The 107,620-nt window shown below is 40.4% G+C and overlaps 6 protein-coding genes and 1 long non-coding RNA gene across 14 annotated transcripts; 4 read left to right on the plus strand and 3 right to left on the minus strand.

Moving 5' to 3' along the window:
• The first annotated feature begins 278 nt into the window (after positions 1-278).
• Positions 279-64,092, plus strand: LOC6496604 (broad-complex core protein isoforms 1/2/3/4/5). Of its 4 annotated transcripts, none has more exons than XM_044715605.1 (11): positions 279-1,163; positions 3,903-4,207; positions 4,275-4,439; positions 49,935-50,006; positions 56,728-57,723; positions 57,920-58,058; positions 58,704-59,240; positions 59,311-59,952; positions 60,923-61,025; positions 61,099-61,282; positions 61,433-64,092. In XM_044715605.1, the coding sequence occupies exons 2-11, from the start codon at positions 4,058-4,060 to the stop codon at positions 61,730-61,732; spliced, it is 3,288 nt and encodes a 1,095-aa protein (XP_044571540.1). In that variant the 5' UTR covers positions 279-1,163; positions 3,903-4,057; the 3' UTR covers positions 61,733-64,092. The 4 variants fall into 4 exon arrangements, with proteins under 4 accessions (XP_044571540.1, XP_044571541.1, XP_044571542.1 ...); XM_044715606.1 differs by having other exon boundaries at positions 61,448-64,092; XM_044715607.1 differs by lacking the exon at positions 49,935-50,006 and having other exon boundaries at positions 59,311-59,508; positions 59,563-59,952.
• Positions 13,514-14,562, minus strand: LOC116656218. Its single transcript, XR_004311216.2, has 2 exons — positions 13,953-14,562; positions 13,514-13,687 (listed from the first exon to the last, which is right to left on the minus strand). It is a non-coding gene; the product is annotated as an uncharacterized LOC116656218 (long non-coding RNA).
• Positions 64,093-70,117: 6,025 nt separating the features above from the next.
• Positions 70,118-80,406, plus strand: LOC6496605 (trifunctional nucleotide phosphoesterase protein YfkN). Of its 4 annotated transcripts, XM_014908401.3 has the most exons (11): positions 70,118-70,363; positions 72,135-72,283; positions 76,196-76,388; positions 76,619-77,222; positions 77,283-77,369; positions 77,431-77,994; positions 78,055-78,569; positions 78,625-78,864; positions 78,923-79,018; positions 79,083-79,153; positions 79,238-80,406. In XM_014908401.3, exons 3-11 carry the CDS (start codon positions 76,206-76,208, stop codon positions 79,299-79,301), a joined length of 2,424 nt encoding a protein of 807 aa, XP_014763887.1. In that variant the 5' UTR covers positions 70,118-70,363; positions 72,135-72,283; positions 76,196-76,205; the 3' UTR covers positions 79,302-80,406. The 4 variants fall into 4 exon arrangements, 3 of the variants coding, with proteins under 3 accessions (XP_014763887.1, XP_014763890.1, XP_014763891.1); XM_014908404.3 differs by lacking the exon at positions 76,196-76,388 and having other exon boundaries at positions 70,119-70,363; XM_014908405.3 differs by lacking the exons at positions 70,118-70,363; positions 72,135-72,283 and adding an exon at positions 74,838-75,690.
• Positions 80,344-83,860, minus strand: LOC6493960 (ARF GTPase-activating protein Git). Of its 2 annotated transcripts, XM_001961209.3 has the most exons (8): positions 83,762-83,860; positions 82,703-83,603; positions 82,422-82,578; positions 82,280-82,365; positions 81,937-82,218; positions 81,421-81,611; positions 80,959-81,355; positions 80,344-80,736 (listed from the first exon to the last, which is right to left on the minus strand). In XM_001961209.3, exons 2-8 carry the CDS (start codon positions 83,579-83,581, stop codon positions 80,533-80,535), a joined length of 2,196 nt encoding a protein of 731 aa, XP_001961245.2. In that variant the 5' UTR covers positions 83,582-83,603; positions 83,762-83,860; the 3' UTR covers positions 80,344-80,532. The 2 variants fall into 2 exon arrangements, with proteins under 2 accessions (XP_001961245.2, XP_032311601.1); XM_032455710.1 differs by having other exon boundaries at positions 82,703-83,837.
• Positions 83,861-84,021: 161 nt separating this feature from the next.
• Positions 84,022-86,869, plus strand: LOC6496606 (probable elongator complex protein 2). The gene is made up of 6 exons (XM_001961210.4): positions 84,022-84,284; positions 84,337-85,120; positions 85,172-85,732; positions 85,791-86,094; positions 86,154-86,654; positions 86,710-86,869. Exons 1-6 carry the CDS (start codon positions 84,162-84,164, stop codon positions 86,825-86,827), a joined length of 2,391 nt encoding a protein of 796 aa, XP_001961246.1. The 5' UTR covers positions 84,022-84,161; the 3' UTR covers positions 86,828-86,869.
• A 246-nt stretch (positions 86,870-87,115) lies between these two features.
• LOC6496607 (RNA polymerase II degradation factor 1) lies at positions 87,116-87,914 on the plus strand. The gene has a single exon (XM_001961211.4). The coding sequence runs from the start codon at positions 87,153-87,155 to the stop codon at positions 87,741-87,743; it is 591 nt and encodes a 196-aa protein (XP_001961247.1). The 5' UTR covers positions 87,116-87,152; the 3' UTR covers positions 87,744-87,914.
• A 5,755-nt stretch (positions 87,915-93,669) lies between these two features.
• Positions 93,670-95,702, minus strand: LOC6493959 (sentrin-specific protease 1). Its single transcript, XM_001961212.4, has 3 exons — positions 94,922-95,702; positions 94,408-94,864; positions 93,670-94,346 (listed from the first exon to the last, which is right to left on the minus strand). Exons 1-3 carry the CDS (start codon positions 95,434-95,436, stop codon positions 93,729-93,731), a joined length of 1,590 nt encoding a protein of 529 aa, XP_001961248.1. The 5' UTR covers positions 95,437-95,702; the 3' UTR covers positions 93,670-93,728.
• Between the last annotated feature and the right edge of the window lie 11,918 nt (positions 95,703-107,620).

Here is a 107,620-nt window from a genome sequence, read left to right on the forward strand (position 1 = left end):
GAAAAAATATTTGTTTAAACAGTTAAAGCATAATAAAAAAATATATTCATTTAATTTATTTATAGTCATTTGGGTAATTAGTGTCTTATTACATATAATATACTTATAATAATGTGTATAAAATAAATAAATATATTTTATAATTAAAAACAACTTTTTAAAACATCGCCTTGATTTAAAAGTGTAAATACTTTTCAAAATCTAAAGAAATAATATATTTAAATATAAAATGGCAGCGCCTGAAATTTTCCAAGCATGGGGCAACTCCAGCACTAAAAATCGATCTGGCAGCACCGGGCACAAAATGGCGAAATGGAATGATGGAAGTGAAGAGTGGAACGACGAGAATGTGGAACGAAGAGCTGAAAAAATAATTATTATTTTAAATTCCGTTTTGCCAGCGAAATTCCTCTCGCCTCTGCGTCCGTGTGCGGTGCGTGAAAAAGTGTGAAATAGCGTGGCGAATACCCTGCCAACAATCGCCGAATGTGACAATGGAGCGGGCAAAGTGCAACGGAGGCAATATTGCAGATGCAAAGAGCATGGCATGTCGTCAAATAGAATAAATTAAGTTTTTTGCGAATTATGAAAAACCAATCGCTGTACTCTGGGGTGCGCGCGTATGCGTGTGTGTGTGTGTGCGCCCGTGCGCGTGTATTGGAGCGAGCGTAAACGAGCAGAGCGGAGATAGAAAAACGGAGAAAAGCAAAAAAGCAAAAGCAGAACGAGGCGCAAGCAAAGAATCTGTCAAAATACAAAATAAGAATTTGCATTCAAATTAATTAACCAAAATATAGCCCACAAACCGTAAAATCTGGCGGCAAATACGCATGTTTTCGCATTCTCTGTGTGTGTGTGGGGGCCAGGCCAGTGTGTATAAGTGCAGTGTGAGTGCAGTGCGAAGCCAACAACAACAACAAAAACAAAAACAACAAAACTAGAAAAACAACAACGCAACGTAATACGTAAGGCGGCAAAAGTCTCTTTACTTTATTTCTTGAATTTTATTTTTTTTTTTTTGTTGTATCTGCTGCTGTTGACGTATTTGAGATATATAAGTTGCGTGAGCTCTTTCGGATCGGCTGGGAATTATGCAAAAGAGCAACAAATCGAAGGCGGGCGGCAAACTGCAGCAGCACCATACAAATATAAATAGCGGAAAGGTAAAAAAAAAAACAAAAGCAACAACTATAGGAGGGGGAGGAATTTTGTTTTAAAGGTTTAAAGGGGTCTAGGGGGGATATCTACAAATAAAAAATAAGGCAAAAAAAAATACTGCTGAAAAACCTTTCAATTGGTTTCAATTGGCAAATGCAATTGTTCAGCATTACATTTGCATTACATTGCCCGCGTGGGAGGGGGGGACAGAATAAGGGGGACTGCAGCGCACCCCACTTGCACTTTTGCTGCCCTCTCTTAAGCTCCCTCTCTGCTCTCGCTGCCTCTCCTCGCCCATTCCGCTTTACAAACTTTTGCGACGAACAAGAACAATAATAATCAAAACAAAAATGTTTAAAATCCATTTTCTTTCGCTTCTCCTTCACCCACCACTCATTTCGCACTCAGCGCGCTGTCATTTGTCTTGCGCCTCCTCCTCTTCTTCGTACTCGGCCCCCCGCCTCCTCCTCCTCCTTCCTCCACCAGCCCAACCGCCCACAGCAACGTGAGCCAAACAGCTGTCTCGCTTCCTCGTGCACACAGGCCAGAAGCCAGCCAAGAAGAGACGCAACGGAAACGAAGTTGCCTGGAACGCAACAGTGGGACGAAAACACTCCACCATGGGCATAAAAGCGCTTCCAACTGTTGCTCGAAATAATTGTCATTTCAATGAAAATTATCAAAATATGGCCTAAATTAATGGCTTTTAATTTTAATAATATGCTAATTTGTGGCTTAGCTTTGAATTAAACACTTAATTTATTTAATCTTTGGGTTTAATTCAAGGCATTTGTCATAGAAACCATTGCTGATTAGTGACACAGAGAGCATGGTGATAACCTGTTGAATCATTTTTGTTTTTAAAGCCAGCATAATATCAGAAAAGATTGCTTTGTACTTATCCTGACTAAAAAAATATTAATAATTATAATTATAAATATTTTTTTTAAATGCAAATTAAGTTTCGTTTTATTTCTAGAGCTTCAAAGATCAAGTAGTTTGTTTTAACTTCGTAAATATTTCAAATGTGTGTCTAATTTGTAATTAAACTTAAAGTTTAGAAGCTTTTTAAAAATAAAAACAAAAAACTGTAAAAAAAAACTCCAATTGGAAGTTGCGTATGCGAACATGTGAGCGAAAGGGAAAGCACTGTGGGCCTAAAAAAAGAAACAACAAATAAGCCGCTTAAAGTGCGATTGATGATAAGCTCTTTGGGAGAGAACCGCTTTGGAGAGTGAGAGAGAGCGTGCGAGAGAGAGCCTCATTTTTGAGTGGGCGGCCGACCTTTGCCAATTTCTTTTCATTCCTTTTTCTTGACGCCGTTTTGTTTTGATTTCGAATTTCTTATGCGGCCGCCTAAAATCCAAGACATTCCTGCATGAACTTTTATTTTTATTTTTATTTTATTTTTTTTTATTAAAAATGGTCTAAAAAAGTTATAATTTAATTCAACTCACTAAAGTACCTCAGAAGTGCCACTTTCTCATGCCTGTGGTTGCATTTTGAAGCCAACTCTGGAAGTTGCAAGACCACCGAGTCTTCTTCCAACTTGCCTCATCAAGCCTCCCAGGATCCTTCCAGCATTCCTCTGTTTGTTTTTGTTGTTTTTTTTTGACAATACTTGGCAAAAACTTGCAAAAAAACAACAACAACTCGCAGGCACTAAAGGCTTCAAGCTCCAATACGTGCCATTGAAAAAAAAGACGTTTCCCTGGAACTGGTTTGGATTTCGCTTTTCGGTTTGGTTTGCTTTTCTTCCTTCGGGACGGAGGCGGTCTTTACGAGAAAATGCCAACAAAACTAAACCCATTCGGTATTCCCGGGTTTTGCCAATAAAATTTATAAAAAAAGGCACCACTCAAGGTTAAACACTAATTTTAGGGATGATTTTTGAGTTTTGAATTTAATTAATTCCTTGCAAGGTATTTATTAAATGAAAAATATTTGGGCTAATACAAAATTAATGCAATTATTTAAAAGGTTTATGTTTAAAAATATATTTATGCTAAGAACCTTATGCTAAGAACTATGCCTTCTATAGAACTAGTTTAAAAAAAGCTTTAAAAAATAATAATATTTTAAAATTTATTGGCCACTAGGTTTTCAAAAACTCTTTATTTTCAAATAGCTAATACCCAATAAGCTAATAAAATATAATAATCCAAAATAGTAATAATAAATAAATTAATAAATGGATAATAAAATCAAATCAAATAAAAAATCAAATAAAATGACAAGAATATTAACTGCAAATATAAATAAACTTGAATAAAATCGAGAAAAATGTTAAAATATTAAATATTAAAAAGGTCCAGGCATCAGGCATGATAGATGTACCTGCAGGCTATTGGTCATTCGACCAAGGAGCACCTCCTCACTCCCCTACCTATCAGCGGCATAGTTTCCCCCTTACTGGCCCCACTTCTGCCGTCCTATGCCTCCCATTCTCGGCACACAATGGATCGACTGGCTGGGACTCCTTTTTATTGCATCTTCAACATGTGGTTGGTGGTTAGTTGGTGGCTAGGTGGGTTGGTGGTGTTTTGAGGCAACAATCCCAGCTCAGTTGCATTGGGAACGGCAGTTGGCCAAGACCTGGAGCGAAGGAGCCTGGAAAAGGGGGGACCTAGGGACCTGGGGGACCTCGCCGAATGCAGCGGCATTACTTTTCTGTATTGATTGGCTCTCTGGTGGACCCAACCTGTCCGCAATCGACTAACGATTTTCACGCTTTTTTCTTCCAGCAGGACACGCAACGCGGCTCAAAGCCTCAACAACAACAACAACAACAACAGTAACAGTAACAACAAGGAAAACCTCACACACACACTCACACACCACCAAGGTGTAGAACAAAAAAAAAAGAAACTCCAAGTGAATAAAAAATAGAATTAAAAAAATGGCTGCCGTGCGAGGACATCAGTACTTCAGCCTGCGCTGGAACAACTACCAGAACACAATGACTTCGGTGTTCCAGCAACTGCGCGAGGATCTCTCCTTCGTGGACGTCACTTTGTCCTGCGAGCACGGCTCCCTCAAGGCCCACAAGGTAAGTGAATGGAATCCCTCAGATAGTTCTTCTTCTAAACTACTCCTATTTGGTTCTTCTTCCCAAGGTCGTCCTCTCCGCCTGCTCGACGTATTTCCAGAAGCTCCTGCTGGAGAATCCCTGCAAACACCCCACCATCATCCTGCCCGCCGACATCATCTTCACCGACCTCAAGACCATCATCGACTTTGTCTACCGCGGCGAGATCGATGTCACCGAATCGGAACTACAGGTGAGTCGGTGCCGAAAGGTGTTAATGCGGGACAAGCCGGTCTAGGAGACGGTTCTGTAAACAAGGAATATAGGTTATTGTACGATCTATTATTTGCAAGAATTTGCATAAGAAATATTGATGCATCTGTGGCTAGGAGATGTATTTTATTGATGTATCTAATCTGATATGTCTAATATATCTATAAATATTGGCATTTGAAGATATCTCCAGGGCTATGCTTAGGGACATTCTTAAGGAATAGGTTGAAATAATTGAATAAATACTGAAGCCACGCTGTTATAACTCTCAAATATATGTAGAATCTATGAATGATATCAAAAAGGGCAACTATTCACTTTCCTGTTCACAGGACACTATAGGAAGAGGGCTCACTCAGGAACCTAGGAACTATGAATCTGTAGGCAGAGATATCGGATCGCCTAGACCCATCAAGGCTCGAACTTATTGTAATTGGAAAGCTGAAGAGTCAACGTGTCCAGAATACTTTGTGGTTTCAATTAGAAACACTGGATTTGTAAAGAATCTTCAAGCATTGTTAGAGTTACTAGGGGTCTGATAGGTCGCGGCTTAAAAATGGCTGTTGGTCAAAATGCTAATTAATATTAATATTATTATTATGAAAGATAGAAAAGTTTACAAAACTAGACTAACTTAATGATAAAGCGCTGGCTACGGTGGCCTTCGGAAATTTAATATAAATATAATCTATCGAAGATAATGGAACTAAGTAATGGATATAATTTTTTAGAATACATCAATTTTCTCCACGCTCTGTTTATATCTATTCTTACAAGGTTTTATTGTATAAACTATATAAACTTTATATTAGAATATTCTATTCTATAAAAAATATAATACCAAAACATGAATGAACCTTAAAGAGTCAAGGATTTAATATCCTACAAAGGTTAATTATGACTTTTATAAATTTTATAAAGGAAGGAGATTATATATATTCTTTAATCCTAGGCCCTAGAAATCAGGTATCAGGAAAAGGAAAAGGGCCTTCAAGGCTTTACTTTGTAGGGATATAGGGCTTGGTAGAAATTAGAAATTTGAATCTCTTTGAAAAAAAGAATTTAAATTGGTTCCATAATTAAATAAAGAATAATTTTATAACGTATTTCAAGATTTTCCAAAATTGCCAGACTTAATTTTGAGTGCAATGATACAAAAATTCATCAAAACGAAAAAGAATCTAAATGTTAGATTTGATATACAGGGTTTTAAATGTTTTATTAATTGTGTTTTAATTAAAAAGCACTGTAATTTAATTAAATAGCGAAACTACAAAAGAAAACAAGCATTCCTCGCATTACTATTTCTTGTAGTACTGATTCAAATAAATCTGAATAATTAAACTTCACTCAAAAAAAATATATCTATTAGTTTACTTATCCAAGGCAAATTAGAATCTATTTTTTATGGCCTGGGGGAGTAAACAATTTTAAACTGAAGGAGCTACCAGATGGGCAGGTTCTGCTTTCTTCGATAAGATAACTCCAAGTAGAGACTATTTTTAGAATTTTTTTATTTCCAATTTATTGGAAAATCTGTGACTGATAAAGGATCTATAACACTAATGGATATTAACTTTTTGATTTTTGTACCTTCATAGGAAGAGAAATATAGCTTAGTTAAGAAAAATATCAAAAAACCAATAGTTTCTCTCCAAAAGTCAATAAACTAGTTGTTGTTATTTATTTTTCTTTGCAATCAGGCCTTTTATTGGCGTATCTAGTATCTAGTATCATTAGATTCGTTATCATTCATTCGCAACTGGTTGCTGGCAAGTGCCTTCCAATTATGAAACAGACTGTAGCCGCATTTACCACCTCCTAATCGGTGTGTCAACAAACAAAACATCCAGCCAGCCAGCCAGACCACGAATATTGTACTTTTTTAAACCGAACCCACAGATACAGAGGCGTGTGTGTGGAATCCACTCTGTAGATACACAAATAGAGATTGGTTCGGACACAATTACTGTCAGGGTCGTCGGTTTATCTGGGCGCAGTCCGCCCCTCCGCCTCCGCCCTGCCTCCCATATCTATTCGAATTCCACCCACTATAAAACCCGTCAGATACACGCCGAGAACTTTGGACATTTTTTGTCATTTGGGGATAGTAGTTTTTATCTTTTGGTACCTTTCAACCTTTTTATCTTTTTTTTATTAATTCTATTACTTTAAATTATCTAATAATGTCATATACTATCAACCTTAAATGTGAAATAACATATTTTTAAATCTGGGGATTATAAAACTGAATTAAAATCATATTCGAGTTTATATTACAAGTTCTGTTAAAAGTTGGCAAGTTTTAAAAATTATGTTTATATTGATATTTTTATGTATTTTAAGAGATTTTATATTGGAAAATGCTTATATTTTCCTTTATTCCTATAGTTTTAAATCTTAAATTTAAGATTGAAGTATCTAAGTGAAAAATATTTTTGAATTTCCCCCGAAAATGCTGAAAAGCAACATCTATGATGTAGTAATTTTATACTTTTCGAAAAATTTCTACAAATTAAGAATTAAGGAATTCGAAGTGAAACCCATTTTATATACTCTTAGAAATCGTATTTTAATAAACCCTATAATGGTATCCTTTTACACTTTACTATACTAAATAGTATAAAGTTTATTGCTCCCTGAGCTATTGCGTGATTCGAGCCGTACGATATGCGGCAGCGATTCGATAGGATCAATTGGAGTGGGCTTTACTTTAAGTGTGCGGCCAGAGCCATTCCAAATATTGTTCAAAAACAATTTAATGGACTCTACTTAGTCCATACCTTAGTCCATATTTATGAAACCCGGTCGTTGTGACCACTCCTTAAAACTAGAAATCATCAATCCAGGATATATCCTATAGCTACCATATAAATAAGCAATACAATCGCCATAACTTTTTGGCATTTTTTGTTTAAGATGTAATTCTCCTAACTAAAGCATTTTTAAATGGGTTAAATAAACAATTCTGAAATATTTAATTACCGAAGAAAAGTATTTTTAACCTTTTTTTTTCTCCCAACGAGAACTTCTATATTTTTCTTTAAAACATATTTCTTCCGATTTTTTAAGTTTATTGGCAAATAATACCTTCTGAAAGAACATATTGACATCCTAATAGTTGATTATTTTAAAAAAGTCTTTAATTTCTGTCGGTGCATCAACGTGCCCCTCGGCTTGTTGCCGCTGTGTTGCATTTGATGACAACGCCCCATTGTAATTGTCATTTGTGTGCTTCATTAACTCTTGTTGTCGACGATTGCTCCGGGGCATTGGGCATTGGGGATTGGAATACCTCCAATAAGTACATACACCTCCATATACTATACTTATCGGGTAAAAGTAGTGACTCGCCAAGCTATTGATACGGAATTCCTTCCACAAATGCCATGGTTGTTGGTAATTATTATTGATTTCTCTGCTCGGCACTCGGGCTTTTGCAAATATATCGATTCAGTTCAATAATTAGCTTAAGATTTAATCTAAAAAGGTAGAAAATGGGTTATTTTTAGAGGGGAATAGGGTGTATTTTAGAAATTATGGGTTTATTTTTAAAGAAATTAAATTATTTTAATCATTTATTATGTAATTTAAAACTTGGAATTAAACCCATTTGTATCCCATATCCCTGGTTTGAAATAATTTGGTTCTTAACTTTTCAAAAACTGTTTTTTGAAAAGCGGTTTTTGATTCTTTTTCAAGATTCAAGTAGAAAAAAATCCTAAATAAACAAACATATTAAAAATTGAATAAAAAATTAATTCTTCCTTAATCACTTATTTTTATAATTTTAATTGAATATTCAACTTTTTTGCCGAATAACAGTAAACAGCATAAATCAGCAACACTGTTAACCGTTAACATTAACATATTTAAGCAGCAACCTTTCTTTAGCCGAGACAGCCACCACATTACAGCCGCGTCCGCGATTAACAGTGGTGGTCGTCGGCAATGTCGACCGCTTGAGTCGCTTTCCCTTTCCTCCCATTTGCTGAGCTCCCTTCTTGGCACCAACGAGCAAATAAATGCTCAACTTGCCTCGCGCTCAAGTCGCTGCTGCTTCTCCTCAGCGTATGAGGGAAAAAAAATGGCTCAAGCTGACGCAACGCTCAAACGGCGGTCCAGGTCCCACACCCCCAAGCCCCCCAACCTCTCTCTTCCGGTGGCACACACACACACGCGTACCTCTCTTTCCGCTTCTTCTTCTTCTTGCGGCGACTGGCAGACGACGACTTCCCATTCATGCTGCCGCACTCCCCACCACCCCCACGCCCCATTCCCCACCCGTCGCTCTTTCTCTTTCATTGCGCTTGTTGTTTTTGTCACAGACGTGCGCTCCATTTTTATATTTTCGCTGCAAAAGTTTTGCCGGCCATCTGTGATGCCCAGCCAGCCCAGTCATCCCTCCCCCTCTTCAGTTTCCACAAGTTGCCGATTTTTTTTCCGCTCCTATTTGGCGACTATGTTTGTGGGTGTTTGCTGGTGTGTGTGTGTGCGTTGGTTTGCGGTGGGGTGGAGGGCCAGCTTACAACTACAACGGTACGTGTTTGTTGTATCTCTTTCGTTGTCGCCGTTGTTTCTGCACATGTTCTTGGAGTTTCCTCCTTCTCCTTCTCAGTCTCCACCTTTGCCGCCCCCATCGCTACCCCACCTCTACTTTATGTATTAAAACTTTTTTTCGCCCATTTTTATTTTGTGCTTCGCAGCCGCCGTTCTTCTTGTTCTTGTTCTTGCTTTTGTTGTATTTGCCCTTGTACTTTTGTATGTTTTTGCGTCGTCGTCGTCGTCGCCGTCGACCGCAACTTCTCTGTCACGGCGCTAGTGTGTGCGTGCGTGTGTGAGTTGGAGCTTTGACGTTGACGTCGTCTTTGGCTTGGTGCGTATTTTGGCTTTACTTTTATTCGCGCGATTGTATGTGTGAATGGGGATATTTTTTTTTGGTTTTTTTCTGCCAGTGTGGTGGCCCCCTTTTTTTTTGGCGCGTCCGAGTCGCCTTGAAAAATTTGTATGGCTGCGACGGCGAGTGGACTTCAGATTGGCAATGCTAGTGGAGACGGGATTTGGGAATGGAAGTTTCCGAACTGGCCATGTGCAGTGAAGTGTTCCCCCCCGAAAAACAAAAAAAATTTGTTTTCAAAAAGTTACTCTTTGTCAGTTGGTGATGGGGGAGGGGGGCAGGGGGGTTAGCTGTCCAAGAAAATGAGTTCTTATTGAAACTTTTTAAAAACTATGTACATAAATAAATTACAAAGTCAGCTTAATTAGTGGAATTAAAGCCGGACAAAGGCCGGTCGGTCGGTCGTTCTTTAAGTTTAATTTTCAAGTCGAAAAACTTTTGTGACGAAAGCACTTTGTTGTTCTTGTTAAACAAATAAAATGTAATTGAATTAGTAATTGTTTATTTTGTAGTTTTAGACTTTAATTTAAATTCCACAAATCATTAAAAAACAATTTGGATGGCATTCTGAGCGGGTTGGGTCCACCCCAAAAAAGAGCCACACTAAGAAAGCATATCTTGCACTTGTATGCAGGTCTCCAACGGTATGTTGTCCCTTTCGCTCATATGCCCGCTGACCCCAGCGTTGCCACTCTTCCTTCTTTATGCTCTCTCTCTGCTTCGTTTTTTGGGGTTAAGCTCAGATTCGATTTTCGCTAAGCGTTAATTAATGCTGGCGCTGCTTTAATGCTTTTAGCAAACGTGGTCAGCTCACACGCACACCCGTGTGTGTGTGTACAGGCACAGATGATTTAGTGTTGAGGCAGCCCCCCCTCACCCCCTTTTGAATGCATGTGTCTGCCACGCCATGTGCTTTGGTTATATGTATTTATTGCTATGTATTTTTTTCCTCTTCCTTTTTATTTTTATTTTTTTTTTTGCTGCAGGCCAACACTTGAGGGTCTTCCCAATGCGTTGTGCCCCCAGTCCCCAGTCCCACCCCCGCGTTGGCCTCATTGCATGTGTTACACCTCGCTCCCCCCCGCCGATTCCTCTTCACCTTTATCTTTGGCCAACTATGTGAGCAGCTGAAACTGACACAAACACAAGTACAAACACAAGACAGAGACAGAGACGGAGGCGGAGAAGGAGACGGAGACAGCGAGAGGAGGCAAGGTGGACATCAGTTAATGGGGTGGCCCACCCCGCCCGGACTCTCATTCTCCCACTCACTCCCACTCCCGCTGCCTCCCCCGTTGGTTCGGTGTATGTCTGTGTGTGTGTCGTTGCCTCTCTGTCTGAACCACTTGGCTTGCATTTTTTCCGATTTTTTCTTTCGTTCTTTCTTGCAAACAATTTTTATTTTTCTGTGCAGAATTACTTTTTTCTTTTCTCCGCCGCCGCTCTCTGAGCATTTTTTTGCGCCCCACGGCACGTCGCCAATGTGTCTCAGTATGGGTGAACGGGGAGTATGTGTGTGAGTGAGAGAGCTCGCTGGGCTTTGGGCTTGCAACTTTGAACTTTTCGAAGGAAACGGACCAACGGGTGATGTCGAAGGGGAGGCGGCGAAGAAATAAAAGAAAAAATCGAAATTGAGTGAAGCGCAAAGAAAAAATTTTTTTGCTCGCCCTTGTCTATGTGTGTGTGTGTGTGTGAGTACCCCCCAACAATGGCCGCTACTCACACAGCCACACTGAGGTATCCCCATACACTTTCGTTCTCAGTCCAAGTCGTAGCCTGGCCACCTCTCCGCCCCCTCCTCCCTTGAACCATTTCGTGGGGACGACGCTGCGTCTGTCCAGTTCCATCACGATTTTTTTCCTGTTCAACTTTTCGTCCTGCTTCTTGTCTTCGGATTCGCCTGCTAGGTGGAGCTCCTCTGGTTTCCTTCTCCTCCTCCACCTCCTTCTCAACGTGCTTGCTTCATTGTTGTTGTTGCTGCTGTTTTGGCCAGAGAGCACAATTTTTTTCTGCGGCCTCACGAAACGTGCATTGTTTTTTCTGCACAGTGGGATGAAAAGGGTTTTTTTTAGTTTTACATGGAAGATGATACTTACATATATAATTAATTTTTCAATTGTAAATTTTTGTTTTAGAATATAAAATAAATAAATTTAAATAAGTTTTTATATAATAATAGACTTATATAATTATTTTTTCAGGTGTTAATTTTTGTTTTAGAATATAAAATAAATAAATTTAAAGAAGTTTTAATATAATATTAGATTAAGTTGCAATTGAAAATAATTTGTTCCTCAAATATAGTGATTTTCTGGAACTCTAGATCCAAACCACATTAGTCTTTGGAACAAAAGACATTTTTGATTGCTTTGATTTTTTCCGGAAATTATAAAGTCAACGGAAACTTCGAAATAAAAACAATTTCCCAGCTTTAGTTGGCTTAGAATGTTAACCCTGGTCCTGGTCGAGGAACTGTTTCCAATTAGAAGGACCTCGCCAGATTCCGGCTACCACCAGTTCGAGCTGACCAGTTCGAATTTCCAATTCATTCGCGAAATGTCCACACCCATTTTTACATCCATGTTGCTTGTTCTCGCTTATGGCCATCCTCATCTAACAGAAGCAACAACAAACCTGAATCCTGCATCCTGGACACTGGACCGTTCATCAATTGCTGCACTATTTTTTTATTTTTTGTATTCGGTGCTCATCTGTTTCATTGTTTTTGCCACTACTGACTGGCAGGAGTCGCCTCCGCTGCCTGGTTCTTGGGGCAGTCTACGCGACAACCAAACACAAATCATGGCCAAGAGAATGGGAATTCATCTCCAGTTAATGGGCGTCGCGAGTCGGAAGTCTGAGTTTGAGTTTGAGCCGGTTTCTAGTATGGAATTGGGTGTTGGCGCCCAGGGTGTGGGAATTCTGTAGAATCGGTGTGTTGGTCAGTTTGCTGGTCATTTTCTAAGGGTGCTATGTACTGCGGCCGTTCGTTCCTATGTATTTTACTCGCTCTTTCTTTGTCCCGCTTTTGAGGTTTTGCGCCCTCCTCTTCTTTCGCACACAAGTTTGTTAAGAAATGTGCTCTCATCAATAATGCAAATTGTTTTCGAGCGCTTTTTTTCCAGCTGCACCCCACTGTGCGCGTGCTGAGCCGCAATTTTTTTTCCACCGCTTTCTTGCCCCCTAGTTGTTGTTGTTGTTGTTGTCAGTTGGCGCTCAGGCTCAAAGTTTCTTCTCATTTTTTTTTCAGCCTCGCCTGCTGCTTGAGCACTTTTCTGAGCCTGTGTATGTGTGTGTGAGTTGCGGCTTGTGCTTATGTTTTTTTTTTTTTTTCGCCTTCTTTTTACTTTTTTTATTTTTATGTGCAGAGAGCGTCGCTGCTCAGCCGCTCTGCCGGCTGCCTCTGCTCTGCATTTTTTTCCGATGGCGACCGATTTTTTCGCCACCGCTGTACGCTACGCTGCTGGCTTGTGTGTGTAGGTGAGTGTGTGTGAGTGCTTTTGCTCCTTGCTTTTGCTAATCGCTAGCGTTGTCGTCTTTTGGCATCATTCTTTTTATTTGTAATTCGGTTCATCATCATCGTTCATCGTTCTGTCGCATGTATGTAACTGTCTCCTCGCTAGCTCTCTCTCTTTCTGCGGGTGTATGACTGTGTGTGTTGGTTGGTGTGTGTGTGTGTGTGTGTGTGTGTGTGATGTGGCGTCGCTGCTGCTGGCTTTCTTGTGTTGTTGTTGCTGTTGCTTTATATTTTTTTTTTTGCCCGCCTCCTCCACCCATCTTCTTCCTTTGCCTTCTTGCTGTTTCTTCTTCTTCTTCGTGCTCTGCAGCGGCAGTGGCGGCGGCGGCGGCGGCAGCAGCGGCTACGGTCAATGCTGCCTGCGCTGCCTCGCCAGCCATCAGACAACATTTGTATTTGTGCTCGGTGGGTCTCGCGCTTTCGATCTCCCGGACACCACGGACTCGGACTCGGACTCGGACACTCGACCGCCGCCGTAATTATTCCGCTAGCCATTCGCCGCGCAATCATCGAAAAACGCTGGCTGGCTGGCCTGGCCCTGCTTGCTTGCCACTTGGTGTGGCCTCCTTTAATTACCTAAGCAACGCAGAAGGCAACATCATACGATAAACGGAAAATAGTGATTTCGCCAAAAACTCACATGTGCTTAAAATAAAACTCGCCGTGTCAGTAGTCTCCTTTCCACCTGATCCCGTTATTTGTGTGCTTCCGCTCCCGCTCTCGCGCTCTCTCTCCTCCGCGCCCTCTCTCCTGTTGGCGCCTTGTTCGAAAATCAGAGTCAGACAGCCGGCTGCAGACGCATAAAAAATTCAAGCTGGCAAAAAGAAGAACACAAAAAAAATACAAATAAAAACGAAAAGAAAAGCTTTACGTTTTGCATTACGTAGTAAAAGGCATTCCCTCGCACACACACACACACACGCACACACATCCAAATACCAAACAGGCGTCAAACACATGTCGCTGTGCTCTTGAGTGCCGGAAGAAAGTATGCGTTTGTGTGTGTGTGTTGTGGGAGAGGGGGGACGGGCGATTCCCATTTATGATTATTTTTTATACAATATTTCGCGTTTATTTACTTTATGTGCATTCGCCTTTGGTCGCGCTATTCGCGTGTTTCGCTTCTCTCTTCCCCTCCAAATTCTTCGGTTTATTGAACTAGCCAGATTAATGTCGCGTTCTATTTGTTTACGCTTCTCTCTCATTCACTCTCTTTGCCTGCTTATTCCATTGATATCAGTTTCCTTTTTAGCGATTTCCAAACACTGGAATTGTGACGACTAATTAACAAAGTCACGTGTTGACAAACGACATTCAAAGACAACAAACAAACAAACCTACTCGAGAGTAGGAGACAGAAAGCGACCTTCTCTGTCTCACAACGATTGCGTCCTATTCAAAAAAAAAAAAAAAAATAATAATAATAATAATACAAATAATTCATTTTGCGTGCTCTACTTAGCCACTCATTATTGTTTGTGCTTCACACTCATCACACACACACACCGACACCTTCACACACACACACGACAAAAATATCTATAATTTTCTCTAATTTTGGGTAAAAAAAAAAAAAAGAAAAAAAAAACAGTTTTTTGTATGAAATTGATTCCGTCACGTCGTCTACTACAATTTGTCTCCAAACAACTGGAAAATCCTAACGGCACTCTTCCCGCAAGGAATAACATCCGAAACTCTCCAATCACAAAAGGTATGGAAAATCCAAATATTGTTGCCTAGCCATAGGCGCAGTTTAGTGCGTGTTTTTTTTTTTTTCTTTTTGTTTTAGGGCTAGGTCACATAAAATAATACCATTAATTAGATATACCACCTAACCCTCGAGAACACACCCTCGCACGCACACACACACACACACACACACTGCCACACTGCCTCGCAATTAGAGGCCATCAGAATAACGGCAAAACTAACGGAGACATAACGGAACGCCAGCAAAAATCTACAAAAGCCCACAAAGTTGTTGTAGAAATTTTGCGGGATTCTTTTCGCATTTGGGGCGCACCCAAAAGTGGTTTTGTCTTTTGCGTAGCTGCGTTTTCGAAGGATATTGAAGGATATTGTATCGATAAGGTGTAGGGACTCGAAGAAGACATGGAATTATACAGAAATTTCTAAGGTTTTTTTAGAGAAAGAAAGATAAAATGTTCAAATTTGCTTCAAATTTATGGCAGAACTCGGAAAACTCTACTCGCAATAGCAGTTTTTTCATCTTAATTCAATTAATTTCGCTTTGCTTCGTTATCCTCATGATTTGTAAGGATTTTAAGACAATTAGACATGACCATTAGACCTAAATTCTTACAAAAATTAAAAGTTAATTTTTCATATAAATTCTTAAAGATAGTAAAATACTAGTAGTATTTAGTCTGGAAAAGTGGGAAAAACGTTGTATTTATGTTTAAAAGTGGGGAAAATGGAATAAAAACTGAACTTTGAATCTTTTTTAAATCTTAAAGATGGTTAAAAAAAAGTGGTGGTTTTATTTTTGGTAATTTTTAATTAAAATAATGTCTATTTAAACTAATATATAAAGTTTATATGAATTTGGCATTTTACGTGACATTTTTAAAAAGAATATTGCAGTATATGAGAGTTGGTCGCATTATTTAACTTAATTCTGAACACATTTTTTGGTTTAGGAAAATGTTTAGGTAACTTCATAGAATTGACAATATTTTGCACGGAATATTTGAATATAATTTCATTATAGTCCTGAAAAACTCTAAAATATTGTAGGAAAATAGTAAAAAAAACGAATAGCTAAAAACTAAACTAAAATATTGTTTATTCAATATAAAGTTTTTCAACTTTTCAACTTTTCATAGAATTGCATTTATTTTTTATGGGATTATTTGAGTATAAAACCATTATGGTCTTGAAAAACTAGGAAATATTGTTTAAAAAATGATATTGAAGCTAAATTTTGAACCTTTTTTAAAGATTGGTTCTTATTTTTGTAATTATTTAATTAAAATATTGTTCAACAATTATTTAAAGTTTATATGATATTTTGAATAAATTTTAGATAACTTTTTATGGAATTAAAAATATTTAGATGAATACATATTTGAATTTGTTTTTAGGAAAAATGGTATAAAAACTAATATATAAAAACTGAACTAAAATATTGTTTATTTAAACAATATTTACAGTTTTTATGATATTTTGAACAAGTGTTTAACTTCTTATAGAATTGCAAGTATTTTTTACGGAATATTTGAATATATTTCATTAAAGTTCTAAAACACTAAGAACTAGTGTAGGAAAAAGGGTAAAAAACACTAAACTTTGTACATTTTTAAAAGGAAAAATGGTTTAATTAAGAGTTGGTCACACTATTTTAATTAAAAGAAGGAAGAAATGAAAGTAAAATATTGAAAAGTGACATTCTTTTTGGTCATTATTATTGATTTTGAAATTGGAAGCCTATTAAAGTGCATTCGTCACTGAAATATTACCTCGCAAGGTGATTTTGTGTTTGATCCTTTGAAAGTCCTTGGCAGGTCCACTAAAAGCCTGCCCTGAAGAACGGCCAGCTTTGATGTTGTTTGCCGGGCTTGAAGTGCATAGTTGCACTCGAAGCAGCTAACGGCCAGCTCCAGGAGCCTTCATAAAAGTTTCCTCCTCCCAGAAACCAATCAATACCTCATACCTCAACCCGTAGTGGCCAAGTGCAATCCGGCAAAAAGTTCACACATCAAGCAGCAGCCCAAAGTTCGTCAAGTGGCTAAAATGGAATGAAGCTGCTGCTGCTGCGAAGCCAAGGGCACCTCGTATCGGTGGAAGAACCCAGCGATCGCGGAGTAGAAGTCTGATATTTAAGAACAAAGGGCCTTCAAATGATAAGGTCCGAGAGCTGGTGGCATTGGCCATTCTGGGGTTCAGTCCTTGTGGCAGTCGCAGATGTGCACTCACCAACAGAACTGGCAGGACAGGGCCGGGCTGGCAGGACCTGCTATGACCCAAAGCCCTCCTCCAGGCTCATCTCCCCTCATCCCTACTGTCTCCTGTCTCGGTGGAGAGGCGACGATTATGCGCCGGCTTGGCCTCACTTGTGTACAATGGCGGGTTATCAAGTCCAACCAGCGGGCCGGGCCCCGACCCTCGACTGCTCGGCTAGGCCCTTCTGGAGGCTCCACTTCCATTTCCATTTGACCTCCCCGTTCTCCCTATTCGGCACTGCAAAAAATAGTCAAAGGACTTTAAATTAAAGAAGAGCTGGGAGAGAAAGTGGTATTTTTTCAAGAAACTAAAGTCAGAAAGACATTGTTTCAGAATATTTTGATTTTTTTCAGAATGGATTTTCTTTAGGATTTTAATCTTTAATTAAAAATTAGATTTAAACAATATTTTTTTTAAATTTTATAAAAAAAAAATGCTGGCAGGGAGAAAAAAAGTTAGAAATTTGACAAAAAATAGAAAAAATTATTACTTCAGAATGGATTTTCTATATTAAGAATCATAAATTATAAATGAGCATTAAAAGATTATTAAATCACAATTTAACAAAAAAATATATAAAAATAATGAGAACAGGTGCTAAGAGGTGCTAATCATGAAAATAAGATTTATCGAAAAGGTGGCCTCTTAGACCTAATAGCTCCTAGCTCAAGCCCTTTTTTAATTGAAGTTTAAATATTTTTGCATTGGACTTTAAATTGAAGTATTGTCGTTTTCTTTACAAAAGTTATGATGTCAAAGATGGACCTCAGTCAGGCTATAAAATATCACAAACAATCGGGTAAATCGAAAATCGGGTATCAAGTAATCGAAATTAACGAATATGATTGATATCTAGGCACTCTAAGGATCCTTAGGATTTTTTAAGGATTCCTAGGTAGGAGAAAAATCAGTTTTGAAAAACTAAGGCTTAAATGAATTTATTTTTTCGTTTAACTTGACTTTTTTTTAGAAACCCGAATGATATAACTTACTTGTCTTGAACTCTTACTTGAAAAACCTTCTTCGAAAGAGAATTGAATTAAAAAAGTTATTCGAAAGGGATTACTAAAGATTTGTAGTTATTTTTTTATATTTTTATTATAATTTTTATTCATTATTATATTTTATATTTGAAATTCTGATTTCCAGGATCCAAGGCTAGGATTGGAAAATAAAAACTGATTAGAAAACCTAAGCCTGAATTGCATTTCATTTCTGTTTCACTTAACTTTTTGTCAATACCATAGAGATTTTAGTTCAAAACCCCACAATTGGAAAAACTTATTTTTTTTAAGAATAGAAATATAGAATATAGAAAGTATAGAAATAAAAATATCTAAAGTTTAGTTCAGATTTGAATATAGTTTTTCTTAAGTAATTTTGTTGGTTATTAATTGTTTAATTTATAATTGAAATTCCATACACTTTCTTATCGACAAAATAGAAAAATAATTCAGACTTAAATTCTATAAAATTTCCCCAAAATTTCTCTAGAATTTCCCTAGAACTTCCCTAGAATTCCCCCTCCAAATAGATGAACTTCCAGTCTGAAGCAGAAATCGCATCTGTAGGAGACCTTTGTGGGATTTTTGCAGTGTGGGTCGGGTCCGAGAGTGTAGCCAAGTGTGGTGCGGCTGTGGCGGTGGCTGCTGCTGTGAGTTGTGTGTGGAGCGGAGAAGTGGCAAGTTGGGTGTAAGTGTGGGTGCATTGTGGATGGGAGGATGGTAGGATGATAGGATGGTAGAATGGGAGGGAGGCAGGGGCAGAGGCTGAGCTCGCTCAAGCATTTCTTGCTTATCACAAGCCTATTGAGCGAGCGGCTCTTCCTCTTACTGTTGCTGTTGTTGTTGTAGTTGTCATGGTGGCAGGGGCAACCCCACTCCATGCCCCTCCCCCTGCCCCTCCACAGCACAGTCACAGATAGCAGCACTGTAATCAGGGTATTTCCGTGCTGTGATTTTTATATTTTTCAATTTGTTTCCTTTTTTTTTTTTTTTTTTTTCTGGCCCATGCTCTGTCCCACTCGCTCACATTTTTTCTTGCATTCATTTGCCACTTTTTTAATTTCTTTTTAGTGCTCAAATGAGTCGCCAGGGTGGGTGGTTGGGTGGTAAAAAAAAATAAAGAGTGGTATGGAGTGGGAGGGGCGGGGAACCACCCCCAAGAAAAAGGCGAAAATTTACTGAAGAAAATCACAAGAAAATGTAAAACAACTGGACAAGCATTTTCATTTCATTGCTGCTCTCCTTTATTTGTCCTGGCCAGGCCCTGGACGGGGCTTTTTTAAGGGTGCCACGTCTCTGTCTCCCTCTGTCTCTCCCTCTCCCTCTGTCTCTGTCTCTCTCTGACTCTGATTTTTTTTTTTTCTTAATCGATCGATTGCGACTCTCTGCCAGAGTCGAGGCACATCAATCACAGTCAGCGGCAGGTCAGCGAAAAAGTATCTGAAAGATACTTCCTCCCCTCCCGCCCAGCGGCAGCAGTCGCGCAGTCCTCCGCACAAATCAGATAATAGAAATAAATAAACTTCTAAGCCGAAATGATGGTCGCAAATGCCTTCTGAGTAGCTTAAAGTTCGCCTCTGGCAGGTCAGGTGTGCCTCGCGCTTTTTTCACCTTTTTTTTTGGGCGAATTTGAACAATAAATGGTGGAAAAAAATGCAAATTCTTGATTTCAAAAGTGCTGAGTAAAGGATGTATTTTTAGAGAGGGGAGTGTGTCTGGTATTTGAGAGTTTAATTATCTCTTGGTCTTATCTTAATTAGTCTATACCTTAAATTATTTCCTTAAAGACTAGAAGTTCTAAGTATGAAAATTTCTATCTTTTATTATATCATTTATAAAAAGACTAAAGAATATCTAAAATTACTGAATGGAAAGTGAATGTTTTTATCCTTCCGGGGGGTTTCTTTTTTAAAAGTATTTTAAAATGGAGTATTTTAAGGGTTTACTTCCTGTGAAAATCTACATATTTGTTATGTTTTTTGTGCAATTTCATGTTGAAGTAAAGGGATTAAGGAATATTTTGTAAAGTTTTTACAAAAAATATAAATAATTATCGAATTATTCTTTGCTACAAGTATCTGTGATATCCTGAAATATCTTATTAACTAAATATAATATTAGTTTGATACATTTTTATTTAAAATTCAAAAATTTGTATCTATTTTTATATTAGCTAATCTATTTACCCAGATATACTTCCCAGACTACTAATAGGAATATTTGTTTAAAATAAATATGTATCTTGGGAACAGTTTCAAGTAGAAAAAAGGAATGAAAAAGGGTGTATTTCCTATTTTATAAAAAAGGAAACCTATAACCCATTTTCAAAACAAACTTCGAAGCTTTAACTGGTAAATTATATTCAAAAGTGTGTTTAAATTTGTTTAAATTAAAACAATATAGTAGAGAAATTAGTAGAGACAATATTTATTATGAGTTTTATTTTAAAAATCACAACATAATCATTATTTCATTAAGCTAAAAAATAAAAATACATACATAAATCATAAATACATACAAAAATACATAAATCAATACATAATCATTATTTTGTGGGTTTTAAAATACAATTAATAATAACAATATTTATTATTTATGGTCTCTGGAAATTAGTTTTGAAGCTACGATGGAAACTTTGGAACTTCAACTACAAATCTTACTGAAAAAACCCTATCAAAAAGGTCATAAAATAGTCAGAACGGCTTTAATTATCTTATTAGGCATTTATTTATTTATCATTAAAAATTAAAAAATAATTAAAAAATTATGTAGAAACTGTAATTAAAGACCCACTAAGCATGTATCTATTTTAAAATCGCATATAACCCAAAGTGGAAGAGACTCTTTTGCCAATCGGATATTGGAATAACTTTATCCGATTGTTCTCTCATGGGGGAGGGGGGTGGAGTCTTACTTTGTACATATCTCCGGGAAACAGCAGTAGTGGTCGTCCCCCATCCCCCATCCCCCTCCCATGCATTACACAATTCCCACTTGGAATTCAAATTTCAAACGATTGCATTTATTTTTTCTCCATCCAGAGAGGCAGGATGGATGGGCGGGTGGACTGTGAGAGGAGGAAGTATGGAACCACCACCCACCCAATCACTCCCCTTCCCACCACCTCCCCGCACCCCCTTCTCTCCTAAAAAACCTTCACCTACACCATTCATTGAACAATGCTATATAATTACATAAAAGTCAGCAGCTTGCTTGGTAGAAGCTAAAAAAAAAACGAAAAAAAAAACAGAAATGGAAGGAAACAGAAGAACTCTCATCCTCCTTTTTCCGCAACTCCGCCACCACCCCGCCCCTCCCCTTCATCAGGCACTAGTGCCAAATGGAAAAAATGGAAAAATCCCTTGTTTTAATTTCTCTTTTTCCTTTCGTTTATTTTTTGTTTTTTTTTTTTTTTCAAAGCACACCCAAAAAACAAAAACGAAACGAAAAAAAAAGTAAAATCCGCAAGGAGAAAAATATTCGCCCAGTACCGCCCCGCCTCGCCCACGCCCACACAACTACTAAATAACCGATTTTTTTTTTCGGAACGTTTCCAACTCATCAGCAGTTTTTTTTTTGTCGATTTCAGTTGTAGTTGTTGTTGTTGTTGTTGCCTTTTTGGGTTGGCTTCGGGTTTTTATTTCTCAACTAATCCCACACCTCTCCGGACCACGGGGCACACCCAGTGATTTCGTGATGCCATTCCCATTCCTCCATTCCCTCCTTTTCCACTCTCCAAAAGTATCCCCTTTCTCCCACTTTTTTGTTTTTTTTTTTGACCGAACCTCTTCGTCTTCGTCCTTTCCTCGATAGAAGTTTTTGCTTTTTTTTCTTTGTTGTTGCTTTTGCCACGTTTAAAGTCTAGCGTTGTTGTTGCAAAAAGATATAGATTACAATTGGTGTTGTTGTTGTTGCTTTTGTTGTTGTTGTTGGCGCAGGACTACTGCCCAAAATGGTATATAGTTGTAGTTGTGTGTGTGTGTTTGTCAAGCTAACGGCATATTATATAAAGGAAAGGTTTAAGTTTTGTTGTTTTTATTTTCTTTTTTTTTTATATATGTATATATATTTTTTTTTTTTTTTTTTTGGGACCGTCCCATTTTCGCCGCGCTTCATTGGACCTGAAATGCTTCGCCCACAATCGCTGTGAAACCCAACCAGGCCAGGCCTCCCCCCCGCAAAAAAGTCTATCCCTTTATTGAGCCGAGTCCTTGAATCGAACTAAATAAAGTGAAATACAATGACTGGTGTAGCTAGAGAGGGTTATTATAAGGATATCTTCCTAAAAAGTAGTTTTAAGTTCCGTTATCAACAAATAACAGAACAATTAAGACTGCCTAAGACTAAGAGTCCCTAAGACTGCAACATGTTCGATCTTGTTCGTTTGCCCCGAGAGGGATATTATAGGGATATTTCCCCTAAAAGTAGTCTATTAACTATTAAGTTCCGTTATAAACATATAACAGAATAACTTCCTCTAAGAGTGAATCGAAAAACTCTCCAAATACCATTTCTAGAGTGTGTCTAGAGCAGTGGTGGGCAAAACGCACACATTTATAACATTTGATTGTGTGCGTAAGCAGCGAAAAACAAAGAGAGCAACCCATTCACTGAGCGAAAAACTTTGTGTACTAATTCGTTCATCGGTAATTTTGTAAATATTGCACAAAATAAGGTACTTTTTGTATTTTTCAGACTTGTATAATGAATTTACACAATTATAATAATAAAATATGAAAATATAATACAAAAATAAAAGAAAAAATACGAACTATAATAAAATTAATAAAGATAATAAAAAAAAATAATAATAGGAATATAAAAGCTTTCCTAGATAATATTCTTAAACAAATTAAGCATTGCGCTTCCCCATCCATATTTTCTATAAAGAAAAATTTTTCTTCCCAAATTTCAAGAAACATTTTTCTCAGTGATTTTTTTGTCGCAATGGTCGTGCTCCAGTGAGGTCCGATCATCGAATAAATTCATTTTCATTGGTAGAACAGAATATTTTTGGCGCTCAAATGAAATGAAATGAGAGAAAAATGCCAACTTTGGCCCTCTCACGAAAGCTAATGAGAGTGCTTCGGAGAGGAGCGAGCTCGCTCATACTGTGCGTGTGCCGGCAGCGCTGCAGCAGAATTTTTGGCCCTATGCTCGCGAGTTATGGGAAATGAGAGTTTGCCCACCACTGGTCTAGAGAGAGATATTATAGGGCTAACTCTCTAAGTTCAAAGTTCCGTTATAAACAAATAACAGAACATCTTCTAAGACTGCAACATGTTTGAGCTTGTTCGTTTGCCTCGAGAGGGATATTATTGGGATATTTCCCTTAAGGGGGCAGGATGGTTTGAGACTTCAAAAAAATTTTTTTTTCAGAAATTTTTTATATAATAGAACATTATCTTAGGAATATCCTGTGAAAGTTCGTCGATGTCGATCGGACTAAAACTTGCTGAGATACCGATTTTCTAGTTTCTTTCTCTCCATATACTTTCCATTGCTTTTAAAACTTTAGACGCGTTTTTCTCAAAACAACTTTTTCAAGTCGGTGCGTAACGTAACTCAAAAAGTAATGCTCGGATCTAAATAAAATTTTGCACACATCTTTAATACAATAAATACTTGCGGATGAACGAATGCTTTTTTTTTTTAAATTTTATTTCACCATTTTTACGGGTAATAATGGGCGGATTTTTATGTAAAAATGGTTCCTCCGACTTTACATCCGCGCCAAAAATTCAAAATCGCATATTTTTCAAAATGGTTTCGTTCATCCGCACAAGAAACTGATATTTTAAGTAAATCAATTCAATTTACATATGTATGTATTTCCGATAACACTGTAAGGCCCCAGACTTTACGCACCGCAAGAGACCAATTTTTGGAAGCGACTCCGGCCGACTGCCCGTTACGGGATAAATTATAATTATTTCTTAAAAATAAAAATTCCTAGATACTCTCCAAATATAGCCATTAATTGTGTAAAAAAATTGAATTGATATATTTACTCAGACAACAAAAAAAAATCGCAAAAAACTGCTATTTTTCAGCCTCTGAAACCATCCTGCCCCCTTAAAAGTAGTTTATGAAGTTCCAAGTTCCGTTATCAGCAAATAACAGAACAACTTCTAAAACTAAAACATGTTCAATCTTGTTTGTCATTTAATCGGAAAAACTCTCCAAATACCGTTTCTGGGTGGAGTTGGAGTTTATTTGCCGACCATTTTAGTTCATCAATCTGTCCATTTTTTTAGTCCTTGTGGGTGTGGCTTGGTGCTTCATTTGCATTCCGAACACGCCCTGTCCTTGTTGGCTGTGGGAGGAATTGGTCAAAGGATTCGCTTTGAAAAGTGGCCGAAAAGTAGGCAATGAAAACCATGAGCTGAAAAATTATGAAAAACGAAAGCAAGCAGCAACGGACGGTGGGCGGAGGGCGGAGGGACCACCGACCTGCCGCAAATGTTTGAAGTTGTTGAATCAAAATAAAAGCCACGAAAAAAGCGAAAATCAAAGAATCAAAACACACATTCACGGCCGCCAGATGGGAAAGCAGCACAGCATAAGGGGGAAAAAAGAAGAAAAGAAGAAGGAAAAGTAGAAGACAAAGTCAGATGCCGGCAGCGGAGAAAACTCCTCATGTGACCGAGCGACCGAGTAATAAAATGCGATGCCGTAGCATCTCTGCCAGCTTCAGCGTCGACGTCGACGTCAACATTGCGCACAATGTAAATAAAAGTAAAGCGTGAAAGGCAAAAAGCTGCGAAAAAAGTAAAAGAGCCAAGAACCAAGGCCACATAACATAACATAAAATAATAATAAAAATGCCGGCCGCTTCAAGCGGCTGATTTCTGTTTCTTTCTATCCCCATCCGTATCCGTATCCCCATCTCCATCTCCATCTGCCTCCCCCCTTCTGCTTACACACTCTCTCACACACACACGCGCGAAAATTCGACTCTTTGCTTTGCTTTCTATCGCCGCCGCCGTGTACTATTTTCGTCAGTCAGCTGAGCTGCTACTTCTTCTACTTTTTCTTCTGCTTCTACTTCTGGTCTGAGCACCTCGTGCTCGCTGTTCTCATATGTTTTCCCCCCGTTGTCTGCTTCTCGCTCTCTCCCCCTTTTTATTATGTATTTTGATAATGCCCCACCCCCCTCCAAACAGCTCAACCAACTCCTTGAAAAGCCGGTAGACGGCGACTGGCGACAGCTGGCGCTTTTATTTTTTGTACTTTTCTGTCCTGTCCGTCGTCTTCTTGCTTTTCACCTATGCCAATTTTTTTCGCACATCTTTCACTGCAGGTTTAAGAAGAGGAAAGAGAGAGGATGTTCTTAAAGCTGAAAGTATTTTGTATAAAGACCGACATGTCCTATATGTTGAGGTGTTAGTAAGTGCATATATGCATTCTATTAAGGATTATGATTTATAGAATATAAGAGCTAGCTTAGTTAAGAACTTGAAATTTCTAAATTCAAATCATGTTCAATCATGTACTTTTGGTTCTAATAAACTTTTTAGAAATGAGTCCCGTTAGTATTTTGACAAATCATGTCTAATCATGTCCATTTGTGTCACAAAATTATGAAACAAATCATGTCTAATCATGTCGATTTAAAAAATTTAAAACTGTAAAAAGTTCTAATAAAAGTCATGATTAATCATGTAGATTTAAGTTTAAAAAGTATTTTTTATATCTCATTTGACTTATTAGACTGATTTTTTATTTTGAAAAAACCTGTTCAATTATATCGCTTTAATTTTAAAATGTTCTAATACAAATCGTGTTCAATAATGTAGTTTTAAGTCTGAAAAGTTTATTAGATTTCATTTCACTTATTTCAATGTTTCATATTTTGAGAAATAATGTTCACTCATGTTCATGTTCTAAAATGTTTTGATACAAATTCTGTTCAATCTTGTCTAAGAAGTCTAAAAAGTTAAAGCCTACAAATTTTGAAAAATTCAATTACCTCGCAAATCCCTGCAAAGAATATCAAAGGAATATAATTAAATTAAACTCGTTTAGGAAAAGAATGTAAAATAATTACGGAAAAAGGAAAAGAAACCTTATTATGACAAACTTTCCATTTTTTTGTTGTTTCCAAAGCGTTTTTGATATGCACAGGTAGAGGTATTTTTTTTTTGCCAGGTCCACCGCAACATTTCCTCATTTATCCTTGCTCTGCAGTCAAATTAAAAATATGTGGTCTACTTTTGGGTGGCATGCAGCTGAAGCAGCAAAATGGCAAACAACAAGAGTATTATTATTGGTTGGTTGGCAGAAGCAGTAGCAGTAACTGCGGCCAAAAAAAAAAATACAGACAGATCCAAAAACGAAATGAAGCAGCAGAAGAGGAATGAGAGAAAGAGAGGAGAGACTGGAGGAAATTCACGAAGCAAGCACAAAGCGAATTTTGAAGAATTTTTAATTAAAATGCAAGGCAGCTCGGGCATCAAGCTTTCTTTCCCTGTGTTTTTTGCTGTTGTAGTTTTGTAAACTAAACTAACGGAATAAAGTGGAGAGCGGGGAGAGGGGAGGGGGCCAACTCTGCGGTTTTGGCCAAGAGAGCTGAGCGCGTAAAAGTAGTTAGTAAATTGCAAAAAATAGAGGTGAAAAAGAAAAGAGGAAAGAAAGATGCACATATGGACACCTGCAAAATACAGATGTAATGTGTGTGTGTGTGTGTGTGTGGAAAGCCCAAGCACGTAGCCGGAAGTTCACGCAGCCAAAAGTCCACCACGGAAACGGACCACCCCCCCACACCATAGAGAGCAAAGAAAGAAAGAGGGAGAGGAAAGATGCCTATGCTGGTCCCTGGTCTATGGACCCTGGACTCTGGCATTTAAGCTAACATCATTCACAAACATCGGATCCTAGTCCCATAAGGGACACAATTCTCCAGGCTTCATTTCTTTTTTCCCTCCATGTTCATTCTTCTTCTCTGTCTGCTCCTGCTCCTCATCCTGCTCCTCCTCTTGACATTTCATTTCCGTAACTCAAATGCTGCCTGCCTCCCCACATCGCCTCCATGTGCCCCTCTGGATGTGGAGACAGTTTATAACCCAAGCGAATCTTCATTTACTTCCGCGCCGCAGCCTTCTCCGGCTGCTCCTTCGGCGCTTTTTTTTGTTAGCCGTTCCAACCAGCAGATACTACTCGTTGGGAAACATTGGGAAGCAACATGCAAAGTGCAATTTTCCCGCTCTGGACCTTGGCTGGGGAATGCCATCAGCATCATCAGCACACGAGGCAGCTGGGCCACTTTCAATTCCACGTCCTTAGTACACAGCGACACTTTTGGAGGATAATTCTTGGGGTTACTTGTTATTCATTCTTATTAGTGAAGTTGGTTAAATTATATGTTATTTTGAGGTGGAATTTTTGGCGACCGTGACTCTAGGATTTGTCTACAGGGTCAGATACTATTTATTCAATCAATAGTTTATTGTATCTGCTTTTTTTAACCATATCCTTAAGCATAAGATCGTTTATACTTACGTTTAACTCTTCTTCAGCTTTAATTTATAGATTAAGTGAAATTTGTGGCGACCGTGACACGCGACTTCATCTATAGGGTTAAGTACTATTTAATCAATAAATTATGGGTCTTAAGTGCTTCGTTTTAACAAATTTTTAAGCACAAGAGCATTTATTCATAAGTTTTTTATCCTTTTTATCCGTAAATTTATGAAGTAAGTGTACAATATGGCGACCGTGACACGATACTTGATCTATAGGGACGTAGTACTTGATATTCAATCAATATTTGGTGTTACATGCTCTATTTAAATGACTCCTTAAGCACAAAATCATAATTGATTTATACATAAATTCTCTTTTTTAAGCGGTTTATGGTTTTTGTGGCTTAAGCGAAAATTATGGCGACCGTGACACAAACCACCCATCTTTTGAATACATTAATTATTCAATTACTTACATTACCATACATTTATTTCTCTCTTATCTAATGAATTCTTAAGCTAGCACTCTTTTCTACAAAAGGTTTTGCCTTCTTAACCGTGGATCTATGACATAAGCCAAGTTTGTGGCGACCGTGACTCGAAGTGTCCACTTTATAGAGTGAAAGACCAATTATTCAATTACTTCCATTACCAAACAAGCTTTATTTCAAAGAGTCCTTAATCTCATAATATATTCTACAAAATGTGTACCCTTTTTACCGTGAATTAATGAAGTAAGCTAAGTTTATGGCGACCGTGACAAGACGTGCCTTCTAGAGAGTCCAATACCATTTTGTCGCCTAATCTACTATGTTATATCCTTTATTTGAACAAGTCCCTAACCTGTTTCTCACTTTCAAAGAAATTTCCATTTCTTACAGTGCACTTCTTGTACACTCTTACAAACACACGCACACACCAACTGACAATCAATGTTTGGTTTAGCAGAAATTTTTCCTTTGCAATTTTTGTTGCACCAAACTTGAGGGTAAAACAAAACATTGCCAAAGCAACAAAGACAAAAAAAAGGGAAAAGAAAAAGCAATGGAAATGGGAAGAATAAAGGAAAGGCAAAATAGAGCGGGCGAAAAAAAAATGAAATTAATTTCTTTTGTGCTCTCAGCTCCGACGTCGTAGTCAGTCCTGTCGTCCCATAGAAACCGCCCAGGATTCCCAGCAGCTCCCAGTAGTTGGACTAGCTCTTGGATACCAGATCCTGGTCTGAAACTGAAACACAAAACAGAAATAGAAACAGAAACAGAACCATAACCCAACTGCAATGTTCATTTCCGGCAGTCAAACTGCTCGTCCTGCCTGAACTCCCAAACCAATCCTCCGTCCGGGTCCTTCAGAGCTTCTGTCCTGGTCCTCCCAGAACTCCACTCCTCTTTCTTCTGGTCGGTGGTGTGTGCTTTGTACTTCCATCCAACCACACTTGTCATTTAAAGTGCAAAGGAAAGAGGTCCATTTTGGTTATAAATCTGATTATAACTATCTCGATAATCATGAAATAATTATCGATAAATATCGAAAATTACATAGTTCTCTTTTAAATTAAGAATCTTGGTCCTTAAAGGTGCCACATTAGAACAACTAAAAAGATAAGAGTTCAAAGGACCTGCTTCAAGAAATCAATATAATTTTAATAAAAATATTTAAGAAATTGAGTAACTTTTCTCTCAGTGCCTCTGCAAGTTGTTGCAGGTTGCTCAGGTGGCTTTTTCTGCCGTTTTTGGTGCCTGAAGTTGCGAGTTTGAGTTAGTGGCATCTTGCCTCCCCCAGAGGATACTCTGTGCCGGCTCCCTGACTGACTCCCTCCTGCCTCTTTCTCCGTTTCCTGGCGCTTCCTCCCCTATTTTTTTCTCTATCCGCAATATCCTTTCTTTTTTTTGTATTTCTGTATGCGCCAGCATCAGGACTAGAAGGCAACAGGAGCGTGAGGTGCATTCTTCTTGGCGTTTGTTCATTTGCCGCAACTGTAGCGAGGTGGTGGCTGTTGGGAAGGGGGGATATGAAGGTGAAGAGGGTGGTGGTGCTGGTGGGTTGTAGGGGGTGTAGTGTACGGGGTACATAAGCCGCACATGCCACGTCGCTCTACTTCGACTTGGCTTTGTTTTTTTCAACTATCTCCCATACCCTGTCAATATTTTAAAGCCACAGATTAGGGTATAACCAGTACTTTAAAGGAGTGGTTAGTGAGAGGGTTTAGCGGTAAACTAAGCGATATATTATCGATATTAAATGACTATCGATATCCGATATTGAATTGGACAATTTTTTACCAAAGATATCTCATCTATAGGGGCATTTAAAGCATATTCCTTTAACTTTTAACATAAATAATGGCTTTTCATTGGAAAGTGTAAGAATTTATCGATAAATTAATCATTATTTTATAGATATTCATCGATTAGGGATTCTGACTGGAGATTCTGGATATTTTTAGTCAAAGATGTCTATCTATAAGGGCTTTAAAGTTCCTTAAAGTTCCTGTTTCCATTTTAACATAAATATTGACTTATAAGTGGGAAGTGTGGGGAACTATCGGTAAATTAATCGATATTAATCGATCGATTCTGTATTACAAATGGAGATTTTTTTAGCCTAAGATTAAAGTATATTCCAATAATTTATAATGTATAATAATAATTTGCTATAATTCCTATAATTTTCCTATAATTTTATGCCTTTTGAGTGGGAACTGTGAGAACATATCGATATTTTATCAATATTTGTTGGCTAAGGGTTCTGGCTTATAAATGAAGAATTGAAAGCCAAAGAAGGCAATCTAATTGAAGTTTTAAAGTCTATTTCCATACCTTTTAACATATATAAAGGCTTGTTATTCACTTTTAAGAGGGAAGTCTTTTAAATATAGACCTAACAGGTTGGATGAAAGGCTTAACTTCTAGATCTATTTACCAAACTTTTCACACCATTATCTTTACTTTAAGATCTCCAATACTGCCATTTTTATGCCACAGATTAAAGGGTATCTCTCAGTCGTGTATCCTGGAACTGCCGCATTTCCGCCGCTTTTTTTCGCTTTCCCAGTTCTTTTCTCGCCCGGGCGGGGCTGTCCCCCCTATCTTCTATGCTAATGAAGCCTCTTCTTTGCCCTGTGGGTGTGTGTGTTTGCACAGATGTGTGCCTGTGTGTGGCTGGCTGGCAGTGCCATCATCATGGTTTCAATGGCTGTCCGAGAGCCTAAGCTCATGCCATTTGGCTCCGCTGTTAATCCCTGCCACTAAAGACCACTACCCCGGACTCAGACGTGGACCTGGACCTAGACGCGGACCCGGACCCGGAGCCAAACCCAATCCAAAGTCGTAGTCCAAGCACCAGACACTGTATCCTGCGCAGGCCCAGCTGGGCGGAGGCCCCTCCTGGAATTCCTTCTTGTTCTTCCAGTGCAATCTGCACGCCTTGTTGCGGTATTAGTTTGCTTTACGTGATTTCGTTGCATTTTTTTACTGCCAGTGCCAGGAGGTGGCAGCCCCGCCTTAGTCCTTTTGCTCCTTTGCTCCTCCTCCTCCTCCTCCTGGCAGCATTCTCACATTTTCTTTGGCGTCCTGTGTGGAAAACCCCATAGATTTAATTACAGTTTTCCTCTCGCAGATAATCGAATTTTTTTCTGACTCTGCTTGCTTTCTACGCAACATCCCCCTCACTCGTCCTGCCACCTCCTTGTTATCCTTGCAACGCCCTTTTTGGCCTGTCCATTTGGTTTGTGCAACTTCCTTTTAATCTGCATGTCGATTTCCTTTGCCGAGATTCTTTTTTTTCATCTCACCAGGGATGTAGAGTCCTGGCTTGGTATGGCATTCCGTTTCCTTGGGTTTTCCACTTTTCTTTCACAGTTTCCACATAAATTTCAGCTCTCTTCTGTAATTAAAAATTGCTTTTCAGGCTTTTGAGATGAGATTCTTACTCAAAATTAGTTTCTCTGAAGTTTCATTTTGTTGTTTATTATTTGCGAAAGAAAGAAAAGAGACCGACCTTTAGGCTAAACTTGTGTTGTGACTTGGAAGGTTTATCCTTTTTCTGCAATCTTGTGAGCTATCTCAGAGCCAGGGACCAGTATCTCAGTCCCCAGGCCACGTAAACCCATTCAAGACCTATAAACGTTTGCACTAATTAGCCATAAGCATTTCGTAAGCCCCAGAGGAGAGACTTGGAAAAAAACAAAACAAAAACCTTTTACTAATGACCCCAATTCTATCTTTCTCTTTGCAGGTAAGCACCTCACCAGTCGTGACAATGTAAAGTGCCCAGCGAATTATTCCAAAAAAAAAAAAAAAACAAAAAGTAAAAACTGTAAGTTTCACTCATCGATGGCCAAAAACTGAATCCAATATGAGGTGGCTGGGGCTGCTGAGCCAGAGCAAATATTTTCGATAAATGCGCAAAAATGCTTTGCTAAAAAAAATATATATGTTTTTGATCGAAAGTGAGGAGATCGAATAAGGGATACTCTTCTAAAGGGAAATAAAGAGAAGAACTTCTCAAGACATAGTCTTCAAAAAAGAGCTACAGATACAGAAGATTCTAGTCTTCAAATCTGGACACAAAATCTTCTATATTATTAGTTAATCTTTTTTTAAAAAAAAGTGTATAACTATTACCCCCCAAAAACATTATTGATGAAACTCCAATTCCGTGTCAAAAATAAAAATAGCAGACCTTCCAAAAAAAAAAAATATAAAAATAAAAACGAAAGCAACTGGACAGCCATACACTCCCAAAAAAAAAACACAAACTGATATACAAACTTATCTCGCAAATGTATATACAATATATAGGTGTATCTGAGAGTTACCTGTTGAACGGAGTGGACTGTGGACTACTTCCAAAGGCATTCACTTGGCCTGCTCGGCTCTGTGCTCTGTGCTCCATGGGCGTGTCATCTCGAATCGCCCAAAAAAAAAAAACCAAACCCTTGCTTCCAAAGTCGCCTTTGTATTTGTTGTTTGCATGATCAGTTTGGCGTTTTCCAGGAACCTACCACCGATTGCATTTGGCTCCCGAACATGTGTACTTGTGTGTTCTGTTTTTGTGGTGCCACAACTAAACTGTGGCAAGGTCCCAGAAGGCAGTGACAGGGGGCAGTGGGCAGGGGGCAGGCGCCGCTCGCTGTTCCCACATCACGTTTACACGATGTGCTAATTGAGTTAGTGTGCATGATGCCAAACAGTCAGTCAGTCAGTCGAATGGACAGTCTCTGAGTCAGATACAGATACAGATACAGATACAGATACAGAACTCATGCCTACTTGTTGCAGGTTTCGAAACAACGATCCACACAGCAGGTTAAAATTTGTGTCTCGTTAGCAACATTCGGTGGAATATAACACCATTTAACAAAATGCAAAAAAAAACTAAAATCCAAAAAAGGGCTAGTACATACGGTACGATATTTCAGGGTTACCAAATGCCATTTTTATGCAAAAATTCGGTTTAAAATTTCTTCTTCTGACCGGCATATGGCATCGAAAACCGATAATTACCAGCCATTGTATCTGTATCTGAGCCAGTGTGTGTGAGTGTGCGTGTGTGTGAGTGCCTACCTGCAGCAGAAGCCTCTCAAGAGACAGTCCCTCCACTCCACTACACTTTGCAACACAACACTCGCCACTCAATATCCAATAGTCAACAAATTACTCACGCGCAAAAATCGCCATTTGTTATCATTTTTATTTTTTTTATTTGTTTGTTTGTTGTTGTCGCCTTGTACTTTTCCACATACAATTTCGCTGTATGACGTATGCTTTCTTGCTATGCTAGTATTAGTATGTGTGTGTGTGTATCTGTGTCTCTCCGTTCCATATGCATAAGCGGCCGCTGTTGTTGTTCCCTTAGGCTTCTCTGCCTTATGCGGGCAGCGGCCATTAGGGTTACCCTATTCAGGCGGTATGAATAGGGTTCTGTTCTTCAAGTAGGTGCTATAAGTAGGTGATAGAACCCAAACAATCTTTTAAAGTCTAAACGATTCTAGTGCATATAGGGATTTAAAATCTTATTCGAAACTCAGAATCGTATTCAAAATCTTTAAAACCAACTTTGTTTTATCTTTAGTATATTATTTTATATAGAAATAAGCACAATTTAATGCATTTAGTATATTTTACTTTATGCTTTTAAAAACTATTGACAACATCGATCATTTTTTCAAATTTTGTGAAACTTTGAACCAATACTTATTTTAGACTAATATATTTTTGAAAATCTGAACAATCTCTATTTTTTTGAGTCTAAAGAGTATAATAATATACTTTCTTTGGCTATTTACACATTTAAATTTATTGAAAACATCGATAATTTCGATTGTTTGATATTTAATATTGACAGTTCATTATTTCTTCAAGATTAAAGTTGATTGCAAAAGTAAAAATGTTAATCAAAAATGTATCTTCTTCTTTATTAATTACTATTTATTTATTTATTAATTACTATTAATTTTTATTATTAAAATCAAAAGCTAATAATATTTCCAATATATTATTTCGATATACAGTGGGTCGCAGGTTATTTCGATCAGCCCCTTGAAAAAAAATTGAATCAGTATATCTGGTAAACTATACATAAGAGGTATTAAGATTTAATTTTTAAGTTTTTTTTTACATTTGTTAATAATATTTAAAGAAAAATACCGCTGAAAATACCGCCGCAGCTTATTTCAACGTCAATTTTCATCACTGCCATAATCCGTTATTTTCCAAAAAACTTTTTTTTTTGTTACATCGGCTTACATTTGTTTTTTTCACTAACTAATTGTGTTGGATTTGATCAACTTTGTGCCTTTTTTCGAAATATATCATTTAAATCAAAATGGGACCCCGAACCTCTTTAGAGAAGAGAGAAGATGTGCTCCGTCGCTTCAAAAACGGACTTTCTCGCCGGAAAATATTCCGATGTATCGTATATATTCCGATAGTAAAAATTAAAACCCAATAGGTATTAGTAATGAATATTATATAACACTCTATTTTTCTTTGAGTGTTAATACCCACTTGATTTTAACTCTCGTGGTCCTTGTTCTCCTTTTTCCCCATGTGCCCTGTGTTATCCTATTAACAAGGATTGAAAAATCCACACTTCCATTGTCTGGTAATCGCAGTATTATCCAGAAGTCAATTTATTTGCAATAAGGTTTTTGAGGAGGAGAGTCACCCTAATGGCCTGACTTTTCGCTCGCTTGAGTGTCTGTCTGTGTGTGTCTATGTGTGTGTGTGAGTATATCACTGTGTGCGCATTTAAGCCGCAAAAACGAAGTCGACGCCGCCGCTGAGTCGCTTCTGCCGGCGGTAAGCAGCAACCGGCATGTGAGCGGCGACGACGGCGGCGGTCTACCTGTTCGCCGAAGTTGGACACATTTTCTTTTCTTACCTAAGGGACACACACACACACACTCTCACACACTTGCAGATTGAAGAGAAGAGGATCGAGGTGATGGCGCGCTCTCTCACTCGCACCTGTATCTCAAGCCAAGCTGAACGGACCACGCTAAGCTGAGCTAAAAGAGCACTGTAAAAAAATGGGGGAGGTTACTTTTTAGATTTTAAAATTGGGTTTTAAATTTGTTAATAAATAGTTTTTATAAAGATAGAAAATAAATTTAATTTTTTTTTTATTTTAAAATTATTAACATATAACAAATGATTTATTTTTTGTGTGATTTGTTGTTGTTGCTTTTGTTACCGCTTCGCCGGCGGCGTTAACCATATAACGACGACGCCGGCGTCGACTTCTACGCTGGCTTCGGCGTCGTCGTCGGCAGCAGAAAAGAAACCAAGCCAAACCAAGCCGAGCGCCGTTGAAAGTCTTCGGTCTTCAGAGCGGCGGTCTACAGGTAACAAAAAAAAAACAACAACAACAAGAGCAAGAGCAAGAGCGGGGAGCACCGACGACGGCAGCAGCAGAAGCAGCAGCGGCGGCGGCGCGACAGCAGCAGCAGCGTCAAAACTTGGGTTTTGGAATTTTTTTCTTGCTCTTCTTTGGTTTCAGTTCAGTTCGATTTTTATGCACAGTCGCAACGTGTGTACCTCACCTGTGTGTTACCTGTGCGCTTCGTTTTGCTGCTTCTCTTCGCCTCCGTTTTCGTTTTCGTCCGTCTCCTTCTACGGTCTTCGCAGCCTGACACATGTGGGTTCCGTTTTCCGATTTTTCGTCATCCAAAAAATAATACAAAAAAATAAACGAAAAAAAAACCCTAATTTTCGAAACGTCGCGAAAAAGCAAGTAAAAAGTGCAGAAAAAGCGGAAGAATTGCGGAAGAATTAAGAAAAAAGTAGGAAAAGAAGAAGAAGAATTATACTAACATATGACGAAATAATGCAAATTTATTTTGGATAAAAAAAAAACAAATCTTGAGTGCCGAAGGAGAAGAGAAAAGCCAAAAAAGAAAAGCAAAAGTTCCCGCAAAGAAAAGAAACGAAAAGAGAGCGAAGAAAGTAAGTTGATCGATTGGTTTCTTTTTTGAATCGAAACTTATTGAAAGGATTGGATCGGAGAAGAGATTCTTCTGGGTCTGTGTCTGGATCTGGGTCTGGATTGTATTAGCCCAGTAAGTAGCCTAGGGGTTAAGAGGCCATTCTTCCCCTGTTCCCCCCTCTTGTGGCCCTCCCTTGTGGCGACCACTGGTCACCGGATGTCTGTTTGTTCGGACTTAATGGGCTTATGTGTCGGCCATTTTGTATGCCCTGTCATTAGTTGAACGTTTCTCTCACTCGCCGTCTGGATTTGTCTTTCTGTCAGTGTATGGGTACTATATAGTATACATATATACCCACATATATATGTTTTCTTTAGTGGTGTGAGTGCCTGGGCTGCCTCAATTATTGATTGATTAATTATTGCTGACGCGTATGCGACTTCGCCGCGACGACGACCACGACCACGACGGCGACGACGACGACGACCCTTTGCAAACCGGTTCGTTGACGCCTCTGTTTTTGTGACTGCGTGTGGCACTCTCTCTTTTTTGTTGCCCCCTACCCCTCCTACCATCCTACCATCCCACCGCCCCTGGGGGCACCTCTCCGGTCATCATCCGCCATAATCCAATTGCCGATCATCGATTTATGGCCGGAGACCCGGCTCAAAGTTCACCATGGCCACTAGAAGCCTCAACTGGCGGGTGTGCCGGACATTCCAAAACATATAGAAGTGTTCTTAGACCGAGATATGGGGTTTATTTCGTTGCTCCCTCTCTCGAGCGGACAGGACTTACGATCATGCATCTGTGGCAAGGAGATGAGGCTCAAAGTTCATCATCTTTGGCACTGAAAACTGAAATCCTCATCTGGGTTGGTCATTTCAAATGATGTAGAAATGTTCTTGAGCCCAGATTTGAGGTTTATTTCGTCACTCCCTCTCCTTAGCGGACAGGACTTACGATCATCATACGGAGAACACTCTCAAAATTCATCATTATTGGCACTAAGGTCATAAGTTGGTGATTTCAAATGATCTTAATACCAGATATGACTTTTAATTGTCACTCCCTCTCTTGAGCGGGCTGAAAACCTCAAATGTGCCATGAGTTATTAAAATCCTCCAAATATCGAGCAAAAAAGTCAATTTAGTTACTCCCTCTCTTAAGCGGACATGACTTTGGCTTAAAGTTCATCTCCTTTGGCACTAAAAACGTCAAAGGGGTCATGCTTTGGAAATTCTTAATGGTCTATAATTGTTTTCAGATCCAGATATGAGCTTTATTTTGTAACTCCCTCTCTTGAGCGGACAAGAACTTCGATTTAATGACGGAAATAGGGATTACTAATCATCTTTGGCGGACAAGATTGAGAAATCCTCATAATTCAATTCCAATTTGAAGCTGGACGATCGTTTAGCGGTAGTGTAGCATGCCCCACACGTATCTTTGCAACACCATAGAGACCCCTAGCAGCCCCCTGGTAGCCCCCTTGCCAGACCCCGCCACTGGCTTCTTGGTACACTTGCAATTAACACTTTTGTGTACGTGCTTGGCTTGATTTCGGTTTCGCTTTGCTGCCACTGCCACTGATGCCTAATCAGCATCCGACAGATAGCCTAGCCAGTTGTGATGAGATACAGATACAGCATCCATCCGACTAAGTCCATGACTAAAAACTACAAAACTCCTTAAGCTGTAAGAGCCTCTCCCGTTCGGCGGCAGCCACAAAGCTAATCAGCGTGCAACGACTTTCTCGTTATTTCCCCATCTCTCGGTCTCGGTCTCAGTCTCAGTTTGGTTTGTAATTATTATTTTATAATAAACTTATTAGCGCAGCAGTAGCAGTGGCAGTAGCAGCTACCCCTCGTTCGTGCCTCGGTTAAAATTCAATTAAGAAATCGAGTGCAGATGTGTCCGTGCCACAGTTGCACGGCAATATGGTGGTATGTTTGTGCCCCGCACGCACTTCACATTCTATTTCTCATCGGGGTCTGTGCGAGCAACTGCAGATTGCAATTTATATTGTATCTCGAAAAGCTAATAACAAAGATGCTCTTTTGGCTTATGGATTAGGAGAGTATCTATATAGATTTCTATCTCAATATTTGAAATATTTCTGGCCAAGAACCATATAACCATTAAGCAATTCAGTTCAAAGAACTTGGCAAACCGAGAAAACTTAATGATGACACCCCGAACGGCCACCGGGCTGGCCTGGTCCCTATATTATATTTCAATATTTCGTATTATTTTCGTTTCGTGAGCTCATCTCGCCGCAGTCTCCCCGAATTTCATTCATATTTAAAGGCTTATGTAATCGGTTTACAATTTGCGATTTTCGTTGAATAAGGCGATTGTGTAAGCCGGGAGATTGTGAAACGCTCGCCTGGACGACATTGTAATTAACACTAATTAATCACAAATCGCAGAAAGCTGGCCAAAAACACAGCCAAAAACTTGCCAAATACTAGAGAGAGCCAAGTTATCAAAGGCCTTGAACTCCAAGTTGAACCGGATGGGCTGCCTTCCAGGTGTAGGCCTAACCTCAACAATTATAATAATTATCTTCGCTATAAGTCTGAGAAATAGAAATAAAAATAATATTTTATATTAGATTTGAAAGTAATAGAATTCTGTAGTAACTGGCACTAAATCTAATTTGTGGAAATTATGTTATTAAAAAATTAGTTGTGTCATAATCATTAGGGTTCTTGAATCAAAGATCTGTTTATGAAACGCACTGTTTGGACGGCAATTTAATCATTTATTTCAATGATGATTATAATTTTTCTTTTGGCCAGGCTTTTGGCCAGCCATTATAGCCAAGCCAAGTCGAGCCGAGCTCTGGTGGCAACAAACTCATTAGACCTTGAAAAGTCGGTGCGTGGATTCGGCTGGAAATTATGGCCATTGCGACATTGTTGGGCAAGTGCGTAGAATTAATTACCAAAAAGAAAAAATACAACAGAATTTTTGGAATATATCCGACCGGGAAGTGACTCCCCGACTTTGCAAGAGAATGTGTGTTTTTTTGAGCTACGCTCCCATGACAATTAAGAATTAAGAATGTTGTGGTTTCTCGGAGAGGCTCTACAAAAATATTTTTCTTTTTTTTTTTTTTAATAAAATGAGTCCTATTTTGATGTAGACCCCCCCTGGGGATTACATCACTTTAGAGGGGTGACTCGAGATTTTTCCAGCTCATTGACTCTACAATCTTCTTAGGGGCAGGTGGAAGAGAGGTGACTTGCAACAGGTAGCCGGCAGGTAGAAGACAATCCATTAGAACCTGTTTTGCGAGAGAGAGGCTCGGGTCCTAGAAGTTTCAAAATTTGTATCTGAAAGATAAAGGATAGTACGCTTTAAGTTAAAAGAGACAGCAATAGAGACAACCTTGACCTTGTCTGTTCGGTGGCTCCTTTTTCTTCTCCTCGCCAGCAGTGCTTCTTCTCGGTGTCCTCCTTTGCCAGCGATTCGCGCTGTCTGCTCCATTTCTTGCATAATTTATGTCCGTAAATCTAGGCTAGACAATATGCACACACATACACATAGAGAGTCACACTTAACGGCACACGTGCACACTAGAGAAAGAGAGAGATGGGCTGCAGACATAAGGAGAAGGAGGAGAAAAGATAGCCATGGCCCGTTATCAAACTGGCTTTACTTTACTCCACATTACGCGCACGTCCACGTCCTCTCCTCCTTTCTACTCCTTCTTTGGCACATTTTCAAACGTTTGCCTTTTGATTAAATTTTATGTTGTCTCCTCCCTTGCTCCCACTCTCCTGAGTGAGTGAGAAGCAGGCGAAGAAGAAGCAGGCAAGGAATAAAACTTACCTACATTTTGTTACTCGAGTTTATTCCTGATTGCTGCTCCCCCACCCCCTCCTTAACATTACCCTGTTTTGAAACGAGTTTTTCCTACACTTGCTTTTCACATCTCCTTTTCTGCTCTTATGTGTGTGTGTGTGTGGTAGTGCTGCCATCAAACAGGTCGCGTTTTCTTTTGCCGTCTTTGCCTTCTTCTACTTTTACTTATTTTTTGTGCTTCTTCTGCTCTCCCCCGACTCCATCTTTGGCGGCATATGTGTGTCTGTTTACCTTGGCATACGTCCTTGAAGATTTGTCTTATATTTTGTTGTTGCTGCTGCTGGTGCTGTCTTTTGTTGTTGTTTTTGTTGTTTGTTGCAGCAGCTCGCCGTCTTGGCTTTTATAGGTTTTTGTGCCTGCCCCACTCTGTGTCGTCACTTTCTTATTGCCATTTGCGCTTTTCATCTCGTTTTTGACATTTCCTAGCTGGATTTCCCTTCTTCTTCTGTTGCTTCTCTTTTGGCAAGTCCTTCTGGCCGCCTGTCTTGGCCGCTTTCTTGGCTTTCCTTCTTCTTCTTCTTGTGTGTTCATTCACTCCGACTTTACGCTTGATTACTCAATTGTGGCTCATAGAATTAAACAACAAATACTGTTGTGGCTATAAATAGCCACTTTCGGGGGGAGCAGGGGAGTTGCTTCCGACCAAGAATGTTAAATTCTTAACACTTGAAGAGTAGGGAGAGGGAGGGAGAGAGATGCTTTTGGGGGAATCTATCTTGGCCATAAGAGCTCAAAAATCATTCTTAAAAAAAAATTAAAATTAAGTATAATAATAATAATAATAAAATAATAATCACAAAATAATAATAATAGAAAAAGTTTAAATATAAGAGTTTTAAATAAAATAAATAAAATCTTTTCTAGTCCCTCATTAAAGTCTTTTGAATTCTTCTACATCTTGTACTCCTTATAATTCTAATAAAAAACTGTCTTTATATTATGTATTTAAATATTTTTCTTAAATATTAAAAAAAAAAAAACACTAAATTAAACTAAAAACTAAACATATACATAACTAGCAAAAAGTGTTCCTTTAACTTTAATAATTAAGACCAAAGAACACCTCGTGTAAGCTTCACTTGCCTCTAATGTAGAGGCCCTTTCTTTCGTGCGAGTGATAGCCGTCTCTCTCGCGTTGCCCCTTTTGGAAGAACTGGAAGAATTCTAGGCAGAAGATTAGATGTTTTGTTATGGTTTATAGATAATAGTTCTCCCTATTCTAACTAACAGATAATATATAAAATTAATTTTTTGTTTATAAAATCTCTTAAAAAACTAAGACTAAAACTGAAAACTAAATAAATAACTATCAAAAAGTTAACTTTAGTAGACTTAAATCATTAAGAACAGAGAACACCTCGTGTGGCCCCTAAGCCACCACTATTAGAGGCAGGCCCTCTCTTTCATGTGAGTGACAGCCGTCTCTTTCGCTTCTTCGCCCCTTTGGAAGAACCAGTATCGTTCTGGTTATTTTGCTGCCGGGGGCCGCCGGCATCTGATTCCGACTCCCCGATTCTGGCCTGGCCTGGCCTGGTCGCTTGGCTTGGCTTCAGTTGAGTTGCTTGTCTATTATTAACTTGGCTACCCGGCTACCCGGCTACCCGGCTTGCTGGCCCTGCTCTGCTCTGCTGTGCTCCTCTTTTATGGCCACATAACCATGACTTGGCCCGTCTTCTCGCTTTGGCTTTAACTTTGGCTTTGACTCTGAGGCTTTGAGGTCAACAAACAGCTGGGAAAACGGCGCGCCGAAGTGTCTTTTTTTTTTTTTTTTTTGTGGTTCGCTGCTGAAGTCATGCGTGCTGGCCCCTGGTCCCTCTCCCCCTTCACCTCTCCCAGGTGTTTCTTTTTTTATATCATTTTTTTCAGATTTTTTTTAGTTTTTTTTACCGGCAATTGGAAACCAGTTTCTTGTCTCACCAACTTGGTCGTCAGTCAGCCAAAAATTAAGTTTCTCAGCTCATGTCCGACCTGAGCCGGCATTTTCTGGCTGTTGTTGTTGTTGTTTTTGTTTGTTTGTAACTCTGGTTCGCACGTTTTTTTTATTTTTACTTTTTTTCCTGATTTTTTTTAGCCTTTTGTTTCTCACACAAAATGCTTCCGCTCAGCTTGTTAGAAAAGAGGTTTATTGAAAAAATCTTCCAGAAGTGAGATTTTATTTTCATTATTTTCTGATTAGAAAACTAGACAGAAAAGAATAGTATTTTTTCGAAAACGGATGTTCGCATATTTAGGTGGCGTTGGGTGTGCGTTTTTTGATCTTTTTTTAAATACGTCTCTTGGGCACCGAAACTGAATCGGTTTGCCAAGTGGCCCGCCCCGCCCTGCCCTACCCCGGTCCTCTCTCCTTTTTTTTTGTCGCACACGAAATGAATTTCAATTTGTTTCATTTCGATTCGCATACATCTTCAGGATTGTCTGTACATGTGTGTGCATGACTATACATGTAGTAGGGTTGTGTGTATGTGTTTTCAGTGTACATAGTCCCCCCCAAAAACATACAATTGTTAACCCTCTACTGCATGAGCAAAATTGTAAAAAAACAAAAAAAAAAAATTATTTTCATTCATATATTGTATGCATAAAAGACATTTAAAAAATATTTTTTAAATTTATTCAAAATTATATTTCAACCTAAAATTACTTAAACATAATAACTGATTTAAATCTGATTTTAAAATGTATCTTTTTATCACAAAAAGTTATCAAATGTACATCATAATAATTATTGAAAGTAAGAAGCCATATATGGCCTTGTTTGAGATGGAGGGTTAAGAACTTGTGGAGCAAAAAAAGTGTTTGGAAAATTGGAAAAAATGGAAAATTGGATAAAGAGTTTTTATTAATCCGAAATTTTAATACAATTTTTGTATAAATTAAACTTCTAAATACATATGTATTTAGAAGATAGTAGATAGATTGGCTTAATTGTTAGAAAATGTATGAGAAAAATATGTATTTATACATGATTATATATGTTTCTTTAATGATTAAGTTTGAATCTGTTTAATTATTAATTTTATTAATTTTACTTCAAACTTAAACTGTTTAGTTAGAGTGAAGAGTTTGTTTTCTTAGATATTTTATTTTATTATTTTTTATATATATATATATATTATATATATTTTAGTTGTTTTAAATATCATAAAAGAGTATAGAACCCTTAAAGAGTATAAAAATTTCGGTTTTCCCGAAATTTCCATCTCCCTTACTTTTATTTGCAAATTTGTCTGGAAACTGAAGTGTTTTTTTTTTTGGGACTGATACGGTGACAGTCGAAGAATACAATTAACATAATTTACTTACAAAGACATGCAAAAACACCCCGCCACACCACAGAACACCACACACACACACACAACACACACTCTGTTGCTCAGACACTGAAATTTCAACAGAAAATACCCATCACGACATGGCCGGGCCATCAGTTTGTAAGTTTTTAGCAAATTTGGCAAATCGTCTTTGTTGGCAGGCAGGCAGGGTGGCGGGGGACTGTTGGGGGGTGTAGGTGTCGCTTCTACACACACACACACATACAAACATAACAACACATAATGTATCTTATTGTTGTTGCTGTGGGATTGCGAAATCGATTTCGATTATAGGGTTCGCCACTTTAGATACTTTTTTTTGTTGTTGTTTTTTTTTTTTTAGTTTGGTTGGCTGGCTCTGGTTCTCATGCCGGCTACAAAGTTTTTCGCTTTTTTTTTCAATTTTATTTTTATTTTTTTTTTGTTAGTTATTTCTGGGATCTCGGATTGCAGCTGCCCCCGAGAAAGAAACTCTCTACAAACGATAAGAATATAAGTCAAGTTGGCAACAAAAGTTATCGGCACTGGCCCTCATACATTGTATATCTCTCTTGCTTCCCATATTGATGGATATTTTCTAGTAGTATTAACTTTATGCATAAATATTCCATTGGCTTGGGCTGTTATCGCTCGCAAATCGGAGGGAAAAAGTTCCAATCACTTTTATTTTTTATTCACTTTCAAAAACCCCCCGAAAGAAAGAAAGTTTCACGAAACAGAAGAGCTTTAAATTTGTATATATGTATGTGTGTTTGTATCTTTATGTGTTTTATTCATGCTTTTGGGTCTGGGTCCTAAAAAAAAATAAAAAAAAAAAAATAAATAAAAAATAAAATCAAACAAATTTGCATTGCAAAAAGGCTGGCAAAGGGCGTAGGGGAAGCGGGAGAGGGGCTGGAGTGGGGGCGGTGGCGGGGCTTGGCCCTGATACCGTCCAGTTATTTATATTTTATTCTTACATTTTTTTTGCATATCTAAGTCTGAATGGGTACACTGCGTTTCATGGCTGTAAGGCTAAGGGAATTTGAAAAAGAATTTGGAAATTTAAACTTTAAGAGAAAAAGATAAGCTGACTTGCAGGATTCTAAGGCGCATCTAAGGCGCTTCTAGGGAGCTTCTAACCCGCTCCTAAGGCGCTTCTAAGGCACTTTTAAGGTGCTCTTAAGGAGATTCTAAGGATCTTCTAAGGCGCTTCTAGGGAGCTTCTAAGGCGCGTCTAAGGCGCTTCTAAGACACGTTTAAGGTGCTCTTAAGGAGCTCCTAAGGATCTACTAAGGCGCTTCTAGGGAGCTTCTAAGGCGCATCTAAGGCGCTTCTTGGAAGCTTCTAAGGCGCTTCTTAGGTGCTCTTAAGGCGCTAGACATGAGTTCGATACCCAGTATCAACCAATATAATAGAAAAAGTAATTTTTTTTACTAATAAATTTTTTTTTTTAAAGTTTTTAAGCTTATTCCTTCCAATATAAAATATAATAAGCTCTAGTAGTTACTATGGCATTTCTTATTTGTTACACTTAGTTTTTAAATTAAGGCTACCATCTAAATTAAATAAATAAATATTAAAAACTAAAGGTATAATAAACGTTAAATTTTTTAAACGATTAATTTTTAGTTCTTTGATATAACTATTATTAATTGAATTTAAAAAACGCTGACCATTTGAAACCCTATGACACAAACTGTATAAACTGTATGGCCTGATCTGGGTTCCCTGTTCCCTGTTGGCTTCCCAGATACGAGTAGAAGACAAATCACATACAGTCCCCCCGAAAAGAAAAAAACTGTCGCTATCAGTGCCTTGAAATCTGCATAAATGATGATGATTTTTGTGTGTGGAGCTGCGGGTGCGGATGCCTCTCCTCTTGGCTTTCGTCATCCGTCCCAAGTGGCTTTTTTTTTTGTTCCTCCAACTTTTGCATATCGAGGAGAGGATGAGGAGGAGGAGGAGGAGGAGGAGTCGAGTCATCCGCAGAGCCATCTGCCCAACTGCCCAAGGGAGAGCGCCTCTGCCTTTGGATTTTGAAATTGAAATTTGGTAATTTTTTTTCCCTCGGATTCTGGCGAGTTCAAGTTTTTTTTTTTTGATTTGTACATAAAAAGCAAAACGCGTCTGGATGAGCATATAAATGTGGTATGTGCGGGTTGGCTGGCCATAATCTGTATTAAGTTCTGTTTCTGTTTCGGTTTAGACTGTCCAGGCCAGGCCAAAAGGCATGAAACCATAAAAATGCCAAATTAACCGTGTATTCTCACTGCCAGAGTGTGTGTGTGTGTTTGTTGTGTCTGTAAGGGCTGGCGAAACCTTTGCCCGAGAGAAGCCACAAACAAAGCACTGGGCTGCAGAAAGCATACATTCATACGAAAGTATATAAGCATTCTTTTTAGCAAAAGGGTGGACCTTAATATTTAAAAATATTACACAATATTATATTACAGAAGTGTGCTTGGGACAATTTATGACATTTTTAATATGATTTGTAGCACATTCTAACAATAATAATCAAGTTTTAAGGGTTTACAGCCCACCTCCCGTCCAACCGAACGAGAGACGCTGCCGCATATCGTACGGATAGGTCTGAGATAGTTTAAGAGAAGAGTAGGAGTAAGATATCACGAGGAACAGATCGGGCGTTTAGTATAAAGGAATTTAAGATTGTTAGTGGAGAAGTTCTGAGCTATTATTCTCAACTATAACCTTTCAGATCCTTAAAAATTCTATCAAAAGTTCTTTTTTTTTCGATACTTCAGGCTTAAATGTCGTAAAAGTCAATTAAAAGTCAAATCTTCCCTATAGCTCTTCCCTTTACAGTCGAATCTTAACTCTAGTTAGCTCTTTTAGGACTTCCCACGACCTATTAAGGGCCACCCTAATGTGCACATATCCAAGCTGGGAATCGGCACGTTTCGAGGTCCGTCCGAGTCCAATCAAGCAGACTCTGCTCGCTGCTGAGTGACTGACTGCCAGAGTCGTCTGAGCCCGAGACTGAGACTGAAACTGAAACTGAGTCTGAGTCTGAAGCCGCCCCATGTCATGTTGTTCCATAACGGACAGCAGGGCTCAGCCCCTACGCCAGCCAGGCAACCAACTAACCAAGCAACCCCCCTTTTTCGCCGCCCCATGTCGAGCTGACGACGACGACGACGACGACTGCCTTCAATCAGCAATGTTGGCGACGACTCCGGGCCCAGGCAGCCAGCAATTTATCCAGCCATGCATATTAAGCCTCACGATTTGTATTTGTATTTTGGGTACACTTCAGAGTGCCCCAGAGTGTGTGTGTGTGTGTGTGAGTCAGAAGGTGGAACCTATCTGCTGCCATCCATCGCCATCGCAATCGCAATCCCAAATCCGAAATCCATACCCCCATCCTCACAGGCCAGAGATGCCCCTGCTTATTGCCCTCTGTTCCGAGTGCCGGGGAATACGAGTTCAATTTCGTTTTAGGTTCAGTTTGATTCGATTTTATAAGTTTTCAATTTCAGCTGCAAGCTCTGGTGTCCCCCACCTGCCTGCCACTGCCGCATATCCAATAAATATGCCGGCTTTCCGTTTCTGTTTCTGTCTCTGACCAAATGACCGACACTTCCTGTTCTGTCCGACTGTCCACTGTCCGCTGTCCGCCAGTCTGTCCGTGCTCCCCTCATTATGCTCTGCCTATTGTTTGCCGCTCTTTGTATCTGCCGATTTGTATCTGGATAATTCTACACTTTGCTAGGCCGTTTGCAGGTAATTTGCAGGAGGAGTGCTTCAAAGGCGGAGTGCCAAGGCGTAATAGAAAATAGAAGTGGAATCATTTAGCGGAAAAGTTTCTGGTGTCTGGACACAGATATTAGTTCTTCCGATTTGTTATTTTGTCTTTAATAAGACTATAAGACTCTGTATACAATAAAATAGGCTAGGATCTCTTTTAGTCGAGTGTTTTTAGAATTCTTGCCTAAATTACATATATCTTCAATAAAAATCTAACAAGTCTAAAAATGTTGGTTAAAGTCAAGGTTCTTGAGATCTGATCCCTGGTATCTTTAAACTAGATTAGAAAAAATTGAAGACAAAAAATAAATTAGTTCTGAAAGCAAAACATTCGCCAATAATGGTAAAATTATATCTCAATTTAATGCTCGAGAAAACAAAGTTATTAAAAAAAGGAGAGAAATATTAGTAGAAACTCAAGAAACCCACGAATTAATTATTTAGAAACATTTGCGTTAGGATCATTCGTCACTATAGTTTTTAGTAATTAAATAATGCAATTAAAATATACATTTTGTTAACCATATGACCAAATAACCAAAATTATGACAAAACAATCATAATTACTTCATATGTGACTTATTCTAAGAATTATAACAGATTTCTAAGCAGTTTTATAATTCTACAATTCTTATGTTTAAATACACAAACTTGACCCTTTGACCTGACACATTGTAATAGTAATTGTAAAAGATTTCGTAATAGTTTTATCATATTTTTGCCGCTATTTACATATAAATATAAAATATACATCAGCCGCTTTAAAAATATAATACATATAAATAAATATTATTATATTTTATTAAAATGACTCAATTAATATATTTTATGTATCTTTCTCAACTAAATTTCTGTCAGTGCTTTGTGGTACTTAAGCTCTTTCTGATTACTTATCGCCGCAGTTCATTGCCAGCAGCTGTATCTGCTGCTGCATTTGGCCTCGATTCTTCGGTATCTCACTTCCTGTCCTGTTCCTGTCGAGTGAGTCTTCCAGAAGAAAGTGCATTCCCCGAAAACCCGCAAAACATTTATCCCATAAGTTTGCCGTTACTTCACCTGGTTTCAGGACCTCTCCCACGCCTCTCCCAAGCAGATGCCGGCAGATGGCGTCCGAGAACAGCTGCTTAGCATTTCTTTATTTTCTACTTGTAATAAGCTCCAGCCCCACTCTAGGCTGCTCCAGTGGGGCATGTGGTAAGTAAGCCGGCACTTGTGCAACTTCTTGGCTCACATGGAGAGTGGGGTGGAGGGAGGGAGGGAGGGGGCAGGACTCCCCCCTTTTTTCATGGCTTTTGACTGAAAGTCGCTTCCTTTTTCTTTCGCTTTTTTTCCCCCGTCTGAGACGTTTTCTATACTTCTTGTGCCGGTTTGTTGGTTTGTTGCCTTTCTTCTTCCCTTTCTGGTCGTCGCGTAGACAGGGCCATAAAATTTCTGCTGCTGCTGCGCTGCTTCTGCTGCGTCTGTTTGTCTGACGCGTACTTGCGTCACACCTTCCTTCCCGCTCTGTCCTGTTTTGGCCCCCCCTTTTTCTTGTCATATATTTTTCACCGACTCTACTTACTCTCCCACACGTTATTTGTTTTGTGTCTGCCCTCCGCCTTCCCCCAATTCTCCTTCGCCCTCCTTCGTCGTGCCTTGGTATTTTTATTATTATTATTTTTCGCGCAATTCTCTGTTTTGCTCTGCAGTTTCTTTGGAAAAATTCAACTTTTACTTTTTTGTTGTTTTCATTGTCGTTTTCTTTTATTTGGCCTCCCTCCCTCCTTCTATGTGTGTGTGTGTTAAGTATTTTTATGATTATTTTTTGTTACTTTGTGTTTCTGTTTTGCTCACGGAATTTAGCATTTACTTTGCTTTGCTCTGGCTCTTTACGTTCTGGGTCTATCAATTTATGTTTTTTTTTTTGTTTTTGTTATTTTTGTGTGTTTTCTTGCTTTTCCTTTGCACTCCTGTCCCCTCCTTCCCCACTCACTCACTCACTCACTCATTCATTCATTCGGTCTATTTCAATATCAAAAGTCGCGCCCTAAGCACACATTGAGAGCGAGTGGGATGGCCAGAGTGAGTGCGGTTACCGTTCATTCATACATTTTCCCGTTATGACTTTGATGATGTGTGCCTGGGTGGGGGCGGGGGGTGGTCGTGTGTGAGGTCATATTTAAAATTGCAAGTTCTCTCCTTACTCTTTTACCGTTTAGTGAGTGCTTTGGATTATCTGCCGTTATTGCTGAGCTTTGAGCTTCTCTTTCCACCTCATTTCCAATAGGTTTTTGGTATTTTTTGCTGCCTCCGTTAATTGGCTATGAACATACCTTCCACACGCGCACACACACTGCTGCGGGAAAAAGTCGCCTCGCATGCAAAGCTCATTAATATGCGTTAGTACAGTGTTGTTGTTGTTGTTTTTGGTGTTTGCCGATTTTATAACTTTGGCGCACACCTTACCCAACCAAAAACAACACAATACAATAACGACAATAACAACATCTCTATAATGGAGCCATAATAAGAGCCAACGAAACGTCGAAAAAAGTTCAATAAACCTTTGTAGCTAGCGAATATTTGATTTTCTTTCTCTTTTGTGAGTTTTTTTTTTTATTTGTTTTGCTGGTCACTCACTCCCTTGGTGCTGCTGTCTCATTTTAACACCTTTGTGTTTCTAGTGTATTCCAATCAGCAATTTCGTAATTTACTTGCTCACCAATTTTCTTTTATTTCCACTCATCCATCCCCCCCTTCTGTTTTTGTTTTTGTTGGCATGAGAGTTTCTGTGAATGGAAGTTGCTCTTTAAAATCGCAAATCTCAGCGAAATTCTAGTTGAAAATTCACATTGATTTCTCAGCAAACATTTTCCCGTAATTATTGGCAATTTGTTTGCTTTGTTGCAAGTATCTTTCGGATCTATCGCTGGCCGCTGGTCGCGGAGGCAATTAGTCAAAGTTGTTAACTCTTTTGCTTGTGGCTGGAACTCCATTTTGTTTCCATATTGATGATCAGGCAGCAACTCAACCATCAGCTGAAGCGGCGGCCCCAACTGGTTTGGTTTCGCTTTCGAAAAGTTTCCCCTTCCTAGTCTTCTTCATCGATTTCCCCTTCTCCACGTCAACTCCGGGGGCATGGGCATCCGTGTGGCATTTCGTATTCTTTAAATATTATTACCGTCTTCATCTGCCGTCTCTAAGCTTTATAAATATTTTATAATTTTTACGAACCTAATTATACATTTTACTAATTTGCAAATTTTCTCTTTTTTTTTCGTTGCAGGTAAATATCGAACGATTCGAAACGAAAACTACCGTCCAGGTCCAAGACGTGGCTTTTGAAACACAATTTCTTGTTAGTGAGTGGTGGTGACTTAGGGTGTTAAGGGGGCAGGATGGTTTCAGGGGCTGAAAAAAAGCACATTTTTGCGATTTTTTTTCTCATTTCTGAGTGAACGAAATGATCCAATTTTTTTACACGATAAATGGCTATATTTGTAGAGTATTTAAGAATATTTTTTATTAAGAAATAATTATTATTTATTCCGTGACGGCAGTCGGCCGGAGTCGTTTCAAAAAATTGGTCTCTTGCGGTGCGTAAAGTCTGGCCTTACAGTGTTATCTAAAATCAAAAAATTGAATTGATTTACTTAAAATATTTGTTTTTTGTGCGGATGAACGAAACCATTTTGAAAAATATGCAATTTTGGATTTTTGGCGCGGTTTCAAAGTCAAAAGTGCCATTTTTACATAAAAATCCGCCCATTTTTGCCCCTAAAAAAAGTAAAAAAAATTAAAAAAAAAAAAAAAAGCGTTCGTTCATCCGCAAGTATTTATTGTATTAAAGATGTGTACAAAATTTTATTAAGATCCGAGCATTACTTTTTGAGTTACGTTACGCACCGACTTGAAAAAGTTGTTTTGAGAAAAACGCGTCTAAAGTTTTAAAAGCAATGGAAAGTATATGGAGAGAAAAAAACTAGAAAATCGGTATCTCAGCAAGTTTTAGTCCGATCGACATGAAACTTTCACAGGATATTCCTAAGATAATGTTCTATTATATAAAAAATTTCTGAAAAAAAAATTTTTTTGAAGTCTCAAACCATCCTGCCCCCTTAAGGGTTTGAGATTATGATTATGATGCATTATTATTAAAAATTAGGGGGGGAACAGTTTTCATCAATTTTTTATATCAATTGCGGATACTTTCTATAATCTTTTCCGCACAAAGGACCCCAAAATACATCTATCTACTCAGAGAGTTTCAAGAAGCCTCGCCGTGGAGGCTTTTCGAAGGCTTATGATTATTAAATTTGTATTTTAGTTGTAATACTCCCTCCAAATTTTATTTTTTTTTGTAGGTGAACTAACGTATATATTTCATAATTCTTAATTATTATTAGGATTTACTTCTCAATGGTTTTTAACACAATTTCTTTATCTTCGTAAGAATTTTACTCTCAAATTTGTCAATAAAAATCATATAATTTCCCCTTCGGATCTTGAACTGTATAATATTGGTTCCGGTCGTACGTTATGCAGCAGCGTCCCTTGGTTCAAAACTGGTACTGTGCTAGGATGCAAATTTAGTTATAGTTTGGTGTAATTTGGATGTAAATTGGATAAGGAAACAGCTTATCTCAGGTTCTTAAAGAAATTATAGAATTATCAAAATTGTAGAACGACTTTTCTCTTAGAGAACTTCTAAGTTTTGGTCTAAAGAAAAACAATTTTTTAGAATAACTTCTAGGAAATATTGAATATTTATATGTTGATTAACTGCAATAAATTAATCAATGACATTGAATTTTTATATTTTTAGAAGGTAGTGCTTGAGATGGTATCTAAGCAAATACAGAATTTTATGTGAAATTGTTATGATTCTTCCTCAATTCTTTTTTCTATGATAGTTATATATTCCTTTACTATATCTTGGAATAAAAAAAAACTCTTGAATATTAACTTCCAAATAATGGAAACTAATTTAAGAGTAAAACTGCCTATTAATCGCCTAAGAAGGGCAAACTTTTCAGCCCTTATTGACTCATCGGTGTGGACTGAAATCCTACTTTGTAGCAGGAAACGTGTCAAAATGCAAATCCATGCAAGATTTCCCTATATATCCCGGGATGCTTCCCAGATACCACCACCTCTGCCGGATCGGCATTGGTCGGATTATGTAGATTTCCGTGCGGCACGTCAGTGGCTCATTTGCATGCAATTATTTTGCTTCTCGACGTCGACGCTTCAAAATCAAAAAAAAAAAAAAAAAGAAACTTCAACCCTTGGGCGTGGGCGAATCTGTAGCTCCCTTCGATATAGACAAATTGTGACATGTACTTCAGATTCAGTTACAATCCAGCTGCGATGCCTCCTTCGCCTTGTAATCTGCCTCTTGCCAGATCCAAAATATCAAAAAAAAAAAAAAGGAAAGTCGTTCATCTTCAATGGGCATTTAATCAAGCTGCGATTCGACTCCCAAAAAATTATACTTCACTTCAGTGACAAATGCAACCAAAAAAAAAAAAAAAAAAACCAAAAAACTGGAAAGGGAAGAAATAATAAGGACCCAGATAAGGATAGAAATAAAAAATGGTAAATGAAATGAAATTACTGGGCATGGGTTTCTACAGGATTCGAGGCAAAAAAAAAAAAATTTTCAAAAAAATGCAAATGGTGAAATTTTAAACCCTTGAATGGACCGCCCGCCATTGTCTTTGATAGCAGGACCCATCCAGGGGCATGGGATTGGGTAGCATCCTGGGTTGCCCATTTGCCAACTGGGCTGTAAGTAAGCGCATTTTTTTCCCGATTTTTCCCTTGTATTTTTCACTTCCATCCTCACCCATCCTCCCATCCTCGTTGTTGTTCTTCCTTCCGCTCATTTGTCTCTGTATGAGGCAGCCGCGATTTTCCCTTTTGTGTGCCATTTTTTCCCTCTTTTTTTTTTTTTTTTGGTTGTGCTTTTAATTGTATTTAGTTACATTAGTAATTATCGATTTTCCTCTTGGCTTTTTTTTTTGTATTTTGCTGTTGTTCCGCCAGGACATGCCCATGTTTGGCTAGGATCTCTTACTGAGACTGTACCTGAGACGCTGAAGACGCCATCGGAAGTAAGGGCTTAAGTGTCCTCCCATCGAGATTGTTTGATGCCGGAATTCGGGGATGCATAATAGAAAGGCGTTATTCCGAGAAAAAGTGTTTTCTTCAAAGAAAAAACTGGAAAAAAGCCTATTACGGGGGGTAACTAGTTAAAGGACATTCAAAATGGCTCAGACTGGTGGCTGGAAGGTGGTGTGGGAAGAAGTGCTTTCAGGGGTTTTTAATCCCTATTTTGTGATTAGATATTATTCTAACATTAGTCAAAAATCAAAGAGATTTTTTCGTTTTATAATTTGGTAATGATAGATTTTGTGGAGGAGGGATACTGAAGAGTACCGGGTATGGTATTGTATATTAATTTAAAGGAAATGTATCGAAACTCTTAAAATATTTAAAGATAAAGAGATAATCCTATAACTCAAGGCTAAAAAATGGAGGAGTTTAACAGAGATTTACCGGGTATTTTAAATATTCAATATAAAATAATTTTTATTTTGAGATATATATTGCAACTCTCTAAATTCTTAAAAAGAAGGGAGATAATAGTGGAGTTCATGCTTTAAATAATTGTTAAGGGGAAAACATCAGTACCGGGTATTGCACAGTCAATATAAAAGGCATTCTTTGAAGGAAATATTGCAACTCTTTGAAATAAGAGAGATAATTCTATAATTCTAGGCGAAAAAAATGTTAAAGGTTAACAGAGGAGTACCAGGTATTGTATATTGAAATTAAAAGAGTTTTAACTTTTAATGTAACTCTTTTAATTCTTAAAGAGAAGAGAGAAATTACTTTATTAAATGGCTAAAAAATATGCTTAAGAAGAGTATGAGGTATAGTAGTCAAGATTAAAAGGTGTAAATTATAAGTATATATTGGAAAAAAAAGCAATTAGTGTAGAGTTCTAGGCCAACAAAATGGTAAAGGGAAACGGAAGAGTACCGGGAGAGTATTATAAAAGAATAAAATATTAAGGTGTTCTATGAAATTGAACTAAATTGAAAACTATGAGTTGTATACTATGATATTGTAACTATGAGTTAGTAAAATATCTTTAATATTTTAGGCCCTAAATGTGTTCTTCAGGAAGTCAACTACACCCTATCCCTAATCATAATAAGCGTAGTACACCCTTTAATATTCAAGACCCTTAAAAAGGTGTAAAATCATAGAATCTATCATGAAATTTTGTGTGAACTACAGAGCGTAATGCCATTGATGGCAAGCTTTAATTGATTCTTAGACAACGTCTTTTGTGCATTCATGGTCGCATTGATGCCTATCGGAGCCTGTTCGTTTATGGTTAAGACGGATTTTGCCTCTTTGATCAACGTGGCTTGTGCCTTTTTGCATTTCGCCTCCTGTCTCTGCCCCTGTCGCTACCCCCTTGTGCTATTTTTCTTTACCAACCATTTGATAGCTCATTTTTTTTAGCTTTTCATCTGGTTTTTTGTTGTCCTGTTGCTACTGTTGTTGTCAGCTGAGAGAGCAGCTTTTCAATTATGCCCAACTGGCCCGACGACAAGAGACTGGACCAGAGTCCTGGACCTGGACCTGTGCCGCTTAAGCTATATATCACTCATACGCAGCATTGGCGCTTTATTTTCATGCACTAATTGCGTTAGAATTTCAATAGGAATGGGAATTGGCTGGAGAAGAAGCTTCTCCAGTCTTTCTCCTCTCTCTCTCTTTGGTTTCTCTTTGATTTGACTTTAGCACATGAAGAGTTTTTAATTGGAATCTGCAGTGGGAGATTATCAAAACCAGTTCACAAGGGGGTGGGTGGCACTGATTTTTCTTCTGCCGTTTCCTTGGATTCTTTTTTCCCAGCTCTTTTTTCGGCTTCCATACATAGACCTGGCTAGTGTGTGTGTGTAGGTGTGTAGGTGTGTGTGTGCAAAGCCCAATGCCAATTTTTTCTTCAACTTCCTGGCTGGACTTGGCCACGCAGCCTTTTTTCCGCCGTCCTCCTATATCCTATATGTATTGTTTTACATAAGACCCCGGACAGTCCGGAGCAGTCCTGAGACCAGAGTCCGAACTCCGGGTGAGACCCTCACGGCCATTAGAGCGTCCTGTGTTCTCTCTCTCGTTGTCGTAATTAAAAACAAGGAAAAATTCTGCACCGAACAAGATGAGAAAAAAAAAGCAGAGGCGGTGGCAGTGGCAGGAGCAGGAGCAGAGCCTTGGAAAAAAAATGTGCCAAGAAGGATTGGGTTCGGGATCGGGTCGCCTTGGGTTCGTGCCCCAGCCCTCTGTCCCTGCCCCTGTCCCTGCTCCGCCCACTTGTGCCCACAATTTATTTAAATTTCTGAGCCGAACTCTTTGGCGCTGCTTCTTAATTTCTTGGCCCTTTTTTTTATTTTCTTCTTGTTGGTTTTAATAAAGTGTGCGGCGGCAAGGGCCAAGAAACGCTGCAAAAAAGTTGCGTAAATTTGTTATGTACTTTTTCCTTCTTTTGAACTTAAATAAATAAATAGGAGGAGGAGCAGAGGAGGAGGGTAGAGGGGGGAAAAAGGACGAAGGCGGGGTGGAAAGAAAGTCTTGGCGGCGTTGATGAGCAGAGCAGAGTGGCGGCAGCGACCACAGTCCATGGTCCGAAATCCTCCCACACCCACACCCACACACATACATAGCTCAAGCAATCATGCATCCTTTCTTGACACACCCCCCCACCAGCCCCTCATCTCCTGCCCCTTTGCAGTTCCGTTTCCGGCGCCTGCCATTTGCATCTACAGGAGGAAAAAAATTTTTCTTTCATTTATTCGAAGGATTCTTCATCTGCTGGACCCCTCCTCCTGTCGAAGAAGAAAAGATTTTTTTTTAAAACACACAACTGGACGAAGACCCAAGGGGGTGTGGCTGGGAATCAAGGGGGGGAGGGGGGGTGACATTTCTTTGCGGCTTGAACGAACCGAAGGAACGGGTACACAAATTTCAACCTACTCAATTTTTGCCTTAATTTCTTTTCTGTTTCGCCAGGAGACCCGGGGCTCAGGCCAACCACCCAACCACCCAACCGTCCACCACCCACCCATCCCATCCCCTCTCCAAACCAATCCCCTTTCCATTTGCCAGCCAGGCGGTAATAAGAATTTTTTCTTCAGCATCTCCTCCTTCTCCTCCGGACACAGCGTCCACCGGAGTGTGCGTGAGCCGTAGTATTTTTTTCCGTATTTTTAATTTAAAATGCGAAGCATGGAAAAAAATATATGTATATGTATAGCAGAGGACGGTGGAGGGCTGGGAGGGAGCGAGGGCTGGCACTGCGCACTGCTTAAAAGAAAGAAGAACTTCTGAAGTAAATATTTGTCTGTCCAATTGCTGCGGCGACTGCCAACTGCAGCGGGGAGGGCCTTCAAGAGGGGGCTATGGGCTGGGGGCTACGAGAAGGTGCACGGCAAAAAAATGTCAACCAAAAAGTGGTTAAAAAATAGTCTTTTTCTTTTTAAGAATAACTATAAAGACCATCTTTAGTAGGGAGTTCTAAAATAAAAACTATTTTAAAGTTCTAAGAGCCTAAGACCTTTTTCCACCGTGTACCAGTGGGCGTAGTCGCTGCTGCTGATGGCGAAAGTGTTGCTGGCCGGGAAGGGTTGGGCCTCGGCCCTTTGGTGGTCACTGGTCACTGGTGGCCCTGCCAAGACAAGCGACGCCGTAATGACTGTCACAGAACAGCTTCAGAATAGGACGACAAACAGTCGCCCCGAAAAAAACACACACACAAAGGCATAATACGAAAGTGTCCATCACCTAAGCTCTGCTTTGTATTCTCCTGGGTGTCTGTGTCCTGGGCGTGGTCCTTGGAACTCTTTCATCTCCAACAAATAGGCAATTTTTCAATCAAAATGGACAATTCTATATTGAAAACGTGTGAACTGTCAGGGGAAGTGCTTAGGGGAGAATCAGGACATCTTGTATGAAAAAATGAATAAATTTGACTAATTCCCGACCTTTTCCTTGACTCCTTGCAGGGCCTCTTGCGCACCGCCGAGCAGCTGAAAATCAAAGGACTCTGCGAGACAGCCGAGAACGCCGATGACCTGAACGACGCGGCCACAGCGACGATAACTCTGTCGGAGAACATCCAGCAGGCGGTTGTGGGCAACATAGTGAATGCCACCATTGTTCCCGGGGCACCCTCGCCATCCCTCGAACAGCAGCAGCAGCAACAGCAACAGCAGCAGCAGGCTCAGCTCCAGGAGCAGCATCAGCAGCAGCAACAGCAGCAGGTGCATGCCCAGCAGCAGCAACAACAGCAACTGAGTGGCGGCCTGTTGACGCAACACGGAGTGAGTAGCGGTGGTGCCGTCCCCCTAGCCGGACAACTCCTAAGCTCCACGGCCAGCAGTGGCAGCTCTGCCGGCGGACAGTCAGCATCGGGCCTGCAGCCCACGCCCCGCAAGTCGCGGCTAAAGCGTTCCAAGTCACCCGACTTGCAGCTGCCACCCGGCGGAAGCAGTTCCGGAGCGGGATCGAGTGGCTCGTCGCAACAGCAACCACAGCCGGCACACCACCACTCGCAAACGATTCTCATTCAGGGCCAGAACCAGGCCTCCATTGTCAGTCTACAGCAGACGTCCGACGGCAACTACATACCAGTGGGAGCAGCCGGGAACGGTGACGAATCGGACACCGAGAACGATCACGATCACGGACACCAGCAGCACGGCGGACATCCGCACGGACACGACCACGAACACTCCCACGCCCACGCCCACTCCCACTCGCATTCGCATCCACACTCGCACGACCACGACAACGACCACGAGCACGAGAACAAGCCGAACAAGATCTGTAAGACGGAACAGTCGGTGGCCTCGCCGGCATCGAATTCATCCGGCGGCGCCTCGAACAATGCTGCGGGCGTGAGCGGCGTCACATCCTCCGGCCAAGCCATCGTCACACAAATTGTAGTAGCGCGCGACGGAAAAGATACAAAAAATATGACTAGTTTAGGCATGGGCATGGTAAGTTGACTTCGTTAGTTGGATACGAAAAAAATTTCAATCGAGAGGGGTTGGCATCCATACCTAGTACTCTCTCAGTTAGTTAGTCTTCAGACTAGTCTATACCTAATCCCCGTTTATCGGGGATCACTAATCACTTGCTAACCAAACATTCCGCTTCTCTCTCCCCTCGAAATGCATTTCTATCCGGCTGCAGAACGGCGGCCTGTTGGGCGTGTCCATGGGATTCCTGGACTTCACACCCGAGCCACCAGCACCATCCGCCACCCCAGTCACCGTCACGGAACATGTCGATCTGTCCTGCAATCCCAGTACGGACACACGCGATCTATCAAGTGAGTAATTGGTAGTGTAGCTACCAATTGGGATTTAATTTTTGGGGGTTTCTGAGAGGTTTAAATAAAAGGTTATAGGGTAGGGATAAGGGAAGGAACTCGTAAGATATACTCATTTTGGAATCTATAGACTTTTTTTAAGAAAATACTACTTAAAACATAAATAATAGACTCAATATGTCTTGCAGATCCTAAAAGAAATATATTTTCTAAGTTTTGGATGAAATATAATCATAGTTTAGGAAGCTTTAGCTTGAGATATGATATTATTAGATATAAATATATAAGACTAAAGCAACCTGTTATAGAATAATAGAAGATAAAGAACAAAGCTTATTTTTTAGTATTTTTTTAGTATTAAAGAAGAAAGTGTGGCCATAGTTGAGTTTTTTCACAATAAGATACCCGATACTCCTGCAGGAATACGAGTACAGGGTATGAATAAAATCAGTTTAAAAAATAAAAATAAAATAAAAAGAGGATTATTTATTATGATTTACATAATTAAAAACATTTTATTAAAAAAGAAAGGTTTGGAAGAACAACATATTCTTCTTAATAACTATCTTTTATACATTATCTTATATACACTTTAAATTAAACTTTAAACCCTCAACTTATGAATTTTATTTCTTACTCATTTAGACCCCACCGAACCGCTCGATATAGACAATCACCTGGCCCAGCAGATCCACCGGCTCGATCAGTCCCCCATGCACTCCATCTCGCACCACCACGGCGACGAAAGCAACTCCAACCTGGTGCACATCAAGAGCGAGGTGATCGAGGCCAAGCACCTGGCCGCTGCCCAGCAGCATGCCCTCAACCAGGCCCAGCAGCAACACGCCCATCACCAGGCCCAGCAGCAGCAGCAACAGCAGCAGCAGCAACAACAGCAACAGCAGCAGCAGCACCTCCATGCCCAGCAGCTGCTGGCCCAGAGCCAGGCCCAGTTGCAGCAGCAACAGCAGCAGCACCACCAGCAACAGCAACAGGCAGCAGCGGCGGCCGCAGCGGCAGCAGCAGCAGCGGCCGGAGTGCACGGCCAGCATGGGGGACATGTGTCGCACGGCGATATCGGTGGCGCCACCGTCATGGAGATCGACCCGAGCCAGATAAAGCACGAGCCGGGCATGATCATAACGCCAGAGATTGTCAACATGATGTCCACGGGGCACATGGGTGAGTCTTTGACATCCAATTCGATTTGAACTATATTCTAACCATAATCCTTTCCGATTCTGATCCGCAGACATGTACAACTCGGACACGAGCGAGGACTCAATGATGATCGCCAACGGCTCGCCGCACGATCAAAAGGAGCCGCACTACACGAACTTGGATCAGCAGCACGGTGGTCTGGGGGGCAGCGTGTGCGGGCCGGGGCCCGGCGGTGCTGGTGGCGGTGGGGGCATGGGTGGTGGTGCTGGCTCTGGCTCTGGCGAGAAAGGTCAGTTTAATGGTCCCAAAGCTTGGACACAAGATGATATGAATTCAGCTTTAGATGCATTAAAGAACCAAAACATGAGCCTGACGAAAGCGTCCGCCATTTATGGCATCCCATCGACCACATTGTGGCAACGTGCTCATCGGCTGGGCATCGAAACGCCCAAGAAGGAGGGCGGCACCAAGTCCTGGAACGAGGATGCACTGCAGAATGCATTGGAGGCGCTGCGTTCGGGTCAGATATCCGCGAACAAAGCGTCCAAGGCGTTCGGCATCCCATCCTCGACGCTCTACAAGATCGCCCGGCGGGAGGGCATCCGCCTGGCGGCTCCCTTCAATGCCGCCCCAACCACGTGGACGCCCGATGATCTGGAGCGCGCCTTGGAGGCGATACGGGCGGGAAATACATCGGTCCAGAAAGCCAGTGCTGAGTTTGGCATACCCACAGGTGAGTCGCCCGGGAATCCAATCGGTAGTGGTCTGAAAATACCATACCTTTCCGTAATTCTCCCAGCCATTCTTCATCGTTGCAATGTTCTTGACGAGTTGTTGGTTTCATTCACTTTTTCCAGATGTTTAGAATTTTAGAAGGGAACTTGTATTCAAAGTCATTTGTCATGATTTTCCTTTTAAAACTCACCAAATAGTGATTATTTAATAATTTTTATTTTTTCTCTCAGAAAATAATCATTATTCTTTGAGAAAAAAAAAATCAAACAATCATTTTTTTTCGCTCAGAAATATCACTAAATACAAGAATGCGGTCTATTTATTGAATATTTTAGATATTTAATTACATATCTCCTTAGACCAAGTACAGATACAAATTGACTTCATGATTTTTTCGTTCCGGTACCACTAAAAGTTAGATAAAACTGAATAAAAATCAGAAACTTTACTGAGAAAATAATGATTATTTTGGGATTTTTAAAATCAAACTCAAGAATTAGTATTTGGGTTAACCTGGTCAGCTCTAGAAATCTTCATTTTCCATAGTTCTTCACAATTTTTTAAAGTTTTTGGTCAAACTTGCCTGTATCTTGTAGCCCACCAATTACATATAAAATATGTATAGTATTTAAAAACTTTAAAAAATAAATATGAAAGCGAGAAGCATGAGCTTGGCTTCTGAAAACTAATAACTTTATAAATAAAGTAACCAGGTTCTTTGTAAACCTATGGAATGAAGTAAAGAAACTTATCCTTAAAGCTAAAATCCATAATTCTTAAAATGTAATTGTTCTATAATTTCTAAAAAAACAGAACTATTTTTCAAATAGAATGTAAACTAATTTAATGATGCGGCCTTCCTATGCCAAGGTTCTCAAGGATTCTTTGGCATTTATAGAGAGCCATTTATCTAAACTTAAATGGACATAACACTAATACCTTGTTCTCACTCCCATCCCCAACAAAAGGAACACTTTACGGACGCTGCAAGCGGGAGGGCATCGAGCTGTCGCGCTCGAACCCCACACCCTGGTCCGAGGATGCCATGAACGAGGCCCTGAACTCAGTGCGGTGAGTGTTTGTTTGAACTTGCCTCTTTTTGTGTGGGTAGAGTCTTTAACCGAAATGTATCAATCCCCCGCAGCGTTGGCCAAATGTCCATCAACCAGGCGGCCATTCACTACAACCTGCCCTACAGCTCGCTCTATGGACGCTTCAAGCGCGGCAAGTACGACGTGGTGGCCAACACGAGTGGCGTGGCGCTGCTCAACACCTCGGGCAACACCACCGGCAGCATTGAGATTATCGAGCACAGCCAGGAGAATTCGGTACGTATTATAGGCCAGGGCTAGAGGCCCAGCCGGAGAGCTAGAAGCACAAAAACAAGCACAGACACACACACTTCCAGCTTAAACACACAAGAACACACACAAATGCCAGCTTTGACTAACCTAGATAATCAATTTATTTATGCAAAGTTGCATATGTTGCAGCAACAGTTCCCGTACAGTCCGTCGCCGCATCCGCCAACGCCGCAGCATCACAGCACGCCGCAGCACCACAGCACTCCCCAAGGACCACCGACGCCGCAGCACATGCAGCAGCAGCACGTGGTCCACATGCAACAGCAGCAGCAGCAGCAGTCGCCCCACCCGGGACACCATCCGCAGCACATGCAACAGGATGTGGTGACATCGAGCAGCCAGGTGGTGCACAGCCAGCAGCAGCAGCAGCTCCAGCAGATCTATCAGCACCACGGAACGCCGGAGCGTAGTTGAGAATCACTGCATGCTGCAGCACTAATGGGCAGCACTGCAGGTGGTGGGGGATCTGGCGGAGCAGGGGGAGGAGGTGGACCTAGTACTAGTGGCGTCAGCAGCACGCCCTTTGCCAGCATCTCGGCGCTGGTGAGCGCAGGTCCATCCAGTAACGTTGCCCCACCACCGGCGGTGTCTGCCCCGACGGCGGCCACCGGCACCAGCAAGCGCAAGAAAGCCGGCAAGCAGAAGCGTTGAGAGCGGGTCCACCAAGAGGAGGAAGAGGAGCAGGAGGAGGAGGATCTGGAAGCGATCGCCGGTGTGGCCAGGCCCAAGGACATCAAGTTTAGATTTAATTGCAAGCATTGGAAGCGCCAGCTGCGCCGATTTCATTTGCTGTTGTCCAAGCAGGAGTAGTCAGTCAGTTAGAGAGTAGAGAGTCAGTTGTTGACAAAAAAGAGGAAATCATTGCGTTAAAAAACGTAAAAAAACCGAAGCAACCACAAAGGTTACACTAGAGAAAAAAGGACATTAATTACACAGTCGAGATGTGTATAAAATGTAAATATTTAAACCGAGAGAAATATGCTTTATCTACATTATACGAAACTTAGATATATTAGGTATAGGTTTTCAAAGTCCTTTGTTTTTAGCCACGTAAGCGAAAAGAACAGTAAATAGGAGAGAAGGATACACAACCACACACACCCACACACACTCACACACATACACATACCTTAGACCTGTAGGAGAAAAAATGAATTTTTGCTTTGCCTAGGCTCGAAAGTTTTTGAATTAAGTTTTGGGCTCGCAGTTTTAAGCAGCACTTTGTTATCGATGGACATACATATATAATTTATAAATATATATATATATATATTTAAATAGTTGTAATCCCTTGACTTGCGATCCTTCGCCGAACATTGAATTCTAGTTTTCCTTCGCCTCTTCTAAACTAAATTTTTAGTGTCGTTTAGTGTGAGACTGAAAGTGCGCCTAAAACTGTAAAAAGCCCAAAATTGTAACACGTACGAACATTTAAGAAGGAAGCAACCAACCCATACATGAATCAAATGCTTTATAATCTTTATAACATACTGTTTGAACATAGAGGAGGAGATAGGAGGAACGGGAGAATACCTTAAAAGTAGAATTAAACCAAATTATCAAGGTCCTAGCTATTAAAATCATTAGAAATTAGACATAACCAGAGATACAAGAGTTATTTGAATTTAACTGAAAGCGCCCTGAAGCAACTAACTATCGTTTGATTTGATTTTTCAACTGAATTAAGGAGTAATTGTAGCCAATGCATAAGTGTAGATTTGATGGAAAGGAAACACATGGAATAAAATGTATTTTTGATAAAACCAGAGAGACAACCCGGAACAGAAGCAGCCCAAGTTGGCAAAAGGCACCGCAAACGTTGTTAATGTTAAGCACTAAAATATTGTCCTTCCGAAATCGCATTCAAAACAAAGATTTAGAACATATGTAAGAAAAGCAAAACCCAATAAATACACACACGTATATAGATGGATACATAAAAACCTGTACAATTTTCTTAAATATTAGTAAATTACAAACAAAAAAGAAATGGGGAAAATCAAATTTAAGTAATTACAATATTTGCAAAATACTTTGAAACAGTTCTAGATTCCCAAAAAAAAAAAAAACAAACAAAAAAAATTATCAAAAAATTGTATCTATGTCGGAGAAAGAAATTAAATATTTTGAATTTGGAAATGGATTATGGAAAGAAAAACGAAATTTAAATACAAATGTATAATAGCTTCCACTAGCGTAGCGAATCTATATAATTAGGATCCGGCCATCGGATCAAGTGTAAACACCCATCTGAAGTAACTTCAACTATTTTTTGGTTTCATCTCAACTACACGTGTCCGAGGAAATAATATTAAATTTGTTGTAAATACATTTGAATATAGCTTCTCTTTTTAATTGTTAGCCGAGGTAGCAGGGGACGGAAAGTATCTGAAGAAATTTACAAAAATCAAATGTTTCAAATTAATTTATTTTAGCGTTATAGACCCGTAGAACTGAATGCAATATGCTTACCTTAAACTCAACATAATTTAATTCTATTCCTATTATTTTTAGTTGGATTCATTATGTTTTATAGCGAAACTGTATATCATTGTAAATTAATTAAAACCTACGAATTAGCATCTACAAGAGTTAAATCAACAATAAAACGAAAATATCATAATAACTTTGTTAAAATTGTCGCCAGAGCAATTAAAAAATGAACCCAACCAGCTTAGAGTGGAAAATATGATAAAAAAAAAAAAACAAATCGGTGGAAATAACGAAGGCGATTTCACAGAAGCGTAAAAATAATATTACATATACAATTTTAAGCTAAACTAAATGTGTAAGAGTAACCTTTAACCACACAATATTATAGCACATTTTGGATTATCAAATATGCGTATACAGCAAAAAATATCTATTATAAACCGTATATGTAAAACCCGAGACGATGAATTACCCCATACACACAGAGAAACAATCTATGTAACATCCGGAAAATAGCGAAAACCCATGTAATAAACAAACATTAAATGTAATATTGGTATAACGTAATTTTTAAAGTGAGGTACTATAAATAAAAATTATTAAATAATATAAAGCCATCGATATTTGTTTTTATAGATCTATTTTAGGGGGACAAGGTCTATTTATAACTTTGCTATGGATATTATATCTTTGGTCAAAACTGTGCAACTCAGTGTCTATAAAGTCTATATATTTTCTTCGTCATGATCACCTCCTGAGTTGTTATGTAAGTCAATATCGCCGTCTTAAAGTTTTAAAGCTATCGTCTTTAAACTTTTCACTCAGTATATAAGTCAGAATGACCAAAATTGGTCGACTATATCCCATAGTTGTATCTAACTGATTGATCGGAATTTGTGTATTTTAAGATGAAAAGTTTGGACTCTATGTAGATTTTTTAGAATGAAATAAAGAATATATATTCTTGATCAGAATCATCTCTTGAGTTAAGCAGGAGTATGTCCGCCTGTCTTTTTCTACGACTGATAAATAGAGGGTTTGAGATAGAGGGCGAGCGGCAAGCAGTTCTTATAAGTATGCTACGATGTCTGTGTATCCGATATCTGCCAGAATATCTTCAAATGTGCTCTTCCACAACGTGTATATCTCTGAGTTGCTATAACTCCTCCGAATAACTCCTTTCAGTTCAATTGTTTAAAAAAAATATTTAACGAAGAAAGTGGGTCTCTAAAATTTAGACTCTAAAAATAATACCTGGACCTTGCGGGAATGGTAAAGTTTTGAATCAAAAGGAATTTAAGTATTTATTTAGTTTTAATGTTATTAATAAAAAGTAACACATTGACGAATAACTTAAATGTAATAGAAGAAATTGTGTAATATTTTTGTTGTCATAAGACATCACCCCTTTAGTCAATATAAAAAACCAATAGCTTGCTTCTGTATTTTTTAGTGATGAGGTAAGGACTTTAGACCTATTAGGTTTGGACTATAGAATCCATTTTGCCCAACAGTCGACTATATCCTATAGTTGCCATATAACTGAAAGATCGAAAATGACACTCTTTGGTGCTCTTGAAGCGATCGATCGTTGCGATTCAATCTATATTAATTCATATTTTTGGAATATAAATATGCTGCACGAAATAAGCTGCGGCCTTGAAAATGACTGTTAATTTGCTTTTTGGTATGCAATTTTTATATTTACAAAGTTATTTTTTAGTTATTAAATTTGGTAATATCCCAAATGAAAATATTGCGTTTAAATTTCTGAAATATCTCTATTAGTTTTGTGGCAATAACATATTTTATTCACCTGCACAAAATAAGCTGCGACCCACTGTGTATCCTATAACTGCCCCACTTAGGTTTATCTTTGAGCCAAATAAGAAATTGAAAATAGAAAAAAGGAAAAGTCGCCCGATGAGCACTCGATTCATTACATGCCAAGCTAAAATTAATGTGGTCATGGTAATAAGATTTTGTTATTTTAGAATTGGGAAAATGCAGCCAAACTTTTTTTTCCACACTATAAAAAGGCCTCAATCTTAACTTTTTTTTACTTTTCACTGAGCTTCGGCAGTGACCAGTCATTCTTTTCTAATTTATGTGATTTAATTTTTATTATTTTTTTAATAATGGACTATTATTAATAAATAGTTATTATTATTTTATTTTATTTAAATATTTGAGAAAACAAATATATTTGGACATATTGTGGCACGTTGAACAGGTCCAGCAGAAAATGGTTAATACTTATTTAAATCTTTATTTCTCATTGAACTTTGACAAAGAGCAGTCATAATTTGTTCAACTTATTTTCTGATATATTTTCATGTTAACATTTTTATTTTGGTTCCTGATTTTTCATTTTTACATAACATTTTTTAATTATTAAACAGTCGCTATAGCAGGTTCTCTTGCAGCTTCTAAAGCACTGACTTGGGCTCTCCTTCTCTTATATTTCCAGCTTCTCTGAGTCCTGCTATTTTTTTTTTTTTGTGGGTTCTATTTTATTTTCTATTTTATTCAGGTATAAATATATGTTTATTTCATTTTATATTCATATTCCTCTTATTTAACTATCATCATACAAAAATTATGTTATAAAAAAAACTATACTTCACATATTTTACAAATTACATCCTTTCCAATAATTTCGAGACACTTCTCTTGGAAAGTGTTAAACCATTTTCCCATTAAATTTCTTTGGTGAATATTTATTTTTGGCATGGCTCTTATTTTTTTAAATAAATTAACAAATAAACAATTACGTTACGTTACTTAAATATGTTACTTCAGCTTGGACTCGTTTTTATTTTAAACCACAAATCAACACGTCGTAAATCACTATGACTACTAAGATTAAAATTTTTTATATATTTACGTTACGTTACCCATATTTACATTTAATATGTATTTAAAATTCTAATATTTGAAAAATCTAATGACTAAATACAAAATTTGGCATGAAATGGATAAAAAATCAGAAAACCTCCAAATTCTGATGTTTAATAACGGTTTTGGGGCTATCGAGTTGAAACTTTGCACACACCCTTCTTTCCTTTAAAGGTAGTATATAAGTCGGAACGGCCGGGATCGGTCGACTATATCCTATAGCTGCCATATAACTGATTGATCGGAAATGCCATAACTTTGGTGTTTTTTAAGTTAAAGGGTTGGGATTTTCCACACATGTTATATTTGACCAAAATATGTACAAAATATCATAAGGATCGACCGACTATATCCTATAGCTGTCATAAAACGATTGAAATTGGCATAACTTTGGGTTTTTTTAAGTTAGAAAGATAGGACTTGGTACAGATTCTATTTTGGACCAAATAATCTGATTTGCCAAATTTCATAAGGATCGGCCGACTATATACGATCCGCTATATATTTAATAATATAAGGTGTGTGGCGCCACCTAGCGGACTGTGAATGAACTGAAAGGGTATATCAACTTCGGCTCCGCCCGAAGTTAGCTTTCATTTCTTGTTTAATTTTAGTTGGTACACATACATTTGAAAAATGATATGTACTAGAAACAATGATGGTCATCGCCATTAAACAGCCAACATAATTCAATTTATGGTAAAATTTGATAAATTTTTTCTCTTAGGTGTACCGCGGAAACTGTGGGTGGTAGAACCTATGTTTGTTCTGGACTTTGGTTCAGGGGAGCCTAAAGATTATGGAGCAGGTAAAATATGCGTGGAGGGAAACAAAGTTGGAAATTGTCGGCCTGTAGTTTGCGTAGAAACCGACAGACAGACAGACGGACATGCTCATATCAACTCAGGAGGCGATCCTGATCAAGAATATATATACTTTATAGGGTCGGAGTTGTCTCCTTCACTGCGATGCACACTTTTGACCAAAATTATAATACCCTCTGCAAGGGTATAAAAATGGTATCTAACAATTACCTTATTCTTGGAATTCTATCCAAAGTTGAAATAGGTCTTCTATGATTTTTCCCCAAACATTTTCCTATGGAAGATTTTTATTTTCTTATTGAAATCAGTAAATCATAATATGTTTTAATTTTGGATTTAAAGGAAAACTCGAAATAATTTTATTGAATTTATTATAGGCAATTTTATTGTTTAATTTTAGTGTTTGAGTTATAAAACACATAAAACTAATAATTGGACCTCGGAATTTGCAGGTTTTCTTATTTTTTATCCATTTGATGCCAAATTTTGTATTTATGCAATATATTTTTCAAATGTTAGAATTTCAAATACATATTAAAAGTATATATGGGTAACGTAACGTAAATATATAAAATTTTCAATCTTAGTGGTCTAAGTGATTTACGTGTTCATTTGTGGTTTAAAAAAAAACAAACGAGTTCAAGCTGAAGTAACATATTTAAGTAACATAACGTAATTGATTATTTGTTAATTTATTTAAAAAAAAAAGCCATGCCTTAAATAAATATTCTCCAAAGAAATTTAATGGGAAAATGGTTCTACAGCCTTCCCGAGAAGTGTTTCGAAATAATTGGAAATGATGTAATTTGTAAAATATGTGAAGTATAGTTTTTTTATAACATAATAGTCGTAAGATGATAGTTAAATAACGGGAATATAAATATAAATTTAAAAAAAAATATATTCACTCAGGTATAAAATAGAACCGACAAAAAAAATAGCAGGACTCAGAGAAGCAGGATATAGAAGAGAAGCAGAGCCCAAGTCACTGCTTTAGAAGCTGCAAGAGAACCTGCTATAGCGACTGCTTAATAATTAAAAAATTTTATGTAAAAATGAAAAATCAGGAACCAAAATAAAAATGATAATATGAAAATATATCAGAAAATAGGTTGAACAAATTATGACTGCTCATTGTCAAAGTTCAATGAGAAATAAAGATTTAAATAAGTATTAACCATTTTCTGCTGGACCTGTTCAACGTGCCACAATATGTCCAATTATATTTGTTTTCACAAATATTTTAATAAAACGAAATGATGAAAACTATTTAATAATAATAGTTTAAATATTAGAAAAATAATAAAAATTAAATCTAATAAATTAGAAAAAAATGACTGGTCACTGCCGAAGCTCAGTGAGAAGTAAAAAAGAGTTAAGATTGAGGCCTTTTTATACAGCTCCTGGAAAAAAAGTTTGGCTGCATTTAACTAAATCTAATATACCAAAATTTATGGCCACATTAATTTTATGTTGGCATTATAAAATTCATTACATTACTTCTATTTGCTACACCCATTTTTAGGACTTCTTGTAACAGTAAGGGCATCAGAAGAATTTTGTGGCCCACTTTCTGGCGCTTTGATAGAGTTAAAAAGGAAATTTCATTGAAATGAATGGAATCATTGGTGAATTACATAAATTAAAAAATGAATAAGATTTTTAATTTGTTGGAAATTTTGGAAAGTTTCAAAACTTTGTTTTGAAAGTAGCAGAACCATTTTTCCTTGGGGGTAATGAGTTCTACATGAAAAAAGTTGACGTAGTCCATTCGTTGACCAAAATTCTCAAACAGATTTGTACACTTGAAAAATTTTTCCATTGAGGCATTCAATTAAATAGCAATTTTCAAGTTGTCATTTTTCGAGCTTTATGTACAATATAAACTGGATATTATGTATTAGATATAATGCAATTTTTTTAAATGACTATGGGTATTGCAATTATAGGACCTGCTACTAAAAAGGTGTCCAAACTCGAATCACTTTAAAAGAGTTGGCGCAATACTGAAAAGTGGCAAACCCATGCAGGACCTCATAATTCTAGAGAATTCATGGAAAAATTGGTCATTAATGGCCATAATTGGCCATACACAAAATCCACAGGGGTTCCAATATCTAATATTTAAAATTATAATTATTAATAAACATATGAATCAAATAAAAAAAAACCTCTTGAATTTAAAAAACCTCTCTCATAAAAAAAATATATACAAAGTTACACATTTTAAATATTCTCAGAATATTCTGAATTACAGGAATTAATTACATATCTGAAAATTTTAATTCAATATAAAGCTCGAATGTGACATTCCAACTGGAGGAGAACATACAAATGAAGATCGTCCACACAAATATTTCATAGGGTTGATAGGGATGATTTCTCGGAGACCTTACTAGTACTCGGGAATAATAAGATAAATGATTTGAAATGAAAGCTCCTTACAAGCTTCAAAGCTTTCCTAATTTTACATGTTTTGGTTGATCTTGGCTCAAAGGGGTTTGTTTTGGCCGACAGCTCTGTTAGGGGAGCTTTTCTGTTATAAGGTAGCCCGTTTTCTCACGGCTAGCGGCTCTCAGCTCTCAGCTGGCGCATGCTCTCCCACATGTTGGATTTATTTGGCTCCCCTAGAAGCGGAAGATGATGCCAGTGCCACTGCCAGCCCCATTCAAAGTTCTGCTCCCCGTTCAAGCGGTGCTGTTTGGCATTTTCCGCGTTCCGTCACTCTGCACTGCTGCTTTGTTTCGCTACGCAGAAGATTTTTTATACCAACATACCACAAAAAAGGAGTAGCAGGCGAAGCGTCTTTTTCCAGAAAACTGAGCGTGGAAATTGCTTAATTCACGAAAACAAGGAACAATCAGAGAAGGAGTGCTGACCAAGCAAGTTTGTAAGTGTAGCAAGTAAACAAGGGGCGAGAAAGTGATGGGGATGCCTTCGTTATCAGTATAATTGATTAATCAGCCCTGTTCAGTCCACATTATCGGTTCAAGTGAAAGTGATTCAGGCCGAGCGAATAATGTGCAAAATTACTTTCACCCCTCGCAGGAAAAAATTCAATTATTGTTGTGTACTCATTCTATTGGTTAGGCGGATGTGGCAATTGAAAAATTTATTAGGATTTGCAAAAATGAAATTTACCGTTTGAATTATTAATTCGCAACCCCTAGGAATACACATACATACGAGACTGGGGGCCAGATCGAAATCGGGACTCCGGGCCCGAAAGCACGGCCCAGAGTTAACTGCATAAACAGTTTATTTTTATATGGCAGAGGACAGCTGCAAGTTCAAGTGTACAAAACTCGTAACCCTCGAGAAATTACATTACGCATGATACACACACACATACGCAACAAACACATACACTCACGTGAACATAGCACAGACGTGGTGTGCAAAAGCCCCAGCTAACGCTCGTCGCTCAACACGTTTTAAAATATTAACTTAAAAGATAACAACAAAAGTAGCAAAAACACAGCCAGGAGAAGCAAACAACAAAAAATACGCAACAATAATGACAGCGCCATCAAACAACGTGCTTATTAAAAGAGTAACAGTGGGAGAGAGAGCAAACTAGAGGAGAGCCTAGAAACTGAGCAGCCCATTTCCGTGAGAGAAAGCTTTCTAGCTCTTCCGCTCTCTGGCACAGCTGATTGCCAGAATTTGTGTTGTGTGTTGGTATTTCTGCATTCACACACACACACCCACCCACCCACACACCTTCAAACATTTTACAACAAGTGCGAAAAATGTTTGCTGGTGTTTGGTCCGTTTTGCGCCATTTGAACTTGTCTTTGGATAAGTAGGTCTAGGGTACTGAGTGTGACCGAATTTCGGTTTTCTTTTCTTAGTTTGACCTTGAGAGTTTTCGAATTTATTTCAATTTGTGTTTGAAACTTAAAAATAGACATGCGAAATGACGCATTTTGATGGGCCTTGTTAGCATAAAAACTTGAAACGGCAATTGTAAAGTTAGTTACCTTGAGAAACTACTATTATTACTTCCTCTTCTGAGTCGTTTTGGGGAGAAGATCTCTCAAAAATAGTTTATTAATTCGAAATACACAGATACATCCATCTTAAGGTCATGTTTTCATTAAAACAATAATGCCTGTCAAAAAAAACAGGAAAAAAAAAATTCGAATAACGACCTTAACACGAATAAAAACAGAGACAGCCACCCACAACAAGTGGGATCGAATCTTTGACTTTGAAATTTCAGTCACGGCGGAGAAGTGGAAACCTCAGCAGCTGGTTTATTGCCTCTAACTAATAATATAAAAGCCAGTCGAGTGAAGGTGCGTGTATGGATGCCATCTCGTGTGGCAGTGTGCGTGTAAAGTTGATACGAACTTTGTTTCCACGAAGGAAGCTTGAAGGGTGGTGCTGTTCTGTGCCCCATAAAAATAGACTATCAATGGTGTTTTTGGCATAGCATTCGAGCCAAACGAAGGATTGTGAAAACCTTTTAGCAGTAATCTACTAAATACAGTGGAATTTTCAACTTTTAAAAGTTTAAAAGTTCTATTAAAAATGTAATGGTTTAAAAGAAGAAAATATTTCAACTTTTGGCTTACAGAAACTTAAAAGTTTGAGTTTCCAAAGTTTTCTTCCAGTGCAACAATGTATTATTTAGTGTTTTTGTTTTCTTTTTGCAGTGCACTTGCAGCTCCCGAAACGCAGTTACTGTTGCTAACGGTAACGGCTCTCCACTCAAGGCAAAAAAAAGACAGAAGAGGGAGTGTAAAAGGAGAGGCGGCGAGGCGAAGTAACAGCGACGGGGAGTGTGGGCGAACCTTACACGCAAGTGAGTAAATAACGGTAACTAACAGCCATTTGGGCGGCATTATCAATTATGCAATTAAAAGCTGGGGGGGTGGTAGCTGTCCAAACCAAGTCGAGAGCAGTGAAAAGTTTCGCCTTCGGCCGAGCTAAATGCCAAGGCTGAAGCCCGATGGCTTTAAATAGTTTACAAACTGCGGCTAGAAAGTTAATTTCTGTGTGGGGAGCTTTATTCTTAACCTTTCTCTCTTTAAGCGAGAGTGTGGTGGGGTCCTTAATAATTTATTCCTGATTTACTGTGTTTGTGTTTCCGTTTTTCTCATTACACTTTTCATTTCCGTTCTGGCCGAAACGAGCATGTTCGACGTATACGTAATATGCCAAAGGACTTTGCCGCAAATCCCGCCAACTGTTGCAAAAGTTCCTTCCCCACCCATGTGTGTGTTTTGTGTACAGAAGTACTCTATATACTGTGTGTATGGAAATTTGTGGGCCTGGGCCCCCTTACGTTGTCGGGTCGTCCTTAGGTTGTCGAAAAGCGAGTCAGGCATGAGGTTGCTCACTTCACAGTGGCAGGCCCTGGGCGACTTGACCCCCAGCCCCGCCCCAGATTGTCTCTCAGGTGGCCGAGGCGGCAGCCCTTGCCTTGTCGGCGAGTCAAGGACACCCAGCCCCTGCAAATGGAAATGGAAAATGGCATGCCTGATTTCACCAATTGATTGCATGCAATTGTTTCCCTCCCGGCCGCCTGCGAGTGGGTCGGGCCTGGAAATGCCTTAAAATTATTCAACAGCACACTGCCAGGATTGTTGGTTTGGATCTATCACTCGCATTTAGCTCCTGACAACTCCCGGACCTGGAGCCACTCCAGCTGTTGCACGAACCTACGCCCCATCCATATTTCATGCCACTCATGCCCAATATTTATACGCTTACCGTGCCGTTTAAGTACTAGGTCGAATAAGCTCATTGACGCCACAAGTGACGAGCCACTAATTAAAAAATGTTCCCAGAAACTGCCACTGCTCGGCGGAAGAGTAAACAGTTCGCCGAAAGGATAAAAGCAGCTCCGTCCTCTGCAGTTGGCATAAATGTTTATGGCCGAAATGAGTATTTGCGGTTGCCACTTTGTATTCCGAATGCCTCTGGTTTAATTCTGCGGCGTGTGCCACTGAAATGCAATTCCATGGAACTGATCACTTGGCTGAAATATGAAATTAATTAAGTTCCCGTAAACAAATGGAAATAAAGTGCAATATTTGCATGAGGATATTAGCCCCGCTGACATTGAGATTATTGGAGGCGTGCCGTCACGCAGAGTGTGATGATAAAATGTGGCTTCTTTAACTCAATTACTCTCCAATTAAGCCAATAATTAATTTGATAGATTCATGATTGGCTCCAATTGTTGGCCAACCAACTGGGTCCTGTTCAGGCCGGGACTGGTCACGTCCCAACAAATTGGGGCCATCGCAAATGGAAGTCATCTCTCAGGTCCTTCCGCCTCCTGTGCATTTCCTGCACAAATGCAGCTCATTTCCTGTGTGTCCTGTCACAATCCGCAGCTTAACTTTTCATGTCCTCCAGCTGACACAGCTGAAGCGTGCCACTTGAAAAGGCTTAAAGCCACTGGCAGAAAACGATTCCCATTTATTGTTGATTTTGCAAGGACATATATTAGCTTGTCCAAAGAATAAGATACATTTGTCGTTTAAGGGGTTACAGTTAGGAAAAAGGGTTTTTTCCAAAAATTCGTTCTGAGCACACTATTTATTTTATTAATTCCAAACTTAGCATGTATATTAAGTCAACCATAATCTATTTTTTCATATTTTTATTGGAAAATATTATTAACGGGAATGAGGCTACATAACGGGAAAAAGGACTCTTTTTTTAAATTCTAACTGTATCTAACCCCTTAAATGTCTTTTAAAGATTTTCCCCGTTATTAAAGATTATAAACATTATACTCTTGGGTTTGTCAAATATACTGTTCCTATACCAGTAGTCCTTATTGGGAAATAATTAAGGAATATTGGGGAATAATATTATAAAGGAGCACGTTTTATTGGCTACTATCGGCTGACAAGAATACAAAGCTTAATAATCTTTTTTAAGACCCAAACTTTTAAAGTTTATCTTGGAAAATATGCCAGGTTCGTCGCTAAAATAGTAGCAAGATCTATTTGGATGGTACAGAACTACTAATGTCATTAAAAAAAACATTTTAATTTTGGTTGTTTTTCTTTTTTGCTGCCACTCTGTCAGTGAGTTTTGGTTCTCGTTATTCCAGATTAACAAGATGCCCCGGATTTTAGAAATATTATTTATTCCCTCGTTGCTTATTTACAAAAAAAATTTAATTCAAAAATTTAACCATTTTCTCCAAAATTAGTCACAAATTCTTAAGAATTATTTGGGAAGAGAAGAGAAGAGAATCTGGTTCTTAATAATAGTCATGTATATCAACTGTAAAGAGACCACTCCCTGATTTAGAAAATTTATTAAAATGAATCATTAAATGATTTAAAAAACAAACAGTCTTATCGGGTTCAATTTAATTCCAGTGAGTCTATTTTGTTTTTGCTTACTCGTGATTAAGTATGATTTGGAAATTATTGGCTAAAAAATCACCTGAGGCACGTTCTTCGCCGTTCTAGAAACCAATAATTATAAAGAACATTTTCGCAGTGAAAATATTAGTCAGTAAATCGTAGCCACCAAACAGAACACTTTGGTTTTCGCCTAGTGTAGTCACTATAGTGACCAGCCTCAAACAAATCTGACCTTGCTCTTCTCGGCCAACGCTGCGTATGAGTGCTTTGTAGCGCTTGCTTGTTGCTTTCATTATCAATGTCAATATGCCCGAACCGGGGACGCTCTCAGAACCCCATCACAGTCTATCTGAGAGATACTTTAGAGCACTACGAGTGTAGTGGCTGCGCTCCCAATCGGACTTTATCTGCGATTGTGTTCTAGTCTAGCGTTCACCCTGAGACAGGTTAATGGGGCATAGCCGAAGAAATGAGAAATCGCACCGAATGGGTGGGAAGGAATGGAGGTCTACTTTGTTGCCATATTGCGATGAGCCAATAATACAAAATTGATTTCCTTCGGGCTTTGTTAACTTTGTTGTTTGTCCACCGCTCCCGTTCCCGCTTCCGCTCCCGACCACTTTCACGCTCTCAGCCTTATCATTGTTTGTATATTTTTATATATTTTGCATCGCAGATGAAAATGTTTTCATTTCACTTAAGCAATTATTTGCATTCGCATTCGTTATTTGCAGTTCGAGCTGAGCGCGCGCCTTGTGTTTTTCTGTTATTTTTAGCGCCAAATTGCGAGAAATTTTCTCACCTTTTTTATTTGGTTATTAGTTGATTGAAAATTGAAAATGCGTCTAAGTCGGGTTCGCAGTTTCCCAGGCATTTTGTAAGTCTCCCGAAAGCAAACATTTCACGATCTGATTTCTATAGGCCCTAGAGACTAAGGGTTCTTCAATCCTTAGTTTGTTTATTTTTTTCAGTATTTATTCATGTGACTTGTGGAAGTTTCTGAATCTTAAAAGCAAAAGTATCTAAGATCTTATCAAATCATTTTTGTTTACTGAAAAGCATTTGATTCTTCTGATGGTTGAAAGTGCAGTTGTGTAATTGATTTGTTGGCATATTATTTATACTTATTTTTAAAAACATATATAGAGGCATTTAAAACTGATTTTTATCAAAGGCCTACTTTGTTTATTTTCTGTAATTTATGAGCAAATACTTTATTAGTAATTGCATTATATAGTAGGCGCATTTTCAATTAAAAATCACATAATCGGATCGTGAAAACTGTGCTCACTTCCATATCTCAAGTGGTATACCATACGTCTATCATAAATATCTTGTGTGCCATTTCCATTTCGATTTCTTGTCCATTACCAACCAAGCAGCGTCTGTAGGATGAGCAATGCAGGAATCGACGGGGGAGGAGGAGGCGGCGGAGGAGGAACAGGAGCCGGAGTACCGCCCACAACGCCACCGCCCACTGGTCATGGATCCACTCGCCGACTGAGCCACCTGTCCGGCAGCACTCGATCGGGAGGAGCCGCCGCCATGGGCAACGTGGTGGGCTGGCTGAAGCAGGTTCTGTCCAAAACCAGTATTGATGTCAATTATCCACCCAGCACAAAAACCAAAGTGTATTAAAACGAACCCTAGAAACACCTGCACCCCCACCTTCTATATGTATTTGTGATTTTTTATGTTGCATCCTGCCCGCCTGAATCTTCAGTTGCCCCTGGTTGTCCCCTGGATGTGGTTGTCCCGGAAATTGAAAGCGACTCTTATTGGGCGTCTTGTGTGTCTACTTGCAGGCTTCCATCGAAGTGCGTGACGCAGGCACCAGGACTCTGTCGATGCTGCAGAGCAGCAACCCGAACTTCCGGTCTCTGGACTTGTCCCTGGGCACGCCCACTTCCCTAACACCCACCTCGACCGACGCTCCCGTGACTACGGCTAGTGCCACCGCTTCCCTAAGCGGATCCACGCTGCAATTCGGTCCGGACGAAGTCGAGGACTCCAAGGGCAGTCAGTCTCTGACCCCACTGGACGCCCGTGAACTCCTGACCCGGCCAACGCGAGCATACGCCTCCGTGAGCCAGCCACAGAGTCCGCGGCATCGCGGTTCCGGTTCTGGTTCCCTCTCCGGTATCGGTTTGCGAGGCGCCACACACGGCCTGACCGGACGCTCCACATCGATATCCTCGCAGCTGGAGAAGACCAAGAAGCTGCTGAAAATGACCGAGGGCGAGGACAAGCCGCTGACCATTCTGCACTATAACGATGTCTACAACATTGAGTCCATGGCGGAGACGGAGCCCGTGGGCGGAGCGGCAAGGTTCGCCACCGCCATCAAGAGCTACGCCCACCTGAATCCCCTGGTGCTCTTCAGCGGGGACGCCTTCTCGCCCAGCATGTGTGAGTATCCAAGGAAGGTATATGATAGATTCGGCCTACTTATCCTTCTATAATTTGCAGTGAGCACCTTCACCCAAGGCGAACAGATGATCCCAGTCCTTAACTCGGTGGGCACACACTGCGCCGTCTTTGGTAACCACGACTTTGGTAAGTTAAAGATTAGTCTTTAATCTTTAATCTGGACCTGACATTGTCTTCCTAATTCCAGATCATGGCCTGGATGTTCTCGTTAAACTCATCAAACAGACAGAGTTCCCCTGGCTCATGTCCAACGTGGTGGACAACGAAACTGGCCGTCCTCTCGGTGGCGGCAAAATCTCCCACTTCATTCTCCACAACCAGATCTCCATCGGCCTGATCGGACTGGTGGAGCGGGAGTGGCTGGAAACTTTGCCCACCATCGACCCCAACGAGGTGACCTACATCGACTACGTGGAAGCGGGCAATCGGCTGGCCCGAGAGCTAAGGAACGAGGGCTGCGACCTGATCATAGCCCTGACCCACATGCGCACTCCCAACGACATAAATCTGGCCAAGAAGTGCATCGGCATCGACATCATCCTTGGAGGGCACGACCATGTCCGGGAGGTTACCGAGATCAATGGTAAGATGATCGTTAAGTCGGGCACGGACTTCCAACAGTTCTCTGTGATCACCATGGAAAGGGACCCCGCCAACCGGGAGAAGTTCACCACGGATGTCAAGTGCGTGGATGTGACGGCCAAAATCCCCGAAGATCCGGAGCTCAAACAGGAGCTATCCAAATATGCCAGTGAGTACTGTGAGATACGATGCTATCAGCACTTGTCTATCCTTCACTCCTCAATTGCAGAGTTCATCGAAAGTAAGCTGTCGGACGTGATGGGGGTCTTCAGCGTGGAGCTGGACGGACGCTTCTCGCGGGTTCGCACCCAGGAAACGAATCTGGGCAACTGGGTGTGCGACGTGGTGCTGGCTGCTGTTGGCGCCGATGTGGTCATCCTGAATGGCGGTACCTTCCGATCGGATCGCGTTCATCCAGTGGGCGCTTTCACCATGGGCGATCTGGTCAATGTTATTCCCATGCGGGATCCGTTGATCCTGCTTGAGGTGAGCGGCCGAGTCCTGTGGCAGGCGCTGGAGAATGGCGTCTCGGCATATCCCAAACTGGAGGGCCGCTTCCCCCAGGTGGCTGGCATCAGCTTCGCATTCAATCCGCAGGCGGAGCCCGGAAAGCGCATAGATCCGCAGCTGATCCAGGTGGGCGACGAGTACCTCAACCTGGACCAGACCTACAAGTTGTGCGTGAAGAGCTACATCTTCATGGGCTGCGATGGCTACACCATGTTCAAGGATGCCACAGTGCTGGTGAGACCTTCTTTTCCCTTAAAATGCTATAGAAATAAAAAGTATTCCTTTCCAGATGGATGACGATGCCTGTCCTGAACTGGGCATCACCCTGCAGAACCACTTCAAGGCCATTAACTCCCGGAAGTGCGGCCAGAACACCAAGCATCGTCAGTCCTTGGTGACCCTGTCCAGGAGGCACAGTCTGGTGCAGTGCCTGGACAGTATGGACCTGGATGGACCGTCGCCCATACGCAAGCTGTCGGTGGGTCATCACAACAAGTCCATGGATCTGACGCATGGCAACTCCCAGAAGGTGAGTTCTTTTTATAGGATTACTTTGGGAAACTGGGCCTTACTGAACTAATCTACAGATGCTTCGTCGAGCCTCCCTGGACGACCTGGAGCAGTCCACCTGCGAGTTGGCGCCCCAACTGGAGCACCGCATCATAATGATCCAAAACGAAGAGGTAGGTGGGCTACATTTTTGGATTAAAACTTGGACTGACCCTCCATTATCTGTCCTCCCTGCAGCATCATCGCCAGTTGCTGTTCAAGAAGGAGACGCACATCATGAACTCCACGATCACCGAGGCGGAGGACGAGTAAAGACCTTATTGAAGACATTCGAGTCACGATTTGCATTTAATTTCCGTATTTTTCGTTTGTTTACTCCTTTTCGTTTCTAGTTACAAGAAAGTAGGACAACTTGATTGTAGGGCGGCAGGGTCCGATGTGGAGAGGAAGATCTGATCGGGTCCTGAGCGGAGGGAAGATATAGCAGTTAGATAGTTAGGTAGTTGCTCTATTTATTTGTTGTTAGCCGTTGTTGTTAGCCAAGCCCACTTTTGTTCTGTTTGGCCGCAAGTTTTGAACTCGCTATTCGGATATTGTAAGTACGTGTACCTAAGCCTACCACTAGTTTAGTTTACTTTTAGTTAGATAAATGATTTAAAAGCCAACTGATTACTGTAATTACTGAAGCGCCCATATGTTTTGTGATCTAGATAACCGAGTTTGAGCCGAGCTTTGAGATTTCTTAGACACTTCGATCGAATACGAATAGTTGATTTTAATCACCCCAGAGCATCCAGAGTCAACCTGAGATCGCAGTCCAGCACTAGAGGTTGTACGGACAGGGACGGAACTAGGCGCCACTCAGCAAATGTAAAGTCAATGTAAAGCAATATTTTAGAGAATGCACCTGCAAAAGTTAAATCCCTAAACGGGAGAATATGTATATTTTTATGGACACTTTTGGAGCGCTTGAACCGCAGCAGAGCAGACATTATTTTTAGAGAACGCGACCAGGCGTGAAGACACACTCATGGATATAATGGCTTTAATTCTTAGAGTTCCTCGAACTTGACCACACCCAGTACAGCCACAACCGCGAGTCGGAGTGTCCAGTGAAGCAATCTGATTGATGACTGGAGGCGGAAGCCACGCAGAAGCTACCCATCTCAATTAAACAAAAGTTAAACAATAAGTAGAGGAAGCCTACATATGTGTACTCCATGCTTAGACCGATTGTCCATGCTTAGAACGTATAGTTAACTAATGTGAACAATATACAGGCTCAACTTGCACCTGATTATTAACAGAAGACACTAAAATTATAGAGGACACATGCATATGAATATACAGATATAAATATAAAAACAAATATATATATAGATATCGTACATCTTTTCAAATTTACTTTCACGAAAACGCTTGCCAACTACTGAGAAAAGATCTTCTTAACTTTCGTCTTTCAAGCTATTTTGCAATGGAAAAACGCATTTTGTGTATATTGAACGAAGTACATTGTTTTATGTAAACATTTATTAAAATACATAAACTATATGTAACGGGATATTTTCGATTACTTTCTTTCGGCGGAAGCACTTTGTTAGTCAGGCGGGGGCACTAAGTCGGTTGGTTAATACTTTAATCGGGGAGTCAAGAGTTTAGCTTCTAGATTGTTCGTATTCTGTTCTCTTCAGTAGAACTGCAACACCAAGGTCTTTATGGCACTGGCAATGTGGAAGGCGCAGTCGCGCACCTCCAGGGTGTTGTTCTGGATGGCCTGCTTGTCGTCCGCCTCGATGGCCTTCTGCAAACTCTCGCACTCGTGCTGGATCATTATGTTCTGTCGGGTGAGCTGCTTCAGGGTTTCTCGGGTGGTCTCGCTAGCATTGGGGGGCTACAAATATTTTAAATAATTAGTTATTTTAAGTTATTATAATTAGTTGGTTTAAGAATCATCTTTAAACCATCTTTTTCTCATCATCAGCCTTTGCTGATAACTAAAAGATTAAATTTCAAACCTCTAAAAGATTGAATTCTTTTTTTAAAGATATAAAGTATGTGCTCTCTATTATATACAAGACCCTTAAAAATCGTGTATAAACTCCATTATTCTTACCAAATTAGCATAGAGAGCAATTAAGTCAGTAACGGCACTGCGTATAAGTTCGCCATGTGGAGCAATGGATTGCTTCTGGTCCTCTGGCACAGGCTGCATGGCCCTTATGAGTTCCTTCAGACAGCGAGTGACCAAGTCGGAGCGCACCTTCACCTCCTCCCCGAAGGGCTTTCCATCCCCTGCCATTTGGTACATGCTCGTGGTGTTCCGCACATCAGTCTGGCCCTTGGCCACTGTTGGGGCCAGCCTGCGTTCGTACATGCTGGCTGGCCGTTTGATGGTCGACTGGTTGGATGAGCCATTGGATGAGCCGCTCTCCATGTTGGTAGTGCCACCTTCGGGTAGCGAGAGGGGCTCGTGCTCAGTTTCCGGACTGCTCAAGCTCAGATCAATGCGACTAAATAACCAAAATAATAAAACAAATGAAAACAAAAGAAACTAAAGGGTAAAAGGAAGTCTCACAGTGGCTCGTCGTAGACGCTGTTGTTGGAGGCGCTGGAGAACTTAGACTTGAGCTGGGAGTTCTCGCTGGACAGCTTCTGGACCACGTTCTTCAGTTGATTAATCTCGGACTGAGCTGAGCTGAGTTGCTTGCGCAGTGTTTCCATTTCGTTCTGCGAGTTGGCACTGCGAGGTGGTGTGTGAACAATAGCCTATTTAAATAACATAAAAAATAAGTAATAAAATAAACTAAAATTAAATTAAATAAATGAACTAAGTTAACATGTATAAGAATCGGAACAAAAGGGGACTCAACTACATATAGTTAAACTACAGTTTGACAGATTACGGCTAACTTTATTTTAGCTTAAGCTCTACATTCGGATCTCTACCGTTCGAGGGTACATTGACTAAAAACAGGGAGCTATAGTGCCCTGGGCTAGGGATGAACACAACGGGTAACTCATTCAGTCTTCGCTTACGCTGCTAGCCAAAGCTATTGTTCAGCTTGAGTATCTTTTGGCGCATAAGGTTTACCTGCTGGGCCATTGGCGGCACCGGGGCATAGTCGTCGTCGCTGGCCACCGGATCGTAGATGGGTTCATCGTCCGACAGATTCGGATCGTGGCCCCCCTGCTCGAACAGCGAATTGTTTGCGTACGGGAGCGATTGAAGAGAAGGCAATTGATTGCCGCCAGCCAGAGGGGCGTCCAGTGGGCGCAGGTTGGCCATGTTCTGGCGCCGCATGGCATCCACAAGCACGTCGGTCAGCAGACCGGCGAACTCGGCGCGATTGAAGCGTGCCAGTTTCTGGCGGCCCTGCAAAACGAAACGATGTCAATAAATGAAGGTTTGGCGCAGAAATTGTCACAATGCCAACCTGATTGCGCGTAGCGCTTAAAAAGGGGTTAGCCGGAAGAAACGGCACAGTTGCATGATCAGCATTCAAGGTGCTGGTGGACCAGACTGCAAAGAATTAACATATAGCTTATGTTGAATAATAATAGAGGTAGAGTACTCACTGGCTTCGCACTCTCGTCGATCCACTTCGTCGTACAGATCCATGACCAGCTCCTCGAACATCTTGTTTGGAACAAGTTGCAGCTTTCCTCGAGCTATTTTCAGCTGTTCACTGATGTCGGCTCCACTGGCATCTGGTATGGTCAAGTGGCGGCCACTCTAAAATAAAATGAAGAAATTATTGAAAAATCATGAAAACAAATCAGGGCAAGAAGCTGCATCTTATAGATACATAAATGCTTCCCACTCCATGGGGAGCTTTCGATTTAAATTTAGAACTCACTGCATGGTCTGGCTTCTTGCCGCCCAAGAACATGATGATTCTGTCCGTGACATCAAACATGGCATCCAGCAGCCGCTCCGCTATGGTGTTGTGATTGTTGGCCCTGGCCAGCTCCAAGGGAGTCATGCCATTGCCATCCAAGGCGTTCACATCGGCGCCATAGATCAGCAGCATCTCGATCTGCGAGGCCTGGCCAAACTTGGCGGCCATGTGCAGTGGCGTCGACAGCTTGTCCTCATGGTAGTAGTTGGGATCGGCGCCCTGCACCACGAGGCGCAACGATGTCTCCAGATTGCTGGTACGCACACTGGCATGGAGCTGCCTGCTCAGTTCCTGCTCCAGATTGCCAGTAATGGTGGCATCGTCGTCGTCCTGAAGACTGGGTTTCAAGACGAACGATAGGTTGACGTGCTTGGCCTTGATGAAGTCCGACTTGGTTGGGTGCAGTGCATCCTTAGGCGAGGGCTTGCGCCAGCGGGGCAGGTGCTTGCCTCCAGACGAGTTGGAGCTGCCGTCCAGAAGATGGTGTTCCCACACACTATTCGCGCCGTGGGCGTTCAGCGAGTTCACGAAATTCAACACCGACGGCTCCCAGTTACCCTGGCGCAGGGACTTCACTATGGAGATGTGCCGTCCCAGGCTGCGGTGAACGGAGCAGCAGTCGGCGCAGAGTAGGATGCCTCGGTTGATGCTGGCCCAAGAGGGATCACTGGCCCCGCAATCCCCGCACACCTCCGTCTGGAGTCGCGACTTGCCCCTCGACATCTTGCTCCCGCGAGTCGATTGCGTGGGCAGGGTCGTCGCGTTCTGGTTTGAATGCTCCGGCGGCGCTATAAATAACTTCTTATGCGCTTCGATTATGCTGCTGGCGAAACACATTCAGCATTCCCGTCTGTGGTACCTGGGCGATAAAAAAAAATAGAGTAATTGAACGGGAGGTCGAAGCTAAATCCGTGTGACTCAGTCGCGCAATCAGTTGCTACTGATTGGGAATAGACATATCGCAGGGTGGGGTATTTCACGACCTGTTCCACCCTTGCAATCAATTATGGGAATTACTTTTAATTAAACGCTGCTGACTGCACTGCTAAACATTTTTTCTTTCGCTTTGTTTACTAGGTGTGACCAGACGACTTAAAGTTAGTAGCTAATTGGTCATACTAAGGGGGTACTAATATTATAAAAATGTAAATCATTTTACAATATTTTCAATATTCTAAATTCAATAAGCTAAATGAGCACAGTTTTTAAGAGGATTCTGAAAATATTTGAAAAGCTATTTCTTCCAGCGAGTGCTGCCAGATTTCTTACTCCTCTTTTCAACACAGTGGCAACTCTGGCAATCATATGTTTATCAACAGAGAGCCACCGCTGCAAGCACACGTGCAAAACAATAACAAACTGCCGACTCCAATTGGCTTTTTCTGTTTTTAACAAATTAAAATAGCTATCAAATAGCATGAAAGTTGAGAATCTTTACACGTCGGTGGCCTGCAACCGCTGCATGGAATGTGCGGACTGGGGCCCAAGCGGCTTAATTGCCTACGGAGCCTGCAATGCTGTCGCCGTAATGAATCCAAAGGTAAGAATCTTGTTTCTTAAGACATAATCTAATTAATTTGTTTTCCCAACAGTACAAGGGAAATTCGGCCAAGATTATATACACCCTGGTGGAGCACACAAAGCGAGTGAACACTGTCAAGTGGCTGGACACAAAGAAAATCCTTTCGGGGGCCGATGATTCGAATGCCATTTTATGGGAACTGGATGAAACTGGCGCCACCAAGCAGATCGTTTTAAAGGGACACAAAAGTGGAGTGAATGCAGTGGATGGTGTGCTAAAGAAGAATGGCTCCTGGCTACTGGCCACCGCTGCTGCCGATAACACCGTCAAGTTGTGGAACTACCAGGACGACACTGTCACCTGTTTCCAGACCATAGAACTTGCAGGAGGATTTTGCTTTTCCCTGCGACTCACACATCTGCCAACCAGCGAAAATGTCTTGCTGGCCTTCAGTGGTGATGATGAGACCATCTCCTTGTGGGCGGAACAGACGCAATCTCTGGGAGGCGGAGATTCCCTAGGCCGGCCATTCCAGCGGGTACACAAACTTTCCGGCCACGAAGACTGGGTGCGGGGCCTGGACTTTGTCAGGGATGGCGAGGATCTTCTTCTGGCCAGTGGGTCGCAGGACAATTTCATACGCCTTTGGAGGATTGCGCCTCGCAGCGAAGACCAAATGAAAGAGAATCGCGTCGATCTGCTTCAGATAAGCGAGAACGACGATGAGATCAAAGTGGAGGAGAAGATCCTACAGCTGGGCGAGCAGGCTTGGTTTGCAGTGAGTTTGGAATCGGTTCTATACGGCCATGAAGGTTGGGTTTATGGCGTACATTGGCATAAAAGCAAAGAGCAGGGTAAGTGACTCGGATTACTTTTAAAACTTCTCAACATTATCATTTTTTTAGAACTTCGCCTGCTTTCTGCCTCTATTGACAAGACCCTGGTGGTGTGGGCGCAAACCGCCCAAGGAGTTTGGATGGAGAACGTGCGTGTCGGGGAGGTGGGCGGCAACTCCATGGGCTTCTTTGGCGGCAAGTTCTCCTCCGATGGACATTCCATTATGGCGCATAGCTACCAGGGCGGCTTTCACATTTGGAATCAAGACCCCGAACGCCCACAGCTCTGGACCTCCAATGTAATAGTTGGCGGCCACTACGGCGAAGCTAGAGATCTGGCCTGGGAGCACGATGGTGCCTATCTCATGACCGTTTCGGCGGATCAGACCACTCGTTTGCATGCTCCGTGGCTTCAAGATGCTGTTCCGGATGCTACATGGCACGAACTGGCGCGTCCGCAAGTCCATGGCTACGATATGCAGGCCTTGGCTCTGCTTTCTCGCTATAAATTCGCCAGCGGAGCCGAGGAAAAGATTGTACGAACCTTCCAGGCCACAGCGAATTTCATAGAGAACTTCCGTCATATTAGCAAGGTTGAGAACGATGTGGCGGGTGATGCCCTATTGGAGTGTAAGATGTCTTCTTTTAAAAGGATGTTCCTTTTTATATAAAATTTGTCTTGTTTTAGCTCTTCCGAAAGGCGCTTCTGTGCCTTCCCTCGGACTGTCGAACAAAGCCGTTTACAAAGAGGAATCACGCAGTGAGGAGTCTGGAAAGGCAAAAGACGATTACCCGGAAAATTACTTTGTTCCTATTACACTGGAAACACCGCCGCAAGAGGAGACCTTGATGCAGAACACTTTGTGGCCCGAGTTGCAAAAGCTCTACGGTCATGGCTATGAGATCTTTGCTTTGGCAGCTACGAGAGATGGTTCCGTATTGGCCTCCTCCTGCAAGGCCACCAACGCTGAGCATGCCCAAATAATACTTTGGTGAGGATAAAGAATACTTTTGAAAACCAAAATGCTGACAAATGTTTCTGCCCCTTCAGGAATCCCGCCAATTGGAAGCAATTGCAAAAGCTGAGTGGCCACCAGTTGACTGTAACCCAGATGAGTTTCTCGCCAGACGCGCGTTTCTTGCTCTCTGTGTCCAGAGATCGGCGTTGGTGCCTGTACGAGAAGCAGGACGCAGCTCTTGGCTACCAACTGGTGGCCAGCACGGACAAGACAAATGGAGTGCACACCCGCATCATTTGGTCCTGCGATTGGTCGCACGATGGCAAGCACTTTGTGACCAGTTCGCGGGATGGCAAGGTAGTGGTTTGGGAAAAAAGCGAGCCAGCGAAGGATACATCGACACTGAACGGCTGGCAATCGGCGGGAGTTTTGGAGCTAAAGAATGAGTCAATCACAGCGGTGGCTTTTGCCAGAGATTACTTGAATGGTACGGATGACACATACGTTCTCGCTCTGGGCACGGAAAGTGGGCTCATCAAACTATATCAGTTAGCGAGAGGAACATGGCAGTTGCTCAGCGAATTGAACAAGAGGTGGGTTTTTTGTTTGTTTTGAAAGTTCCCTGACTGAGATTCCTCTCTTCCACAGCCAAGCCCATCACCTTACGGTCCGTAGGCTACAGTTTCGGCCTGGGCAGCCCCACCTTCAGCTGGCAAGCTGTGGGGAGGATCACTTTGTGCGCATCTACGACATTAAGCAGACATGATTGTGACCACAATCCGAATAAAAGTAGCCTTATTAGCATCAATCGGCGTTTAATTATAAATCTGTAATATCGGCAGACAGCTTGTGAAGGGGATGGGTCCCGTCTCGACTGTTCTATCTGTAATGTTGCTATCTAATCTGGGGCAATTACCCGTGTTCTGGGTTTCCCGCGCCTCAAGTCTGCTTCTGTTTCACGTTCTCCGATAACAAGTTATTGGCTCCTAATTAGGTGCCAGAATAATTCCCCGCGAAGGAAACTTTGATGCCGGGTATTTAAGTCGGATCTCTCGGGTTGTTGGCATTCAGTATTCCGTAAGCGATTCGAGATGAAGGCAGCTATTGTTTTGGCACTGATTGGCTCGGTCTTGGCCGCTCCGCCGGTCCGAGTGCAGCCCAGGCCAGGGTACGCAGGAAATTTTGACCAGTACGCTCACATTTATGCCCAAGTGCGTCCTTCCGCGAACCACAAGGTGGAAGTGGAAGTGCAACCTGTGGAGTACCAGCCTCAAGCTAACTCTGGCAGCCATCTGGTGGAGTTGGAAGTTAGGCCTGTGGAACAGAAGCCCCCTCAGCTGCTGGAGATTGAGATAAAACAGGAACACCAGTCGCAGCACCAGAATCCCGCCCAAGGACATTTTGTGGAACTGGAAATCCAACAGCAGCCCCAGCATCAGGAGGTGAAGTCTCCCAACCACTTGGTTGAGCTGGAAATCAAGCCTGTGGAGCCGAAGCCCACCCACTTGGAGATCGAGATTAAGCAGCAGCCGCAGCCAGAGAGGGAGCACCACCACCAGGATCAAAACCCTGCCCAAGGGCACCTGGTGCCACTGAAATCGCTCGCCCAGAAGGTGGAATTCGAGGCGGCCCACGATATGAGGCCCATGTCCCAGCACTACAACCTGAACTTGGGCCAATAGAAGTGGCAAGCCGAAACATGTAATACAAAAGTGCATTAAATATGTATAATTACAAAGAGAGCTTTTCACTGGCGAGTCCTCCCAAGGTGCTTGTAAAATGCGAAATAAATAAAAACTGCGGGCTTTGGAGGGGCTAGCCGCGGGAGAGCCGCAGTTTGCAATTTCCGTTTAGCTGCATAGTTACTGTTTTTTTGGAGGGGGCCACGTGACCAGGAGTCTGGGGCCAAGCACCAAGGCGGTGCGGAAGAAGGAGCGGGAGCAAGGAGCTGAATTATGGCCAGAGCGTGCCACCTTTCCAACCGCAACTTGCAATTTCCGTGCGCCAACTGACTTTATGATTGCCATTGGCTTCTGGCTGCACAGCTTTTAGCTTCCAGCTTCAGTTTCAGCTCCAACGCCATTGTTGTCCAAAATTATAAGAGGGCCAGGAGGAGTAGCGCAGGAACAGGAGCGGGAGCGGGAGCTGGAGCACGGTGGGGAGTGAATCTAGCAATGCGGTTAATTGGCTGGCGGCCATCTTTCTCTGGCACTTTAATTATGTTTTCGTGCTGTCCACAACTGCACTTCTAGGGCTTCTATCTCGACATCTATATCTATATCCTCGGAGTCCTGCTGTGTCGTTGAACCAAGGATACTCCCCGGATAGATAAGCGCATAAATCTGCATTGTTCCGAGTGCCACAATGGGGCAGAAAGTTAACTATTGAATTGCATTTAGGCCACGTCGGAGGTCGATTGTTCTCGCAAATATTCAGAGACATCCAATATCCCGAAGGGAATCGTCAGGGGGGCCGTTCACCAGCCCGAGTCCACCCTGTACTGAGCTGATGGCAAAAGCGAGTTAAAAATTCGCGATTCATGGTGTTTTCATTCTTGAGATTACACTCGAAAAAGTGTATCGTCATGGGAGTTTGATGGACTTATTGATGTCATAGAAGCAATTGTTATTATTTTAATTTATTTGATGTTCTACTTTGGGTTCTACTTCTAAAAATCAACAATTTCTTTAAAAATTATAACTATAAAAATATTTTATTGGCTTTAATAATTTAATTTATTTTTTAAAACATTTTTTCTTTAGAGATGGTTCCTCGGAAAGCGTTTTATTTTTAAGAGAAATATTGGCAAACAAAGCGGCCATTGCAATGGCGCTACATGCGTTTCCGCTTCCGCCCAAAAGTTTCACAAAAATCCATATATTCATGCATTTGTGCCGAAACTTTTGTTCAACTTGCATTGTGTTGTGGCACGATTCCGCGCGCACTCTTTATTTATTTTCTTAGTGCCCCAGCCATTTGTTATTGTTGCAACAATTTTGCATTTTGCGGAAAAAGTTTAAGTTTCAATTGCAGCGAACGTGCCCAAGAGTTGCTGACAGCCACTGCTCTGTTCCAACTGAAACTGAAGCCATTCTAGCCATAACATGTGTAAACATATTCAGACCCTCACTCCCTTTCCTCTCCTCCTGCCCAGCCCTGTGCAGGATCCGGCAGGCAACGTCCCAGCATCCGGCATCTCCCCGGAGGATCCCGGCATTCCCGTGCATTTCCATATGTGTGTCAGTAGTGGATTTCGCTTTGGTTGCGCTTTCTGTTTTCCTTTCATGGCTTTTTTGCCTTTTGTCTGACTTGGCGGTTGGCGGCCAATCATTCCTAAACTGGCAAAAAACTGCCATCATATTTTCAGTATTTCTTGGCTTATTTTTTAACTCTATTTTCTTTAAGTAGTTTATCCATTTCCACTATAAGACTTTCTTTATTTTCTTTAAGATCATAAATGGTTTAAACTCTCATTTATTTCAGATGATTATTTTAAATATTTTTGGAACTTTTTTATCTTGAATGGAAGCTGTCGGCTAATACGAAATGTTGTATTTAATTTTTATTTCAGAAGAACTATTAAACTCTATATAATTCCTTAAAGTGAAAATTTTCAGAAATAAATTTCACAATATTTTCGCATTTCATTTGTTATTATTTGCCATGATGAATATTTTTTTTTCAAACAGAACATGAAGGTTATTCCGTGTTTTTAAAAATTAAAAAAATAAGTGACACATGGTATTGTTTTGTATTTTTAATAAAATACTCCCATAACGTTGAGGTAGAGCATTGATTCAATATTTTTATGGTCAAGACTGGTCGTAACCTTATTTTAACCAGTCATTAATTAAACTTTCTGGAGAAAGGATTAAAATATTTCAGGAACTAACTCATAAACACCATGGAAATTTACAGTGTCCTGTCTCCCGGGAGTCGCCTTTGAACCAAAGTCTTCATAGAAATCTGCGAATGGCTTGATGGGATCGCACCCCCATACCACCCCCTTACCATGTTGGCCATCTTGCCACAAAGTCCTTTGGAAATTAATTATTCCAGTGCTGGTGGGAGTGTGCCACGCCACGACCGACCCTACTTTTGCCCTGCTTTTCGCTGTCATAACTCTGCCCCCGGTTGCATGCAATATCATAAAGTAACACACATATTTGTGTGTGTATTGAAACGCACACACAAACACCCGCTCGTGCACACAGCTCATCCATGCATATGTTTCCCTCGCATTTCCGTTTTCTCTGGCAGACTGTGGCAACAACAATAGCCACAGCAGCAGCAGCAACAAAGGCGTTCATGATTTGTGCATTTCCGTTTTTTGGCAGCACGCACACGCGGCGTATGAGCAATATGCGGGTGGGCGACCGAACCGGATACTTGGCCGAGAGCTGCCAAAGCCGGAGCTGAAGTTGACCATCGCAACAACGCCAATTGATGCACATTGAACAGCTGGCCTAGTTCGGCCATGTTGCTACTATTTTAAATCGTCAATTGATTCGCAGTGGCCCTCGCACTGGTTTTTGGCGCATTTGCCCTAACAAGCAAAAGTTCGGATCGAAAACTTTCGGTTTGCGCCGGCTAAGCCCAAAAGCTGAAGAGTTCAAAGTTTTTCAATTACCTGACCATGGCCGGTTTAGCTCCACCAGTTCCGCTCGATTGCTTCTACTCGTGTCTCGTGTCTCCTGTCTCGGGTTTCCCATTTCTCCTTCCCAGGATCCCTGAGTCCAGCTCCAGCAACAAATTTCATGTTCCCATAGTTATGTTTGTATTTTTGCACACCAAGAAATTTTATATACAGTTTTATAAATTAAAGATAATTTTTGTTAAGAATTTTTTAAATGCTAAGTATTTCAAGTTTTTATAATTCACGCTAGATGTGGTTCTATTTGAAATCGATATGAATTGTGGTGATGGTTGAGTTATGTCTCAAGTTGCAAATATTTTTGTAGGTCTTCCTTTAAAAAAACAAAAAAAAATGTTTTATTAAGTAAAATATACTTGATCAAGTAAAATATGTATTTTTTTTTAACATTAAAGATTTTAAAAATTAGAATTGATTAAGCTTTGGAATAAGTTTCGTAGGCCTTTTTTTCCTGTTTGCAGAAAATAATCGCGTATGTTTATTCAAGAACCTTTTGTAAAAGTAAAAAATATATTACATTAATTAATTTTATTTAAATTAAAATCAGCATTTTATTTTAAGCATTTACATTCGGGCTAACAGTACCGAAACTCAATGGTTACCAAAATAAATTTAATGGTAACTAAATATATGGTAACATTTTGTAAAAGATAACTTACATAGGGGTAAAGATCTAAATTATTTTCTTAAAAAAATTAAAATTTAACAAAGTTTTTATATATAGGACAATGCTTTCTTTTGCTAAAATGTTTAAAAGCCAATATTTTATTTATTTTAAAATGTATATATAATTAAATAAAATCCTATTAATAAATTATTGATTGACAAATATTCTTCAAGTCATTACTTAGTTTCATAACTACAACTTAAATTAGTTTTGAGAAGAGTTCCCCGAGGATAAGATATTTTCCCGAGTGCTGGAAAATAGTCGAGAAAGGGCAAGAAAATTATAAAGACGACTCGGAGGAGAGCGCTCCAACTTTAACAAGACAACGGGAAAAACTGGGGAAAAGTAGCACAAGTTGGAAGTTCTTGCGAAAAAATGGAGGGGTGGGAGTGTGCATTTTGATTATAAATATTGTAATATAAACTTGGGGCCCAGGCTCCGGGGCGGGGGCTGGTGCTGCTGCGACTCAATTCAGTGGGCCGGACTGACCCGGCGCTTGATTCCGTTATCATTTGTCTAGCACGCCTTTGAAAGTTGGTAAACCTTAATTGTTTTCCAATTAGTTTTGCAGCAAAAAGTTTGAAGTTCATTTAGCCTCCGAGTGAGCGATGTTTTTGCCTTATACCCGCTTTATCTTCCTTCCCTGGCTCTATTTTGTGTTTTATGTTGGTGGCAGTCAACGTGGCGTATGATGAATTTTTAATTACGTGTGCTGCAAGCAAACCAGACAGCGCAAAAAACGAGCTCGCCGAAAAAACATTGGTAACAACTGTTTGCCACTTGCAAATTGCAGCTACTCCAAAAAAGTAATAAAACAAAAAAAACGAATGAAAAAAACGTTGCAAAGCCAAACGAATCGCTTTTCTGGACTTTTTTTTGGGGGGAGGTGGAGGTGCAACAAGGACCATCTCTCCGGTGCGGCACTCGAGAGGCGTTGCATGTCCATAAACGCCGCTTGGCCAAATGCCAAACGGCCAAGATAATTACACAGGCCGAGATCAGATGGGCGTGGCCGGGGGCTTTGTTTAGCGTCCTGGTCTTGACAATGAAACTGGCAGGCCATGAATTTGAATTTTCAGTGCGGATTAAAGGGTTTAACTTTCACACGATTTATGACACATAGAGTCACATAGAGCACGGTGTTCAGTGTGATGTTTCAGCCGCAGCTTTAAGCCCTCAAATGCGGCCATTATCTGGCTAGGTTGTTGTTTGCCGACTGGCTTTGTCCTGCGGCAGCCGAAAACAATTTGATGGCTTTAAGGGCGAAACACTGTCGGCCATTTTCGACACTTGGCCATTCTTATTATTGCATCTACGCCTCTGATTGCAGTTGTAAATTTACAAAAAATGAAAAATCAAGCCATTTGTGTACTGTCAACAGAGCACCAGTCCCATCATCACCTCTGGTTTCCCCCCCCCCAACCACAGCCATCTCTGCCCCTGTCCCTGGTGTGCAATTGGAATTGTTGCAAGTGGAATTCCACCGAGCATTTTTGCAACATTTACGATTTCCCTTATTGCTTGCGCTTTCATTTTGGTTTCAGACACTTTTCCCATCAGTTGACAATTTTATTTAAACATACACACATACATATATATCTTTATTTATACACTTTTTCCCTTTTTTATATCAATATGGCTGGTTTCGAGGGCCATTCGGCTGGACATCTGTAATGCATTGCTGCCATAACTTTCGTTTTGTTTTGCCACCACACTATTTGCCTGCCGTGGTGATCCGGCCAGAGCCGTGCATTTTAATGGCTTCAGAAGGATCCATTTAATATTTAACAATTTAATAATCCTTGCGGCTTGAAATATAATTTAACAATCAAATAAATCGAGGATGGAAAATAACTAAACAATATTCAAGTTATATTAAAAATTAATTTATTACAAATATTTAATGACATAAATATTGTACTACACAAGACATATAGTATATAGTATCGTACAATATTTATATGATGAAATGTTACAACATATTCAAAACAATTAGGTTTACCTGAATACATTATAACCCAGCTAATTAACACTTAAATTATATTTAAAATATTTTATTAGGTTGTTATTTTATTAATTTTTAAATTGCTTGAATAAATGAATAAATATTATTTAAGTCTTTTGATCGCCAATATTTTTTTATGCACAATCTTATTGTTAATTTAATACATTTTATGTAATCTTAAATTTGAATTTAAAATAAAATTATCAAATTTTTAATAATTTATGTTTGGCATTTCGTATATTCTCTTAAATATATATAAACTCAACAACAAAAATTTATTGTAAATTAAATTCTAAATACAAATTTAAGATTTGTTTTTAAGGAAAGGAGAAATTGGGCTCCTAGTTCAGCTCCCCGCTACAGATGTCAAGGACCATCTTTTTGCGAAAAAAGCTCATTTGTGCTTGAGAAAAGGAGATCTCCTCATCTCGACTTATGTACTCCGCAAACATGCAACAAAAGACGCCGCAATCGCTGCAGTTTTTCTGCTGGGGCAGTTTATCCGCTGGAATGCTGTCAATCAGGAAGCCAGCGGTGTCGAAGGGTTGCTGGCGCTTATCCAGGGACTCGCTTTTCAGGTACTTCTCCAGCGTATCCAGGACGTTTTGATTCGACTTGCCCAAGGAGTCGTAATAGAGAATCTTAAAGTACCTCAAATCTATAACGGCTAGGCACCAATGGACGTTTTCACTGTGAACCGGCACTAGAACGATGTCGTTGCTGAAAAGGTCCACTTTACGGGTCCAGCGCCGCACGGCTTTGTAGCCTTCCTGCTGCAAGCGTTGTAGGAAAAATGTATTCATGGCATATACTCTAGGCATTTGGCCCGCTCGCCGCTTTGAGCGATCCATCAGCAGATTCATGTAGAAGTTGATGATCTCGTCATTAACCCAGGAAGTGCCCACCAGAGTTAAGATGTCGTAGCGATGGATTCGCATGGAAAACTTCTCAACAAGAACCTTAGAAAGGGACAACAACAATACAACCGGTACGTAAAATATAGACAAACATGTAATGCACCTTATCCCCTGGTCCGTTTATTAGTTCCTTATATCTTTCCAACTCATTTTTCATCAGACTGAGAATGCCTGGCCTTGTCCTTCTGAATTTCCTGGCGACAGGATTGCCGGCCGAGCGACCTGTAATGATAACAGACGGCTCTATGTCCTTCTCTATGGCCACTCGTTTCTCATGCGACTTCGCAAGTTCCTGGAAGGCCAGTTTCCGACGGCGACTGATGTTCTCCCTAGAACGAGCTATTTTGTCTTTGAATTCAGCGACGATATCGTTTCTGTAAAAAGGAGAGTCGATCAACTTTTTCTCAAGTGCATTTTTGAGGGCTTTTGGGCCATTGAGTGAATTCTCCCCATTTTCCTTGATCCTTTCCGACGGCTCTGGAGAGCTGAAAATGGCTGCACTCGAGGGCTCTGGAGACCTGGTAATCTCTACAACAGAGTCGGTGGTTGCTTGGGTTTGACTATGGGATAGACAGGATTATTGTATGTAACTTCAATTTATGACGTTTAATAATAACCTTTGTTGTTGGGATCTTAACCTCTTGGCCAGTATTTCCAGCAGCTTGGCATACGAGGTCACTTTGGGAGTAGCCGGAGTAGTGGTAGTACTATGTGGCGCCTCTCGCGATGGCTTGGGTGTTCGAGGAGAACTTACATCGGTGATATTTTGTTTCTTTGCCGGACAAGCCAGTTTCTCTATACGCACTGGCTCAGAAGTCGAGGGAACACCTGAAACCTTTTGGCATGCATCCTGAACCAGCTTCACATAATCATCATGCTGCGATCTCTGCTCCTCGTACTGCAGAAGGGACATTTGCGCGCCATCCTTGACCTGGGTCTTCCGGCTCGGACGCAGGGAGCATGGACTAGGGCTCACTGGAGACGCTGGTGAGACTTCCGAGTTTTGCGGCAGATGCCCAGAGGTTCCAAAACCCCGACGACCACGGACGCTAAAAGAACGTTGCGAACTCGACGGGCTTGATCCGCCCTGACTTGGCTGGGTGTTTCCATCACTTAACTTGATTCGCTTCATGGTTTCATGTACAATTTCCGATGATCTTAATTTATACAATTCCTGAGAAACGTGCTCGATGCTGGCTGACAATCAACTGAGCATTTTTTTGTAGCAAGTTCGACAATTCCACAAAATGGTTGATCAAAGTCTACTTTGTTCCCCATTGTTACAAAAACCAAAAAAATAATACTTTTTATAGGTATTGCTTATAAATGCAAGACTAAAACCAAAATTATTTGCTTAAAGCTCCATTTTTGAATTTTAGGTTAATATTCTACAAAAAACAGCACTGGAGTTTGTCAACACTATTCCCTGTTTCCGAAGCTTGGCAACCCTACAAAGTTATTGCGTCAAAAGTAAATAAAGAGTTGGAATAAACTGGCATTGAGAGAATTTCTACGAAATACTTTTTGCGTTGACTTCATTTTCTGCTGTCAGATTTTTAACGGATTTTTCGCATTTTTTTGTGGCAGGTGGAGTTGTTGCCACTGCAGGGCGTTTAAGTTAATTTGTTTGCGTTGATGTGTCAATACGAAACCCTGTTTTTTGCGGCATCATCAAAAACTGCAAATAGATTTGTCGAAATAAAACAAATTTTCGGCATTTCACGAGGGCTTATAAATTCAATATGCGTTAAGCCAGGCCCAGGAAAAGCTGTTCCCGTCCATTGATGTGGTCATGCCGACTCGGTTAAGGGAGCTGGGCTGGGACAAAAGCCAAATCGGTTTAAGCCAAGAAAATCAACTTTGACTTAACAACATTAACAGCGCAGTGCTTTAAGGGACTTTAAGTTAATTTTGAGAGCTCCTGCCTGCCCCTGCCAATGGCTGAGAAGATGATAAATTTTTATGCCGAAGAACTCTGAAGGCAAGTTTATAAGCGAGCTTGGGAGGTGTGTGCTTGAAGCCCGAGGATAGGAAACTTTGAGGCAACACAGCCGCAACTTTAGCGGCGACATTTCCTCCGGGCATTGCCGCAAATTATGCGGTCGGGGATGTCTTGCCACCAAAAGGAGCTGTCTCCAGGCACTCGAAGAAAATGAACGGAGGACCTAAATACGCTACAAGAACATAATTTTAAAAGGGACTTTTAAGATAAATAATTGCCTTAAGTGTAGTAATGGTGTAATTATATAGATTTATTGCTAAAATATTAATTTTTGTATTATAATTATTTCTAGTCAAATAATGATAAAGGAAAAATAGATTCTAAATCAATAATATGAATATTAATTATGTTTTTTATAAAAGTCCTATCTCTGAAGGCCCTGAAAAGTAGGCAATGAAAATTAAATATGTGAAAATAATCATAAAATAAAATAAAAATCTAAATACAAATAACACATAGTTGAACCCCTTTAAGAGTAGTGCTATAAAAATAATTGAAATATTATTTTTCCGAGTGAAGATGTCTTGAAGGAGAAATATCTGTAGACAGCAAGTGGCAACTGGCAGCACCTGCTGCTGTCAGATCGAATGGGATGCCTCAGCACTCATCCCGCGGCCATACCCATCGCCCGTTGATCCCCCCGGGAGTCCCTAACATCCCCCTGAAACCACTCCCACGGAGCCCTGCAGCCCCGCAACTCCACATCCTACAAAAGCCAAGAGTGAGCGATGGCTCTTTGAACAGTGTCGGCTGTCATATTACACGCTGAGCGTAATTTGTACAGAGCAGTAGCAGGAACAGGAGCAGGAGTGCTCGTGCCATGTAATTTATGCATCCATCAATCGCATGAGTGGCGCTAATTGATATTACTCGGCATTCCCGACCAGGCAGAGCGGAAATTTAGCATTTGGCATTCGGGAGAGGCGGCCTTGTTTGCGGACAGCATTAAATTCGGAGGCCACTTATTTGGCCAACAAATTGCAATTATGCACAAAAATGTTTTTCAAACGGGATTTCATCTTATTTGGCACTGTTGGCCTTCCGTCGCTTTCCCAATTAATACTCTCAGCCCGGCTTGTACGCTTCCATTAACAAATATTTGCACTCCGCTGCAGTATTGATTTTTTTTTTCCCAGCTCGCATGCATTGTGCAGCTTGGCTTTGCATGCCCCGCTGGTGTCAGAGTTCAAATTATGAGTTCATCGCAAGTCGCGGGCACAAAGAAACACTTGCCAACAAAGCTCGGAATACACTCGACGGCAGACAACAACAACAGCGTCAAAAGCAACATCAACAGCGACAGAAGCAGAAACAGAAACAACAACTAAAACAACTACACCGACGACTGGAGTGTCATTGTCTGAATATGAGTTTGATGTGTGGGTGTGTGTGTGGTGGGTGAGTGGGTGGTGCTGAGAGGCGGGGTATCATTTTTGCAAGCCTCCCCCCCGACAAAAGCTTGTCAGTGGTGCCACAAAGCCAGTGCTTAAAACATACTAGTACTCACCAATAAATCTGACAAAAGTCACGACATTTGACGAACCATACTTTCACTCTGCACATTTTAGTTCAAGTAACGAGTGGGAAACACTTGGAGTTAATAATTACCATATCATATGAGTGAAGATTTATAATGACATTACCACAACGGCAAAACATAATGAATAAGCAGAAAAAGACTTTAAGGTCGTGTGGTGATATGCTGTGATATTTCAAAAAAATGGGCATAGTTCGGAGAAATGATAATTTAATTACCATTATTTAGTTTTTAAGAGACATATAGTGTAATATAATGATATTTATCCATAGATTACTTCTAATTTAAATGGTCTGAAAGAAATTAAAATACAAAGAACATGTGAGGTAATCTGTGACTTCGTGGTCATCACTGGAGGCACTCCCCGGGGATTAACCTGGACTTATTCACACATAAAGGGTTCAGCCAGTGGGCCCCCGAGGGCGTGGACTTGGGGACCGGCTAGTTGACCATAAACTAGCTTTGGCTGCCAGACCGTGGACCTTGTGACCTCCGCCCCGTCCCGCAACCGACCTCGCCCCCTCCGTGTCACTTCCTCTGTCAAACGTCAGAGGATGGAATGGAAATGGGATGAATTGTAGGGGAGCTTGGGGCGAGGTATTTGCTTTTGTCACTTCACCTGCAGATGCATCTCTGCCGTGTTGTCTGTCGCCTGCTGATGTCGTTCAACACCAGCATGGGGCAGGGTCGGCGGCAGGAGCAGGTTAGAAGGCACCTCGCACGTTGCACGTTGAAAGCAAGGCTTAGCCCCAAACTGAATTGAGCTGAGCCGTTTGCCCGTGTTAATGACAGCGGAAGTGCACTTTATTTAATTAATATGTTATAATTATAAAGAGCTTATGTCTGCTCATGTGTGAAACGGGGGTGGGCTGGAATTCCTTCTGGACATGGCATCGGATTGATGAGTAGAAAGGTCGGCTTTAATCGCCGCTTGTGCTAAACAAACTCGGCCAAATGTCAATATACAATATTAGAAAGTGACTTTAGGGATTAGAGAGCTTTTCTCTCAAATGTGTAAAGTATTCATTAAAAGAAATCAATTAACTTGTTATTTATGCAGACTTTGATTTAATTGAGAATTAGTGCATTGATGGAAACAGATTTAAAAGTTTTATTTTAAATTGGTTTTTTGCTCCAACCTTTATTGAATATAAAATTGTTAAGTCAGGAATAGATATTTGTAGATTATTTAATCAGTTATTCTAGGTACATATCTAGGTACATTAAATGTGCTCTCGTGAAAATTTGAGGCGAGCTCTAAGCAATCGTATTTAAAATCTATGGTTTCTTGGTCCTTACTGCTGCCTTATACACTTTTTTAGGGCCCTTCTGGCTGTCCATCGACTCAACTTTGGTGTGGAAACCTCTATCGGGGTTAAATTTATAATTAAACTCATTCTTTGCATCATAAGCCTAGCATCAGAGTCCGTTAAAGGGCGAGACCACTTATAATTTTTATACCCTTGCAGAGGGTATTATAATTTTGGTCAAAAGTGTGCAACGCAGTGAAGGAGACATCTCCGACCCTATAAAGTATATATATTCTTGATCAGGATCACCTCCTGAGTCGATATGAGCATGTCCGTCTGTCCGTCTGTCCGTCTGTCCGTCTGTCCGTCTGTCCGTCTGTCCGTTTCTACGCAAACTAGTCTCTCAGTTTTAAAGCTATCGAGTTGAAACTTTGCACACACCCTTCTTTCCTTTGCAGGCAGTATATAAGTCGGAACGGCCGGGATCGGTCGACTATATCCTATAGCTGCCATATAACTGATTGATCGGGAATGCCATAACTTTGGTGTTTTTTAAGTTAGAGGGTTGGGACTTTCCACACATGTTATATTTGACCAAAATATCTTGTGTGCAAAATTTCATAAGGATCGGCCGACTATATCCTATAGCTGTCATAGAACGATCGAAATTGGCATAACTTTGGTGTTTTTTAAGTTAGAAAGATGGGATTTGGTACAGATTACTCTTTTGGCAAAATAATTCGATATGCCAAATTTCATAAGGATCGGCCAACTATATACGATCCGTTACATATCTAATAATATAAGATGCGTGGCGCCACCTAGCGGACTGCGACTGAACTGCAAGGGTATATAAACTTCGGCTCCGCTCGAAGTTAGCTTTCCTTTCTTGTTGGATTAATATTTTTATACCCTTGCAGAGGGTATTATAATTTTGGTCAAAAGTGTGCAACGCAGTGAAGGAGACATCTCCGACCCTATAAAGTATATATATATTCTTGATCAGGATCACCTCCTGAGTCGATATGAGCATGTCCGTCTGTCCGTCTGTCCGTCTGTCCGTCTGTCTGTTTCTACGCAAACTAGTCTCTCAGTTTTAAAGCTATCGAGTTGAAACTTTGCACACACCCTTCTTTCCTTTGCAGGCAGTATATAAGTCGGAACGGCCGGGATCGGTCGACTATATCCTATAGCTGCCATATAACTGATTGATCGGAAATGCCATAACTTTGGTGTTTTTTAAGTTAGAGGGTTGGGAGTTTCTACACATGTTATATTTGACCAAAATATCTTATGTACAAAATTTCATAAGGATCGGCCGACTATATCCTATAGCTGTCATAGAACGATCGAAATTGGCATAACTTTGGTGTTTTTTAAGTTAGAAAGATGGGATTTGGTACAGATTCTATTTTGGGGAAAACAATCTGATCTGCCAATTTTCATAAGGATCGGCCGACTATAAACGATCCGCTATATATCTAATAAAATAAGATGGGTGGCGCCATCTAGCGGACTGCGACTGAACTGCAAGGGTATATCAACTTCGGCTCCGCCCGAAGTTAGCTTTCCTTTCTTGTTTTTTTTTAACTCTAACAACCATTGATTGTCTTATGTTATGTAGCTATGGAACGCGTCAAGAATCCTCGATTAGCCAAAGAAACAAATGCAGTTATCTTTATCAGCCGATGTTTTCTTAATTTTATTAGCAAACAAAAATAACATTTACGATCCATGAAAAAGTTGCTTGACGTGTCACAAAAGTTACTTTATTTCTATTTCATTGACTAATTTCATTCCAAAATTTTTTCTGGGAAAGAGTACCCGCTGCAGTTAAGCCAAATGCATTAGAAACGTGCATACGCCGAGTTAATTTCCTCAAAAGAAATTAAATGCGAGGAAATCAAATATTCACGCCAATATTCTAATTGGCATTAAAAATGGATGTGCTGTAATTGTATCAAGTAGTTTCCGCCCCACCCTCAAAAGCCCCCAATTTCCAGTCCAGTCTTGAAGAGCGAAAGACCCCTGAATTAAACTAAACTTTATTGGCGCTAAAAATTGATTATGAATTTTATAGTTGCCCCGAATGCCCGAGTGATTGAAGTCTTGACGGGTCCCCCGTCAATTGGCCTAATTGGCAAGTTTTTGTGAGATTGCCTCCACGGAGCAGGGTTCTCTCCGGAGCCCGGAGTCTGGAGTTGTGAGGCTTTTGTGTATGGGAATAATGAAATTAATTAGATGGCAGAGTACATCAAGCAAAGCTTTAGAGCCAACCAGTTAACATTAGGAACTTTGCCACATGCGGTGTAAAATGTCAATTATTTCAATTATAAAGTTTTCTGGCTGGCGATGGGTTGCTATTGGCAACGGTATTAAACCGGCAGCCATCATCATCAATTTCAATGCACTTAGGACAAATATGCCATATTTTTCAGGGCTGCCTGTCAGAGCCATTAAAAGTTGGTCGCCTCTACTTCTAATAACCAATTAAAGTGCAAAAATAAACATTAATTATGCGCCATGGTGGCCCCTGGCCCCGGTCCTCGGTCCCCGCCTCGAAATATGTTGCAACTTTCTCCTTGTGTGTGCGAGTGTGCCACTTTACATTGTTAGTGGCAAGTTGCAACTACCTAGCATAGGCCATGGGGGTCGGGCAGGAGTAGGGGAAATGCCATTTTAAAGTTTTTGGCCAAATTTATGCACATTGTTGCATTCCTTCGGCATTTTCCTTCGGCAAGTGTCTGCGAATGTGTGGAGTGGCATAAGTAATCAAGCAACCAGAAAAGTGGCAAATGTGAAGTATTTGCCGGCAATGTTTTGGCCAGGCTTAGAACGAATTTTAGCCAGAGTGGTGTTGGCCACTCCTCCCCTCTTCTACCCCCCTCACCTTTGTCCCTGTCACTGCGAAATTTATGCGCATTATTTGCATAAGCTGCCCCTCGAGGGCATTAAATAACAGCATTTGAATATAACTTTTAGGTACTCGTGCGTATGTCTCTGTGTATCTGCGGACATGCATTCGGCAAAACATTTTAATAATTAAACGGAATCCTGTTTAAACCGTTTCTAGTTTAACTTTTTTAATTAAGCATAATTAAGTAGACTCCTTTTCAAAGTATTTGTGTTGCAGTTTTGTGAGAAGTTTGATGTTTAGGGTATGTGTTTGAGTAGAATTTTCAAAATAATATATGGACTATGGTGTCTATTAATGTCGTTTAAAATGATTTATGATTTTAAGTAATTAGTTATTTGTAATTGTATATATTTTTTTATTTGGATTGTTAAGTACAAGTCTTCATTAATACAGTTATCTCATAAAAAACCTTCCTATTTAGCTACCCCCTAAAAACTTTGCATATTCTTTAAATGAAAATTAAATTCCCAAAAATTTGTCAAGTGCTTATATTAACACTCAAAAGTTAACGTGCATAGTCCTTGATCCGTGAGTGGAACCTGCACTTTGCTCGAGTGACACTCCACATTGAACTGAGAACTGAAGACTGAAGCCTTGGCTGGAGCATCCATCTATTGGCCTCTTCACAACAAGATGCAATTATTACAGGCCAGCAGGGAAGCTTTTCACTACCTTTTTGAACGAACCGGAACAAGTGCCTTCGAGTAGTAGTTTTTAGCCAAAGTCCGAACACGGCCAACTTTTCGACGGCAAAGTTAAACAGCAGGAGCTGAATAAATTGTCAAGGCTACTTCATCAAAGATACCGAACAGCGAGGAAATTGGAGGAGGGCTCTGGCCCGGGGTAGATTTGCCAAAAAATAAAGAAAACTTCTCTAACGATGAGTTTCAAAGTTCAAATAAGCAGAGTTCAGCAAAAAGAAATCGAGTGAGTACGGCGTTATCATTAGCTTTGTTAAGTGTTTATTCACGCTTATGTTTTCAGGCTTCTGGAGGAAGGACACCACTTACTTTTATATTTTTGTCATATCTCTACCATCATCCTTGATGGGTCAAATTTTGTTGGGACAAGTGCCACAGCGATACAAGATATCCGGAAGTGTGTGTGTGGTTATGTCCTTTGAAAACTCCTGTCCTTCCCTTTTATTGAGATGTCAACAAGTGTGTCGGCTCTTTAATTTACATGGTACATGTGTTTAAAATAAGGTTTAATGGATTACATTTCATTGAAAGCACTGTCCATTCATCTATCCGGTTTCAGCTTAATTGTTGACAACATCTGGCAGTGCTTGTGGTTAATTAGCCGTCCATATGATTAATCAATCAGCGAAAGTTCTTCCACAGCTCTCCCATTTGGCGGAAAGCCCGGCAGTCGAGGCTGGCCAGTGCATCTTCTGCTCGGTGCCCACAATGAATACCAAAAATTCAATTAATTGAATTTTTCCCGCGTTTGCGGGTTGCCTGGTGCAGCCAGCCGCTGCATAATTGCCAGTGACATGGTTGCAGCTACCAGTGCTGGAGAGCTGGTGAGCTGGAGAGCTGGAGAGCTCGTGCCAGCGCCATCTTTGACGGCTTCTTAATTAAAAGACTGTCAATCTGTGTATATGTATGCGTGTGCAATGCGTGAGTCGGCACAGGAACCGACATCCCGACAAGCCGGCAACTCGACAAGCCGACAACACGACAAACCGTGATGCCATGATGCCTCTTGGCTCCCATGGAACCACGTTGCCAGAAGAACTCATGCTCAGGCTCCGGGCACGGGCACGGGCATGGGCATGGATACGGGTACGGGTACGGGTACGCGTCCGCTGCAACCCATTCCGGGAGTGCTATTGTTAGCATCAAGTCATGCGCGCCGCAGGCAGTATTGCCGCCGAGAGCACCACCGGCTCCGGCATTACCCGACATCACCAGGGGAAGCGGCTGCAAAAAGGAAATATAGAAGAAAAAAATTGAAAAGAAAATGGAAATTGCAAAAAACGAAAAAATAATGGAAAAAAGGAAGGAAAAACTGTTCACACTGAAGCCAGAACTCGATTGAGGTGACGGCTTTCAGCGGTTAATGATTTCTAATGTCAAAAGAATACTCCTAGATTGGTAAAATAATGGTTCAATTAATCGGTTTTTTTTGGTTTTTTACTTAGATTAAAAATAAACTGTTACAAGAAAGTGAATCCAATGAAATAACTTATCAAGTTTTCAAAGGAATTACTTATTCAATGTTTTTATTCCCTTCTTATAGAATAGGTTTCTTGGAAATATAAATATTAATATGCGGAATTTCTAAATGTATCAATTGGGTTATTCCATTTAATTATTATTATTATTAAATTATGCAATACATAAAAGCTTAAAAATTGTTTCCAAACTTTGTGTTTGAATCACCACTTTCTGAAAAATTTTCTAAGGTTTCTGAACATTTGTCCGCTTAAGGTGTTAAATTTGAGTTTCGACCAATTTCTAGCCATGAATTAAGAATTAATAACAAGAAAGAATAAATTGGATGTCAAAAAAGTAGAGTTTCGCTATAGAAGTTATATAAAGTTGTGACAATGTGCACCCCCTTTGAAACTACCGTTTGGAACTCAAGGGTTTAAATAAACTAAACTAAGAAAGTTTTAAAAAAGGCTTGATCTATTAAGGAACATACATATGAATCTGCAAAATCCACAAATCGTATTTAATATAACAGAAGCATTTTTTCATCCCCCCTAGAAAAAAAGCTTTGACTGAACATATCCATTTGCTCATCTCTGACACAAACTGGCACTCCACTTACGAGCAGGAAAAAGCGAGGGGAAAAAGCAAAACAAGGAAATTCTCATACAGGAAAAAATGCATAAAAATGACTTATAAAACATTTGTGAGCGTGCGAAGAAGCCGGAGCATTGGCAGCCCTGCTGCCACACAGATCCTGCCACACGGCTCGATGCAGGAACTGTATCCTTTGCCGCCGTTCAAGTGCTGCTCATTGACAGCGCGCTGACGTGATGTGTTTAAGCCGGCCTCCTGCCGTTGTCCTTCGTCCTGCTGAGTTAAGTGGGGGGACCTCGTCTGCCCTCTTTAGGCTGCATTCTGCTGCTGCCACCGCCGTTGCTGCAGCCTTGAGATTGTGGCATCCCGATATCCGTGCACGGGAATGCGTTCCCGGACAACGTGATGACTCCGACTGTGACGTGCCACAAATATCAATACAGGCCCAAGGATGTCGGATGGCTGGTTGGCTGGCTGGCTGGGTGTCCTGGCTCAACTGCTCGTCTTGAACACGTTTCGCACGTCCTCAAGTGTTGTTAGTTTTCCCAGGTCCCCCCCTTACAGAAACCCGTTTTTTGGGGGGGATACCCATTCGTCCGCCTCTCGGAGTGTCAGCAACTTTGTTTTTCGCATGATTTACCGCACGGATCCGTTCTGTTCCGTATATTTGTCGTTTCGACGTAATTTGCATATAATTTACAGCTCCTGGAAAACCAGCAGGCAACTTTTAAAGTATTTCTCACACCTGGCGGCGGTGGATGGGAAAGAGTGCTCCAGGACGCCGGGACAAGCTCCTTCGAACCGCCGACAAACATCCTGTTCCTAAGACACAAGCGCTGGCAGCTCTCGGAACAACAAACATTTTAGCGCCACGCTTCGCGAGTGAATATTTTTAAAGTTTTTGACATAGTTTTCCGCGCGGCTTGCACCTGGGCACGCCCACTTGAGCACGACGCCTCCTCCCAGCTCCCATCTCCCCTCAACTGGCACGCACTTACAAATTTCACAGTTCGAAGTTGCAAGAGGTGGATGGGTTGTGGGGTGGCTGTGCTGGGTGGCGCAGGTGTCTGGCTAATGAGCAGGAATCCCCTTCAACCAGGTGGAGTAGGAAGTGGCAGCGTAATGCACTCGGCATGCATTTTTTATATCAACTTATAAGTGCTTCCGCCAAAATAGAAATATAAAGGTGTTTGTGTGCAGAAAGCAGGTCCTGGGCAGGAGTCTCCCAGGACCCAGGTGGAGAACGCGCCGCGGTGTGCACTAATTTACGGAATGAAGGTGTGAAGCCACGAACCGGGCGAGAGGTCGGGGGTCGCCGCCTGGGGATAGTGCCGGGGGCAACCCTCTTGCTCGGTCAGGTGGTCCAGGTGGTTCAGGTGGTTAGTTAGTTGGCGATGCGAACACGCCAAGAGCTTCCCAGAAAGTGTATAAATAAACATCAACCGAAATTGCGCAAAATAATAGCTGGCAGGACACAAAATTAACAGGAATCCACGAATCAAGAAAGAGAATTCAAGTTTTCCCAACAATTTTCGCGCTTTTAGAAAATTTAATACAGTTTATTTGGGACGCTTAAATTTTATCAATTTGAAGGATAACAAGTCCTCAAATTTCCACAAATAGCTAATTATTTGTATATGACTTTTGTTGGAAATTCGTAATTAAATGTATTTCGTTTAAATGGAATTATGTTTCAATAATGAGGCAATTAAATGGGAGAATTATTTCAAATTCCTATTCAAATTCATTAATTGATTTTCCTTTAAACTATTATTTAGCTTTGTTTTTATTTTTATTAAATTGTAAGCCTTTGAATAGCACTGCTGGAATTCGTTTCTGTATTTTACAATCTCTCTGTGTGTTAATTTGAAAAATAATATGAAAATTACAAAAAGGATATCTCGTTACAAGATTCTTGCTTTAAATTCTTAAATTTTAGTAACTTTACAAGAGACATGTCACATGTCAGTTTAAGTCACAAAACCCAGAAAGTTCAAGGCTAACTAATTCAATTTATTCCACATTTGAATTACCATTTCACTCCCTTTCATGTCCTTAAATGTTTTTATAGAATCCTCGGCCAACAAGTGAACTCATTTGTGTCAGAACAGCACATCCCCGAATCGAGTTCGATTTCTTTGGGAATACTTGTGGAGTTCCTTCGCGGCATTTAAATTTGAATTTAAATTTTTCCTAAATTGTTTGGCCTTTTCGTGATCAATAGGCCACTCATATTCGCGGCTTTTCATTCATTATTCATTTGCTTTGGCAACAAGGACTCCTTCGCGTCGCTCCCTCTCCTGAGCTTTTCCCCAATCGCTTTCCTCTTTTCGGTTTTCCCTTTTTATTTTCTCCGCGCTTTCATCGCCAGCTCTCCCCCGGCATGTCCTTTCTGCGTTTGCTCGTTTAGCTGTCCTGGCGAACAAAATTAACTGCTTTGGCCATTGCATAAAATTTAAATTTTATTTGCCTTTATTGTCGCTGTTTTATTTTATTTCGCCGGAACCTACTTTGCTTTATTTTTGCAAAGTTTGCTTGTTTTTCCCCAGCATTTTTCCGTTTGGCAGTTTTACTTTTCGTTTCTCCTATTTTTTTATTTTTAAATTTTTTGGTTTTGCGCATCATTTCCATATCAATAACAGCTGGACTGCCGATCCGCGGGGTCACTCCCAGAAATCGTTTGACACAAGTCCCCGAAAGCTCTGGAGTGGAAACCAAGAATTGCACGGAGAACAATTTCAGGATATATATTCGAAGCAATCAACATGAAGGACTTAAACTTATTTTCCTCTAAATAAATCACTTTTTAGTTTCGTCGCTTTCTCTGCATGCAATTTCCATTTAGAATCTAATA

Source organism: Drosophila ananassae, chromosome 3L (assembly GCF_017639315.1).
Source record: "Drosophila ananassae strain 14024-0371.13 chromosome 3L, ASM1763931v2, whole genome shotgun sequence".
NCBI classification, from domain to species: Eukaryota; Metazoa; Arthropoda; class Insecta; order Diptera; family Drosophilidae; genus Drosophila; species Drosophila ananassae.

Bases quoted from the DNA above. Each gene is read 5' to 3' on its own strand.
- LOC6496607 (XM_001961211.4), top strand. From the start codon at position 87,153: ATGAAGGCAGCTATTGTTTTGGCACTGATTGGCTCGGTCTTGGCCGCT.
- LOC6496605 (XM_014908405.3), top strand. From the start codon at position 75,653: ATGCGTCTAAGTCGGGTTCGCAGTTTCCCAGGCATTTT. The intron at 75,691-76,195 runs GTAAGTCTCCCG...CCAACCAAGCAG, and splicing joins CGCAGTTTCCCAGGCATTTT to CGTCTGTAGGATGAGCAATG. The intron at 77,223-77,282 runs GTGAGTATCCAA...TATAATTTGCAG, and splicing joins CGCCTTCTCGCCCAGCATGT to TGAGCACCTTCACCCAAGGC.
- LOC6496604 (XM_044715605.1), top strand. From the start codon at position 4,058: ATGGCTGCCGTGCGAGGACATCAGTACTTCAGCCTGCGCTGGAACAAC. The intron at 59,953-60,922 runs GTGAGTCGCCCG...CCCCAACAAAAG, and splicing joins TGAGTTTGGCATACCCACAG to GAACACTTTACGGACGCTGC. The intron at 61,026-61,098 runs GTGAGTGTTTGT...AATCCCCCGCAG, and splicing joins GAGGCCCTGAACTCAGTGCG to CGTTGGCCAAATGTCCATCA.
- LOC6493960 (XM_001961209.3), bottom strand. From the start codon at position 83,581: ATGTGTTTCGCCAGCAGCATAATCGAAGCGCATAAGAAGTTATTTATA. The intron at 82,579-82,702 runs GTGAGTTCTAAA...ATTTTATTTTAG, and splicing joins GCAAGAAGCCAGACCATGCA to AGTGGCCGCCACTTGACCAT. The intron at 82,219-82,279 runs GTTGGCATTGTG...TTCGTTTTGCAG, and splicing joins TAAGCGCTACGCGCAATCAG to GGCCGCCAGAAACTGGCACG.
- LOC6496606 (XM_001961210.4), top strand. From the start codon at position 84,162: ATGAAAGTTGAGAATCTTTACACGTCGGTGGCCTGCAACCGCTGCATG. The intron at 84,285-84,336 runs GTAAGAATCTTG...TTTTCCCAACAG, and splicing joins TCGCCGTAATGAATCCAAAG to TACAAGGGAAATTCGGCCAA. The intron at 86,655-86,709 runs GTGGGTTTTTTG...TCTCTTCCACAG, and splicing joins CTCAGCGAATTGAACAAGAG to CCAAGCCCATCACCTTACGG.
- LOC6493959 (XM_001961212.4), bottom strand. From the start codon at position 95,436: ATGAAGCGAATCAAGTTAAGTGATGGAAACACCCAGCCAAGTCAGGGC. The intron at 94,865-94,921 runs GTTATTATTAAA...TCTATCCCATAG, and splicing joins TTAAGATCCCAACAACAAAG to TCAAACCCAAGCAACCACCG. The intron at 94,347-94,407 runs GTGCATTACATG...TCCCTTTCTAAG, and splicing joins TAAACGGACCAGGGGATAAG to GTTCTTGTTGAGAAGTTTTC.